Here is a 144,179-nt window from a genome sequence, read left to right as displayed (position 1 = left end):
CCCACATATAAAATAATAGGTTTGAGCCTTATCTAGCTTCACTGTTGTAGTTCCAGTTGTTCCTGACATGATTGCATTGGCCGCATTGCATCCTTTATAGTCCTCTGCACTCACTTGTTGCACTGTATGAACCCCCGCTGTATAACTAAACTCTATGACAAATTCATGGAAGTGAACGCATGAGATGTTAGCACCACAAAGACTAAATCAAAGATCCAACATTTGCTTTCAAACTTGTTTAGCCAATACAATAATATCTATGTGGATATACCAATAAAGCTAATACCATTTTGTCAGAACAATGTATTGAACAATTACAGTAATGGTAATGGCTACATTCTATTCTTTGATGATGCAATAAGCCGGCGTTCAATAATATTATCAAGTAATCAAAGTCCATGTCAAGAAGTGATTGATTTGATTGAATTCTTGCTAGTATAAGATAAAGATCATTACCTTCTGTATGAGCTAAAAAAATTAGCATAAAATTTAGATTTGGGTGGTGAAGTGATATTAATAATGAAAGCAGATTCACGTGCTAGCAATAAATAGTTTCCAAGCAGTAGTAACTAGTGCTGATAGACCTAATAAAACTAATAGCAATTGGTTGGAAAAATGTGCTGATCAATGGTAATTAGCATTTTATTAATCAGCATTATGTATGGTGAAGGTTAATCGGGATTGGTAAAGGTTAATGGTAATGGTAATGGTAGTGGTTAATACTAAAGTAGTTTTATCAAGAAAAATAATGTCATTTATTTGGAACAATGTACTAAATAATGCTAATTATAATTGTGTATGGACATGCTAATTACAGGCTTATGGTGAATATGGTGAGGACTTACTGAGAGAGTCGCCGACATGGAAGGTGTTTTGGGAAGCCCATGAGGCATAGTCGACGCCGGTGTTCCATCCCGACGAGTCGCCCACCTTGTACTCTTTAGCGGCACTAGTGCTTGTGCTGCGTATAATTGCAAGCAGGCAGAAGATCCATAGTACTGTGGAATAATAGGCGCATGTTAGAGAACTCATGCGACCCATTTGAGTCGTTTACAGCCTCAAATCAACAAACTCAGATTCACGTTTGCACCAACTGCAGGCAGACAGAGAGAGAGAGAGAGAGAGAGTCGACTCTCAAGAATACAATCTGCCTGTTGGGAAGAGAGAGACAGATCGCCCATATGTATAGTACGTACATGCTTGCAATAATCACTATCACAAACCCCACATCACCGGAGTCATTCTAAAGTAACCACCCATTGTCAGCTTTTTTTTTTTTTTTTTTTGGTGCCCGGTGGGCCGCCACCTTCACGCCAACTCTCTCTCTCTCTCTCTCTCTCTCTCTCTCTCATTCATAAGGCACACCTTCTGCTGTGTGTCTAGTTGAGAGTGTACATTGGGTGTGTTCTCCTCATTATCCGAATTAGTGTTCCTCATTATTCTGGGAGCAGCATAAGTTGTGCCCTGTGAGAGAGAGAGAGAGAGAGAGAGAGAGAATAGGGTGTGCCTCATCATGGGTGTATTTCACACAATTGGGCACTGTGTGTGCGAGAGAGAGAGAGAGAGAGAGAGAGAGAGATATGCATTACATATCAATCATTTACGCCACAAAGTACCCCAGATCCAAAAGTTGCTGATCGAGTGGGTAGAATGATAAAATGCGTAGGCCATTCTTCGCAACCTTAGCAAACAAGCTTGAATTGAGTCATAAGACAACACAGTAGGTGGCTTTAAGAGCATATTTTGAGTGGCTTTGGTAGGTGATGATAGTGTCAAACTATCAAGGATACCAATGTGGCTATAAAAGATTGATGCATCACCCAAGCCAACTAAGGTTCTAATTCTCTATTTGCCTATTTGTGTGACATGTGTCTTCTCCCCATTCCGTACCCTAGCTAGCAATAAACTGTCTCAATTTAAGCGCTACAACAAGTCATTTTCTTAAGAGCAAGTGTTTAAGACAAAGTTTACATGCAATGCTTGAAATGGCATTTTTCTCCAATTTCTCTCTTGTTGATCTCCAAAAAATGAGAAATATTATTGATATCCACGACAAACAAAGAGAGGAAGAGGGCTTGTCCCCTTTTGAATTTGCATAATGCAATCACAAGACGATTTAGATATTTTCTCATGTAGGAAAACGGAATCTTTTACAATGTTTTTCATACAATGCCCAACATCATGAGCTTCTGCTCGAGAGGCACCGCATACCTAGCTAGCTACGATTGGGGGCAGGGGACCACCGGCCCCCCCACCGGGCCGGCGGTCCCCTACCCCCAATCGTACCTAGCTAGGTATGCAAAACCTCACAAACTGCAGTTCAAAAACTATGTCACATTGCCTAAAAATAGATAAATGTTCCTCTACGACGTGATGGTTTACTAGATAATATAAAATGATATTGCAACAAGTTCATTCTCCTTATTATCAAAATTTCATCACATGACCATTGTTTTCATGCTTTAAAATGTTATCATGCTTCCACAAGTATAATCTAACATCCTGAACATAAGACACAATCTTTCTTAAGTAAAGATGTATGACTTCTTTTCTTTTTTTCCCCTTTTTGGGTGAAAAAGATCCTAGCTAACAAGGAGGGTACTCTGTACAAGGGACAAAGAGGGTGCTTTGTTGAATTAGTACCTGCAAACGAGCTGCAAACAAAGTACCCTCCTTGTATTCAAAGGGTACTTTGCTTGTTTTGTTGTTCATACTGAGCAATCAATGCATAAGGGTGCACAAATTTAGTATGTGCATGCTCAAGATTAAAGAAAACATCTATAGCGGTGGAGCTCCTAGGACCTACACCATCAACAGAATCCATAGAATTTAGTCTTACATCGTAGGTCCACACAACCTTTCACACAAGGAGATGTCAAATTATGTATTTTTATAGTGGGTAGTAGTCTCCATGAGGAAACAACATGCAAAAAAACATCGTTAGTGTCAATCTTGATCGATGATCTCACCATATGTAAATGCAGAGGGAAAACAACATAAAACCAACTTGTGCCACACTCCACATTACACAACGAACTGCCTATTACGTAAAAAGATACACTATCAAAATCTGCGACAAGAGGAAGAATTACCTACATGGTACTTGTAGAAGAGGAAACAAAGGTCAAAACTAGACCAAAACAATATTATGATGATCCCAAGCTCTATGAACTTTCCAAAAGGTTAATATACCCTACTAACACTAACCAAGATCATCTCAATTTTAGAAAGTGAGCCCTAGAGTACAACAATAGAGAGACTTGTTTTAAAAAATTGCATTCCACATTTTAGTTTTGTTTCATTGACTCAAAATTCCATCGAAAGTGGTTTATCTCCTAGTCTATGTGGTGTTAAAGAAGAGAAGCCCCAACAAATATGTTAACCTATTGGCTCTCCTGAACTACGTTGCTGCCTTCCTAGACATCACCATCAAAAAACCCCATGCTTGGATTCCCTTTAACCTTGGCAATATGTTTAAAGGCTATCACTCACTAAGCCATGCAATTCATGTCATGTACAATATTTGAGCTTGAATGTTTGACAAGTAGAGGGCTCGCTTCGCCCAAGCAAGCGCTTCTTAGTAAGCTAGGGGACTACTTGCAAGCAAGGGACTCTCTCTCTCTCTCTCTCTCTCTCTCTCTCACAGGAAGCGTGAATTTACACATGCACACACGTATAGACATACATGTATGTACCCAATCTCTCTCACACACACACAACAAGGCATTCAAAGAGACATAGTACTTTTGGATGGAGGAGTCAACCTCATTGCCAAATAGGGTCTTTGACGTAGCCCCCTCACCCCACCCTATTGAGCCCAAATTCAACTTTCTCTACCTTCAAGGAGAAAGCAAGCCTTGCAAAAGAGGTTAACCGACAACAATCAACCACCGTCATTTATAGGATTCTTGTGCAAGATTTTGGGTACTCCAGGGTATGTTGGCAAGCTTATCAATGTGCAAGTCCTTGGTTGAGGCTACTACCGAATAGAGTTGAGGAGCCCAATATGGTGGTGATGGTACTTCAAATGAATCTCATGGCTCTAGAAACTGTGTGAGCCTACTTCAACCATTGGCGCCATGGTTTAGGACATACAACCAATGGGAATTCTAAGGAGAAAGACTTTACAATTTTATTTTGCTTCCCTAGCTTATGTGGTGAATATCTTCCTCTACTTCCTTGGATGGTAGGCGTTATTGCAAGTTTTTTATTGAATTCTCTAGGATAATAGTAGCAAAGGTTGATTGACTAAAAGCCACCCATTACAAGAGATGACTCATTATCGATGCCAAATTACCGTCGTCGTTGGTGGGCGTCAGTATATGCATTGCTAGACCTAGAGGCACAAGATAGATCCATTTTGTACAAAATTAAATTTTGAATTACTGATGCTAGTACCAGCGTGCATACCGATACCTGCATCGATGTCACTTGCAAAAATAGAACCACGGGTTCTCTTCTGCATTTTTGTCCCTTTTTTTGAACTTCTCTCTTGCTCTCTTCTTCTCCCTTTCTTCAGATTTGCTGATGTGGGACTTACCGGTGACGCGTGAACCTGGGTGTCCCGACAGGGGTCTCTAGCGGCGTGTCAACGGGGGTACGGATGTCAGGTGTCTCCACTGGAGTCTGGGCCCCGAAGCGAGGAGTGTCGACTGGACTGACTCCTGGAGGAGTAGCTAGTTGTGTGTAGCCGCTAGGAACGGCCGTCCGCCGTGCAAAACCTGGTGTAGATGGCGATGCCATGGCTGATGTCAGGGCAGCCAAAGAAGGGGAGGGTAAACAGCCTCATCGAACACGAGGCGGTGTCGAGGCATCAGTGGTGGCATCCCCACAACAACCGCCGCCGCCACCACTAGAGCGCCGGTGCCTAAACGAGTGTGAAGATCGTCTCGTCGACACCGAAGCTTCGGAGCACGTTGAATGCTCCGAAACAGAGGGAGACGCGGCCGGAGTAGGAATGCGCGATGGTGCGCCAGAACGATGACGCTCCACATACCACTGTCTTTGCTGGGGTGACAAAGGAGAAAGAAACTCCTCATCATCCATATATACCTGCATTAAACACATGAACATTTAAACTTAATATTAAATGAATGGAGAAGAAAACATGGACAAGTAGAGAGAGAGAGAGAGAGAGAGAGAAAGAGAGAGAGGGGACTCATAAAGGGGGAGGGATTCCTGTGTAGAGAGATTTCGTTGAATTTCTGTGAATTTGTAAAAGCACTGCACTCCGGGTGCGCTGGAGACTGAAGCTGCATCGCAAAGGTCTACTCATAGAAGTTGCTTGCCCCACCACTAAATCTAATTGATCGGGTGAAAGAGACGCTGAGAAGCAGTAGTAGTGCTTCTTAGTGTCTCTTTCACCAGATCAACTAGATCTAGCGGTGGGACGAGCAGCATCTATATTGAGCAGACCAGCTTCGCGATTGCAGCTTCAGTCTCCATCCCACTCGGAGCGCAGTGCTCGTCGTCCCTGCTTGTGAGAACATACCTGGAGCATACGTACCTGGAGTGGACGCAAAGACCATTAAATACAATGATGCAATGACCATTAAATACAATGACGCATATAGACAGAAATGGACAAAAAGCCACATGAATATAATATACATTATAAAACGGAGCTAGATTGTTCAAATACAATATTTTTGGCTTTAAGAGGTCTCTCTCTCATCCTCTCAAAGCTCAGCATAACTTCCTATATCTATATAGAACTCTCCGTTTAAACAAATGTCCTCCATTTCATATTGTAGATCCTTTGCATGCACCCCATAGAGAGTAGCAGCTTCATGCTCATCTGGCACCACCTCAGCGGCTTCTGACTGAGCATCTTCTAATCCGATCTCCTCCATTGATGCCTCTGTGATTGACACATGGTAGCCTTCATACGTCCATGCACTACGAGGGGCTACCTCTATGACGTACCACCAGTTTGATGCAGACTTTGTAGGATGAAATATCACCTACCAGCACCACATAACTTACATGAGAGCTTCCAAGCACATAACTTCTAAAATTGGATGTTAACTATTTACATACTTACTTGTTCACAATGCTCGGGTAGTACGAAAGTGTCTCTTAGGTCAGTCCATTTCTTAGTTGAATCCACCTCAATAAAACTAGACTCTCCTCTACACACAGTAGCGTTGCGACCCTCCATGGTTATCTTGAACCATTGCATGTCGAACAAGTCGAAAAAAAATCCTCTATAATCGATCCTCAAAATCTCTTGTAGCGTGCCGAAGTAAGTGAGTTCCGCCACCACAGGATCTGCATCAGAGGACCGTCGTCGACTAGACTGTTCAAATTTTGCCATGATTCCACAATCTTGAGTAAAATGCTTTTTGTCGATCCGTTCCACCTTAAAATGTCGACCTTTACACCATGCTAATGTGTATGACTTATCTACAACCAACAAAGATTATGAGTGGCCGTTCAAACATCTAGAAAGTCACTAGTCGTACATTGCAAACTTACCTTGGTCGCGCAACCCTGAGAGTACTCCCACTCCTCCTCAACCACTTCTTCACCGCACTGTTGTGCGCTTTTTAATTGGTTGTGCAACCATCTTAAGCTCATGAATGTTGGTAGGCTCTCCAGACCCGTCGGATAGTGCATCGGTGGTCGTCTTCTCCATCTCCACTCGATTCGTGCCCTTTGTTGCTCTTGCTTTGCATCCTCATATTGTGAAATCCACTTTTGCATCACTGAATTGTGAAGCATGCAAAATCGGTTGATTTTAGCCTCTAGATCTTCCATCATCTTCTTCTCAACACCGAGATTTCACATGACAATCCCAGATATGCACTCATCATCTATGGTTTGCAATAGCGTGTCCCGGGCTTTATCAAATCCATCTAGCCACTCTTCAATGTACACTAGGGACTCTGATACCAGACAACCTTCTGCCATGCTACCCTCCGGACATGCCTTCTGACGCACATATTCCTTGAGCATTTTCATGAAACGTTCTAAAAAGAACATCCATCTGGAATGTACTGTGCCAGCTATTTCCACCTCATCAACTATATGAACAAGAAGATGCACCTGAATGGTTAGCATGGTAGTAGGAAAGTGTTTCTCAAACATGCACACAACCTCCGCGCGTTTAGTTTGGAGAATGGTATGGAGTCTACGTTGATCTCCTTTTGTGAGATCCATTGCACCAACTTCGCAAGTTTTCAGATTGTGTTACGGACGTCAAGAGACAAACATCCCTCAAAGGCCACCGGTAAAATAAACTGCAAAACACGTGCAGCAATGATATTAAATCCACACACAAATTTGTTACACAATTCCCACTATGATATATTCCACTATGAACATACCTGACACATTTTATGCCAGTCGTGTGACTTCAAACCAGTAAGCTTTCCTTCTTTAGTAAAACACGTTCGGAGCAAGTGCATTACACCAGTGGGGGTCCGCAAAGATCGAATAGTCTCTTTTACTTTGAGTTCTTGGGCTCCTGTGAAAATCCATGGTGCTTTAGGGAGTTTTATCGATCCATCGGATGCTGTCTCCGGCCAATATTGCTCCATACGATCCACATTTCTAAGGTCCACCCTGGCTCCCAAAGTATCTTTCTTGCCGTTCAGATGGTCCCATAGTAGATCACCCACATTCTTGAATACGTGCATTGGATTGAGCAAGTGATTGATCATGAGTCGGGGCCAATATGGTAACTCCAACCATAGAGAGAGTCTCTTCATCCCTGGGGGAAAACCGTCATCACACATCTCCTTCTGCTCTAACCATGCTTGTGCAGACATCCTCGATGGCTCTCTTCCCAAAAATCCATCGCGTAACACATGATTCTCTGGAAGATACACTTGATGACCTTCGTAGATTTGCTTCTTCAATGAGGGCGCCCGACGTGCATTCAGTCTAGGTCCACATGTGACACATGCTCTGTATCCACTTGTTTGAAGCCCTGCATGTATACACATGACAATAGATAAGCTTGAGAAAAACCAAGATTTACAGTGTTTGAGTTTAAGTGTAAATCACTTGAGCATTCTGTTAGTCCGAGATAGTCATGCATGGTCCACATTAGAATGCCTCTGATCAAAGCATTCCGTCGACCTGTGTGTCGGCTCATATCCACCACTTCTATGCCAATCCACAATTGTTGTAGCTCTTCCAATAGTGGACGAAGATACACATCCATATTCTTCACTTTATACCGCCTCGGCACAATCAAGCTTAGCCATAGGTGCCCCTTCTTCGTAGTCAACCACGGGGGAATGTTGTAGTTGACGATGACAACGGGCCATACACTGTAAGATGTTGATCTTTGACCAAATGGCTTTACGCCATCCATAGCCAGGCCTAGGCGCAAATTTTGAGCTTCCCTGGCAAAATCCGACCATGTTTCATCTATATGTTTCCACGCTGCGCAATCTGCAGGAATCCGTAGCACACCATCCGAAGATTTATTCTCCTCATGCCATGATGCTAGGGTGGCCATGGACTTACATTCGAAGAAATGCTCGATGCGAGGAAGCGGAGAAAAATGTCGCAAAACCTTTTGTGGAATTTTTGTTCCTTGGAGATCTACTCGATATCTCTCGGAATCACATTTCGGACACTTCTCCATGTCTATGTATTCCCCTCTGAAAAGAATGCAGTCGTTAGGACAAGCGTGAATCGAATTGTAATCCATTCCCAAGTTTTGCAAAATCTTTCTTGCTTCCTCTCTGGGATCTGGCATCACATTATCAGCTGGCAGTATGTGCTCACAATGAAAAAAATACAGTACAATTGTGTAAAAATCTATCAGATCATTATACATCTAGAGTTTTTTATCAAAGTAAACACATTGTAATAGATCACCTGAAAAGCGTTGTGACGCTAGTGTCACTCCATCCAAACTTTGTCTGCATGTTGAGAAGAACCAGGAGCGCCTTCAATCTAGACACACGTGCTCCATTATACAATGGCGTATCGGCTTCACTTTTCATATCATCATAGATAAGCCTTTCTGAATCCATGATCATCTCGATCATTTCATCGATCTCAGGCTCAAACATTGCCTCGTTGGAAATGTGGTCTGCATGATCATCCCCCGAGCTGTCAGAGGCTACATCTTGTGGCCTCACATATGCTGCTTGACCAAAGCGCCTGCGAACACGTCTATTGGATTGCAAGATTGCTGCTTGTTGGCCAGCGTCTGAGTCCTACGAGTTATAATTTGCAACAACTCAATCCATAATAGATGGATCGAACTCGCCAAATTCACAAACGTGCTGCAAAGAAACGTGTCTTGTCCATTGCACAACATGCTTGCATTGATTACAAGGACATAAGATCCTCGTTGATAGATAGGTGTTTCGGTTGGATGGCCCCACATCCTCGTCACTACTGGCATTCTTCATCTTTTATCTCTCTCTCTCTCTCTCTCTCTCTCTCTCTCTCTCTCTCTCTCTCTCTCTCTCTCTCTCTCTCTCTGTTCACACTGTAAACTACCTCACATTCTCTAGTCATGTCTAGAGGTGCACGAAGATCAGAACCACCAGGTTACAATCTTGTCTTTATTGGTCAATGCCTATATTTGTGGGTACAAGAAATCTACACACCCACGTCTACATGATAGTGCATGTAGTGGACAAAACCCCTTTGCCTCTTCTCTAGCTATAGCATTTCACAGCATCTTAACATCTTTTCACAGTAGATATTTTCACCGTTCGTCTAACTCTATTTTTTTTACCGTAATCTCAAAGGTAGACTCTAATATAAAAACTCAATCCAAAATCTAATCTTAAATCTAACCTAATTAAACATGTGGTGATTCGCTCCATTGAAGGGTAAAAGACATACCAATGGGGCTCCTAGCTGCGTAGATATGAATGGGCCTCACATATACAAATACTTCAATGCAAGAGTTTAATAATCTCACCTCTCCACCCCGTCGATCCATGACCCAAGGGATGTGACAAAATCCTCCTCGAAGCTAGCCCAGCCCGCCACTCCCCAGGTGATGGGATAATCCAGTCTTGATGCGAACTCTTGCTACGTCCCTCTGCTGCCACCACCTGTCTAGATTGGTCGTCCTCTCCTCCCTGAAACCCCTCCACTCCTCTCTTTCAAGCCAGTCAGGTCTGGCATCTGTGCATCTGACCTCCGATGCTTCATGTAGTCGTGCATGCGTCTCCTCATCCAAGAATCGTCAAATATATTCTCCAAAGAGGAAACTTGAAACTCCAGATGCAGCGTATCAATAAGACAATCCTTGGAGGCTTTATCCTGAGTCCTCCAAGAGACCATGACAGACTACAATGTGTCAGAAAACCTGTCTACACAACTGTCGTATGCGGCCCATCACCTGCTTCCCCTCAGGGGTCATAATGATCTCATCGGACATACGATTGATGAGGTAGGCGTATCCCTTTGGCATGTCCCTCCCGTGAACTATAGCAACCATGTCCAGTGAATGCTCATCGTCCAGGCCTCTAGGCGACCTCGATGCAGTGTTCGGTCACTCCTCAGCATCTCCGACGCAATGGCCGGGACACCACTCTCAAACGCGTAGGCAGTATAATCCTTCGGTGTAGTCTGAGCAGTCTCACAAGCAGGGACACTCCTCGGTGTGTCCTAGGGACTCTGCAACACATGAGCTCCAGAAACGACGTGATCCTCGCCACAACAACCACCACCGCTAGACTGTCGTAGAATTGCTGGTCCGCATGGTCCATCGAACATAAATCTAGAACTAATTTAATTTTAAACTCAAAATAAACATAAATTTAATCTAATCTAAACGCAAATCTAAATCTAACGCGCGTAAATAAACCTAAACTAATCTAACGTAAATCTAACTCAAAATAAACATTGTGCGCTCCTTGCCGCACTATCGAAGCAAGGGACTTGCCAATACATCGTGTACGAGCCACAAACGGCTCCAAGCACACAACAAGCCTAAACTAGCAAGCTCAAGAGAACAAAGGGTGTGTCACTCACCGCTCTACGCTCGCCTTCGTGGTGGATTCCTCGCCGCGATGAAGAAGAAGCTGCAGTCGTGCCGCGCTCAACCGCTTCGCCGCCGTCGTGCCTTCGTAACGCTCGATCGCACACACACTCTCCCTCTCTCTCTCTCTCTCTCTCTCTCTCACACACACACACACACAAGGAGGTGAAGAAGAAGAAGATGGAGATGGAGCAAGAGCACTCTTCTATTGCACAAATGAGAGAATGAGTAAAAATTAGGTTTAGTTGGCTTTTATAGGAGCTCACCCCATTCACACTTGGGCGCCCATGCTTAGCCAACTAACCCCTTGAATGTCCAAGTTAGAGTGCGCCTCTCATCGGCGATCACTTCTACCCTTTTCCTATTGGTCCGACAAGCCCGGTACCTGACTCTAAATAATACAACGTTTATAGATCATAGGGTGTCCGTGTGCCGTGAGGGTTAACATGCCCCCCTTCCTGATGTAGATTCCGTCCTCGGAAGCTATTGAGTTGAAGCTGGTTCGTCGAGGTGGAAGAGCATTTGAGATGAATGTCCTTAGCCTTCTTCAGTCACTGCAAAATCAAACAACATTGGCACAGTAATTGCATTCTCTTAAAAAGCATATGCAGTTTGAGGTAGACAAATTGATTGGTAAAAGAATTTCAAACAATTTGGCAGCAATGAACATTAAATTGCAATGTAATCAAATGCATAAACAAATGTAAAGGTAAAAAATTAAACAAGTCTGGGGTCGCTAATTTGACGGTCGAAAGGCACTAGAGATCGAATATTAATACCATGGGTAAGCTTCTTAATTTTCTGTGGTCAATTAAGTTGTTTAATTGCGAGAGCCAAGTATTCATGTTCGAGGGCTGACTAGAGGCTATATCTAGAAGACTTTGTAGTTAAGCTACCATAAAAGGAATTTCTCATGAAATCATCGCCTGACTGATTACTTTTTCTTTGACCCCCCAAAGTCTTTTCACATTGATTCAATTATGATGTGTGTGCTTATTTTGTATGCCTTGGGTTTTTTGCTTTTCAAGGAAAAGCACCCACACTGGGAACCTCTAGGGCTTTAGTACCATAGGCGATACATGTGAGTGAAGTACCAAATCAAGCTGGGATTTCTCTTCCAGCTTAAAATTTTACATTGTGGCACTTTGATTTTTTGTTTGTTCATTTTCAGCATTTAAATTTTGTAACTTTGGGGGGTCATATAACACTGATACACTCCCCAGGCTCATCACATTAGTAAACTCCCTTTATAATACTTAAGCTAAAGGTCACTAGGGTTAAGCCCACTAGAAAGCCCTAGTACATTTCATACAATGCTGCCTAAATCGGATTAAGAACCTAAGTAACCATTGCTTATTAGGAAGGCATTCCCCATGGTATTAAGAGAAGATCTCTAACACCTAACTTGGTCAAACTAGCTTAGTCGGACTGCTTGATTTTTACACCTAAACAAGTGATTATGACAAAACATTACATTGAATTAAATGTTTGATAGTAAGCAAATGCGATGAGTATTATGCTACCAATCACAATCAAAGCAGACAAAAATGGATGCAAAAAGATAAGGGCAATGCTAATGGACATAAAACACCTGTTTGTGTTGATGGTCGCGCTTGATTTGAAGTGTGAACGAGAGAAAGGTTCCATGAAGGTCCAAATCCTATCAATAGCAACACGCTCCTGTACACACTAGGAAACAAAAGGAATACCTCCAGGAGGCACATTAGTGGGAAAAGAGAACTTTGCTAATCACTCAACTCTACAACAGAAACACTCCTATCGTACTAATCTTACTTACCCTCCATCACTCAAGTGATGAGGATCAAAGGTTTTTTATGGCATAGGTTTCTGTTTCACTGTACCAGATATGACATGTGTAGGTCTGAGTCAATGTTTTGACTTTTATTGTGCATACTCGTTTGCTAATTGCTCTTGCTCTTTATTTTTATTTTTTTGTGAGTATAAAGCTTTATATGTACATTCCCTAAGATCGGAGATTAAGAGGTCAGGGAGAAAGGTTGAGAGGGAAGCAAGTGAATAATGGATGTCAGCAAGCACTCCCCCCTTCCTTGGGTAGATCATACCGTTTGAAATGAGCTTGTCACCCTTTGAAACCAATTGTTCCAGTTGGTAATAGGTGAGGATTTTTGCCAGTAGTTTTCTATTACCCTAGGTACCTCTTCAAGTTGCAAGGGTGGTAAGGTACTCTCCCAGGATCGAAATTGAAGTGGTTCATCAGGTGATTCTTGAACACTGGGAGGTGTGGATTCTTTTGTAGCTTCATGGAGGTCCACTACTATAGATGGAGGCGGTGTAGAAGCTTTTACCTCTATGGATGTATTACATGAGGAGCTAGAATCTTCATGGGACTCCCCCCTTCCTGAGCTAGGTGGAACAAATCGTTCTTTCTTTGGTACCCAAACTAGCTCGGGAGCGGGTGTGTAGCATTCTGTGATTTTTTTCTTTCCACGATCATTGATTCGTTTTGGAGCTACGGGATTGGGCTCACTTGGGTCAGGTGATAGGTAAGAGCACAATCTACATTTTGGCACCCAGATTTGATCATTTCCTTGATAGTAGCCTTGGGCTTCCAATAGTCGTTTAGGGATCCATCACAACATTTTCTTACTTTTCTTGGAGCGAGTGGTACGTTTCTTACAAGGCTTCTGTTTTATGGTCACTAAAGAAGCTTTAGGGACCCACTTGTATGTTTTCTTTGTTACATTAGGATGAGTCTTGTCAGAAGCGATATGCATTGCTTGTAGCATATTTAAGGGTATAGGCATTTCATCCCCCTCAGGTGTTACCCAGGTCGTCCCCCTATTTCCCCAAGTGTCTATGGTTGATGCTAGGTGGACCCAATCCACATTGTCTGATTCCGTCATACCCGGTAACACATCCATGTAAGGAGAATCTTGGCCAATGTCTGTATCCTTCTTACAAGTGTAACAATATTGTAGTGGGGCCGAGTGAACTGTGGTGTCAGAGCGATGATCAATAATGGTTTTACTCCCTAAGGGGTGTACCTTACCAGTCACCAAATCCACTCTAAGGACAGAGTCTTGGAATTGCAAATAGACATGATTTTTAGACCAATCATGAACCATTTGTGCTTCCCTCATGAATGGTCGTCCTAAAATCATTTCATATGACATAAGGTGTTTAGAGAAATCCATTACAATGAACGTATGTCGTACCTTGTGTCCTAGAACTTTGATCTTAAGATCCTTGAGCATCCCCATAGGTTTGGCTATGGTACCATTTGCCATCTTTACCACAATGTTAGTAACACTGAGGCGGGGTTTTCCCATGGATTCCCAACAATCTTTTGTAATGATGCTAACTCCTGCACCACCATCAAGAATTCCCTTTATAGTTAATCCCTTGGTAGTGATGGGTAGGGTCGCATTAGACTCGTCGCCTTCAAAATACTGCCCTAATTCGTTAATGGGTACCTCAATCACAGACTCGTGTCCATCTAAGTCAAGTGATTGCACATGATTTTCCTCATCAATCATAATCGAGTCAGGCCTATTTGGTTGCGCAAAATGCGGTAATCCCGTTCGTAGCTCTCCGTTAAGGAATGCTCGAAGTGCAAGGAATAACTCAGGATCTCCATACAGCTTTGCTATGATCGTGGTTCGGACCTCAGAAGACTTGAATTCCACTAGTTTGGCAACATTCATTGGCGTTTTGCAGGGTGTAGGTCCTTGACTAGGAACTGGTGAGGATGGAATCTCATATTCCTCAATGGGATCAGGTATTCCTTCGTTAAACATCCTTTCCAACAAGAAGGGTGTATGCTCACTTTCTGATGTCCCGTCCTCACTCCCTTCTTGGATGATACTAGATATGGCTAACGGTCTATGGTTCATGTGGGGTGGATGAACTTGCGTGGGAAACACTGTGTCATGAATTTTGACCTGCATGGGTTCTGGTTCTAGTTTCCTTTGAGTCTTCTCCACTAAACCTCTTAGAAGTTTCACCTGCTCAATCTCATCTACTGGGTTTGGGTACGTCCCAATCTTCTTTTTACGATTCTTCCCTTTTTGCCCCTGTGGTTTATCTTGGGGGTCTTGGATTGGATTTGGAAACACTTGTGGTGTTTTCAAAGGCTCTTTATGATTTTCTCTTATTCGGTTTTCATTTGGTTCCATGTTACGGTTTTCTTTGTCGGTCTTTCTCTTTGTGGTATTGGTTCTAGTCTCCATTGTCTCGACTGAATCTGAATCATCCTCGAGGTCATTCATATACACGGGGTCATCTCCTGTTCCTATGTTTGTTTTGGAACTTGGCTTTGAATTTTCCGTATTCTGCGACTTCTTCCTTCGTGTCTTCTTTTTCTTTGCTTGGATAACTGACGCGGTATCTCTCTCTTCGAGGATATGGCCTGGCCCTTGAAGCATGGACCGTGTAATCGCATAAGCGGGTGCGACGGGTGGTATTGGCGATGTCACACTAGCAATTTCAACCAAATTCAGGGGTGTGATTTTAGGCGCATTTGGGTTATAGGGGCATTGGGCAATCAAGTGATCTATGCCACAACGATTACATGTGAGTATTGGCATTGCAGACGTGCTCCCTTGATTCATTTGCATCTGTGCAGCATTCTTTTGCAGCCTAATAGGGCACTCCGCTGCTCGATGTGGTCCACCACACTCGTAGCATTGAAGAGGTGGCCTCCTAGCCTGGGTGTTGATATTTTGACCTCTGGATGCGAGAGCAGCAGCTTGATAAACCTGCTTGACTTGCCCCCAACAATCTTCCATGTAGTATATAGGACATTCTTCCAATGTATCAAGTCCGTAGGCAATACTAGTGTCTATTTCCTCCTCACAGCCATCTGGATAAGCATTTGATGGCTCGCAACCCACTTGGTTCATAGGGGCGACTCTTGGATGCGGGGGCTGCGGTCCTAGCACAGGAGGTGGTAGCGGTGTAGCTTGTACAACATTTTGAGATCTAGGGACCATGTGTTGCGGTAGTTGCTCAACAGGTGGAGCAGGCATCAATACAGGAGCTCGAGGCGCATCCGTCCAGGCTACAGGTGGTCTATTTGCCATCATACGTTTGATCATTAAACAATCCTTAGCTTGGTGACCATACCTACCACATGCGTTGCAAGTTCCATTAAATTTTACTCTAAACGTAGGGCACTCACTAGTGCTATGTGGACCTAAGCAAATGGAACACCATTGTTGCTCCCTTCTTGGATACATGTGACTATTTTGAGGGGGTCGATTATCCTTAAGAGACTCTTGGATTGCCTTGGTGAGGTCTGTCAAGAATGTCTCAAATACCTTTGGCTCATTGGCAATGGGCTTTGCAGTCATGGGTTCATACTCAATGGCTTGTGAGCTAGTGGATCTCGTGTCAGTAGACACCCTCATGCCTGCTATCATCAAGTTGTCCTCTAATTGGATTGCATTGGCAGTGACATCTTCCCAGGTTGTGATACCTCTAATCACTAGTCCATTATAGATTCCTTCATTCCTCAACCCTCGGATGAATCGATCAAGCAGTTGGTTATTGTTGAAGCGCTCATTTACAGGGCAGCGAGAGTTTAAGTGCTTTAGACGACTAATGAAGTCCCTTACTGACTCTCCTTCCTTACGTTCGGCCTTCTGTAGCTGAGATGCTACACCCCAAAGCACACCTTCTCGTATGTACTCCTTTAGAAACAACCTTCGAAGGGTAGGGTAGATTGTTTTCTCGTCCACCCTTAGGGTCCTATACCAATCTCCAGCCTTCCCACTTAATGTTAAGCTTAAGGCATTGCACTTATGTAGTTCGTTGCGTTCCCCTAAGGAATCACATACTTGTTCAAACACTTCAATGTGTTTCCTAGCATCTTCATCCCCATTGAATTTTTGCGTGAGTTTGGCAATTTGTACTGCCTTACTTTTAGGCTCTCTATCAGATGCATGACGCATATTTTCCGCGATAGATCGACCTATGGTTTGAGCAAACGCTGCCAAGTCACCTATGTGAGGAGGCAGGGCCGGTGGAGGTACTCTTGGAATCATATGTGGGAGAGGAACGGGTACCGGTCTTGGCATATGTGTGGATGATGCAGGATATGGAACATAACCGGGCATAGGTCCACTCGGATAAGGGCTAGGGAGCGGCACTCGAGGAGCGTAAACAAGTGGTACTATTGGAGGTGTGGGGGCCATGTGTGCATAAGGGGCTAGAGGCACATATGGTCGAGGCCCCATATTAGGTACTACGACACTAGGTAGTGGCACTGCGCTAATCGTAGATGTCATCGGTACATTCTCTGTCAGGCTTATCCCTGGAGTGAGCACTGTGTTTTCCTTGATAGAGGGTTGAGCCAAGTTAGGGAAGCTAAAGTTTTCGCTCGGAGGCTCAGATTGCATAGAGACCCCAGGTGAAATGACGTAAGATGGGTCCATGGGGCTCATTAGAGGAGTCTCCATTTGTGATAGAGTAGGCTGTTGAGCCTTGCTCGTATCCAGAAATCTCATGGGGCCAGTTGAGAGTATATTTACGCCTCGGTTTTGCCTTTCTGATTGAATAATGCCATGGATAACATTACAGATCATTTTCTGTTGATCTTCGATGCTCGTGGCACTAGAGGTGGATTGTACAATCTCTATCCATCCTACATGGTAGGCGTGGTCAGAGTGTAGATCCGTCAACACCTCAGTGTGGAGGTTGTATGTCCAATGATCATTAATGAACAATCCTTCTAGAGTCGACGTGTCAACGGTTTCTTGTGAGGTAGAAGCAATGTTGCTCCCCGTGGTTTTACTTGTCACCAACGGTACTCTAGAGGGAACTTCTGAAGGAGGCAGCTCAACAGGGCCTTCTTGGTAAGAAGTTGGTAGGATATCCACATGGACACTCTTTGGGGGTGTGGGGTCCACGTGCGATGTGAAAGGAGATTCCACTTCCCCACCCCCTTCGTGTGCTTCATTTGCATCAGGTTCCGAGCGAGTAGCTCTACCTAATGTTTCCATGAAACGGCTAAACATACTAGTACTAGGCTGTGGAGCTTCGGGAGGTGCATGGCCTTCTCTCTCAGTGTTTTGGGTAGGGTATGCTTCCATGATTTCTGAGTCAGAGGAGGAATCACTAGCGGCTATTTTAGGGTCTTGGGTGGTGCTACCTTGTGTCCCCGCTGAGGGTCTAGAGCTTATCGTGGATGGGTAATGGGTGTCCGTATGAACAGAGGCACTACCAATGTGATCGTGCTCTAACACTCGTCCAGAGCGTAAGTGCATGTGCTTTTGATACCCTAAGGTGTCAAAAAGCTGCTGTAGGAGGCCTTGTGACTAGTTTTTAGCGTGTTTTTTATTTGTTTTTTTGCTAGATTTTTTAGAGCGTGTCGTGGAATGGGCCGTGTGATAGCTCGAAACGAGCGTATCGGTCAGAGGGTCATGCCGTGCTTTACAGCCCTCCGTTTGGTCACTCTATGCCCTCGGAATCCCTAAAACTGTCAATTTCCAGTAGGGAACTAGGCCCAAATTAGAAAGTCTAAGGGTGCAAGTGGGAAGAGAAAGGAGGAGAGTGGAGGACTTGTCCCACATGCTCTCATTCTCTCTTGAGGGAGTAGGGTATATATATAAGAGTGAGTATAGTATATATCATAAGATTGAGGACTGAGGCCTGGGCTTGGGCTTGGGCTTCCGATCCCGATCTATCTTTTATACCAACCAACCCGTCCGTTTTAAGAGTCACGTTTTTTATTTTCGAAAAATTTAGCCGCCCGCTCGCTCGCGTTTTTATTTTTCGATTTTTTTTAATTTTTTTTTAATATTGTTTTTTCAGAATTTTTTTTTTTCAAAAAAACTTTTTTCCTTTTTTTTTTTGGTGCAGAAAATACAGAAATTGAGAAAATGCAGAAATGCAGAAAATTGAAAAACGCAGAAATGCAGAAAATTGCAGAAATTGAAAACGCAGAAATGCAGAAAATTGAAAAAACGCAGAAATGCAGAAATTGAAAACGCCGAACTTGAAAATGCAGAAATTGCAGAAAATTGAAAAAACGCAGAAATGCAGAAAATTGCAGAAATTGAAAATTGACAGCAAATGCAGAAAACGCAAAAAACAGAAATCTCCACACACTCCTTCCCTGCCTTTCTTATGATAGAAATTGCACCACAAGGAAGCGTAAAGTACTAACCGAGCTTAGTATAGGGTATATCCCCGGCAGCGGCGCCAAAAATGTGCGCTCCTTGCCGCACTGTCGAAGCAAGGGACTTGCCAATACACCGTGTGCGAGCCACAAACGGCTCCAAGCACACAACAAGCCTAAACTAGCAAGCTCAAGAGAACAAAGGGTGTGTCACTCACCGCTCTACGCTCGCCTTCGTGGTGGATTCCTCGCCGCGATGAAGAAGAAGCTGCAGTCGTGCCGCGCTCAACCGCTTCGCCGCCGTCGTGCCTTCGTAATGCTCGATCGCACACACACTCTCCCTCTCTCTCTCTCTCTCACACACACACACACAAGGAGGTGAAGAAGAAGAAGATGGAGATGGATCAAGAGCACTCTTCTATTGCACAAATGAGAGAATGAGTAAAAATTAGGTTTAGTTGGCTTTTATAGGAGCTCACCCCATTCACACTTGGGCGCCCATGCTTAGCCAACTAACCCCTTGAATGTCCAAGTTAGAGTGCGCCTCTCATCGGCGATCACTCCTACCCTTTTCCTATTGGTCCGACAAGCCCGGTACCTGACTCTAAATAATACAACGTTTATAGATCATAGGGTGTCCGTGTGCCGTGAGGGTTAACAAACATAAATCTAATCTAATTTAACCTAAATAAACCTAAATCTAATCTAACGTAAATCTAAATCTAACCTAATCTTAAACGATAAAATGAGAAAAATGGTATAACCTTTCTATCACCCAAGAGTGGTAGATTGGTTATGCCATTTCCCTCTTGAGTAACAGGTCTTGAGTTCAACTCCTCGTCGGCTAGATCTTTAAGGTCTCTTGGGATAGTTTCCTATGACGGTAAAACTTTCTTCTTCTCGGGTGTGTGTGTGTGGGTGTGTGTGTGTGTGCCAATAAAAAGAGGAAAATGGTATAACCTTTCTATCACCCAAGTGTGGTAGATTGGTTATGCCATTTCCCTCTTGAATAATAGGTCTTGAGTTCAACTCCTCGTCAGCTAGATCTTTAAGGTCTCTTGGGATAGTTTCCTACGATGTTAAAACTCTCTTCTTCTCAGGTGTGTGTGCGTGTGGGTGTGGGTGTGTGTGTGCGCCAATAAAAAGAGGAAGATGGTATAACCTTTCTATCACCCAATTGTGGTAGATTGGTTATTCCATTCCCCTCTTGAATAACAGGTCTTGAGTTCAATTCCTCGTCGACTAGATCTTTAAGGTCTCTTGGGATAGTTTCCTACGATGTTAAAGCTCTCTTCTTCTCTCTCTCTCTCTCTCTCTCTCTCTCTCTCTCTCAATGTGTGTGTGTATGCATTCCTTGTTTATGCATGTGTGTGTGTTTTTTTTTTTGTTTATGCGTGTGCTCTCTCTCTCTCTCTCTCTCTCTCTCTCTCTCTCTCTCTCTCTCTCTCTCTCTCTCTCTCTCTCTCAAAAACACAATGTGTGTGTATGTGTGAGGGAGAGAGAGAGAAAGAGGGGAAGGGAACATGAGAGAGAGGAGAGGGAAGGAGCATATCTGGCTCTCCTTCCTCTCCTCGTGTATGTGTGTACGTGTGTGTGTGTGTGTGTGTGGAGAAGAAAGAGAGAGAGAGAGGGAGAGCGCGGGTTACCTTTGCTTGCTTGAGCGTCGAAAACTCAAATCTAAGATCTGAGTTTTCGGACGATCTGAGTTTTCGGACGCTCTTGGTTATTTTTTTACCCCTATCGGTGTCGCTATAGGCATCGCTATGGGCGTCGCTAAGTTACAAGTAAACTAGCGACGCCCATAGCAACGCCGTGGGTTTTCAATTTTGAACGTCGCACTGCGAGCGTCGCTAATGTGAAGTACCTCTTGTAGTGAGATTAGCAACATTTCTTTGTTCGCTCAGAGTTGGCCTTGTAAAAGTGCTTAGGGGTGGACATATAAAGAAGCTCTAAACCAATGTAGGAAGTCTTTAGTTCAACCATTTTGGTCTGCAGTGTTTAGTCGCTTAGGGTTGGCCATGTTTGGTTGCTTAGGGCTTGACTCTTAGGTTTAGTTCATTGCAATTTGGTTGTTTTAGACTGCTTAGGTCTAATGGCTTAGGTCTAACTGCTTAGGGTGAGCTGGTCAGTAGACTAACCCCGCATGTTCATCGCTCACATGCAGCTCCCGTACTTGCAAGTTTGTGGAAGCTTTGTGAAGCAAAGGAGACACTCTCTCTAGACTCTAGACTCTACAGTCTACTGAGACTGAGACTGAGCCAGAGCCATGTTTGGCTACTTAGGGCTATCCACTTAGGTTTCAATTAAGGGTATGAGGCTTAGTTTGATCGGTAAGAGTTTTAGGATAGACTGTTACGTGTATTAGGGTTTGTCCTCCATCTACATACAGTATCATGGAGACGTGGGTGTGTACTTATGTCACACCCATAATTACCATTACTTCGTGACTTTCATTGATGATTACTCCAGGCATGCATTGGTATTTCCGCTTAAAAGCGAAGTCCGAAGTTTTTATGTGCTTCAAACAATTTCTGGCTATGGATGAAAATGTCTTTAAATGTACTATGGGCACCCTCCATTCCGATCGAGGGGGGAGTATATGTCTCATGAATTTAATGCATTTTTTGCTATTCGTGGGATAAAACACCAATGTATAGTGCCTTATATGCCTCAACAAAATGGTGTTGCTGAGAGGACTTACGGAAATGGCACAATGTATGGTCAAAAGTCAAGCTTTGCCGCATTTGTTTTGGCTTGAGGATGATATGATGTGTGCCACTTATGTACTAAACAAGTGTCCTATGAAAGCTTTGCAATCTATTACTCCATATGAAGCATGGCATGATAGAAAGCCTTCTATTGAGCACATGCGTGTTTTTTGATGTTTGTCATATGCTTTGGTGCCACAAACACAGTGCAAAAAATTGGATGATAAGGAAGTCAAATATTTTTTGTTGGTTATAGTTTTGGAATCAAAGGTTACAGGTTGTATCATCCGCAAACAAAGCGTATCTTGGTCTCACGAGATGTTGAGTTTATGGAAGATTCTGTTCAGCCCTTGCTGTCAGGTACTAAAGACATCAATGTCAGCTCACGAGACATTTATGACACCTTGTTGCCTCTTTTCAGTGGTGGAAGTTCAAATGTAAATTCCAATGAGGCAAATGTACAGCCTATGGGGTTTTCTGAAAATGTTACAGATCAGCCTATTATTGATGTAGATGTACATGATGTACTTGATGAGGAAAGGGCTGAGAGGTATGCCGAAATGGCTAGTGCATTGCGTGACAGTAAATTGGATGCACCTTTGTCTAGTCATACTCGTTCAGGCTCTTGCCATGCATCTTATGCGTTACATTGTTATGCTTTGACTGTGTCTAGCTTACATGATGTTGAGGAACCTCTATCTTTTGATGAAGCATAGAATTCAAAAAATTGGATGGCTGCCATGCAATCAAAATATGATGCACTTATAGAAAATGACACATGTACTTTATGTGATTTGCCTCTTGGCAAAAAGGCCATTGGTATGAAGTGGGTTTACAAGTTGAAATGCAAGCCAGATGGTGAGATTGATCGCTATAAGGCTTGATTTGTTGCAAAGGGTTATGCACAGCAAAAAGGCATAGATTATGAAGAGACTTTTGCTCCCACGTGTCATATGATTACTGTGCATTTTCTATGTGCATTGGCAGCTCATTTTGGTTGGGATGTACATCAGTCAGACATTGTTACTGCTTTCTTGAATGGTGACATATTTGAGGAAGTTTATGTAACGCAGCCTCGCGGTTTGTCAAGAAAGGACAAGAGGATAAGGTGTGCAAATGTAACAAAGTTTTGTATTGGTTGAAGCAATATCCTTGTGCTTGGTATGAGAAGGCTGACACTCATTTGGTCACACGAGGCTTTCGTAATAACAGTCCAACAACAAAAAGCACATTGTATGTAAAGCGTGAGGGTGATGTAAGTTTCTCGTCGTGGTTCTTTATGTGGATGATTTGCTGATCACTTGACCAAATGAGAGACATATTACTAAATTTAAGGCTGATTCGAATGTTAATTTCAAGATGAAATATTTGGGGCTCTTGCATCATTACTTGGGTATACAATTTAAGCAGTGTGACGGTGGTATTAATAGCCTTGTGTCAAAAAAAGTTACATAGACACATTGCTATGTAAGTTTGGACTTGAGGATTTCAAACCTATTGCCACTCCCATGGAAACAGATTTGAAATTGAGTCTTCATGATGCTGGTGATCTTGCAGATGTCACGCTTTACCAAACTGTTGTTGGATGCCTCATCTATGTATGCAACACGAGGCCAGATATTCAGTTTGCAATCTCACAGGTCAGAAAATTTATACATAGCCCAGGGTCTAAGCATTGGTAGACTGTCAAGAGGATTTTTCACTACTTGAGTGGCACTTTACATCTTGGCTTGTTTTATCCCAAGGGGAGATGGTGATCTTGCAGATGTCACGCTTTACCAAACTGTTGTTGGATGCCTCATCTATGTATGCAACACGAGGCCAGATATTCAGTTTGCAATCTCACAGGTCAGAAAATTTATACATAGCCCAGGGTCTAAGCATTGGTAGACTGTCAAGAGGATTTTTCACTACTTGAGTGGCACTTTACATCTTGGCTTGTTTTATCCCAAGGGGAGATCATTGCCATCAAACTTACATGCTTTTTTGGACTCAAATTGGACTGGCTTCTTTGACACGTGAGTGTCCACAAGTGGTTTTTGTTTCATGCTTGGCAGTTCATGTATATCATGGTTGAGCAAGAAGCAACCTACTGTGGACACTTCTAGTTGTGAGGTTGAGTACAGGGCAGTCTTCATAGCTACGGTTGAGTGTGTATGGCTCAGATGCCTTATGATTGATTTGGCTGTTGGACAGGACACTGCCAACACTATCTACACCGATAGTCGGAGCGCTTTGACAGTTGCGAAGAACCTAGTTTTTCATGCTCGCACAAAGCACATTGAGGTGCATAACCACTATGTCAGGGAGAGGCTCTCAGCCGGAGAGATCATCTTGGCTTATGTGCCAACACATGCAACCTTGCAAATCTTTTCACAAATGCATTGTCTCGTGAGAAGTTCGAAGCTTTGGGCTTACTCCCCTTTGTGGACAAATGTCCTCGGGGCATGGCACTTTCCTTTACTCATGTGCCAACTCTCATTCACCGCATCACTCTAGGGGGTATTTGTTACCATATACATGTGGTAGTGATGTGTGTGAACACACTTAGGACCGCCGAGGCATTTTTTCCCTCACTAGGAGGTTTTTTTTTCCCGTGCATTGTATATACACCCATCATTCTAGGTCTATCTATCTTTCCATTGCACACTAAGTAATACTCTCTGTTGTGTACCTTGAGCTGCCTTCGTCTTCTCTAAGTTGTGTGTGTTTTCCTGCAACCCTAATTCCAACACTGATGAGTCAAGAAATGTAATCATAAAGTCCTTTAGTCCTTGTATTCTGCTACAAAATCCACCAAGCCTTGTAAATGTCCAATGACCGTGGGAAAGGGTTCCAAGCCTTTTTGTCAAAACCCATAGTTTTCAAAGTGACATTATCATTATCTTTAGAGAGTTTTTGGACATCGATTGAGAGTTGTGCTTCTGCTACAATTTGTAATCAACCTTTCTCCTTGTCTGGTAATCAGAATTCGCTTTCGAATAGCACATTATGTTCCTTGTCTCTTGCTCTTTAATCTAAGTGTAATCATTCTCAATTATGTTGTGGTTCGGATGTCTTGTCTGTGAGCTAAATGTGTTGATTTGAGGACTCGAACGGTTACTTTTTGATGTTTTGACCTTGGAAGAGTGTTTCTAAGCCTGAAGGAACCTTTTCGTGTAGTTTTGTTTCAGTTTTCTATACATTTTTTGGGATGGATCACGATTTTTGTACCTCACGAGATGACTGCATAACTTGGTAGGATTATGCCTTTAGGTGTTGTAACACCCCTCATTAAGTTTCATTGCATTTTGAATTTGTTTGGATGCCAAAAAGGCGTGATGGCTTAGAGTAGTGAGACTAGACATAGGCTAATTTTTTGACTAGGAAGTGATTGATTTGCTATTGTAGATGCATGAATAGTTCTGTAAGTTCACTTCTTTGAGACTGACAACCTCATTGAGTGTCGCTGCCCCATATTGACATTATGTTAGTGCCAGATAGCTATAATATAGACGTCCGTCGTAGTGACCCGCTAACAAAAGAACCCTCTAGTCTAGGTAGTCTCCTTATAGCTTGAAACCACCAAGATAGTTTGTGATGCCTACCAATGTCTCAACGGAATATGGGATCTATTCATAACTTTTTCTTACAATGATTAACTCTATATTAGTGGTAGATGCAAGATACCATCTAGTTCTAAGGCAATATAATGTTAGCCTCTAAACAAATAGCTAGTCCTTTACTAGGAAAGTTCTCTACAAGAGTGGTAGCTCAAGCTGCCAAGATAGCCACTAGGTAGTAGAGTTATAGCTTGCAAGCTAACTGGAAGCTTATTCTAAAGTATATGGTAGCTTCCACCCTAATACTTGGATAGGTTCAAACCCAATACTGAGGTAGTTTCCAGCTTGACACATAGGTAGCTACCAATATAATACATTGTAACTTCAAGCATAGTACTTGGTGAATTTGCGGAGCGGAGCGTAGATCAAAACACACACACACACACAGATACACAGAGAGCTTACATAGTACGCAAAGAAATCGTTGAAGGGTTATCTCCCAAACCTTATTATTCACAAAAGTATAAGTGAGTATATACAAAGAGTTATTGATAAGTGAGTTAGGCGGCCGGCCGGCCATATCCGTATAAGAGGCCACTTGGGCTTTAATCCCAACAACCTCCCACTTAAAGTCCAATGTGGCACTTTAAGTAACTGTAAATCTATGAACATAAATGTACAAAGATTTACATGGCTGCCATCTATCCAATGCCCAATAACTCACGACAATGCACAAAGCCCTCTCCTGGAAGTCCCTTTGTGAGTAGATCAGCAGGATTGTCCTTGGTGTGGATCTTCAGCAGTTGTATCTGCTTGTCTTCAAGTACTTCCCTAATGAAGTGATAATTCACATCAATATGCTTAGTCTTCGAATGGAACACTGGATTCTTTGCCAATTGTATAGCACTTTGACTATCACAATATAACTCTGGCACATCTACTTTGATTCCCAAGTCTGCTACCAATCTACCAACCAAATAGCTTCTTTGCATGCCTCATTTGCTGCAACATACTCAGCTTCTGTAGTAGACTGCATAATACAATCTTGTAATCGAGATCGCCATGATATGGCACCTCCAACCAATGTAAAGACATAGCATGATGTAGATCTCCTCTTATCCAAGTCTCCTGCATAATTTGAGTCAGTGTATCCTCTGACACTCAAATCCTGACTACCATAGCATATGCGCATACTCTTTGTATGTTTTAAGTATCTCATGATACCTTTTACTGCCTCCCAATGTTTCTTGCTGGGATTTGACATATATCTGCTAACCACTCCCACTACAAATGCAATATTCAGACGTGTAGCAATCATTGCATACATCAAACTCCCACACGCAGATGCATATGGCACCTTATCCATTTCGACCTTTTCCACCTTAGACTGTGGGCAATCTTGGTTGCTTAGTTTCACATATGATGGCAATGGTGTCATCAATGCCTTTCCCCTGTCCATATGGAAACGTTGCAATACCTTGTCAATATACTCTTCCTGAGATAAGTAAAGCAGCTTCTTTGACCTATCTCATTGGATACGCATACCCAGTATATGACTTGCCTCACCCATGTCTTTCATGTCAAAAACCTTTGCCATTTTTGACTTAAGAGCTGAAATTTCTGCCATTTGTCTACCAGCAAGTAACATGTCATCCACATACAAGATGAGGATTATCAAGCTACCATCCTTAGCTTGTCGAGTATACAGGCAATGATCTGTCTCACTTCTCTTGTATCCTTGAGAAAGCATAAATTGGTGAAACTTCTCTTTGTCATAGAGACTCTTTCTCAAACGACATATCAATTTCTCTTTGCCTTTCTCAACATACCCTTCTGGCTGCTGCATATAAACCTCCTCATGCAAATCTCCATGAAGAAATATCGTTTTCACATCCATCTGATGTAAATGCAGATCATGTTTGGCAACCAAAGCAAGTACACTTCTCAATGTTCGAACAATACCTGCACTGCAAGTTTCCAAGAAGGGGCTAGATCTGTGTGTACGCTCACAGGCGAAAATAACCGCTTGCGCGCGGGTGGGGCTTTTTTCCCAAATTTTTTCCTTCGATATACAGGTGGAAATACGCGCTTTTTGACAAACATTGCCATGTATTGCCACGTACCTATCGACGCGTATATAGACGCGAGATATGCCCGTCGAAATGCACATGGAAAGGTACGTCGCCTCGAAAAGCGTGTAGAGTGTTGTAGTGAATCGCCAATTTTTTACCATTGGGCAATTAGCGAAGCCAGAACAAAGAAATTGGCGATGGCCATGAGACTTTGCAAGGGCAGGTAAAGCACTCAAATCCCCGCCCCTACAAAGCTTCATGGGCAACGCAATCCGTCTCGACGGTCTACTATGGCACAATTGCCAGTTTTTGACCATTAGGCACTTAGCGAAGCCAGAACAATACCTGCACTGCACGTTTCCAAGAAGGGGCTAGATCTGTGCGCGCACTCACAGGCAAAAATAACCGCCTGCGCGCGGGTGGGGTTTTTTTTCCCAAATTTTTTTTCGTCGATATACGCGTGGAAATACGTGCTTTTCAACAGACATTGCCACGTGTATTGCCAGGTACCTATCGACGCGTATATCGACGCGAGATATACCCGTCGAAATGCACGTGGAAAGGTAAGCCGCGTCGAAATGTTGCGCGTCGAAAAGCGCGTAGAGTGTTGTAGTGAATCACCAATTTTTTACCATTGGGCAATTAGCGAAGCCAAAACAAAGAAATTGGCGATGGCCATGAGACTTTGCAGGGGCAGGTAAAGCACTCAAATCCCCGCCCCTAAAAAGCTTCACGGGCAACGCAATCCGTCTCGACGATCTACTATGGCACAATCGCCAATTTTTTACCATTGGGCACTTAGCGAAGCCAAAACAAAAAAATTGGCGATTTTGCCACCCTAAACCGACGAGACGGGAGCGGATGGCCATGAAACTTTGCAAGAGCTTGGAAAGCACCTTAATCCCCATCCTTGCAAAGTTTCATAGCCATCACAATCCCTATCGATGGTCTACGGTGTCACAATCGCCAATTTTTGACCATTGGGCCCTTAGCAAAGCCAAAACAAAAAAATTGGTGATTGTGCCACCCTATACTGACAAGACAGGAACGGATGGCCATGAAACATTGCACGGGCAAGGAAAGCACTTAAATCCCCACCCCTGCAAAGTTTCATGGGCATCGCAATCCGTCTCGATGGTCTACTGTGGCACAATTGCGAGTTTTTTACCATTGAGCCCTTAGCGAAGCCAAAACGAAAAAATTGGGGATTGTGCCACCCTAGACCGACGAGATAGATGGCCATGAAACATTGCAAGGGTGGGGAAAGCACCTAAATCCCCACCCTTGAAAAGTTTCATGGCCATCGTAATCCCTCTCGACAGTCTACGGTGGCACAATCGCCAGGTTTCACCATTGGGCCCTTAGCAAAGCCAAAATGAAAAAATTGGCGATTGTGCCACCGTAGACCGACGAGACGGGAGCGGATGGACATGAAACTTTGTAGGGATAGGTAAGCACTTAAATACCTGCCCTTGCAAAGTATCATGGGCAACTCAATCCGTCTCGATGGTCTACTATGGCACAATTGTCAGTTTTTTACCATTGGGTACTTAGCGAAGCCAAAACGAAAAAATTTGGTGATTGTGCCACCCTAGACCAACAAGACGGGAGCGGATGGCCACAAAAATTTGCAAGGGCGAGTAAAGCACTTAAATCCCTGCCCCTGCATAGTTTCATGGGCAACGCAATCCGTCTCGATGGTCTACTGTGACACAATCGCCAGTTTTTGACCATTTGGTCTTAAACGAAGCCAAAACAAAAAAAAATTGGTGCTTGTGCCACCCTAGACCAACGAGACGGGATTGGATGGCCATGAAACATTGTAGGGGTAGGGAAAGCACCTAAATCCTCGTCTCTACAAAGTTTCATGGCCGTCGCAATCCGTCACAACGGGCTACGGTGGCACCATCGCCAATTTTTTACCATGGGTCCTTAGCGAAGCCAAAACAAAAAAATTGGTGATTGTGCTACCCTAGATCGACAAAACGAGAGCGGATGGACATGAAACATTGCAGGGGCAGGGAAAGTACCTAAATCCCTACCCCTGCAAAGTTTCATGGGCTTCACAATCCGTCTCGTGGAAACCTTCTCTTACAGTCTTCCCACAACAAGGGTTTCCCCCGTTTGCCGGCCCGTGGGTCATGATTCTTGGGGGCTTTGTCGGCCGCACCGGATTGTGTACAACTATAAGAAAGTGGTGCTTGGTTGAGACGAGAACGGGGCAGACCGCAGCGTGAAGGACGGGTGAGGTGAGGCGACCACACCCCTCTTGTGACGTTGGGATGCAACCCCCCCCCCCCCCTTTGGGCGAGTGCCAAGGCTACCTTCCACCGATGGGCTTGGCTACTTTCTGGCCGTTTTTCAGGTCTAGCGGGGCTCAAGGCGCTCGGGTGGCCGACGGGGCTCGATAGGCGATGAGTGATGGCGGACCGTGTCCAGTGCCGAGGCAGCAACTATGATAAGCTCCTGCCCGGGCCACTATGTGATCAAGGAGCGCGGTGGACAGTTTTTCTGTTGCGAGCTACGTGCGGCTTGTATCGATATGGAAGGTCTCGAACCGTGTGCATAATAAACCAAAAGCTAATTTTAAAGAATCTTTCTTTTGTGATCCAATGATATTTTAAATAAATAGGATTTTATTATTAATTTACACTTTTTAAAAATAAAAATTTACATAAAAATAAATACATTTTTTTGCTTAACTTACCACGTAAATAACTAGCTTGAGATATCTTGATTTTTAATTTATTTACATTATTTGAAAATAAATAAAAAATGACATGGCTATTGAGGTGGCCATGCATGAATGACTAGGTCATCCATGTGGCAAGCTGATGTGGATGATTGATGACATGGAATGCATAGGTGGAAAGATGAGGTGGCGGATGGGATCCTCTCATTTGCCATGTCATATGATGACGTGTTAAAATGGTGACATGTAATGATTTGGAGGCAAAAAAGGACGTGATGAGCTGGCAAGATGGCGATGTGGCATGCTTGGTGTAAGGTCTCCGACCTCGAGCTAAAAGAACACCATTGTACCATGAAACAATCATAATGGAAAAAGTTACTATTTTTAGCAATTTTCCAAAATCTGTCGATGCCATGATGTTTAGAATGTCATAAAGCTTCCAAAAGTGAATTAAAATAATTTTTGTGGAAATTTTTCAACAATAGTAAGTTTTTGGTCACCCGACCCGTTTAGTTTTGACCGTCTCGAAAAACTGCACCCGTACCCCGAATTTGAAAAAATTGCATTTTCGGACCACGAGGGCTGCTAAATATGGCAGGAACTCAGACAGATACACCATAGTTAGAGCTTAGTATAGCAATTTACGGCATTAAATTCCGACTCGTATGGCCCGTTTTAGCTTAAAACCAATTTTTCCTAAGGTTGAGTAGGGAGGCACTGAGGCTCGAGGCTATGTGGGAACAGGTTCCAGGCCACTCAAAGCTTGCTTTAGCAGCTAGGGGGCGCTCTCTCTTCTTTTGGGAGTTGTGGGAGTGTTACGATGCTTGAGAGAGAGTGTGAGAGTCAGTTACACTAGCTAATTGGACACTTGGTAGGCATGTAACTGGACTTGCCATGCATGAGTTGAGTGCTCATTCAGATGCTTATAGCAGCATGGATCGATTTTCAGCATGGAGGGGCCTATTTAAGAGTGTGCTCCCACACACACACACACACACACACACACACACACACACACACACACACACACACACACACACACACACACACACATGCTCACACACCCACTCAGTACACACACACACACACACTTACACACACACCTTGGGGAGGTGCTGTCGGCATACATAGTTTTTGGAGAAGAAGCAAAGGAGGGAAGTGCTACTCGATTCTCATCTCGAGGACTTCATTGGATCAGAAATTCGAGTAGATTTCAGCCCCTAATCACGGTAATATCGATTTAATTTATTCTTTGCTGCAAATCTCTCTATCATTCTCCTAATCTAGCATCTATTATGCTTAATCATAGCTAAATTACTCAATAACTGCTCTCTAATTCTCCATATCATTAGTCTACTACATGATTCTTAATCTAATTGTTAATTATGAAAGCAATTAACCTCTCCTAATCATAGATTAATGCATGATTAGTAAGACGAAATCTCCCACTAGTCATCACGATAAATAATTGTCAAGCCAGTAATGATGTGGAATTGGTCATTTTCATCCTATCAAACCTGTTTCCATGGGAGTGGCAATAGGTTTGCAATCCTCAAGTCCAAACTTACATAGTAATGTCTCTATGTAACTTTTCTGACACAAGGAAATACCACCATCACACTGCTTAAACTGTATACCCAAGTAATGAAGCAACAGCCTCAAATCTTTCATCTTGAAAGTAGCATTCAAATCAGCCTTAAATTCAGCAATATTTGGTCCAGTGATCATCAAATCATCAACATAAAGAACCACAATGAGAAGTACATCACCCTCACGCTTTACATACAATGTGCTTTCTGTTGGACTGTTACGAAAGCCTCATTTAACCAAATGAGTGTCAGCTTTCTCATACCAAGCACGAGGAGATTGCTTCAACCCATGCAAAGCCTTCTTACATTTGCACACTTTGTCCTCTTGTCCTTTTATGATAAAACCGCGAGGCTGCATTACATAAACTTCCTCAAATATGTCACCATTCAAGAAAGCAGTAACAATGTCTGATTGATGTACATCCCAACCAAAATGAGCTGCCAATGCACATAGAAAACGCACAGTAGTCATACGACAAGTGGGAGAAAAAGTCTCTTCATAATCTATGCCTTTTTGATGTGCATAACCCTTTGCAACAAGTCGAGCCTTATGGCGATCCATCTCACCATCCGGTTTGCGTTTCAACTTGTAAACCCACTTCGTACCAATGGCCTTTTTGCCAGGAGGCAAATCACATAAAGTCCATGTGTCATTTTCTATAAGTGCATCATATTTTGATTGCATGGCAGCCATCCAATTTTCTGAATTCCGTGCTTCATCAAAAGACAGAGGCTCCTCAACATCATGTAAACTAGACACAGCCAAAGCATAACAATCTGATGCATAACATGCATGGCGAGAGCCTGAACGAGTACGACTAGACAAAGGTGCATCCAATTTACTATCACGCAAAGTGTGCACCAGCCATTTTTTCATACCTCTAGCTTGCTCATTTTTAGCCCTTTTCTCATCAAGTACATCATGTACATCTGCATGAGTAATAGGTTGATCTATAACATTTTCAGAAACCCCCATAGGCTGTACATTTGCCTCATTGGAACTTACATTCGTATTTCCACCACTGAAAAGAGGCAACAAAGTGTCATAAATGTCCTGTGAGCTTACATTATTGTCTCTAGTACATGATAGCAAGGGCTGAACAGAATCTTCCACAAACACTACATCTCGTGAGACCAGAATATGTTTTGTTTGCGGATGATACAACCTGTAACCTTTGCTTTCAGCACTATAACCAACAAAATATACATTTGACAACCTTATCATCCAATTTTCTACGCTTTGTTTGTGGCACCAAAGCATATGCCAAACAGCCAAAAACACGCATGTGCTCAATAGAAGGCTTTCTATCATGCCATGCTTCATATGGAGTAATAGACTACAAAGCTTTCGTAGGACACATGTTAAGTACATAAGTGGCACACATGATGGCCTCAAGCCAAAAAGAATGTGGCAAAGCTTGACTTTTGACCATACATCGTGCCATTTCCGTCGGTGACCTGTTTTTCCTCTCAGCAACACCATTTTGCTGAGGTGTATAAGGCACTGTACATTGGTGTTTTATCCCACGACTAGCCAGAAATGCATTAAATTCATGAGACATATACTCCCCCCCTCAATCGGAATGGAGGGTGCCCATAGTACATTTCGAGACATTTTCAGCCATAGCCAGAAATTGTTTGAAGCACATAAAAACTTCAGACTTCACTTTAAGCAGAAATACCCATGCATGCCTGGAGTAATCATCAATGAAAGTCACGAAGTAAAGGTAATTGCCCAAGGACGGAGTTTGCATGGGCCCACATACATCACTATGCACAAGCTGCAACCTGCATGTGGCCCGAACTGAACCATCCTTTGGAAACTTAGAACGCTGCATCTTACCCAAAATACAGCCTTCATAAACATGTTTGACAGGTGCTTCAAGAGGCGGCAAAGAAGCAACCATATCAGATTTCTGCAAACGCAGCAAACTAGCAAAATTCAGATGATCAAAACGTGCATGCCAAAGTTTTGCATCTGAAATAGCCCTTGAATTTGCAACAGCATTTGCAAAAAAAAAAAATCACACTTGTCATACAAAGTGAGCTTATACAGCCCACGGCACAAAAGGCCAGATGCAACAATTTCATCACCAAAACTGAGATCATGAACTGTACATCTGTCATCCACAAATTTGACTACAAGTCCAAGTCTAGCAAGTGCGGATACAGACAAGAGATTCTTCTTGATCCTAGGTACATAAATTGCATCAACAAGTGTGAAGGAACTACCATTTGCAGCAGCAGTAAGCACAATCTTTCCAACTCCCTGAACCGGATAAGAGGCATTGTTGGTGAAGGGGATCGGGGAGCACCACAGAGGGAGAGTGAGAGAGAGAAGGAGACACACGACACACAGATATGGGTGGGGAGACTCAAAGAGTGAGCAGCCCCCTATACACTTATGCTATGTATAAGGTATACAAGTCAGTGGGCGCCCAGCCTCTGGGCGGCCGCCCAACAGTTGGCACAAGTGACTGAATTCCCATGAGGGACAGACTCGAGAGAGGTAAACAATTCACGATGTGAGGTAATGTGCTTTGTAGCACCACTGTCGAAATACCACACATGTGAACTTGCAGCAACAACTGACAAGCATGCATCATGGATAGCAAGATTATAAGTGCACTTTGCGCTAAAAGCCCATTCTGCATCAACATCAGCATCACAGTCTCCTTTCATAGAAGACTCAACAATGGCTGCATTTGTAGTGGAACCAACATTTGCAGTGGAACCACCCTCTTTTTTCTTAGCCTCTTTGGCCTTCAACTTAGGACACGACTTGATCAAGTGATCATTAGCTTTACAATAATGGCAACGCATCTTCTTTTTGCCCTTATCACCAGAATTGCCAGACGAAGTGCTGCTAGCAGAAGCATTAGGAACATAAGTTTTGCCACTCGTAGCAGAACCATAAGAAGTGGCTGCATTACTGTTACCACCCTTTCTCTGAGAAGCAATAAAAGCCTGTTCAACTGCACGCTGTCTAGTCCTGTTTTTTCTAGAAAGTGACTCTTGCAACAGCAATGTGCATAATGCATCAAACTTGACAACTTCAGGATTTCCTTGGGTCATCAGTCTCCAAGTACTAGCAAAAGTCTGGTAGGAATCTGGTAAGGCATCAAGAACAGTTGCACAAGGGAACTGTCTGAAATGACTTCACCTGTAGAAATAAGTTGCTCATTGATATCCTTGACACTAGCAAGGAAAGTGTCCATATCATCTTCCTCATGCATAATCTTCGACTCCAGCTCTTTACGCAGCAAAGCAATTTTAGCCTCATGGCGGCTTGCATAAAGACCTGCTAGAATATCCCAAGCCTGTTTTGCAGATTTTGTTGAACGGATGTGAGGAACAATGGTGCGCTTCACAGACAACACAAACAATGCATGAGCCTGCGCATCCTTAACATCCCAACGAGCTTGTTCTGCCATAGGCAAAACAACTCTAACAGCAGCAATCCTTGCAGCAAGACCTGCAACATCCTCAACATCGCCTACATCCTCAGAACCAGGACGTACATCAATGCCCTACACAATGTTCCAGACGCCCTTTGACACAAGAACATGTTGCATCATATAAGCCCACATAGGGTAATTGTCCCCATCCAACCTGTCCTCAGCAAAACAAACATCTTGAACACATCTGTGTTGTTGTTGTCAGCCATGGTAAATGCTGCACTTGATGTGAAAATTGCCCGAAAATAGGAGAAACGGAACGGGAACAACACGTGCTATATAGCACAAACCGTAGAAGACTATAAGGCACCTGTTATGCAGAAAACGGCACTGACAGAAATTCCGCACAAAATGACAAAATAGCTTGTGCAGTACTGCATGTAGTGGAAACGAAGGCCGAAATGAGACCTGCGAATGCTTGCCAAAGCTCATTGAAATCGGAGAAAGTGAGCAAGCGTGTACTGGAGCAGCTGGCGACTAAGCCCGGGAGGACACCCGACTTTGATACCAATTGTTGGAATTAGGGTTGCAGAGAAACACACACAGCTTGGAGAAGACGAAGGAAGCTCAAGGCACACAATAGAGAGTGTATTACTTAGTGTGCAATGGAAAGATAGATAGCCCTGGAGTGATGGGCGTATATACAATGCACGAGGGGGAAAAACCTCCTAAAGAGGGAAAAAATGCCCCGGCGGTCCTAGTGTGTTCACACACATCACTACCACATGTATATGGTAACAACCCCCTCCCCACTGAGCAGCACTTAAGTCTGCTCCTTCCACACTTTTCCTTGGTGGAGTAGGTGCTAACTTTGCAATGACACCACCAACCACTCACGTTTTCATCTACCACGGCTACATTACGTAGCCACGCACTCGTAAATTGCAAGCTATTGACCACCATCATGCCACTTTGTTAAATCTTAATAGTCTTTTCCTAATTTCTCTACCGTATTATTTTTCTTGTCATAACGTCCTTAGGATTCCCCTCGACCCATTCCCATTCCACCTAGATGCAGACTATGCAGAATTTTGCCAACCACTCAACCTTTCTCTCTTTTGTTCTCATTATTTACTTCTCACCAAAAGCTACATGCAGCTTTCCCTCCAAGGCACTCATCTTTTGGGATTGATTCTACCCACCAACCGGATTTTGGTGACGTGCAACCCTTGTCAACCACACATTTTGTGAACTTGCTATCACCCTTGCAGCACTTCATAACTGCCCACCATACCATTCTATAACTGCCACTGCATTGACGAGTGCAGGTTCAAAGCAACCACTCCATTGCCAACTCACCTGGGCCATTACCCACACTCCACAAACCACCACCAATAGTGAAACGGTGGTGCCCCACATCATTATCTATGGCATCAATTTATTTTTTATTATGCATTTTTTTTTACTCATGCCTATCGATCTTTTTAAATCAACCACACATCTGCCTCTGCTCACACCAGATGAAGGTAACAAGTGCATATTATCTACGTGGGCCTGAAAGCCGTCAAAAAGCTAGTCGATCGTCATTGACTTTGTTGGAGTTCGAACCGTGTTGATTGAAAGGCGTGGATGTCAGCCCCTTTATGCCATTCAAAGTTCTCTCTCTCTCTCTCTCTCTCTCTCTCTCTCTCTCTCTCTCTCTCTCTCTCTCTCTCTCTCTCTATGTGTGTGTGTGTGTGTGCGCGTGTGCGTGCGTGCGTGCGTGTGTGTTTGTATTTCTTGTTGCAATGATCCCTACACAACTTGAGCATTTGTTGCAAACCTCTTAGGGAATGGAGTTGGGGTTTTGAAGTACTTTGTCCCATCCCCCCCCCCCCCCCCCCCCCCCCAAAAAAAAAAAAAAAAAAAAAGCAAGACTACAATCTAGAAGGAGAAACACGCGCAGAAGCATCCCGTGTCAAATTTTTAGGGCTTTTGTAGAATTCCGTTAGGAAGCCGATGGCTTCATTGAGAGACATGGCTAGGAGGGGGAGAAAGAGGAGACGAGAGAGAGGAGAGGATAATCTCACAATTGGACACAAAAACAGAGGGGTAATCATTAGGTTTTTAGGCCTTATGAAGGCTCTTACATCTTGTTCACATGATTTGTGGCCGCCCAAGTTGGGATGACCCCAACAATCGCCCCCTTCAGTCAAACTTGGCATAATCACGTGCCCCTTGAACAAAGGTTTTCACTCTCATGACAGAACGAGTTTTTGGTATACTTGCCAACCATGAGTTTTAGGTTTTCTCACAACCTGGTGCTACTAATGAGCTACCAACACAAAGGGTTTTTGGTTTACGCCCAAACCTCGGGTTTAGGTTTACCCATTAACCTCATGAGAGTGGGTTACAAAGGAATGGGGTTTTTACATGGAAGGTCTTACCTCATATCTTGGCTAGAAAGATAAACATGGGGATGAAGATGGGTTTTGGCCAAAAAAAATCATACCATACATATTAGCATCTGTCGCTTCACACGAAGCTCATGCACCTACTGCACAATTAGTTCTCGAGCTTCCAAATCATCCTTAGCATAACTTATTGAGAGACTGCATCCTCTATGAATGAGGCACTCCATGAAGGTGAAAAAGTTGGGGTTGGGGCACCATCCCACGAGCTCAAGAGCCAATTTGGTTGAGGTTAGCGATAGTGGTTGGATGACGCACACGCTGTGAGAGTTGGCAGAGCATGGGCGTATGACGATGGTGTGATGATAGTTTGAGCACTGGGCTGTGGTGAGGCCCACCATCGACTCTTCAAGGTCTCATGACCTTTGCATTCCAAGCTCCCGCACTCTGGCCTCTCATGCTCCCACTTTAGGCGCTTCAGTTGTTTCAATTCAGCCCACTTCACCAAAGCTCTGATTCCACTGGTAGAATTCGCGAGGAAGTTGATGGCGTCACAGAGAGACACTAGGAGGGAGAGAGAGCATACGAGAGAGAGAGGAGAGGATAAGCTCACGACTGGACACAAAAATAGAGGGATAATCATTAGGAGGCCTTATAAAGGCTCTTACATCTTGTTCAAAGGATATGTGTGGCTGCCCAAGTTGGGCTGACCCCAACAAATTTTAGAGCGAGAATCAAAGGCTACGTTGAAGGAGCCAAATCGCATCAGTAGTGGTGATGGTAGATATGATAGCATTAGTGTATGTAATAGTAGCCATGCATACAAAATTTGAACAAAGGATGACAATAGAGATTTGGCAAATCATAATTGAACTGAGAGAAAGTATGAAAAGACCCCAAGTCCATGATAGATTGAGACAATCAATATCAAAGGGATTATCACCACATGAATGGAGACTGAAGCACTTATATAATGCATGACAACTGCTGAATAGACACCATGGATAAGATTGGATATCAATGTTTCTGTCTATTCATGATCCCATGTCTTTTCCAATCTTTGTCTCAATTATCAAGCTATCATGGTGAAGGACATCCGTTCAACATCCACTACGATCACACAACCCGATCACATAGCTATGAAAGTTATCATCTTCTCTTGACCTTGAATATTTTTTTTCGGCTGCAAGATCTCTATGGACCTACTCATTCTTGAGGATTGCCTCATCCAAATGGCAAGGAAATAAAATGTATCAACCTCAAGCCCAATTTTTATTTTGAAAAAAATTCAATCATGCACCTATTACCCATCATCGATCTCATCTATAGCTCTGAAAAAAAAATTAGAATTATGTTGGACCTCCTAGAGGAAGCTACCTTTGTCTGTTTGAGACATTTATTCACTGTTTTCCTACCTTCACTCATTAAACATGGTCTTTTAGGCCTTTGCACGTACCCCATGTTAACAAAGAATAGGGTTTCTAAACCATCATTTTTGTTTGCAATTTGAACTTAGAGATTTTGTTTTGAAAGTAATTAGATTTGATTTCAATGGTCATGTTCACCATCATTATAGAGACAAGTAATTAGAAAGTAATTGATTTGTTTTGAAAGTAATTAGATTTGATTTCAATGGTCATGTTCACCATCATTATAGAGACAAGCAAACATTGCTCGAGTCTTTTTTATTCTTAATGATGCATAAACTCTTCATCGTATCATTGTCCCTCTCTTTTGTAGTTTTCCTACAAGTGTATGAGGGTTGCAGTCCATAGCATCTCTAGAATTTATTACAATTTCAACAGTCAATTACAGGCTTCGAGAAATTTTAAAATTATGTACTATTGATACGTATCAAGAATGAAAATGAATTATATTTGATAATATAAGCTTGATTTTGTGGCCACTTTTAATTAATGCTAAACTCCAATCCATGGATTTTGCATGATTCCCTTCAAAAAGTTCTCTTGTTGTTAAATGTTATGAAAGCATCTCTAGAGTTTAAAATTTGTAGCCCTGACAAAAGATTTTCTTCTTTTTGTCTATGTAATGTTTTATATATTTACAAATGTTGATTACATTAAATGTTGTCAGCACCCTTACCTTTGTACTAACCATGAGTCTCCAAAGGCCTCTTTTTTCTTTTCCTCTTGTGTGGCACTGACAGATGTAATTCACATGACGGACCTTACTTATTGAAGCTCACAAAATATTCACCTTTCCTTCTTACTACATGGACACCATCAACAACAAACTTTGTTAGAGAAAATCAGTCGGATAAGTCCTCTCCTCCTTTTGATTTTCTTTTATTTTGCAAATTTCAATCCAAAAATTGAGGTAATAATATACTAGCGACATTGTATAGGATTTAGAATAAAGTCCTTCTTTGTTTGCCAAATCAAACATTTAGAATAGTCTATAATTTATAATATTTAGCTACTCTCTCAAAGATCCTATTCTAAGAGACTAATAGAAATACCAACATTCTAATTATATAATTTTCTTATTAGTTTGACTACTAGCTATTTCTTCAACGAAACTCTAGGTACGTAATTTCTCAATGTATTCGACTAATATACATCTAGCAACACTGTTTGAGTTTTCTTTAATAGGTCACCCCTCTCTTTAGGCCTGAATATCATATATAATGCATTGTCCTAGTGCAAATTCCATTCACTTGTTTTGCTTGAGATCTCCATATTATACAACATCTCTTAAAATATCTTCTTATATAAAAATACCCCAATTTACTATACGTGTTGATTATGATTTGGTCCTATGGGAAGGAAGTGCAACTTCACTAGACTATAGATGCAAATTATTAAGCCTATATATGAGGCACACATGTATGGAATTTTCACGAGATCAATGAATGGAGTTCATTCTAGTATTTTTATATTTTTATTTTCTCACCCCAAAAATTCCTATAGCTGGTATCAGAGTCGTGTGGGCACTATCCCTCTTTAGTCTCTTATCCTCATTGGTAGCTTTCTTTTCTCTACCTTCCAAAGTTTCAAAGGGGCACGAGTTCCTTTTTGTAATGGTGGTGAAGTAACACCTACACGATCAAAGGTGAAGGGAAAGTGCCAAGCATTTCCTAAGCATATTCCTCGCTTCCACTACACAAGCTGCTCATTGTATGCCTCTCAATTTCTTTCCAATAGTGCCTCCCTTGCACCTGTGTGTTCAAGCCCAAGAAGTGCTTCAACTTCTTGATTTCAAGGTCTTCCCAAAATTCCCCAAGGTTTTGGCAAAGCCCTTGTCGTCACCTCCAAACCATGGCCCTCTTTGCTCATCTTGCCATAGTACAGCTCCAACTCATTATTAACCCTGTTGCGCTGAAGGCTTTATAGCTCCACCTTGCTTCTATCAAGTTGCCTTTCTTGCTGCCAATTGTCGTATCCTCACATGTGCGCGAAAAAAACCCGCCTTATCCATGGTTGTTTGGATGCCCTGTTGTCACCAATCTTAACCTTCCCTGTTTCAACATCATTCCATTGTAGTGCTCTGTCTCCATGGGTTGCTTACAGTCACAAGCTCCCATGGATTAAGTTGGATAAGAAAGCTCTCTTCTAAGGGAAATCAATGCCCTCATAGACAATCAATGTCTGTGTAAACATCAAGAGGAGATTTTTGTCTTCAAAGGTTTGTGTCGGTTCAAGTGCAAATCCATGACAACTTCCCTAGCTCCTATTGGCAGTAGGTGGTACTCCATGGTTGCAATTTGTCAGGCATTTTTGGTCATTCTTCCAAAGTGCTCCATGGAAACAAAATGCAACGCAAAAAACTCCCCTTTATTCTATCTTCTTCTTCTCTCTCTTGCGCGTCTTGTACGACATTCTTCTATGTATGGTCTCTTCTATAGAGCTGATATTGTAATTGAATGTCTTCAAGAACTAGACACTACCGTATCTATGAATGGTAAGACCTTTCACGTGATCACAATCACGTGCATGATGATCGCTCTACCCGCTTTGTATGACATGCCAATCAAGGCATTTTGCACTCACTACAAGATAAGTCATCATTAGTTGTGGAGTTTGTGCTCTCAACCAATTGGAAAGACAAACATCAAGAACAAGACCATGAAGACGAAGACAAAGAAGAACCAATGATGACGAAGCATGAAGATATCATGAAACTTGATCCACTTCATGACATCAACAACATAACGGATAAATAAATGATATGAATTTGTACTACTGTAGGACTACCTTGTGAATCTAGTATAGGAGATAAAAAACACCTTGTGAACCATGGTGATGAATCTATGTAGAACCATCACGATGAATCAGTGTCTTCCATGCTTAGATGTATCAGTAGTACTCATGATAGCCATGAGCCATGAGCATTATATCAATCATTGTAAACTGCCTCAGGTTTGGAACTCGTTCGGCTTAATGGGGCGTTTTTTGGGGTTAAGCCCAACTTGACAAGTATGAGCATATGGGAAAAGCCCTAGCCAACTAGGATTGAACATATAATGATTTGGTCTAATGGGGGAAGGAATTGCAACTTCACTAGCCAATAGACGTAAATTCTTAAGCCTACATATGAGGCCCACATGTATGGAATTCAAGAGATTCATAAATGGATTTCATTCTAGTATTTGTATATTTTTATTTTCTCACCCCTTACAATTCCTACATTACCATTGTCAAAGTACCACACAAGATCCACAGCATCTATGATACATACATCATGATTAGTTGGGCCATAATGACATTGCACTCAAAATCCCATTCCGTATCATGCACAACGTTTGCCAAATTTTCATTGAAAGAAGCATTTGCAATGGTTACATTTGCCTCTTTCTTTCAAGTCTCTTAAGCCTTAAGCTTATGGCATTGCTTTTTTGAGATGATCATTTTCCTTATAGTAATTAGATTTTAGCTTCTTTTTGCCTTTATTAGCAAACTTCTCATACCTATTGTTGTTTGAGAAAGAAACACATGTTGGGATAGGCATTCTACTTATAGAAGCATTAGAAGTCGCAACAACGGTGTTCTTCTTTTGCTATGCAGCCACAAATGCTTGTTCAACAGCATGTTGTTTAGCCCCTTTTTTTCGATTGGGCCTCTTGTAGCAATACAGAGACAAGACCATCAAAGTTTACATCATCTTTACCCTCTGTAACAAGCCTAAATGGAAAAAATCTAATAAGAATTTTGCAAAGCATTAAGAACTATCTGCATAATAGTATTGTTAGGAATAGTCCCACCAATCAAAAGTAATTGCTGATTGAGATCTTTGATCACCGTAAGAAATACATCCATATCATCCTCCTCATGCATAACCCTTGGACTCTAACTCCTTACACATGTAAGAAAATTTTATCAAATTCATACCTACATACAAAGTAGCTAGCCTATCTTGTGCCAATTTTTTTGTACGTGCTGAGCAAATGTGTGGAGTCATAAACCTACACGTCCTTAGCATCTAGTAGCTTAACTGGTAAAACCTACACCATCATCCACCAAACTTGGTCTTACATCATAACTTTGCACCATGTTTCAAAATCCCTTGCAACAAGGAAATATTGCATTATTTATGCCCAAAGTGAGTATTTGTCCCCATCTAGTTTCTCCTTAGTTGATAGCATACAAAAAACATCATTGTTGTAGGCATAGTCAATGTGACTACACATGATGCAAGGACTACCTATATTGAAGAAAAATTGCACAAAACCAACGTCTTTTATATACCACAACCCACATCAAACTACTAATTGCATGTTTTACATAAATTTGTATCGACAAAAACTTACAAAAAAGGATGAAATTGCATGCACAGTAATACTAATAGTGGAAATGTAGGTCAAAATGAGCATGGTGCACAATTTGGCAAGCCTAAGGATCAAATATTCTTCTCAAAGGTTATGTCACCTTGTAAATTCTCACCAAAAATCACCTCGATTGGAGAACGTACGTTGAAGGGTTGCTGGCGATGCTGCCCTAGATGTCAAAGCTGTTCTGATACCAATATAATTATAGGAATGCACACAAAGATGGAGAAGATAAAGTAGAAGGTCAAAAGCACACAACACAAGAAGTAATATTTTTGAGTGTGCCAATACAAAGATAAGGCTTCCCCTAAAGATGGCATATATACAAGCCGGGAGAGAAACTCCTAAAGATGAAAAAAAGTGCCCCATCGGTGTGTTCACACACAACACTACCATTATCTCAAGGCTTTCACTATTTGAAAACCTTCCTTATCATGTTCATTTGAGCAAAATTTAAATAACCCCTTTTCAAATACATATTTTCATGAACTAAAGGACCCCTCTTTCTTTGCAACCTGTAGATTTTTTTCCAGAAGTGGTTTTTTTTTCCCTTCATGTCCCAGTTGAAGTATCCCACTAACTATGAAGAGCATTGACTAACTTAGTCCAGATACGACTAAGTGTATTTCTAGAGGTGGAAGGTTAACCACAAAGAAATTGCAATCATGTAGACTTCCAAATCATCCATAAGGTGATTGCAACTACAATAACAAAAATTAGCTTGTAGAGGCGAGACTCAAAATCATGTATACTATCCAGCAACATATCCAATGTGCCTCACTGGTATCCAAGATCAATCCCCAAGAAAACATGCTCCTCTCCTTTCCCCTCAAAATTTTAGGTGAGAGCCCAATAACTACAACACCCAACAAATCAAACCTTAAGAGACAAAAATTATGCAAACACCCGCCCAATATAGCAAGGTACAAATTTCATGCTAGCAAATTATATGCACATGTGGGAAGATAGAGGTAAGGCAATGATGGAAACATTTGTGATGGACTGCCATATGGTCGCTTGTATGGGACAAAACCTCCATATTTGTCAGGCCAAGGGCCAGAGGCCAGGGGTCAGTCTGAGCGTAGCTCGGGGGTGCCTATAAAGGGCAAAGGATGGGTGGACAATATGCATTCAAACTCCTCTAATCTCAGAGTGGTATTAGAGCCAAGCAAGCTGTGGATATAAAACTAGAAAATAAAAGCTGTGCATGAAGAAGCTAAGTTAGGGGCTTTCAACAAATGAAGCTGCGGGCACAACTGCTTGGGCATGGGGGAGAAGACAAGCTGACCTACGTGGAGTTGCTGGTAATGAGGCTCGTTCAGATTTCACTAAGGTAGGGACCCATCTTGACACAATTGTGGTTGCTCTTGTGGCCTATAACGAGCAGGGTGAACGTTTTTTTCCTCTGGTTCGCTACTAGCCATTATTGGCCCTTCAGAACTTGATATTTTCATACATCGATTGCCCAAAGCAAGGCCACCCTTTTTAGGATTTGACAATTAAATCCCTTAAGGGAGTGTGCCGATGGCACGCCCCCCCTCTCATCCACCCTATTCTCACAAGCAAAGTACACGACACGAAAGGAGAGTAAATGAAGCAGGCAGAAACGAGGCAAATCTGCGAGACAGACGAGAACACAAAGGGCCTACAAAATACCATTTTTTTTTGCTACAAACCATAAAACAATAGATCTACATACCTGGCATATTGTATGAGAACATAGTGGAAGCTATATGTGATCTGAAAGAGATAGAGAGCAAGACAAAGCATAAACACATGTGTGAGTGCACCTTCTAGAGCGGAGTGCTACACAAGCACGGAGAAAGAAGAAGGCAGAGAGGGGAGAAGAATAACACGAACACTGGGTGTAATCTCCCTCCGTGCAAGAGTGAGCATTTTCCTCTTGCATGTATTCATTTATAGATTTCTTGAATGCTCAAAATGAATACAGACTGTCCGCCTAGACATAATAACGACCATAGCTCATAAAGAGCACTTAAATAATGGGATGTCCATAAATGTGCTATCCTTTTGCATATTCCATAGATTTTGCCACATGTCAGCTATAGTAAATACATATTTATCCATTTCCATTACACACCTTTCCATCAGAGAGCAATTGTCCTCAGTCGCTAAGTTAAGAATCTGCAAACCATACTCGTCAACAACAATGGTTGAAATTATGTGTCAAAAATATGATGTATAAAAATAAAAACTTATAAACTTAAAGAAAAGAATTAGCTTATGCCGGCCGTCATCAATATATTGCATATTCTATTGTTGCATACCATGAGAATAAGTAGTATATGTCATATCTTGATGTATCAAGATATCATTGATCACAAACATCCTTGAATAATCAATTCTCATAAATTTCAAGCTCAATTCCATAAACACTATCGATAGGAAATCATCATAGACCAAATTCAAATCCAAATCCACATCAATTCCATTATATATGTGTATCCAAATAACAAAGTCATATTAGGGGCAATGGTGGCCAGCCATTGCAGCATGATTTTGTAGTCGGTGTTGCCTAAATCGACGAATTGACACCAATCAGATGTGCCTAAATGGGAAAATCTGCAATGGTATTGTTTAAACTAGTGAATGTGTTGTTTATTGGTGTGCCTAAAATGGAAAATATGCACTCGTGCTGCTTAAATTGGTAGATTTGTACTTGTTAATTAATGTTGCCTAAATCGGCAAATCTACACCAAAATGAGCATATACACACTATCTAAATTGGCGAATCTATGTGCATGTGACCCATGAACTAGGCAAGGCATAGAAGACAACACATTTACTACCTCTTTGACACCAAATTGGGGGATGCTTGAGTAGCAGAGTACTTACAAACTATTCTCCATTATTCCAAAGCACCTGAGCTCATATGAATAGTTGTATAGCTTAATGACAAAGCATCTCAATAGAAATTTCATTCAATGCAAGTACAAGACATGATGCTAGAATCGATTGATTTCACAACTCATATAATAATGCAAATAAGTAAAAGAGCCATGTCTTGTCTGGTGGTATTCTATGTTGTTGCAAAATTACTTGAGTGTAGCATGTTAGGTATATTTGCAAAGAGAGTAACTTTCAAGAAAATAGTGGCTTTTCCCATATGCTCATACTCGTCAAGTTGGGCTTAACCCTCGCCAATAGGAGAAACTAAGCACATTACGTCTCATTGTGATTTGTTCACTTCTCTTGAGACTATCCCTAATGGGAATATTGTTACACGTGCAAAATATGCCTCTTATTTAGTTCAAGGTATTGAAAAGATTGTGCTTACTGCTTTTGGATGTTTTGTATGTACCTGGATCAAGAAGAACCTTTTGTCTATACGTGCACTTGCAAAACTTGGTCTTGTAGTGAAGTTTGGGGATGATAGATGTATTGTGCATGATCTCAATTTTGGTGATAATATTGTGGAATTTGCTACTTTGTTCCATGGAATGTATAAGCTCAATGCTTGCAAGAAATGTGTGGAAGATTTTTTGCATGCACAATGTCTGCTTGGAAGGCTATTTCATATGCAACAACTTTGGCTTGCTTGTTTTGGTCATTTGAATTTTGGTAGTTCACTGTGTAGCAAAAATTTGATTTGGTTGCTTTGTTGCCCCCTCTTGAGGCCCCATTGAAACATATTTGTGAAGGCTATATTTTGGGCAAAAATGAATCGTTCTAAGTTTTAAAAGAATGGTTTGGTGCGGGCTACTCATAAATTGCAGCTTATACACAATGATGTTTGTGGTTCGATCTACACCCCTTCTTTGGGAATCATTTGTACTTTGTGACTTTCATTGATAATTACTTCAAGCATGCATGGGTGTACACACTTAAGGAAAAGTCCGAAGTATTTATGTGTTTCAAGCAATTCTGCTTATGGATGAAAATGTATGTGGTTGTACTGTGGACACCCTTCGTTTTGATCAAAGAGGGGAGCACATGCCTTATGAGTTCAATGGATTTCTAGCTAGTTGTGGGGTTAAAAACTGATGTATGGTGTAGCATTCCTCACCAAAAAAATGGCACTGCAAAGAGGAAAAACATGTCACTTATAGAAATGGCACGATGTATAGTCAAGATCCAACTTTACCACATGCATTTTGGCTTGAGGTTGTCATGTGTGTTGTGTATGTGCAAAATAGGGGTCCCACTAAAGTGTTGCAATCTATCACTCCTTATGAGTCTTGGCAGGGCAAGAAGACATCCATTGGTCATTTACATGCATTTGGTTGCTTGGCTTATGCTTTACTCTTGAGCAACAAAACAAAAAATTAGGATGTTAAGGCTGTGACATGTATTTGTATGTTACAATCTAGAAAACAAAAATCATAGGTTGTATCATCCACAAACGAAGCATATCTTGACTATTCGAGATGTTTTCTTTATGGAAGATGCAGTTCAACACTTGCTAGCATGTACCAAGGAGACATATTAGATAATAAACATGCACAAAATAGAGACAAGCACCTATGAAACAAAGACGAAGATAAACTTTCACAAAAGAGATGAGCAAATATGGATTACTCGGAAAGTAGAAACTTACATGAACACATTTACACTCATACCATGTGTTGCTGCCTCCAGGTTGTGTGAACAACAGGTGGAGAAGGCTCTGCGTGGATGACTATGGCCCGGTTCAGATGGGGCGGAGGAAGGCAAAGGCTATACAAGGTGGCGTAGAAGGATTGGATAGTCAGAAAGCGAGCTTCTTTCTGACCTGCTTTTAAAACCCCCCTAGAAAGAGCTGGCTACTGCACTGAGGAAGACAAAACAGAGCTATCTTTTTGTGCTAGAGCGAGGCTCAAGGTAGCTTTCCAAGCCAATCACAGATCGCAATGGCTGCGATTTCGGAGACCTACCAACGCTCTGTGTGACCTAGGGGTGGAAGACGAGGCTCATGAACTCTGAATTTCCAATGCACTGTCTGAACCCTTCCTATCGTTTGGTGAACCCGGCCAAATTTTGGCCTTGAAATTAAGGTTTGGCAAAATTATGGCTGAGATATTTCGTTTTCAACCGGGAAATTGCATTTTCAACCAGCCGTTCATGTGTGCGTGTGCTGAAAGGCCATAAGTGCCTTATCTCTCCTCGTTCAAAACAGCAAAATGCAAGAACCACTTGACTAGCTTGGTCGAGGTGGTGCTCTCAAATATGGCCGCTCTACATCTTCCTGTTGCCTATCATCCTCACGAGAGTTGCTCAGCTAGGCCTCGCTTACGAGAGGACAATCTGCAGAAACCGTCCAGGTTAGCTCCTTCGCTGGATACTTACCCTCACAGAGAGGAGAAATTCGTCCTTGGAAGAGGTTTAGGTACTGTCTGCCATGCAAAGAAGGAGCACAGAGAGAGAAGGGACCCTTTCGGACAAGACCCCTCTCTCAGACTCAATGAAGAAATGCACGGCTTTGGGCAAAATGCTGGAAGTGGGTGCTCATCTCTGTGTAGTGATAGCGGGTCTTCTGGGTCTGAGCAACGTAATGTTATGGTTTACTATCGCAACAGGAAGAAAGCGTGGCTTGATCCTTTTAACTTCGGGGATTTACCCGGGTTTTTTGCCGGTGCAGAATTTGCTGAAGAGGGTCTTCAAGACCCAGAGCCCCTAAGTTTTCCCGTGGATCCCAACAGCGAATATGGATTTCTTGATTTTCCTAAGCAATATAATGTGGAGATGGCATCCCTTCCCCTTCTTGCAAGAGGAGATGTCCGCAAATGCTGCTGCATCGTTGCCGGTGGCGTCTATGAGAACCTTCTGTTTTTTCCTGTAATTCAGATGCTTAAAGAGAGATATCCAGGGGTTGAAATCGATATGATTGCGTCCCCCCGAGGCAAGCAAACCTATGAAATCAACAAGAACGTAAAGCGCGCATGGGTGCATGATGTTTATGGTAGACCGGACCCTGCTGAGAATCTGGAAATTATTGGCAAAATTAAGGTCAGTCGAGGTACATTTTACTCCCCTCAAAGTCTCTACACATCAAAGCGAGTGGTTCTGTGTCCTTTTTTGTCAATCATGAAGATGGGAAGAATGTAGCAAGCAACCTATGACAAATGTATGGTATATTGTTCGTGCACATTTATATAATATAAATTTGCTCTACAACGCAGGTGTCTTGCGTTCTCTGTAAACACAGGCTGATCACGACTGTTAAAACAATCTTCATGCATAGATTGGCTCCTATTAAGGGTGTCAGTGTCACAACTAAAAGACAAATAATGCTAGCAAAGTTGTGAAAAAACAATGCAAATCCTGGGCCATGAGTTATGAGTCATGACTTTGCTCCTTTGTATACACAACTTGTTGCAGAATGAAGATTATGAACTGCTGGTTTCCACAAAGCTTAGTGGGTTTGGACATGCTGCCTCATTGTGGATAACTAGTGCTCGAGACAAGATTGCATATGTCTATCCAGATGTGAATGCAGCTGGAGCAGGAATCTTTCTCACAGACTGGGCTGAAGCTCCTAGCTTGAATTTGGCAGAGGGGGGTTACCACATGTAAGTTCCAAATGCATATGTTTCTGTTATTTTTTTCTTAGTGTACTAGCAGGAATGGGCACACATACTTGCACACCAGTCACATGGAACTGGAGCACATACGTGAAACTAAACTTGTATAAGCAATGGTGATGAGAGCGGCAGAGATGCATGAGGGTTTATTGTCAACCTTTATAATGTATATTGTCACACAGGCAACTATCTTATTGAGGCTCACAAAATCAAGAAGAAGAAGGTTCACAATATAAACAATGTAAATCTCAAAAATGTCCTTACCATGCTGGATGCACGTGGAACAGCAGTAGAATGATGAAGTTTACAGTACACGTTTTGATCGATTGTCTTAATTTTTAAATATTGCATAACACAACAGTTCTATTAATTAATGTGTAAAATCATAAATTTTTACAAACCAAATTCTTCCATTGCATGTGTTTATGGAGCAGGATGGGCAAGGCATAGGTGAAAAGACGTAGTTTCCACCTCACAGGACCTTGGTAGAGAATGGGTTCTCACAACAAACCCCCCCCCCCCCCCCCCCCCCCCCCCTCCACACACACACCCCTCCTCTTTTTGTGGCAGTTTACATTTCTTTCTTTGGGTGTGTTTAATCAATTAACTACAGCATGCATGTAGTATTTTCGAATCGGGAACATTCATTCTATGTAGTATGAAGATAGGAAAACCCATGAACTTAATTTTGTTAAGCTTGGTCAATAATTTTAAGTGACAATGCTTCTTATTTCGTGTTACCATGGCACACACATGCACATGCATGTTTATTGTTTGCATTTTCCAATCATCTTTATGCATTGACGACATGGATTGCTTGTGACCTCTGACCTATTATTTTATAATTGCATTGTGTGCTTCATAAACTTGCTGAGAGACCCATGTATGTCTGTTGTGTAACCTGGCAGGTATGCTGAACTTATAGAGGTGCTAAAGAACCCCCAGTCCATGGTACCGGAGATGAATGTGAAACCCTTGGCGGTTGGAGTCTCAAAGAGGCTGAGAAATTTTGTCCAGGAAAAATACATGGAGCAAAACTTACGTGAGGGTGAATTTCTGGTCTTTCATGGAATAGAGTCAATATCTAAGGCGTCAATGCAATCGCTAGGAGATCCTGATAGTCTTCTTCCAATCAAAGCATGGGCTGAAATAGCCCAAGCAGCCAGGTTACTCATTGTGATACGGCTTTTTTATTTTAGCGATGAAGTCGGCATGTCTTTTCATCAATCTCTTCATTTATCAAATCAGAAACAGGCACACATCAATCATGGGGTTATGGACCTCTAGCCCATTGTATGAGTTTTCACGCTTCAGTTTTCTGGATTTCAAGATCATTTGATTTCTTTCAAGTGTCAGCATTTAAGCTCTCTTATTGTTCAATGATGATTGGTAGCGGGCTGAGAACTGTCATCAGTGTGTGTATTTTAATGCGATAATTTGCTTTAATCTTTGCAGCATACCGTGGGTGATTGCTGTGCCAATGCCCCTTGACATATTGCATGTGGAAAAAGTACTTGGTGAACAAGCTAAAATACTTAGCATAACGACACCTGGGCAAGTAAGTTTTATATTTCTCAGACTTTTTAAAAGAGTATTATCAATTTGGGATTTTTTTCTCTTATTTTGTGACTTGAAGCACACATATGGAGCCCGTGCATAGGTACAAAAAATGGGAAAAGGAAAGTTAGGAATTGGCAACAACGAGTAGGAAATGACAAGGAAACGGATGTCATGATTTTATATCGTCATATTTGACGGGCTACCCTGTAGCTTCTTTTTAGGGTCTAGCAATAAGATGACCTTCTAAAGGGAAAGCTTTCAAAGTTGACATTTAAATGGTCAAGATTTTTGTTGAGAACTCTCATCAACATAGCTAGCAAAAGGTTTTCATGCATATGCTATATAGCTATAAGCGTAACAATAGAACGCTTGCCTATAAAGCCATTGGAGATATGTCATCACCAAAAGGTTTCATGTTCTGTCATGTGCTCACTGGTTCCGAGTGCCATGTGGACATACAAAACCTACTTCCAAAGCCAAACAGTGTACAGAGCCTAGAGGGTCTAGTTTGGCAAATTTTGTGAGCCTGTTAAGACAATTTGGTTAGATTAGGTTTTCGTCAGTTGAAACCTTTGCATAAATGGTTTGTACATATGTTTGACGGGTGTCGTGGTACTTTGTGGGCATCCGGTAACACTAGTGTCTTGCCGAGGATAATTGCAACATGTCGCTCTGGTTCCCAAGGCAATCGCATCACTAGGTTGTGAGATATGGGCCTCACAATATCGTAAAACTATGTGTGGGCACACGTGCACATTTGTGCAAATTTGAAGAAAAAGTCTATTGACATGCTTCTTGAGGATTAGGGACAGTTCGAGGTCTTGCTCTCGTGAAGCTCAAGATTAGTGTATGAAACTAAACCGTTGGGCACTTGTCAAGAAGTTTTTTTCATATGGTGATCCGCCCATTACCTACGGAATTTGAGGTCTGGCTCTCACACAGAGGATGTGGTGACTTGTGGTGCAACTCATCTCAGCCATCATTTGCAGATTGCTATTGCCCTCATTCAGCTCCCTCTCTGGAGCATTTTTCAGCCACAGCGATATTTTCCTCCCTCGCATTTTCTCCAGATCATTGGCCCCCATTTGCTGCAGCAATTTCAGCCTCCAGTGCCCAACTTCTGGCAGCCTTTCATACCTCCGATCAGCCCATCCTTCGGTTCTATTGGAGGCGCCCCCTGCTGCCCTATCCATCATCATCAGGTGTAGCTATTTCCTTTGCAGATCTGCTGCGTCTTAAGCGTCGCAGGTCTGCATTTTTGCAGCTAGTATTCAGTCCTTGAATCCTTTCTTCGGGTGTGAAAAATTCAAAGCAACCCTAGACCTCTCTTGGTGGCCATCTGCATCCCATGTTGGGCCGGATCTCATGGGTGCAGCAAGTGAGCCTTGGAGGTGCTTCATTATGAAGAGTTGTTACGGTGGTATTGCACTTAAGAGTCAAGTCTTCCATTGAGGTATCTCGTTTGTGTTGAATGTATGATAATAAATATTGCTCTGGTAATAGGGTAGGTTGAGAGGGTTGGTTCGGACCCCATCAGTGTGTCCTCTCTCTCTCTCTCTCTCTCTCTCTCTCTCTCTCTCTCTCTCCTCGTTGGAAGATCTTTAAGGTCTCTTGGGATAGTTTCCTACGATGTTAAAATTCTCTTCTTCTCGGGTGTGTGTGTGTGTGTGTGCTACTAAGAAGAGGAAAATGGTACAACCTTTCTATCACCCAAGTGTGGTAGATTGGTTATGCCATTTCCCTCTTGAATAACAGGTCTTGAGTTCAACTCTCCTCGTCGGATAGATCTTACGTCAAAATTCTCTTCTTCTCGGGTGTGTGTGCGCGGTAATAAGAAGAGGAAAATGGTATAACCTTTCTATCACCCAAGTGTGGTAGATTGGTTATGCCATTTCCCTCTTGAATAACAGGTCTTGAGCTCAACTCCTAGTCGGATGGATCTTTAAGGTCTTTTGGGATAGTTTCCTACGACGTTAAAATTCTCTTCTTCTTCTTCTTATCCCTCTCTGTGTCACAAACTGATGATGTGGTAGAATCGTACGGACAGACGGAATTCTGTGATCCATGCTGACAGCTTTTTGGGGACCTGAAGCTTTTGATTTGCAGCTTTTCATGTAACTGTTTTGAGTTTGAAGCAGTTGGGGCCTTTAAATATGAACCCAGGGCCACTTCTTCTCTTAGTTTGCTGAAGAGCAACTGACCAGAGAGGACCCTCGAACTTTGTTGTACTTTGCTCAAGCTTTAATATAAAAATAAATACCGAAAGGGGCGCCAAACTTTGGGGCCAATACCTCTTGGCACGGAACTACGCCGAGCCGTGTCGAGTCTTGTGATGAAGCTGAAGTGTTTTAAGTGATTCTTTCGTGTGTCGTGCCAGATTTCCTTCTTGGGGTGTCCAAGTCTGTAACAGTGGTATCAGAGCACAACCGATTTTTCTTCCATTGGGAAATCTGATCGTTTTTACCACGACACACATGGATTCAAGTGACGAATCCCGCAAGAATGAGACGAACCCACCCAAAAATTCCGGATTGGGTGAAAGTACGCAATCGGAAGAAGAATACGGGCCCCACGGCCTACGGAGCATGAACAAATGGAGATGCAACATCAACAGTAGGTTGATGGTTGTGCCAAGCAGATGCCCAGTATTTGTGTCACAAACGGGAGCGCACATGAATAATCAACAAGCTGATAATAAACAATCTTTCAACTAAAAGAGTCGAAGGAGAAGATGGACACAGTATTTGGGACTAGAGGATGGGCTGGTCCCCCCCTTAAAGAGAATCTTTATTAGGGAGAATCTTTTTACTTGCACAAGAACCGGAGTGACCCCTCCGTTCTAGATCTTTCAACTCGATGGTCAATTTTCTTCCCGTGTGGGAATTTTCCGAGAGACGAGCTCTCAAATGTGTTTCTGTTTGTTCCCAGAGAGTGAAGCTCTACAGACCATTCCTGATTCCGTTCCCGGAATCTCTGAGTATAGGCCGAAGCCTCTTTGCTCCTTCTCCGTGATGGAGTACCTGCACAAGCACAAACACGAAACAAGAATGCGAATCATGAATTTACGATTGATACCTGTTGCTTCGGGTATGCGAAAGCAATCTCCGTGTACTGGCACCTCTTGATCACTTGCAGATTCTTCGTTGGTAATTCTCCTTGCTGCTAGCGCTGGGATCTCTGTGTGGCTGAGAGAGAGAGCGGCTTGCTATTATAGGCTCTCGCACTGGCAGGATTAGCTGGTGCGGAGCCGACTGGGATAGGGCAACAGTAGCGCTAGAAGGAGGTGGAGACTACAGGCTGTTTTTGGTGACGCTGGGAAAGAGAGAGATCGTACGTTTTCAGCCAGCACTGGTTGTTTTAATAATTCATGCTTTTATTTAAGTGGGTTGCCCACTTATTAAGTGGGCGGCCGGCCACTTTTATTTTTTTGAAATGTGAAACTGGACAAAACTCCATAAAACTCAATGAGCTGAAAATTTATGCGATGCAATCACATTCTAGGCATCCCCGGATGCAGTTTTCAGGCACAAATGCAATGCAAACATAGAGTTCTCGGTGGAGAGCATCTGCTCTTCTCGGAAAACACTTAAAAATATTTCGCTTTTTAGGAAAAGCTTCTCAGAACCTATCTTTATTCTTGTGCTTGCGTCTTTACGCATATTCCTTTTTCCAGTTCGGGTTTCCTGCCAGACCAACAAAGTATTCCCTTTCCGATGCTCCCGTCACCCCATCACGTGACGCATCAGGAATATCCGTTTCCCGGTCTCTCCTACCGAAGTAACGATACAACCCCTTCCCGATGTTTAATGTCACCCATCATATGACACATCAAAGTTGTCCGTTCCTGATGGATTTTAATAATTCATGTAGATCTACAATTCCTAACCTTACGGTTCAAGTGCATACATTGAAATATCCTAATTTCAATAGAAAGAAATCACTCGGGAAAAATAAGAAATTAGTCCATTTAGCAACATCCCTCTGGCTTCTAAACAGTTGTCCTCAACTGTAGTGCTTGTACTTATCCTTGTAGATTCTCGGGATAAGATGCTAATTCTTGCTCCCTCATCCATTGAGCGTCTAGAGTAGAATAATTCTTAAACTTTACCAAAAACTTCCGTGTAATCTTTCTAGACTTGAGTGGCTGCTCCTAATGATGAATGATCTGCTCTGATTGGAGTATTTCTTCTGTTTCTTCAACCTCAGGAGGCTCCTCAACAATAGGCTGACTTGGAGGCGGTCCCACCTATGGCCGGAGTAAACTAACATGGAAAGCATTGTGGATCTTCCATGTAATCGGAACGTCACATCATTCACTTGGTCAATTATCTTAAACGGCCCATGATAATACCTTCCCTTTATGTGTCGCCTGTTTCTTTAGTCTTGCCTTCTCAACTTGAGTAAAACTAATTGATCGACTGTTACGTCCAGATTCCTTCTGTGCTTGTCTGCAGCTTTCTTATGTTTTTTCTTAGAGCGCAAAATTGCTCTCTTAACTTGCCCATAGGCCGTGCCCAAATCTCGGACAAACTCATCTGCTGCAAAAATCTTATCCTTAGTGACAAGGATCGGTGGAAGCAAAGGCTTACCATAAAGAGTCTCAAAAGGTGCTTTCCGCGTAGACGAATGTATGGTATTGTTATACGCGTACTCGACAAGGGGCAAATACTTCTCCTAGTCAGACTGTCTCTCTGACACATAAGATTTGAGCATATCCAATACTGTGGAATTAACGATCTCACGTTGCCCAGCCGTGTGAGGATGATATGCAGAAGAAAAATTCAACTTCGTGCCAAGGTTATCAAACAAGGCACGTCAAAAGTTTCCTGTCATGCGAGGATCTCAATCACTCACAGTAGACTTGGGCATCCCATGATGCTTAAAGATGTGTGCTAGAAAAATCCTAGCCATATGATCCACTTTGATCGTTTTCTTGACTGGAATAAAGTGAGCTTGCTTGCTAAATCCGTCCACAATGGTCCAAATCGCATCATTTCCAGTCTGAGTCTTTGGGAGGTCCATAATGAAATCCATGGCTGAAACAGACTTGGACACTCCAAGTTGAGAATCTACCACGACACCACAAAAGATCACTTCAAAACAGTTCACAATTCACAATCGATTCGACACTGGCCCGACGGAGTTCCGTGCGTAGAGATATTGGCCCCAAAGACTGGCGCCCCCTTCGGTATTTCTTTTTGTATTAATCTGTGTTCAAAGTACAAGAGTGCGGGCAGGCGCTCACACTTAGACTCTGCGTCCAGATGCTCCGAGTTGTGAGAGGCCAACCCACGTATTTAAAGGTTACAAAGGGATGCTAAAAGCAGAGCCCCCAAAAGCTTCAAAAGCTGTCCCAAAAGCTGAAAATTAAAAGCTTTGAAAATAAAGCAAAAGAGGCTTTTCCTCTCTCTCTGAACCCTTGCCTAAAATAAAGCAAAAAGGGTTCTCTCTCTCTCTCTCTCTCTCTCTCTCTCTCTCTCTCTCTCTCTCGGGAGATCCGAACCCGGGAGCGCCGTGCCACTGAGGAGCGAGTAGCTCAGATGAGGGCCGACCCGACAGCTTTCATCCGGGGAGCCTTGGCACCAGCCCCGCCCATGTACCACATCTTACATCCCCCCATTAGTACAGGATGGAGCTAGATAGCTTGATGCATTCTCATGATTGTACTACCTTGAGCATATAGACATGCATATACCCCTAGAGAGATAGAGCTCCATCCCTCCTCAGATACTCCACTACCTACATTCAGTTCAGTTTTGTATCAGTTTTGTTTCATTTGTCTTTCCGATAGACGGATGACATACACACCATGTACATCTGTTTTGTCTCATAGGCCGATTTCGGCCTGACATAGACGTTAAAAATCTTTCTTTCTTTCTTTCTTTCTCTCTCTCAGCAATTGCGTAGAACAAAGCAACGCAAAAAGCTATGCCCAAAAGCTGCCGCAGGTATGCCTGCCAAAAGCGCCGCGATTTGCGGACATCCGTATGGCTGTCCACGTGGCAAGTCCTCCGCCATTTCCGGTACAGCCAGCCACGTCAGCATTTAGGGTTTCCCACAGGGCAGAGAGTGTATGTGTACTGGGCAGCCACGTCACAGTTTGTGACAATGGCAATACTCTCCCTAGGTTGATCAGGCATAGGTAGAGGTTGAAGTAACCCAAGCGTCTTATGCCGATCATACTTTACTTTTCGGCAAACCAAACATTCCTTGACATATTGATCAATGTCTGCTCTAAGGCTTGGCCATAGAAATATCTTTCCAATGCTAAAGTCGTAGGGAGAATTCCCCAATGACCCGCATAAGGTGAAGCATGTGCTTCTTCCTTGTTTTCTTTCTTAATGGTTTTGCCACACAAATTGCTTGGTGGTGATAGAGGTAACCATCTCGAATAGAATAGGGATATTCATTTTCTCCGATTTGTAGCTGGCTCCAAATGAAGGAGAAGTCTGAGTTGTTTGGATACGACTCTGGAAGTGATTCCAATTCTTGGTGATATACAGAAGTAACTGCATTCACCCTAGGCCGTCTAGACAATGCATCTGCATCCACATTCTTACTCCCAGCCGTATGAAGGATCTAGAAGTGAAAGATGGACAAAAAGTTGGCCCATCTCATTTGCTTCTCAGACAATTTCCGTTGCGTAAGAAAATACCACAAACTCTGATGATCCGTTTTGATCACAAAATCCGCTCCTAGAAGATAATGCTTCCAGGTAGACAAGGCGTGAATCACAACCATAAGTTCCTTCTCGTAGATCGAGGCATGCAATTCTGCATCCTTAAGTCGTCTACTTTCACAAGCTACTGCATGAGCTTCTTGGTTAAGCACTGCATCGATGCAATCACCTGAAGCATCGCAGTGAACTTTGAGTGATTTCCTTAAGTTTGGCACTATCAAAATAGGTCCATGGCTTAATAGACACTTTAACCTATCAAAGGCACCTTGTTGTCTTGATCCCCATTTGAAAGGGATCTTCTTCTTTGTTAGGTCATGGAGTGGTCCTGCTATTTGAGCAAAGCCTCTGATAAACCTCCGATAGTAGGAACACAATCCCAAGAAGCTACGTACATCATGTACCAAAGTGGGAGTTGGCCAATCTTGTACGACCCGGATCTTTGCGGGATCCATACTCACTTGGTTGTGTGAGACTATATGGTCGAGATAGTGTATCTTAGTGAGAAAGAACTCACTCTTCTTTGCATTCACATGCGGCTGACGTGGTAGTGCGTACGGAATCCCAGAAAAAGCGCTGACTGGCTAACGTGGCAGTTGTACTGATTTTCCGCGTTTTATGCTGGTGCTGATGTGGCCTGGTTGTACGGATTTCTGTCACAAACTGGTGACGTGGCTGCCCAGTTGGTGACTGCTGGCTGCCACACACACATTCTCTCTTGGTAGAACTCCCCCACCCCCCACCTTCTGTACCGAATGGCTGACGTGGCTTGCTGTACGGATAGCTCCGCAGAATGCGGCGCAATTCACGGAAAGCGTGCCTAATGACGTGGCAGCAATTGTGCGGCAGAATCCTACGTTAAAAGCTAGCAGCTTTTGGTTACGCAAAGGCTAAAAATCTCACGCAATTTTAGGGTTGCTTTATTTTTTTGTACTAAGGCATAAGAGAAAGAGAGAGAAAGAGCCTTTGCTTTATTTTTATGAGGGCTTTTAACTTGAAGCTTTTGGGACAGCTTTTGGGCTCTGCTTTTGGCATCCCTTGTAAGATCTATAAATTTGTGGCTTGGCCACTCACTTCTCAGAGCATCTGGACACAGAGTCTGAGAGTGAGCTCCTGGCTACTCGCTTGTACTTTGAGTTGCAGATTAATACAAAAAGAAATACTGAAAGGGGCACCAGTCTTTGGGGCCAATATCTCTAGCACGGAACTCCACTGGGCCAGTGTCGAATCAATTGTGAACTGTGAATTGTTTTAAGGTGATTATTTGTGGTGTCGTGGTAGATTCTCGACTTGGAGTGTCCCAAGTTTATTAAAGTGGTATCAGAGCACGGCCGATTTCTCTTCTACGGGAAATTCGATCCTTTTTATGCGGCACTTATGGCTTCAGGCAGAGATCAGTCGACTTCCTTTGCATCCGGAGATGCGGGAAGAGATCACAACGAAGATTCACGCGAGGAGTATGGCCCGCCTCGGCCGGCTCAGGGGGAGCTCGAAGAGATGGAGCGTCGACGATTGATCGGCGATGCAACAAAGATGATGCTGAATTTTGCGAAGGACCCAAAATTTGCAAAATATATGAGCGAGACCTCTTTCGATGAGGTGCACACACAGTGGCGGCAGACCACAAAACCACCCGTCAAAACGGCTCTCAAGAAACCTCCTACTCCCAGGATGTACACAGAGCAAGAATTAGAAGAGGTGGTTGATGCACGAATTGCTCAGCTTTTTGACGCGCAGAGCAAAGCTAAAAAGCACGACAAAGATCAGAAGAAAGGCACTGACTTCCCGGGTTATTTGGGTCGTCAGTCTACTTTTGAATTGGCAAGGAAGCAGAAGAAGCGTGTTCAACTTGAAGGAGTACCTAGTTCTTCTTCTTCTTCTGAGAGTTCTTCTAGCTCATCTGACTCGAGCGTCTTTAGATAGTTTGGATTCTGATGATAGCAGCTTTTACGCAAAGAAGAATTTTTCTGCGAGATAAAAGCAAGAAAGTCGGAGAGTTTAAGCAAGGTGGACAGTCAATTAAATTTGACACATTTTCTGGTTATAGAGATGCTTCGAAGGCTTTGTCTTTTATACAGCAGTTTGACATAGCTTTCTCAAGAGGACGTTACTCATAGCACTCTTAAGATTCGGAGGGCTGCCTCTTACTTTAAGGGGAATGCTCGAACTTGGTGGTCCATGCTTCTATTAAACAAGATAGCGCCAATTAAAAGGCTGAAATTCAAAAGGCTTTTTATTTCTTCATGGTTGACTAAAGAGTATGAACGCGACATACGAACTGCTTGGAACCACCTTCGGATGACAAAGAAGGATATAGTGGACGCTTATTGCGAGAGATTCTGGAGCTCTTTTCTACCCACCTCTTCATTTAAGAAGATCTCGTTCAAGGAACAGGTTGAACGGTTTACCTTGGTCTTCTTACAGAGATCCGAGATCATTGCTTAGAACAAAAGTCAGCTTCCATTCAGGAGTTGACCAGTCATGTGATACGGGGTTTTGCCATTCATTCAGCCAGTTTGACCTACCCCACAGATAAAATCATGACGCAAAGGGCCGAACAGACTTCACAAATGAAAGTAGAAAGAGGAAGAACAACCCAGAAAAGAATGCACGAGCCAAACTCACTCCTCAAGAGAGAGCTCTCTACATCAAGGAGGGGAAGTGCTTTGGATGCGAGGAAACTGGGCATATCTCCGCAAAGTGCCCTAAAAAGGCACAGAAAGGACAGAATGACAAGGACGACGAAAGGCCTGAGAGTTCGAGAGCAGCTGAGGACCGTGGAAGAAAAGGCAAGATGAAAACAGGATTGGTCCAGATTGCGTGGGTACTGATCCCAGCACGATGGATGAGAGTACAAAACTTTGCCGAGCTTGGGGCAAAGTGAAAGACCAAGAAGCCCTGATCTTCTTTGATGGAGGAACCAAGGCCAACTTCATTTCACTAGAATTGGTGGCATGGCTCGAGATCACTCTCGATCGGATGGGACCACTTGCAGAGGCAGTTCTAGCGGCACCCGACAGGGACGTAGCCATTACACCTGTCATGGCAAACTTCGGTTGCATTGTCAGGGGTATTTGAGGCATGAGGACTTTTACATAATGCCTTTGGAAGGTTGTGATGTCCTCTTGGGAATTCCTTGGTACCACAAGAACGACTATCAAGCAAGGAAAGCAATTTTGACCACAGAGAAGGGCAGAACCATTGTACTCAATGTAAAACTTAAGGGCGAGTCTGTCCCTATTGTATTGGCTTCGGCCATTTCTAAATTAATGAAATCCAGTTTGCTTGTTTACTCGATCTTTTTGAAAGAGTTGAGTGATGAGGATAGGACAAATATGTCTGAACTTGATAAAGAATGCCAAGATTTTCTCCACACTCATGAGGGCCTGCCAGGCGAGTTACCACCCGCTCGTCCTGAAGATCATACCATTGATCTGATACCTGGAAGCACACCACCGAACCGGCCACCTTACCGTGTGAGCCGAGCCCAGAACGAAGAAATTATGAACCAAGTGAAAGACCTCTTGGAAAAGGGTCTTGTCCAGCCTAGTACTTCACCGTACTGCTCTCAAGTGTTGTTGGTTTTGAAGAAAGACATATCTTGGAGAATGTGCATCGATTATAGAGCTCTCAACAAAATCACCATCAAGAACAGATTTCCGATTCCTAGAATCGATGATATACTTGACCGACTTCAGGAATCCTTGTGCTTTAGCATTATCGACTTGAAAAGTGGATATCATCAGATCCGAATCCCGCCGGGAGATGTCTATAAGACAGCCTTTCGGACGACTTTTGGGTTATTTGAGTTTTTGGTGATGCCTTTTGGCCTAACCAATGCTCCTGCGACATTTAACCAGATGATGGACAAGATTTTTCGAGCGTACAGACTATTCGTTGGCACTTTCTTTGACGACGTCATTGTTTTCTCCAAGTATGAGGCAGAACGTAGAGAACATCTGCTTTAGGTCTTTCAGGCATTACGAGATCACAAGTTGGTGATTAATGTAAAGAAAAGTGAATTTTTCCTACCAAAGATACACTTTTTGGGACACATTGTCTCAGCCGTAGGAGTGCAGATGGATCCGGCTAAGATAGAGACTATCCGTGATTGGCCCGATTTGAAGAATCCATGAAGTTAGAAGCTTCTTGGGATTGTGATCATACTACAAGCGGTTCATTAGGAAGTTTGCAGAGGTTGCTTCCCCTTTGCATATCTTGACACAGAAAGTAGTCCCTTTCTCGTGGGGACCCACAGAGGTGACTGCCTTTCAGACATTGAAAGAGAAATTGACTACGGGACCAGTTTTGACTTTGCCGGACTTGCAGAAGTCATTTGAAGTATATTGTGATGCTTGTGGTCGTAGTCTGGGTCCGGTCTTTAATGCAAGAAGGCCATGTCATTGCTTACGAGAGCCGATTGTTCTCAAGGCCGGAATTGACAGCACAGATTTATGAGGAAGAGCTTTTGGCGGTTATCCATGCTCTTACTCAGTGGCGGCACTACCTACTCGGAGCGGATTTTACTGTCTTTACAGACCATTAGAGTTTACGCTACTTCTTGTCACGGAAGCAGCTATCGGGAAAGCAGATGCGGTGGGCGAACATCTTGTCACAGTTTCACTTCCAGATTGTCCAATTGCAAGGACAAAAGAATTTGGTGGCAGATGCTTTGTCTCGGAAGCCGTTAGTTCAGGCTATTTCCGCAATACATTATAGGAGCTTCAAGGATATGGTCGATCAGTATGCCACAGATACAAATTTTGAAGACATTTTCACACGGATATGGGATGGGAGGCAGTAGCGGGATATTCCATTCGGGATGGCTACTTGATGAGGAAAACCATGTTGTGCGTTACACAGCCATTGAGGGAAAAGGTTATGACCGAATGCCACTGTCCGCCTTTTACGAGTCACCGCGGCATTGCTACCACCTTGAAAGGGGTAGAGAGATACTTCTTTTGGCCAAAACTCAAGAAGGATGTGGACGAGTTTGTGCGCAGTTGCTTGGTATGCCAGAAGGTCAAGTTTGACAAGCATAAAGCACAGGGATAGTTACAGCCTTTGCCCATATCCACCTGCCCCTTGGAAAGTATTGCAATGGATTTCATTTTTGATCTCCCGAGAACACAGAGTTGTCATGATGGTATCTGGATTGTTATTGACAGATTTAGCAAGCAGGCTCATTTCATTCCAGTGAAGAAAACAGTCAAGCCGGATCACTTAGCGAGACTGTTTGTGGCCCAGATTTTCAGATTGCATTGCATGCTCGAGACGATTGTCTCCGACAGGGACCCCAGATTCACGAGTTTGTTTTGGAAGGCAATTTGGGAGAACATTGGCACGCGGTTGCGGTTCTCGTCATCTTTCCACCCGCAGACTGACGGGCAATCTGAGATTGCCAATTCAGTGGTTTTAGATTTATTGAAGTCTTACATCTCAGATCAGAAGACTCAATGGGAAAAGTATCTACCTTTGGTGGAATTTGCCTACAACAACATGATACACTCTTCGTGGGGAAGGCGCCATTTGAGATTATTGAAGGTGCTGTAAAGGTTCCACCCTTCCTAAGCATAAAAGATAAGATTTTTGAAGCCGATGAGTACACGCGCGACTTGGACACGGATTTTGCCAAGGTCCACGAGGCTTTGCAGAAATCTCAGGAAAGATAGAAAAAGGCAGCGGATTGCCATCGTCGCGATTTGAAATTGAAGGGGAATTATTGGGTGCTTTTACGTTTTGAGAAGGCACGCCTGAGAAAGAAGAAGGGAAAGGAGAGGCTTTTTCCAAAGCTTAGTATGAGAGACTACGGACCTTTCCAGATCTTCGAAAAGATCAATGATGTCTCCTTCTGACTGAAATTGCCTAACACTTGGAGGATTCACAATGCATTTCATGTGAGTCTCTTGAAACCTTTCAAGGGTGATGTGCCTGAAGATGGGGAGCTTGATGAGCAACCCGAAGGGGAAGAAAACGAGGAGATCCTTGTTCCTGAACAGATATTGGCACATAAGGACAGAAAGAATAAGGGTAAAGTCAGAAGGCGGTTCTTGGTTAAATTCAAGAACTATCCTGTATTGGATGCGAAGTGGATGGAGGAGGAGGACCTAGCAGATACTCCTCAGATTGTGAACCTTTACCTTGAAGCTTTTGGTTTAGCATAGTCTACTCCAAATGGAACCCCGAATTGAGCTTGGCCGGAGATCTGGTGCAGTGGGTATGCACAAGAGGGGAGTTACTCCGCTCCTTTGTCAATAGATGCCTCTATTTTTGAATACTAGTCACTGATGTCTCTTTGAGCTTCAAGGATGCTGAGAGCTGACAGTATTCTGTTGTATGACTTTATGAAATGGAATTCCGAAAAATTTGAAATTGATTTGTTCTTGACTTGTTTAAGTGTAGGAACTGATAGACAAAATGACTGCAGCATTTTGGTGTGAATGATCTCGATAGACATGGTTGCAATAGGGGTTAGTCAATCGGGCATCTATGAGGTCCTGAGTGGATCTAGATGCGGTTGCTAATTGCATTGCCGATAATCACGGTCTGAGATCCGAATGAATGTTGAATGGGATTTGTCATGTAATGTCCTGTGATGTCCTGTCGATTGGTACATGTGCTAGATGTGGGTTCCTAGTGCGTCGGTACTAACAGTCAGTGTGTGCTAAGATAGTTTATGGCTTCTGTCTGTTTTGCAGGCGTAATTGAGGGCAATTACAATGCTTTCAAGAGTGGGGTATGTCACAAATTGGTGACGTGGCTGCCCAGTTGGTGACTGCTGGTTGCCCACACACACCCACACACACATTCTCTCTTGGTAGAACCCCCCCACCTGTTGTACCGAATGGCTGACCTGGCCTGCTGTACGGACAGCTCCGCAGAATGCGGCGCAATTCACGGAAAGCGTGCCTGATGATGTGGCAACAGTTGTACGGTAGAATCCTACGCTAAAAGCTCGCAGCTTTTGGCTACACAAAGGCTGGAAATCTCACGCAATTTTGAAGTTGCTTTTTTTTTTTTTACTAAGGCATAAGAGAAAGAGAGAAAGAGCCTTTGCTTTATTTTTATGAGGGCTTTTAACTTGAAGCTTTTGGGAACAGCTTTTGGGTCTGCTTTTGGCATCCCTTGTAAGATCTATAAATTTGTGGCTTGGCCGCTCACTTCTCATAGCATTTGGACTCAGAGTCTGAGAGTGAGTGCTTGGCTACTCGCTTGTACTTTGAGTGGCAGATTAGTACAAAAAGAAATACCGAAAGGGGCGCCAGTCTTTGGGGCCAATATCTCTAGGCACGGAACTCCGCCGGGCCAGTGTCGAATCAATTGTGAATTGTGAACTGTTTTGAAGTGATTATTTGTGGTGTCGCGGTAGATTCTCGACTTGGAGTGTCCAAGTTTGTTACAATTTCCGCAATTGGCCTTGACTGCTTTTGCTGGCAAATTATAGCCAAAGATGCTTTTGGAGTTGATTGCTTTTAATCTACTGCTTTTGGGGGCTCTGCCTTTGGCATCCCTTTGTAAAACCTTAATAAGTGACCCAAGGGGTTCACTTTGCAGAGCATCTGGACGCAGAGTCTGGGAGCGAGCACCCGCGGGCTCAATTGTACTTTGCTCAAAGATTAATACAAAAATAAACACCGAAAGAAGCACCAGTCTTTTGGGCCAATTCCTCTTGGCACGGAACTACGCCAGGCCGTGTCGACTCTCTCTCTCTCTATCAAAGTTCAGTGATTATGAAGTTTCTGTTCGTGTGTTGCTATTGATTTCTCGCTTGGAGTGTCCAAGCAGGTTACGTCCGACTTGGGTTGTCCAAGTCTGTAAACACCCCCCCCCCCCCCCCCCCCCCCCCCCACCTTCCCCCCAAAAAAGAAAAGAAAATCTCTACCACATCTTTTCGACTCTCTCTATTGGATTACATCATTCTCTATAGGAGATCTCCCTCTGCACTATAGGCGGGCCTATCTACTTTGAGAGATCTATCTCTCCATGTATCTCTATTGGTTTTGAGTAAGAAAACATCATTAATGCAAATTCTCTCTAACTGGCTGGTCTTCTGTCCATGGTCTTCTGTCCAAGCCCTAATGGATGGCAAAAACAAAATTTTCAGCTCATAGATGGTTGATATACGAAATGAGAGTGTGAGTGATAGAAAGGGATGGGGAGAGATGGAGAGCGCAGCACTGGCCCTTGAATAGGCGCCCCTGTCTGTTACAAACTTCTGACGTGTCAAGTCACTGAAGACCTGAATTGACTTGCAGATCTCAGTCGAGGGGCCTAAAACCTAGAAGCAATAGAAGAAGCAGAAGTTCCCACCAACTTGTAGCTCCTGGCTGAGTGGGGTATACATCTAACAAGAGAGTTCCAAATCACTAAAGAAGTTTTTACTACATGAAAATAAAGCAGCCCACACACACTCAAAAGTATTTAGCGTAAAGAAGATGATGAAAAGGCTGTACAGAGAGATTTCGCAATTCTTGCTGACAAACTGTACAGATTTCTGCGTTCTGCGCTGATTGCGGACGTGGGCACTGTATGGATTTTTGGGTTCTGCGATGATGCTACTGACCTGGCAGATTGTACGGATAGCTTCCTAGTACTAGCTTTTGGGAGTCCAGGTGCTTTTAGACCAGATGCAGATGCTTTTCATGTACTGCTTTTCCAAGGCCAAGGGCCTTTACATATGTGCCATGGGCTCATTCTTTGGCATGTCTCCGCGTGGGAGTGCAGAGGACAGAGTATTGGCTTGTACTGTGTTGCAACAATATAAAGAAATATCGAAAGGGGTGCCAAGGTTTGGGGCTGTTGAACTTTGCGACTCCCCGTCTCGTGTGTCGTGCACTCTCTTTCAGTTCATTTGTTTTGAAGTGTTTAAAGTTGTCTCGTTTGATCTTTTCCGTTGGCACATGGTGCCCTCCCATTACAGTGGTATCTGGTGCCCTCCCGTTACACTGGTATCAGAGCTCCACTCGTGTGCTTTTCTTAAAGCATACCGGTCCTACTAAGAACAGACATATCACGATGGCGTTCATGGATTCAGCAGAGTACTTGCAGTTTCTCCTCCACGAGCTTCGTGACATTCTTCACGGTATCCGCGTTAGAATCTCGCGATGCTGCAAGGTTTCCAACAGGTTCTAAATTACATATTACATGGGACTCCCTCTGATGCCTCAAGTGGTACCCGCCTCCTCTGGCACGAGAAAATACGAGATCTCACGTGACACATCCAACCCTATGTGTCCGTGGACAAGCTATAGCATGACCAGGGTTCAGTTCAGTCAAGTCAGTTTAGAATAGGAAGTGATCTGGCACTTTTGTGAGTCTGTTCGCAGACCGTGCATGTTCAGACACTTAGAGTAGATGCATATCCTCTGGTTGCACACAACATGACCATCAGATTCCATCAGGAGCATTTTTACAGTGCATAGACCTATTTTCCCTATTTTTTTGACATTTTTCACTTATATTTTTAAGTGACTTTTGTTGGAAACTAGGTAGGGCAATTTTGCTAAGTTTATATATATATAAAAACCTAGTAGCGCTAGAACTTTCTGGCAGAAGAGGCAGCAGGAACATTGTGTTCAACAGGCACCTTCTTAGCAGGAACCCCCCCGGCATGGGGACCTAGCGTTTTTAGCAAGACAAAGCCAGCGTTTTTCAGCATTGCAGATACTCCAGCGTTTTGCATTGCAGACCAGCCCGGCAACATCAAGACACATCAGATCATCTCTAGCGTTAGCAGATTCCCACAGCAGATAGCAGATTTCTCCGCAAGATCATTTCCAGCCCTAGCGTTTTTGCAACAGCTTCGTAGTTCAGCGTTTTGCAGATCTATCGCGACAGAACCAGCCCTAGACTTAGTGTTTTCAGTTTTCAGCAGTCAGTTTCTGCAGTAGAACCCCCAAAACTCGCAGATCTCACCTTCCCGCAGCAGGAACTCGCCGCACGGTCAGATCCCGCAAAGTTTGCAGATTCAGCCCGGAAAACGCAGATTTCAGCATCTGCGTTTTCAGCGCGTTGTCGTTGCATCGTCGCCATCGACATTGTCACCGACATAGAGTCAGAATTCAGCTGAGAAAGATTTGCAGATTTCAGCCCGTCTCGTCGTCGTCCTCATCATCGTCGAAATCATCGGCAAGTCCAAGCATTGTAGAGATTTGTGCAATCAAAAGTAGACTGCTCTCGCATAGAGAGTGGGGCCTGCGGAGGAGGGTTTTGACAACATTCTGGTGTTGTATTCTTCTCTCTCTATCTCTCAGTTTCATGCACCTTTATACAGTGTTCACTTTGTTTGTGTCCATTGCACTCTCTCACTAAAGGAACGAAAGGCTCTCCCTTCCGTAAGTAAAAGGAACCCTTGAGCACAATTCGGAGCAATCATCTTGAGCAAAGTTCAACATTCACTTCCGCTGCTCCTACATCGATATCAGAGCTTTGGCAGTGTTCTGTATCACTCAAGGAAAGAACACAAGAACCACATAATTTTTTTTTGCTTGTTGTGGTCGCACGTAACCCAAGTCCTCTTGGGCGTGTCGATTCCTAATCGTGTTTTTGAAGAGTGACATGTCTAGTCTCCCCTTGTGCCTCTTTTCACTCATTGAGAGCGGACCGTGCACTTAGCGGCCGGCCAATCGACGTGAGGTGGGAAAAAGCAACCTTGGTGTGAGCGCAAGGCCGCCAAGGAGTGCGCCCGCGGAAAAGAGTAGAACTCGGGTGAAGAGCAGATCCTTCTCTAACACAAATTGCAAGCGAAGAAGAATCGAAAGAACCTCAGGAACCTCAAGACCCTCAAGAACTCAAGAACCAAGACCCCCAAGAACCCAAGTTCCTCGTGAACTTCAGAACCAAGACTTCAGTGGATGGTCATCACTCGAAGCGGAATGGATACTTCGCTTGGAGGAGGTGAGCATGGGAGTGGCGAAGAAGAGTTTTCCTCACTAGGAGGTTTTTCCGACCCTTCCCCGTCTACGCCAAAGATTGCACTAGATCCTATGCAGATGTTTATGGATAGGAAGTTAGAACGCGAAGAAAGAAAAGCAGAATTACAGCATGAACACGAAGAAAGAATGGCAGCCATAGAGCATGAACACAACGAAAGGAAAGCCGCCTTGTTCCCATTCTTTTCTCAAGTGCAGGCACAGATGCAAGAAATTCGGGAAAAGGAGACTCTCTCAGTCTCTTTTTCTCCAAAGCATGACACACAGGATTTGCATAATGATAAGCATGATGGATTGCTTGATAATGATAAGCATGATGATTTGCATTGATTTCACACGAGCATGATGATTTGCATGATCAAGATGTGATTACTCACGAGCATGATGATTTGTATGATCAAGACGTGATTGTTCACAAGGATGATGGTTTAGTTGATGCTTTTTCTAGCGAAGCTAACCTCGTTGCAGATTCGATCAATCACGAAGAATCGATCTTGGCTTTCGAGTCCATAGGCAGATTCGATCGATCACGAAGAACCGATCTTGGCTCTCGAGCCTAGGTCCAACGAACCCTCACAAGAAGTATTATGTGTACGAATGATTAGTCAGCACGCATTGTACGAGTGTTTTATTCGTGATCGTTTCCTGTATTTTAGTCAGCGTCTTTATGTGATCCCTTTTCCTAGGCATGACATATTGTACGTTGAGCATGTTTCACTCATGGATGAGCACGGATGTATGCGGATTTCTCATGAAAAGATGAAATGTTTGCATTCTAGGAAGTCACATTCAATGTCTCTTCCTTGGCATGACATAGTCGTAGAAAGATCACAGGAAGAATTGAGCATCAAGTGTCACGTGACACATCCCAACCCTATGTGTCCGTGGACAAGCTACACCACAGCAGGGTTCAGTCAGTTCAATCTAGTCTAGATTAGTAGTGATCTGACACTTTTGTGAGTCTATTCCTAGACCGTGCATGCCCAGTCACTTAGCATAGATGCATATCCTCCGGTTGCACACAGCATGATCATCGGAATTCCCATCAGAATCCATTAGCATCAGTTAGGGGAATTTTCCAGTGCATTTAGCCTATTTTCCTATTTATTGGGATTTTCACTTATTATTTTTAAGTGACTTTCCAACAAAAGTAGGTAGGACAATTTTGCTAAGTTAATATATAAGCAAATCAAAGTTCACACTTTCTGGCAGAAGAGGCACCTTGCTCAACAGGCAACTTCTCAGCAAGACCAACCCCCGCGACTACTCTGGCGTTTTCTCCACAGAAGACCTAGCGTTTTTGCATCAGATCAGCCTTGGCGATTTGTGCACAACAGATTTGCCCCGGCGTCATCACGACACAGCAGATCAGCCTAGCGTTTTTGCATTTGCAGAACCCCTGCGACAGAAGGACCAATTTCAGCCCCTGGCGTTTTTGGATTTCAGCAGCAAATTAAGACCGGCAATATTCACCTAAAGTGTAGCAGATTCAGCCCGTAAAGACCATCAGTTTTCAGCCCTAAGAAACCTCATTTTTCAGCCAAGAAAACGCAGCCAAAACAGTCATTTTCAGCCACCGAAACAGTCCCGAAATTCAGCGATTAGAAGATCTCAGATTTCAGCCATCGTCGTCGTCATCACCGTCGTCGTCTTCGGCATAGTCCCATTGCATCAGTCCATTGCATACGCATTGTACACCTTTGTGCAATCCAAGAATAGACCACTCTCGCCGACGAGAGTGGGGCCTTCGGAGGAGGGTTTTACAACCTCTCGGGTGTCGTATCTCTTCTCTCTCCTTCTCTCAGTCTCATTCACTTGCACGCACAATCCACTCACTTTGTTCGTGACCACAACACTCTACAAGACGGAAAGCTCTCTCTTTCCCTAAAGAACTAAAAGGAACCTTGAGCGATAAAGATCACTAATCTTGAGAAAATGCAACATTCATTCCGCTGCACCTAACATTGGTATCAGAGCTTTGGAAGTGTTCTGCATTACTCAAGGAAAGAACCACAAGAATCACAAGAATTTTTTTTGCTTGTTGCGATCGCACGAACCCAAGTTTACTTGGGCGTGGCGATTCCTAATCGTGTTTTGTTGAAGAGTGACAGGAATCCCAAGAAAGAAGGGCTTGTCCAGCCTCCCCTTGTGTCTCTTTTCACTCATTGAGAGCGGACCGTGCACTTAGCAGTCGGCCAATTGACGTGAGGTGGGAAAAAGCAACCTTGGTGTGAGCGCAAGGCCGCCAAGGGGTGCGCCTGCAGAAAAGGGTAGAACTCGGGTGAAGAGAAGATCCTTCTCCAATGCGATTTGCAAGCGAAAGAAAACCTCAAGAACCTCAAGAACCTCAAGATCCCCATGAACCCAAGTTCCTCGTGAACTTAAGAACCCACGACCCCCAAGAACCCAAGTTCCTCGTGGACTTAAGAACCCAAGAACCCAAGAACCCACAAGAACCCACTATTGCAGAATGGTCGTCACTCGAAGTGGAATGGATACTTCGCTTGGAGGTGATGAGCATGAGAGAGGCGAAGAAGACAGATGCAACAGAATCTGGAAAAGGAGACTCTCTCAGTCTCTTCTTCTCCAATATATGATACACTGGATTTGCATGATTGTGTGAAGCATGATGATGATTTGATTGACAATGACTTCCATGATGATTTGAAGCACAATGATAAGCATGATGATTTGGATGCCAATGATTTGCATAATGATTTGGATGACAATGACAAGCATGATGATTTGCATGATCAAGATGTGATTTCTCACGAGCATGATGATTTGCATGATCAAGATGTGATTTCTCACAAGCATGATGCGTTGCCTGAAGATGATGTGATTGTTCACAAGGATGATGTGTTAGGGGATGCTTTTCCTAGCGAAGCTAACCTCGTTGTAGATTCGATCAATCACGAAGAACCGATCTTGGCTTTCGGGTCGAGGTCCAAAGAACCCCCACAAGAAGATTCGATAGATCCCGAAGAAGCGATCTTGGCTCTCGAGCCTTGGTCCAAAGAACCATCACAAGAAGTATTATGTGTTCACATGATTGATACGCAAGCATTGTTCGAGTGTTTCATTCGTGAAGGTTTCCTGTATTTTAGTCAACATCGTTATGTGATCCCTTTTCCTAGGCATGACATATTGTATGTTGAGCACATTTCTCTCATGGATGAGCACGAATGTATGCGGATTGTTCATGAAAAGTTGAAAAGTTTGTATGTCAAGAAGTCACATTCCATGTTTCTTCCGTGGCATGACACAGTTTCCGAAAGAGCACAAGATTGTATGAGCACCAAGCATGGGCATTTCCATTGTGTTTTGCCACAGTTGATTGATTTCGATCAAACAGAAAAGATTCGAGTGCATTGTTTGCATGTGTTTGATGAACGGGTTGTCACTCCGTCTCTATGTTCATCTACATTGCATACACAGTCTTTAGAGAAGAAAATATTTTTTTCCTCCACTTTACATGGAATGGGTATGTTCATGGTTTTGTGTTGGAGATGGTTTCAGGAATTTTCAGCCATGGAGATTATTGAAGACGAAAGAAGCAGGACTCTAGACGAAGTTGAAGCAAGAAAGGAGATTCAGAAGACTTTGTGTCGCTTTCGGCACGGCCCAAAGAAGAAGGCTTTGCAAACCTTCATGAAGTTCAAGTACCGCACGACCCACACATCAGAGTGGGCCGGCGAAGAGTCCCTTCCAGGATTCCGGATGCTGGTGGCAATGAAACCGGCCTGTTCAATCCAAAAAGGGCGGTAGACTTTACTTTAAACCTTGATTTAGCTTTCACCCATTATTAGTCGTCTATTTTACCTGTACTTTCAAGACACAACAAAGGGGAGAGGGATACAGGCTGCTAGATTGCACCTGTATGAGTAGACCGACACCAGATTGGCCCCTAACTTAGGCGCCCCTTTCGGTATTTCTTTATTGTTCAAAAGAGGGAATAAACGCTGTGGATCCCTACAAGCTGCCCCGCACAAACTCGGCTGAATTTCCACTGTTCCAGCCCGATTTCGGCAGCATAACTGTACTAGAACCCTTCACAGTCAGTATTCCCACGCATTGACTGACTTTTCCGACGCATACGGGCACTTTGCAAAACCTGGCGAGAATCTGCAGCACGCTGAATTCTCTGTTTTCAGCCCTGAAAATGCACCAGATCACCTGTACAGCGGTCCCCTTGCGTCCCCGAACCTCCTGGGGGTATTAGGGTCTGTTTAGGGCCAAAACCCTAAACCTGCAAAAATACACAGCAGGCTGTAATTTACTGTTTCGGGCTCCGTTTCGCATGCCGGTCGCATCCGTAGCAAGTCCTCGAGCTCCCGCACCTGTAGGGCTACTTGCCCTTTGAATCGGACGAGATTTCTGGCGTGAAACCTCTCCGAATTCACCTGTACCTGCGGAGGGATTAGCCGCTAGCTAATCCAGTACCTGTGCAAGAGGCTCTTGCCTCGGCAATCGCGCATGAACCCACACAACTATACATTGGTCAAATGAAAAGCCCACTAGAGGGGCATAACATACTGCCAAAGGGGAGAGAGAGGGCAGTGCGTAGCGTGCAGGGCATCACTCCTGGCACCGCACTGTGCATATGAGGGAAAGCAAGCACTCCATAGCTCTTAACCTGTGACAGAGACTTGCAAAATGAGCCTCTCCGCTATAAATCACGTTTTTGCCTTCTCTATAAGTAGTAAACTGGCCTCAAAGTGCCAAGTGTCACTCATTTGTGCATTTTCCCGCTTTAGACCCTCGGGTCTAAAAATATCTCACCTGCAGCCTCTGTTGACTTGGCCACAGAGTAACAAAATGATCCCCATGTCAAACTGTACGTAATGACGCGAAGACATTTTCAGGTCCCAAAATAGCAGTTCCCTAAATTTTAGGAGATGCTGCCATTGTATCTTTCTAGGTCATCCGACCCTCTTTGTACACTGTGGCCACATCCAGAACTGAAATGTAGCCTCTGTAGCAAAGGATTCCACTTTGGCTAGTCAATGACCCCACTTGGCTAACCATAGTCCTTGTCCAACCTTAGTGCTCTCTTGCCCTCAGGCTTGGACTCCCTCTGGACAGTTCCACACTAGCTATGCAAGGCAGGGCAGTTAGATTTCCCGAGGGGTGTTTCCAAAAAGTGAAAGTAAATAGATAATAAGAAAGAAATCAACAAAAAGGATAGATAGTAGTCACACGCTGGTGACAGGCAATCTCCCTCGACGCCATACAGTTCGGTACCAATACCTCACTTTGAAAACGAGGGGATGTCACGTGACACATCCCAACCCTATGTGTCCGTGGACAAGCTACACCACAGCAGGGTTCAGTCAGTTCAATCAAGTCTAGATTAGCAGTGATCTGACACTTTTGTGAGTCTATTCGTAGACCATCTGATATGGCTTTATCTTCTTCTTGACAGGAATAAAATGAGCCTGTTTGCTGAATCTGCAAATAATGGTCCAAATACCATCGTTTCCTGTCTGCGTTCTCGGAAGATCAAAGATAAAATCCATAGCAATACTTTCCCATGGTTTATCTGGAATAGGTAGTGGTTGCAATAACCCTGGTGCCTTTTGCCTGTCAAACTTGACCTTTTGGCATATTAGGCATTTTCGCACAAAGGCATCCACATCCCTTCTCAATGTAGGCCAATAGAAGAATGTCTCAACCGCTTTAACTGTAGCATCGATACCACGATGCCCTGCATACGGTGGGACATGACTCTCTTCCATAACTTTGCGTCGCAATGGCTTTGTGACACACAATCTGCCATGCATCATCATGAACCCGTCTTTAAGAAGATAGTGTTCATGACGTTGTCCATCCATTAGTTGCTCGAAGACCCTTGCAAAATCTTCATCATTTGCATACTGTTCTCTCATATCATCAAGTTCATGATGATAAGTAATCGACACAGCTGAAATTTGTGGCTTCCTTGACAAGGCATTAGCCACAACGTTCTTCTTGCCTTCCACATGCACAATCTGAAAATGGAACATGGACAAGATATTTGCCCATCGCATATGCTTCTCAGATAACTTTGTCTGTGTCAAGAAGTACCGCAAGGTCTGATGGTCCGTTTGGACAACAAAGTCTGCACCTAGCAGGTAGTGTTTCCAACTTAAGAGCGCATGAATCACAGCCAGTAACTCTTTCTCATAGACCTGCATGGTCATCTCTGGCCCTTGCAAAATTCTGCTCTCATAGGCTACTACCCTGCCATCTTGCATTAGCACTGCACCAATGCTACTACCGCAGGCATCACACTGGACCACAAATGACTTCCTAAGATCTGGCAACACAATGACTGGATCTGAAGTCATCTTTTCCTTTAAGAGATTAAAAGCTGAAATCTCTTTCTGTGTCCATCTAAAGGTGACTGCCTTCTTTTGAAGAGCATGTAAAGGTGAAGCAATCTCAGCGAAATTTCGGATAAACCTTCTGTAGTAGGAGCATAGTCCCAAAAAGCTTCGGACATCATGCACCGTCTTCAAATTTGGCCATGATTTGATCGCTTCAACTTTTGCAGGATCCATTCTGACACCATCCTTTGAGACAATGTGTCCCAGAAAGTGAATCTCTTCCAGAAAAAACTCACTTTTCTTTGCATTGATGAGCAACCTATGACTGCATAGCTCTTCGAACACAATGGCCAAGTGATGCCTATGCTCCTCTTCATTCTTTGAGTAGACTATCATGTCATCAAAGAATGTACCAACAAACTGCTGGTGTGGACGGAAAATTCTGTCGATCATCCTATTGAACGTAGCAGGAGCATTTGTGAGACCAAAGGGCATCACTAAAAATTCGTAAAGGCCAAACGTCGTTCTAAAAGCAGTCTTGTGCACATCCTCTGATCTAATGCGGATCTGATGGTACCCACTCTTTAGATCTATCCTGCTAAACATAGCTGCTCCTTCTAATTTGTCCATAATATCATCAATTCTAGGTATAGGAAACCTATTCTTGATGGTATTCTTGTTCAGTGCACGGTAGTCGATGCACATACGCCATGAGCCATCCTTTTTCTGCACCAACAACACTGGAGAACAGAATGGAGATGAACTGGGCTGAATCAGCCCCTTTTCTAACAGCTCCTGTACTTGGCCCATTATCTCTTTCTGCTGAGCCGCACTAACCCTGTACGGAGGCTTATTTGGTGGGCTACTGCCTGGCACCAAATCTATCGCATGGTCCTCGGGTCTCTCTGGCGGTAATTGAGACGGTAATGAATCGGAAAAACAGTCATTGTACTGTTGTAAAAACATTGACCTTTCTTTATCTAGCACAGATAAATTTGATTCATCACAATCTGACACTTCACGTGCAAAAACCAAGTACGCAGAAAGCTGCTTTTTCATTACAGAAGTAATAGCAGAAGCTGATACAGTAGGAATAGACTCCCCTTTAAGCTTTACATCCAGAATGTGAGTCTTTCCCCTGCTCTGCACAGTGATCTTTTTGTTGTAGGCATCCATGATTCCCTGTACACAAAACAACCAAGGAATACCTAACAACACATCACATCCGTCCAGTGGCATGATGTAAAATTCTTCAGCATCTACATAGGACAGGATATGTAGACGCAATTTTCCAATGATGGGTGTCACAGCCTCTGTATGGCCAGGACATTCCAAACTTGCCTCTGCTGTATACCCCATCTCTTCAGGTCTGATTCCCAACTTTGAAGCCAATTTTGGGGAAATGAAGTTGGCTTTGGCACCTGGATCAAAGAAGATAAGCACTGTTTGATCCCTGACCTTTCCCCATGCTCTGCAAAGCTCACTTGCATCTGAATTTGGCTTGTCGCCCACCATATCTGGCACTAGACCAGCCATGGGTTTCTTTCCTTTCCTGTCCTCCTTGTCTTCAGAATCAGCTGGCCTTTTCTTTGTAGGACAGTTGTAAGCAATGTGGCGAGGCTGCTCACATATAAAGCATTTGTTCTCTGTCCTCATGACCTTCTTTTGCTCTTCTGACTTGCGAGGAAAACGTCTTTTCCATTTCTTTGCTGGTCCTTTTTCTGATTCAGCCGTAGCTTTATCTTTCCCTGCGTTGGCTGACTCCTGAGTCCCTTTAGGAGCCTCATTGGGAACGTGCTTCTTGGCTGAATTTTTCTTGCCTGATCCTGCCTTGACGCCAGTGTTAAATTCACAATCTTCTCCCTTGAGCAAACCATTGCCAGTGTTTGCTACCTCGATGAGCTGTGTCAAAGTAGTGACTTTTGTCTTCGTACAGTACTTTCTCAATCCTTTAGGTAGGCCACAACAGTATTTTTCAATCTGTTCTGTCAATGGCACAAACCTATAGGAAGTTACTGGAAGTAGAGCTTTCCAAAACTTCCGATTGTAATCATCCAGATTTCTGCAAGTGGCAGCATTTAGCTGGTGCCATTCTGTCATGACATCTGCTTCAAAGTCATCAGATAACCATGGTGCTGCAAAAATCTGCTTGAAGTAAATCCATGTGGACGGAGCTTGCCCTTGAAGCAATAAAGTTGTCCACCATTGTCCCGCATTCCCTGTCAAGAAAGTGGTTGCCTTGCAGACCTTTGAAGCCTCTGTAAAGTTTCCCCCTGCATAGGCCTTGTCAAACTGCTGGAGGAATGAAAGAGCCTTCTTCTTGTCATCAAACCCTGTAAAGGTCGTGAAAGACACACCTTTGCCACCTTTTTTGTACGGAGTTGGCCTCTCCAGCGGCGTTAAATTGTCATATGGAAGTGACTGAAACATGGGAACACTATTAGGGTTCATCTGTGTTCCTTGGCCGCTATTAACTTGACCTGGAAATGCCATATTTGGCTGCTGATTTGTAATTCCAGCCATACCAAAATTTGCCTGTGGCATCCCAAATTGGCCCTGAGTGCTCTGAAACCCTGGTAGCATGCCTGTGACACCATACATGGGGTTAGGCATCATCGTTTGAGCACCCCCGAACACTGTTCCTGGCGTGTAAAACTGATTTCCAGGTGCATGACCAGCCATGCTCTGGAATACCGATCCACCTCCAAAATAGCCAGGGTGTACTGAAGGTGGTGGGAAGACCTGTTGCATAGCATGTAGGTTGCTTCCCTGCCCATTAGAACCAGCTATAGGCTGCTGAAAGGTGGCGGGCTGAACTGGTACAGCCTGAAAGACTGGCATCTCAGCCACCTGTTCTTGCACCTTAGGCACAGGTTGTGGAGACTGCATGTTCTCCGTCAGGTGTACAGGTGTTTCCATTGATTGTGCGGTATGAATCACCTGCGCTCGAGCCTTAACAGGCTTTTGAATATGATCCAGTGACCCAACTTGCTGAGACGGAACAGGAGGTTGCAGAAAGGCTAAAAGCCTCGGGTTCTGCATTACCTGTGTGAACATAGCCACAGCAGTAGCCAACTGGGTCCTGAATATATCGTCATCTGTCTGTGGTGGTCTTGAGGACTCACCCACTTCATGTGTTTGTTGACCCTGTGAAGAGGAAACCTCTTCAGTCACATCATCTGGTCTGTCAGCCATAATTGCAATTCCCTGTGTCTGGTCTATGATCCCCTGTGTCTTCAAGCCCAAAACTGACCAAGGCTCACTTCTATGGGAAAAATTGATTTAATCCCGTCGATGGAACCATGAAACCGGCCTGTTCAATCCAAAAAGGGCGGTAGACTTTACTTTAAACCTTGATTTAGCTTTCACCCATTATTAGTCGTCTATTTTACCTGTACTTTCAAGACACAACAAAGGGGAGAGGGATACAGGCTGCTAGATTGCACCTGTATGAGTAGACCGACACCAGATTGGCCCCTAACTTAGGCTCCCCTTTCGGTATTTCTTTATTGTTCAAAAGAGGGAATAAACGCTGTGGATCCCTACAAGCTGCCCCGCACAAACTCGGCTGAATTTCCATTGTTCCAGCCCGATTTCGGCAGCATAACTGTACTAGAACCCTTCACAGTCAGTATTCCCACGCATTGACTGACTTTTTCGACGCATACGGGCACTTTGCAAAACCTGGCGAGAATCTGCAGCACGCTGAATTCTCTGTTTTCAGCCCTGAAAATGCACCAGATCACCTGTACAGCGGTCCCCTTGCGTCCCCGAACCTCCTGGGGGTATTAGGGTCTGTTTAGGGCCAAAACCCTAAACCTGCAAAAATACACAGCAGGCTGTAATTTACTGTTTCGGGCTCCGTTTCGCATGCCGGTCGCATCCGTAGCAAGTCCTCGAGCTCCCGCACCTGTAGGGCTACTTGCCCTTTGAATCGGACGAGATTTCTGGCGTGAAACCTCTCCGAATTCACCTTTACCTGCGGGGGGATTAGCCGCTAGCTAATCCAATACCTGTGCAAGAGGCTCTTGCCTCGGCAATCGCGCATGAACCCACACAACTGTACATTGGTCAAATGAAAAGCCCACTAGAGGGGCATAACATACTGCCAAAGGGGAGAGAGAGGGCAGTGCGTAGCGTGCAGGGCATCACTCCTGGCACCGCACTGTGCATAAGAGGGAAAGCAAGCACTCCATAGCTCTTAACCTGTGACAGAGACTTGCAAAATGAGCCTCTCCGCTATAAATCACGTTTTTGCCTTCTCTATAAGTAGTAAACTGGCCTCAAAGTGCCAAGTGTCACTCATTTGTGCATTTTCCCGCTTTAGACCCTCGGGTCTAAAAATATCTCACCTGCAGCCTCTGTTGACTTGGCCACAGAGTAACAAAATGATCCCCATGTCAAACTGCACGTAATGACGCGAAGACATTTTCAGGTCCCAAAATAGCAGTTCCCTAAATTTTAGGAGATGCTGCCATTGTATCTTTCTAGGTCATCCGACCCTCTTTGTACACTGTGGCCACATCCAGAACTGAAATGTAGCCTCTGTAGCAAAGGATTCCACTTTGGCTAGTCAATGACCCCACTTGGCTAACCATAGTCCTTGTCCAACCTTAGTGCTCTCTTGCCCTCAGGCTTGGACTCCCTCTGGACAGTTCCACACTAGCTATGCAAGGCAGGGCAGTTAGATTTCCCGAGGGGTGTTTCCAAAAAGTGAAAGTAAATAGATAATAAGAAAGAAATCAACAAAAAGGATAGATAGTAGTCACACGCTGGTGACAGGCAATCTCCCTCGACGCCATACAGTTCGGTACCAGTACCTCACTTTGAAAACGAGGGGATGTCACGTGACACATCCCAACCCTATGTGTCCGTGGACAAGCTACACCACAGCAGGGTTCAGTCAGTTCAATCAAGTCTAGATTAGCAGTGATCTGACACTTTTGTGAGTCTATTCGTAGACCGTGCATGCCCAGTCACTTAGCATAGATGCATATCCTCCGGTTGCACACAACATGATCATCGGAATTTCCATCAGAATCCATTAGCATCAGTTAGGGGAATTTTCCAGTGCATTTAGCCTATTTTCCTATTTATTGGGATTTTCACTTATTATTTTTAAGTGACTTTCCAACAAAAGTAGGTAGGGTAATTTTGCTAAGTTAATATATAAGCAAACCAAAGTTCACACTTTCTGGCAGAAGAGGCAGCAGGAGCACCTTGCTCAACAAGCAACTTCTCAGCAAGACCAACCCCCGCGACTACTCTGGCGTTTTCTCCACAGAAGACCTAGCGTTTTTGCATCAGATCAGCCTTGGCGATTTGTGCTCAGCAGATCAGCCCCGGCGTCGTCACGACACAGCAGATCAGCCTAGCGTTTTTGCATTTGCAGAACCCCGGCGATAGAAGGACCAATTTCAGCCCTTGGCGTTTTTGGATTTTAGCAGCAAATTAAGACCAGCAATATTCACCTAAAGTGTAGCAGATTCAGCCCGTAAAGACCATCAGTTTTCAGCCCTAAGAAACCTCATTTTTCAGCCAAGAAAACGCAGCCAAAACAGTCATTTTCAGCCACCGAAACAGTCCCGAAATTCAGCGATTAGAAGATCTCAGATTTCAGCCATCGTCGTCGTCGTCGTCGTCATCACCGTCGTCGTCATCGGCATAGTCCCATTGCATCAATCCATTGCATACGCATTGTACACCTTTGTGCAATCCAAGAATAGACCACTCTCGCCGACGAGAGTGGGGCCTTCAGAGGAGGGTTTTACAACCTCTCGGGTGTCGTATCTCTTCTCTCTCCTTCTCTCAGTCTCATTCACTTGCACGCACAATCCACTCACTTTGTTCGTGACCACAGCACTCTACAAGACGGAAAGCTCTCTCTTTCCCTAAAGAACTAAAAGGAACCTTGAGCAATAAAGATCACTAATCTTGAGAAAATACAACATTCATTCCGCTGCACCTAACATCAAGCCTCGGCATGTCCATTGTGATTTGCCACAGTTGATTGATTTAGATCAGAAAGTCAAGATTTGACCCCATTGTTTGCGTGTGTTTGATGAACGATTTGGCACTCCGTCTCTTTGTTCATCTACATTGCATACACAGTCTTTTAGGAAGATTAGATTTTTTCCAGTCACTTTACATGGAATGGGTATGTTCATGTTTTTGTGTTGGAAGTGGTTTCAGGAATTTTCAGCCTTGAATATTCTTAAAGGTGGACTTACGTCCATAGACAAAGTGGAAGCATTGAAGCAGTTTCCGATGACTTTGTGTCGCTTTCGGCGCGGCCCAAAGAAGCAAGCGTTGCAGACCTTTATGAAGTTCAAGTATCGCATGACCCACACATCAGAGTGGGCCGGCGAAGAGTCCTTTCCAGGATTTCGGATGCAATTGGCGATCTCCCTCGACGCCATACGGCTCGGTACCATTACCTCACTTTGAAAAGGAGGGGATGTCACGTGACACATCCAACCCCATGTGTCCGTGGACAAGCTACAACATGACTAGGGTTCAGTTCAGTCAAGTCAGTCTAGAATAGGAAGTGATCTGGCACTTTTGTGAGTCTGTTCGCAGACCGTGCATGTCCAAACACTTAGAGTAGATGCATATCCTTTGGTTGCACATAGCATGACCATCAGATTCCATCAGGAGCATTTTTACAGTGCATAGACCTATTTTCCCTATTTTTGACATTTTTCACTTATTATTTTTAAGTGACTTTTGTTGGAAACTAGGTAGGGCAATTTTGCTATGTTTATATATATAGAAACCTAGTAGCGCTAGCACTTTCTTGCAGAAGAGGCAACAAGAACATTGTGTTCAACAGGCATCTCCTCAGCAGGAACCCCCCTGGCATGGGGACCTAGCGTTTTCAGCAAGACAAAGCCAACGTTTTTCAGCATTGTAGATACTTCAGCGTTTTGCATTGCAGACCAGCCCGGCGACATCAAGACACAGCAGATCATCTCTAGCGTTAGTAGATTCCCACAACAGATAGCAGATTCCCCCGCAAGATCATTTTCAGCCCTAGCGTTTTTGCATCAGCCTGGCAGTCCAGCGTTTTGCAGATCTATCGCGACAGAATCAGCCCTAGACTGAGTGTTTTCAGTTTTCAGCAATCAGTTTCTGCAGTAGAACTCCCAAATCTCACAGATCTCACCTTCCCGCAGCAGATCCTCGCCGCATGGTCAGATCCCGCAAAATTTGCAGATTCAGCCCGGAAACGCAGATTTCAGCATCTGCGTTTTCAGCGCGTCGTCGTTGCATCGTCGCCATCGACGTCACCGACATAGTCAGAATTTAGCCGAGAAAGATTTGCAGATTTCAGCCATTAGCATTTTCAGATTTCAGCCCATCTCGTCGTCGTCCTCATCATCGGCAAGTCCAAGCATTGTAGAGATTTGTGCAATCAATAGTAGACCGCTCTCGCCATAGAGGGTGGGGCCTTCGGAGGAGGGTTTTGACAATATTCGGGTGTCGTATTCTTCCCTCTCTATCTCTCAGTCTCATGCACCTTTATTCACAGTGTTCACCACTTTGTTTGTGTCCATTGCACTCTCTCACTAAAGGAACAGAAGGCTCTCCCTTCCGTAAGTAAAAGGAACCCTTGAGCACAGTTCGGAGCACTCATCTTGAGCAAAGTTCAACACTCACTTCCGTTGCACCTTATATGAGAGCTTCCAACCTGCAACCTTCCCAACTGTCTGTTCCGATGTGAGGAGTCTTCAGGAATATGGTGCAGCCGTCTGACCTTGATCCAGTGCAATTGCCTTAGCCACCGGCGTTGCCACCACCTCCCCTACCACCACCACTATCACAAACTGTTGACGTGTGAAGTCATTGAAGAGCAGAGCCAACCTTCAGATCACGGTCGAGGGGCCTAAAACCTAAGAAGAACAAGCAATAGCAGAAGAAGAAGTCCTACCAAGTTAGCAAGGTAGGATCTGTACGTAGTACGGATCTGTACGGTACGGTACGTTCGTACGGTACATATCGTACCGTACGGATTCGTGTTGTATGTTTTTTTTTTGTGGCGGTGCTGTGGCTAATGTGTGGAAATAAACCCTATTGCGTCGGCAATTTTTGGTTTGCCCTTCTTTAGCCTTATCCCAACGCTTAGTGTGGTAGACATTTTGACACAACTTGCATCTGTAGAGCACACACGAATGTCATTGCGGTGGTGAATATAGGAGGGCAAGCACGATCAGGAACTTGTATGAAAGCTTTGCCTTGGTTTGTATAATAGTGAACTAACATCCTTAGAGTGATACTAATGGATTTTTTTAATCAAGTACAAACCGTATTGTAGGTTTTTGGCTTTAAAAAAAAAAACCTACAAATTTTACGTACGTAACAACTCTATCCATTCGGTACTACGTACAGGTCGTACCGAATACGGACCGTACCTTACGTACCTTACCACCTTGCTACCAACTTATGGGACCCCGTTCAATGGGGCCCAAGTGACATAAAGGGATTAAAATAAAGCAAGACCCACACACAAACACAAGGACTTGCGCAATTGATGACGTGGCAGCAGTACGGATGCTCCGAAAATTGCGTTGACATGCTGACGTGGCAATTTGTACGGATTTCCGTGATTTGCGTTGCTGATGTGGCAGTTGTACGGTTTTCCGTAAATTACATTGGCAGCTTTTGGGTATTGCTTTTGGACCAGATGCTTTTGAGTTTGAAGGCTTTTCATGTAAACTGCTTTTGGGCCTAGGGCCTTTAAATATGAGGCCATGGGCTCATTCTCGGGCATGCTTCCTTGAGAAGGTGAGTGTCTGGAGTATCGGCCTTTACTGTGTTTTTGCAATATAAAGAAATACCGAAAGGGGCGCCAAGGTTTGGGGCCAATACTCTCTGGGGTGGAATTCCGCCACTCCGTGTCGTGTGTGCTCTCTTTCTTTCAGTTCAATTGTTATTGAAGTGCTAAAAGTCTGTTCTTTTTATTGGCACGTGGTGCCGGTCTTGTGACAACCGCCACCAGGCTACAATGGTTGGAGCCAGTATGGATAACCTTACTATCCGTACCCACCTTTCCCACGTGCGTTGCCACCAACTCCCCCACCACCATCGCCACCAGGCTACAATGGTTGGAGCCCGAATGGATACCCTTACTATCCGTACCCGAGGTAAAGGATTTCAAAGATGGTGGTATGACAATCAAAATTTTCACCTTTTTTGGGATGAAAGATCGGAAGAAGCATGCACTTCTTACAACAATTTGACTATATCTATGCTTTGGGGATTTATACAAAAGAATCCAAGATTTCTCGAGCAATGTGATTTCTTAAAGATAATGCATGCAGTGGTGGAATTCAATCGCAACACAATCGCATGCTCCAAGGACCGGGCAAGCTCTCAAAACAATATTTGCATGCAGTTATATGACTTCTCTCTTTGAAGTCCAGATCTTGTCAGAATGGGGCAACTTGAAACTGCTTGCCAAAGGTTTCTTGATGTCTACCTCTTGGTGTCCTTCTTTAAGTTCATTCTGTCGGAGGACGAGTGCCAACGATACACCATTGGATTGCCATCAGCGTTACAAGAGTATTGTTTGTCCAAGTAAGTCACAACCATGCAAGAGCTTATGGACCATGCTGCGGTTGGCTACAAACTGATGAAAAGAAAGCTGGAGTTTACCAAAGAAGCAACTGAGATCACTTTCCAGAACTCCCGACAACAAAGAACAAATTCTCGGGAGTCTCGTGAAAGTCAACCTCAAAGGCCTTGTCTGACACAACGTCAATGAGAAATCCTGTTACAAGAAGGGCGACGTTTTGAATGTTTTCAAACAGGGCATACGTTCAATACATGTCCTCAACAAGCCTCGACGTCTTCATAGCAATTTTCCGCTCTGATGACAGAAAGATCCATAGGGCAACCTCCGGCTAAGAGAGCTAGATCCGCTATTGGACTAGTACCTGATATTTATGGCATAAACCTCAAGAGTACAAGTGAATTGTGCAGAGCTTATGGAAAAGTCAACGGCTTAAAAGCCCTAATTTTCTTTGACCGTGAAGCTACAAAGAACTTCATCCATCCAGAATTCTTGAAGCAGATGGAGTTTGATTATGATGCAGAGGGATGAGAAATTGAAGACGAGTTAGCCACTGGTCAGGCCTAGAAGGTGGTACCTCTCATCGGTGACCATACAAGGATACCATGGAGAAGCCGATTTCCACATCATGAAGTTAGGCAATTGCGACATTCTCTTGGGCAAGCTTTGGCACGACAAGAATGAGGCGAACCTCCACATTGGAACCGTACCATTACCCTCATGCAAAAGGACAAGCGAGTTGTCCTCAAAGTTTGGTTGTTCGAACAAAAACCTGAATGAATTATCTAGTTGTTTTAAATACTTTTGAACTTTCTCTGAAAGTATTGTTTGAAATGGATTGTATGTGTTTTAAACCTGTCTTAGTGCCGATTTGAATTGTTTGACTCTGGTTTTAATATTGATTTCAATGCTGGGTGATTTACTCCCATGTGGAGTAGTGAAAAATGCTGTTTTGGTATCGTCTGAACCTCGGAATGACGCAGATGGGATGTCTGGGGAGTGTTTCGTTGTATACTTGAAAACCTTGGAATGACGCAAACGGGATGTATGGGGAGTGTTTTGTTGTACGTTGGAAAACCGCAGACAAGATGTCTAGGGAGCGTTTGGTTGTATGCTTGAAACCTCCATGCGGCGCAGGCTGCAGTCTAGGGAGTGTTTGATTGTATCAGTCCTCTGAGCTCATGGCCTAGACCTTTTTAGGTTATTCGCGGGGGGGGAGACGAGGTAGTCGTTGAGTAGCTTCATATCGTAGACGGTCTGTCTCGGGGTAGTGCTTAGCGACGCTGTTTGTTGTGTCTTGTAACATGCATATGTGAGCATTTGTGTTGCATTGTGATGTGCCAACCAATGAATATTCTTAATTGGGTGAGATTGCTTGGGTATGCAATTATTAGTACATTGAGACACCCGTTACAGATCAAATGAGGTCTCGGTGTGATGGCTAATTTGGCTACGCCAGAATATCAAGAGCTCCTATCTGGAATTACAGATCAACAAGGTCTCGGTGTGATGGCTAATTTTGCTATGCCGGAATATCAAGAGCTCCGATCTAAAATGAGAAAACTGATTGTCCCTTGGAATGACCCTCGGAAATTTTTGAGCTAACTCGAGTTGTTTTGCAAATATATGGTAATTGTGGACGATTACTCTTCTTTCAAGAAGGGGGGATGTCACAAACTGTTGACGTGTCAAGCCACTTAAGACGTGAACCGACTTGCAGATCCTGCCTGAGGAGCCTAAAACCTAGAAACAGTAGAAGAAGGAGAAGTTCCCACCAACTTGCAGTTCCTCGAAACATCTAAAAAGAGAGGTCCAAATGACTAAAAAAGTTTTTACTAACTTATGGGACCCCGTTCGATGGGGCCAAGTCCCTAGGACCTTAAAAACATGAAAATAAAACAGCCCACACAGACTCAAATGTATTCAGCATAAAGAAGATGACGAAGAGCTGTACGGATAGATTCCGCAATTCACGCTGATAGACTATACGGATTTCCGCGTTCTACGCTCAGTGCAGATTGTACGGACAACTTCCTAGCACTAGCTTTTGGGATTCTAGGTGTTTTAGACTAGATGTTTTTTATGTATTGCTTTTCCAAGGCCAAGGACCTTTAAATATGTGCCATGGGCTCATTCTTTGTCACGTCTCCGCATGGGAGTGCAGAGAACAGTGTACCCGCTTGTATCGTGTTGCAGCAATATAAAGAAATACCGAAAGGGGCACGAGGGTTTGGGGCTAGTGCTCTCTTGGGGTGAACCTCCGCCACTCCCCGTCTCGTGTGTCGTGCACTCTCTCTTTCAGTCCAGTTGTTTTGAAGTGTTTAAAGTTCTCTTTTGTTCTTTTCCGTTGGCACGTGTGCCCTCCTGTTACACTGTCAGTATTTGTTTATTCAATTTATCTCATAACAATTACAAGAGTCCTCTACCGATGTGGCATCTTGCTCATATGGGTGCAGATTAGGAGAGAGTGTGTGTAAAAGACTTGTACAGCTGGCTATTCAGCCCTTTAAATAGATGCGTGTTTGTGTGTGCGCGCGCGTGTAGAAATTGCAGATATGCCATTTGTCAATATCTTCCCTGTCTAAGTGAGCCTTTAGATGCCTGTTTTGGACAAATGGTCAGTTGCTGTGCTGCAAATATCTGTGTGAGAGGTTGCCCTTGGCTGAAAATGGCAGCTTTGAGTCGCATGGTGCATGAGACCACCTGCCATGCATGAGCTGCCACCTGCCATGCATGCCTTGTCCAAGCGTGCTCGTGCTTTGCTTGTGTTCCTTCATGTACAGAAAACAGAAAAGTTTGCAATCATGGTTTGCAAGCATGAATGCAAATTATCCATTCAATGCATCACTATGTAGTATGGCTACACACACCATTAAGCATTCATTGATACAGATTTGTCAAAATTGCATTCTGATCCAACATTTCACATTGGACTTTGCATGATGATGCAACCTTTCACATTGAATTGCACATCGTGGTCCAACATTTCATATTAGACTCATTGAGAGGTTCAATACTTGTCAATCCACCCGGGTTTGGCATTTTACATAAAAATTTTCCGGATGTACCAATGAACTAGCATTCACAGAGAGTGCTGTATTCACCTCCCAAGTTTATTGAAAGAAATGCTGACAAAGAAGTGGAATTACTCTCTTTTATGTAGTAGGCTTTGTATCAGGCTCAACGGCTCAACAGCAGAAGCCGCCTGTACTCTTGGAATGGTAGGCTCGTCCAAGGCAGGATAATTCCTGAACTTGACCAAGTACCTTTGGATGATCTTACCTTTTACCTTCTTTTCTTTGTGTGTGAGTACTTGTTCCGACTGAAGGATTTCTTCCGTCTCTTCAACTTCTGGCTGTTAATCGTCAATCATATCTTTTGGTACCTTCCCTTGAAAAGGGCGAAAGAGGCTCACATGAAAAGCGTTGTGGATTCTCCAATGAGGAGGCAACTACAAACGAAAAGAGACATCATTGATCTTTTCAAAGATTTGGAATGGTTCGTAATACCTCATACTAAGCTTTGGATATAGTTTTTCTTTGCCGTGCATCTTTTGCAATCGAGCCTTCTCAAAACAGAGAAGAACCCAGTCACCTTCTTTAAACGGCAATGCCCTTGGATGTTTATCTACTGCATCAGATACATAACATCATAGAAGATCCAGAACCATAGAATTTGTGATTTCCAATTGACCATCTGTCTATGGATGAAAAGAACAAGAGAACTTTAGTGTCGTTCGCATATTTCCAATAAAGCTCTCTAGAACAAGCTAGTCATTTGGGGATCTGTGTCAAAAATAATGGATGTAAGCATCCAATGTGTCACGTGACACATCCAACCCTATGTGTCCGTGGACAAGCTACAGCACGACAAGGGTTCAGTCAGTCTCGTCAATCTAGATTAGCAAGTGTACTGGCACTTTTGTGAGTCTGTTCGCAGACCATGCATGCCCAGACACTTAGTGTAGATGCATATCCTTTGGTTGTGCACATCATGATCATAAGCATTCCCATCAGAATCCTTCAGGGGAATTTTCTAGTGCATTTAGCCTATTTTTCCTATTTTTGACATTTTTCACTTATTATTTTTAAGTGACTTTTGTTGGAAAGTAGGCAGGGCAAATTGAGTAAGTTTGTATATGAGCAAACCTAGGCTAGCACTAATTGGTAGCAGAGGCAGTAGGAGCACTCGCTCAACAGGCAACTTCTCAGCAGAACCCAAGCCCCTAGCGTTTTTGCTCCACAACAACCACCTAGCGTTTTTGGACCAGCTCAGCCAGCGTTTTTGCTCTTGCAGATCCCTGGCGATAGAAGACTCAACAAGAGACCTAGCGTTTTGCAGTTGCAGGCCATCGGGCGACAGCAGAGCCATTTTCAGCCCTAGCGCTTTTGATTGCAGATCATGCCCAACATTTTGTAGATTTACCGCCACGGATCATCAAGAACCACCCGCGTTTTCAGTTTTCAACCCTCAGACACCGCAGATCAAGTCCCGAACCTCGCAGATCTCACCTTCCCGCAGCAGTTCCTCGCCGCACGGTCAGATCCCGCACAGTTTACAGTTTCAGCCCGGAAAACGCAGATTTCAGCATCTGCGTTTTCAGCACGTTGTCCTTGCATCATCGCCATCGTCGTCATCATCGACATAGAGTCAAAATTCAGCAGATAAAGATTTGCAGATTTCAGCCCCTTAGCATTTCTAGATTCAGCCCGTCTCGTCGTCGTCCTCATCGTCGTCGACATCATCGGCAAGTCCAAGCATTGTAGAGATTTCTGCAATCATAAGTAGACCGCTCTTGCCATAGAGAGTGGGGCCTTCGGAGGAGGGTTTTACATCATCCTTAGTGTCGTATTTCTCTTCTCTCTCTATCTCTCAGTCTCATACACTTGCACGCACAATGTCCATTCACTTGTTTGTGATCGTTGCACTCTCTCATTAAGAACGGAAGGCTCTCCCTTCCATAAGAACAAAAAGGAACCTTGAGCATAGTTCGGAGCACTCATCTTGTGCAAAGTTCAAACATTCATTCCGCTACACCTAACACAATGATACTTGAAGACCTGGCGGGTTGGGGTTTCTCAGACCCAACCCTAGCCGAGTTGCAGATCCCGGCCGAGGGGTCTAAACCCTAAGAAGAAGCAGCAGAAGAAGTTTTACCAACTTGCGAAGTCTTCTCAAGTGGCCTATTTTTAAAGAAGACTGTCAGAGAGACGGACACCACATGCCAACGGAAAAGATCAGATTGAATAACTTTAAGCAGTTTAAATAACAACTGAACTGAAAGAGATGCACAACACACAAGACGAGGAGTGGTGGTGTTCCACCCCAAGATAGCACTGGCCCCAAACCTTGGCGCCCCTTTCGGTATTTCTTTATATTGCTTCAACTCAGTATAAGCTGATACTCCACGTTGTGCACCTTCATCCGGAAGCATGCCAGAGAATGAGCCCATGGCACATATTTAAAGGCCCTTGGCCTATGAAAAGGAGTTTACATGAAAAGCATCAAACTCTAAAAGCATTTGGTCTTCAAAAGCTCCCAACCAGTAAAGCGCGAAAATCATACTGTTGCCACGTCACAAGGTGTCAACGTAAATCGTGGGCTGCCGTGCAGTGCCACGTGGCATGTCGCGCAAAACACGAAAGGTCTGTACATCTGTTGCCACGTCATCAATTGCTATGCAAAAGAGCCTATGTATGTGTGTGTGACATTTACTTCTAGTGACTTGGGCCCCCATCGGACGGGGTCCCATAAGTTGGTGGGAACTCCTCTTTAAAAATAGGCCACTCGGCAAGACTTTGCAAGTTGGTAAGACTTCTCTTGCTGCTTCTAGGGTTTAGGCCCCTCGGCCAAGTTCTACAGGTTGGCTCCGTTCGTTAGTGGCTTGACACATTAGCAGTTTGTGACAAGTAGCCTATTTTTAAAGAAGAGTTCCTACCAACTTATGGGATCACGTCCGATGGGGCCCGAGTGACCTAAAGAGATTAAATAAAATAGGACTCACTGACACACAATTTCTCTTGCGAAAATGATTGATGACATGCCAGTTGTTCAGACGCCCGCATTCTATGTTGATAATGTGGCAAGTTGTACGAACTTCCGCGAATTGCGATGGCAAGTGATGACGTGGCAAGTTGTACGGACGGCCTTCTGCACAAGCTTATGAGCACCATATGCTTTTAGGACTGGTAGCTTTTCATGTAATTTCTTTTGAAAGGCCAAGGGCCTTTAAATATGTAGCCTGGGTGTAACCGGCCTGTACAACGTAGAGGGCGGTACTATTTCAATTACCTTCTAACTTTACACAGAGCACTATGAACAAAAGAGAACACAGTTGTGTCCAGCGATTAGAATGTCACTGCACACACGAGACCGACTCCCTGTAGGCCCCAAAATTGGCGCCCCTTTCGGTATTTCTTTATTCAATTAACAGTTGATGATCTGTACACTTACGCCATACTCTCACAAAGCTGTCCAAACCTAGCGAGGGCTGAAAATGTAGGTTTTTGACCTGATTTTGGCAGTACAACGGCGCAAAAACCCCTATAGGTCAAAAACACCTGTCTAGGACGGATTCCCTGGCAATTTAGGAGCTTTCTGGTGAGCTGCACAAAAATTCAGCGTGCTGTAATTCTCTATTTTTCTGTTGTCAAGTGCCCAAAACACTGTACGCACGTCCCAAGGCTCTCACGGAGCTCCCCTGGTGTTCCCTTGCAGTTTAGGTGTGAAACCCTAAACGTGCAGAAAAACACCGCAGGCTGTAATTCTTTGTTTCGGATCGTTTTTAGCGGAGCAAACACGCCTACGTGCGTCCCAAGGGCTCCTGCATGCGATGGGACAGTTCCCTTGTGAATTAGACGAGTTTTCACGTGAGAAAACTCTCCAAACACGCAATCTTTCGCAATGGAACTGTGCGTACTTGTGGGGATTAGCAGTTAGCTAATCCTGTTCCTGTTCAGAAGGCTCTTGCCTTGGCAAACGCGCACAAACCCTCAGAATTGTACATATTCATCTAAGTAGCCCAACTAGTGGGGCATTACCATATGCGCCAAAAGGGAGAGAGAGATGCACGAGAGCAAATCATCGCGCTACATGAGACAGAGGAGAAGGCAAGCTTTCCATTAAAGCTGTCAACTTGCACCCACTACTCACACACACAGTGTAGGTCACTAATGAAGTTCAATTCAGCCCCCAGCCTAATTGGGCGCCTCCTCTTGCTGAGGTGTCTTGCAGGTTGCTCTCCTTATGCCAAGTGTCCAGTTTGCCCCTTTCAGTTAATTCCCTAGTTCCCACTCACTTATAAAGTTGTAAGTGACTTTCTGAGTGGCCCAGATTCCATTTGGCGCACATAGGCTTCCATACTCATCAGAATTCAGTGCTAGCTAGCCCGACTAGTCCCAGACTGACCGACCTAGACTCTCGATGTGAGAAACCTATTGGGCCGCAACCGTTTCACACTGGCCATGCAATGTCCACTTGCACCTTTTCAAGGGTTTTGAGAAAAACAAGTAAAAATAAAATAAAGAAAAATGTGTAGTACATATTTAGAGAAGGCAACAGGAAAAATACACCTCCTGGTGACACTGGGCTCCTACTTTGGCATTCTACCTAGTGGGAGAAGCAGAGCAGAGCCCAGGGATTGTACCTCGTTGAAGCAATAAAAAGAAATACCGAAAGGGGCACCAAGGTTTGGGGCCAATGCTTTTTTGAGGTGGAACTTTGTCACTCTCCATCTTGTGTGTCGTGCATCTCTTTCAAATCGGTTGTTTTGAAACGTCTAAAGTCTATTTAGTTTGTTCTTTTCCGTTGGCACGTGGCGCTCGTCCCGTCACAATGGTATCAGAGTTGCAAGCGTGTGCTTTTCTAAAAGCATACTGGTCCTTCAAGAGTAGACAAAGCAAGAAGGGGTGTCTAGATTATAGAAATTTTATTTATCGAAGAATCTTCATATCTGTACCATGGACTTATTAGCCACTCCCATGGTTAGTCCATTAATGACTTTGCCTGATAGTTGGGAATCTTTCGTTGTTTCACTTAGCAACAACCCCGCTTCAACCTTTGATGGTGTTCCATGCTCTACCCTGAATGAAGAAATCAAGAGGATGTCTAGTGGTGAAAGCAATGGCTCAGCTTATCGAGTTAAGAGGCAGATCTGAAAAGAGGGGAAATGCAGCCAATAAAGCCAAAAGCAGGAGTAGGAGCAAGGGAAACAACAGGTTGCTATCAATGTGGCGTAAAGGGCACAAAAAGCCTGATTGCCGATACGACAAGAAAGAGCAAGAAAAAAGAAACAACAGGGAAAGAAAAGGAAGGATGACAAGAAAGATGATGACAACTCTTACTCAAAAGAAGTTGCCGGGGAAAATGTAGCATCTAGTGTGGTCATTAAAGAGCTTCCTGACACTGAAGAAGTGCTTGTTGCACCCTCATACATTAATGGAGATGTTATGGCAGCAGCAGATGATATGCACATCACCAAAAGGGAGGTGATTGATGCTTTACTTTCAGCTCATGATGTGTTGTCCCAATCTTAGATAGTGGACAGCGGTGTCTCCTTTCATGTTACTCCCTCTTTGGAGTCATTTTCTTCATGCATTGCAAGTTGCCTAGGCAAGGTCTACTTGGGCAACAACTATGCATGTGAGATAGAGGGTGTTGGCACCATTTATTTGGCTCTTGAAAATGGTCAAGAGCTGATTTTGCAGGATGTACGATATGTCCCTGGCATTAAGAAAAGTTTGCTATCTGTGGTGGAGCTGGATGCGAAAGGTTATTTCACTACTTTTGGTGGTGGGTCTTGGAAAGTACACAAGGGTTCTATGCTGATTGTAAAAGGCAGCAAGAAGGGGACTTTATATTATTTGTATTGCAAAGCATTACCTGGTAAGTTTTTGGCTGTAGCAGAAGTCCATTCTCCAATGTCCATTCTCCAATGGAACTTTGGCACAAAAGACTTGGACATATGAGCCAGAAAGGCTCTCAGATTCTCTCCTCTTTAGGGAGATTTGATGTAAAAGGTCTTGGTCTCGACTTTTGTAATGATTGTATATATGGAAAACATGTGAAGTCTTCTTATTACTCTGGTGTCGCTAAGAAGTCTAATGCTCTTAATCTGGTACACTCTGATGAATTCACTATGCTTGTTAGTTCATATGGGGTGTACGATACTTCGCTACTTTCATTGATGATTTTAGTAGAAAGTCATGGGTGTATGTGTTAAGAGGGCAAAAATGAAGTGTTGGATGCTTTCAGGTGGTTTTATGCTTTTATTACCACACAGAAAGGGCTTAAAATGAAAGCAATTAGAACGGATAATGGGGGAGAGTATGTCTCTAATGAGTTCAACAAGTTTTGCAAGATGCATGGCATTAAGCGTTCGGGAGGTGACGACTCCTTATAACCCTGCATCAAATGGTGTGGTTGAAAGATGTAATCGCACACTTTGTGAGAGAGTCAGATGCATGCTATCCACAGCTAATCTCCCACAGGAGTTTTGGGGAGAGGCTCTTAAAACTACTGTTCATGTATGCAATCGCTTTCCGAATCGTGCTTTGAAGAATGGAATCTTTAAAGAGGTTTGGTGTGGCAAAACCTGCTTCATATGACCATTTGCGTGTCTTTGGCTGTGAGGCCTTTGTGCATGTACCTATAGAACTGTGGACCTAACTTGACATGAAATCCATCAAGGAGATCTTCATGGGTTATGGATCTTCCTGGGTTATGGAGATGAGGGGGAGATGGGTTATAGAACTTGGGTACCTCAGAACAAGAAGATAGTACGTAGCCGAGATGTAGTGTTTAATGAGGCAAAATTGTTGAATAATGCTACACAAAGTGATCTTAACAAGAAGAAGGTCAAATTTCAACATGGACAGCCAGTCATTAATTAGCCATTAGATGAAGATTTTGTTCCTATTGATGCTGAAAATGAGCAGCAACTTGTTGTACCACTGCCAGAAGATCATGGGCAGCCAATGGATGCACAGGATGGCACTACCACGTCATCAGTTTGTGACAAAGGGTACATTGGAATTGCAGGGATTTTGTGATTTAGACATGGCAGAGATCTGGACACTCCAAAATCCACCAATGGGTATGTCTTTACTCTTGCTGGTGGGCTATTTCTTGGTGTTTAAGACTACAGAAGCTTGTGGCATTGAGCACTACAGAGGCTGAATATATTTCAGCCACAGAGGCCTCCAAAGAAGCTGTTTGGCTTAGTCGTCCTTTCAAAGATTTTGGACTTCCTGCACGTGCTCTAGTGCTTGGTTGTGATAGCCAGAGCGCAATATATTTGGCTAAGAATGCCATGTTTCATGCACGTACCAAACACATAGATGCTCAGTACCATTTCATTCCATAGGTCCTGGATGATGGTATTGTCACATTGACTAAGATCAAAACCCAAGATAACCTTGCAGATGTCCTCACTAAGAGTCTTGCAAAGGCTCAGCATAAACATTGCATATAGTTAGTGGGAGTTGGTTAGCTTAAAGGTACCACTTCGGGGTCTTTAAGTCAGAGGTTGTTGGGTATAAAGACCCTCTCCTCTTTATAAACTCACACAACTCTCACCGGGTGTGAACACACCCTTCTTGTATATTGTACCCTAAGCATCTAAAATACATTCAGTACCGATCGAATAAGGTACACACCACTTTCTGCGTTCGCTCTCTCTCTCTCTCTCTCTCTCTCTCTCTCTCAAGCTTGCACGTTGCTGCAGAACCTCAGCGCTACCACCTGCTAGCCCTTGCGCACCCATCACATATAGTGGCTTACGTTAAACGCTTGGACAGTATGTGAACTGGAATGAAAGGTCCCTATAGATCTCATGCAATGATCAAGGCGAAAATGTTGCTATCCAACGAAAATAGCGTGCTCGTCCGCTCCCGGACCGTATCGGAGCGTTGTAGAGGGACGTCCTCATAGGATATATCTCCATCTGCAGAGCTGTCGAAAGGCTGAAAACAACACAAACGAAAATGGGGCAGCCCACCGGTGTTTTCAAAATGTGCTAAGAGGAAGAGGCTAACTATAACATTTGATACTGTGGCAGCGGAAGCACGCGTGCACACGCGCACACACACACACACACACACACAGACGAATGGCATAAGCCCATGTTGCATGACCAACGGTGTGCCCCTTTGGAGGGGGCCTAGCAGATACAACTCACATGAGAGTGAGGGTGCCTATGGTGCCTATATAGCTCCATAGGAGCAGGTCGGCCGTCCATGTAAATGTCCCCACGGCCCCAAAAAGTAAATGCAGGATATACCCAACAAATGTTACCCACATAAAATGGACAAGGACCCATAAAATAGGTCTGGCCGTCCAAAGTGGCTGGACCTGGACAGTATGCAGCCTAAAAATACAAGTATGCCCTATCCTAGGTGAAGAGTAGAGTGTTGTAACTCTAATAGACCACACATATGAATGTGCCAATGGTAGGACCTCTACAAATACCCAACGCTAAAAATTCATAATTCGGTTAAAAAAGAGAGAATGGGCAAAATGCTTGGTGCAAACCCTAGAATCCCTACTAGAAGGGTGAAAAGGTTGCCAACCCACAACCAAGGGCATGTGTGCACGACTGAAAGCCTGTAAGGAGTGAGCATTTGGAAGGTGAAGATAAAGATTCACTCCTACAGGCTTTCAGTCGTACACGCGCTTTCATCTGCGCGCGCTCGCGCGCGCACACACACACACACATTTCTAGCATTATGCTTATGTTTCATGTTTATTTTTTTGGCTAATCAATGTCAATGAGTTCACCCTTTATTTGACAGTTGGCAGGGCTAATCAAGGACTCAGCAGGGGTTGTGACTACCAATACTGCTGCTGTGCAGCTTGCTTGCGCACTGAAAAAACCCAGGTTTGCCTCCATGATGCTTTCTCTCAAACATGTGATTTTGTTAGCAGAGTAGTGGGTACATATTGCTTTTTTAGGGTCTCCATGTTATAGCTTAGCTTGGGGGTTAAACAATAGCACTTATGTCTGTGTTTTTTAAAAGTTTGAAGGTCAGAAATTTTGCAATTTCTTCTGATGTCTTTGTGGCCATGACTTTCAAGTACTTTCTCATTTACTTTCAGTTGTGGTAGGAAAAAAACCCTTTGCTCTATGTTTGGCTTAAGTAAAGCTGAAGTCTACATCTTTGTTATTTGTTGCAGTGTTGCCTTGTTTTCGTCAGCAGAAAAAGCATCTTTATTTGTCCCTCATGCAAAGGAGAGAAGCTGTACTGTAGTTGCATCCGAAACCGGAAAGCTTGTCGATGTTGACGTGAAAGCAGCAATTAGGGCAATGAAGGCGATTGAAGAAACAGCATTGGTTGCAGCTTGAGGTATTGGGAAGCTAGAACCTTGCAAGTACTCACTTTTGAGTATATTTATGGAAGGAGCAATGGCTTTCAACTGTATAATGTAAATTTTTTGTGTTTTATATTTGAGCCAACTGTCCCATGCCACCCATCATGACCATTGTAAAATACCTTCGTAACTTTGGCAGCTAGCTGTGAAAGGGCATTACAGGGCTATGGCCTTCCACATCTAGTCGTTGCGGCTCAAGATACGCTCGTCATCTGTATGGACATGGGTATAATCGTTGGTCTCATTTCGTTGATACTGATCAATATCAGGGTCAGTATATGTACTATACCACTGCTGCAAACGGTTTTACCAAACCATGCCATGCAGAATCAATATTCCTTTTCAGCAATTGATGCTGTCTGTAGTTGTCATTAGTGCGAATGGAAAGATTTGCAAGCAATCAATTCAAGGTAGCAAATGCCAGTAGGATAGTGGATGTTAATTCACACAATGACATGAGCATCAATCACTCGACGGAACAATAATCTAACCACACCATTAATATAGATTGCAATCTATAGAGTACTTGGAAAATAGGAAATTCCAGTTTCAGTGGTGGGCAACCAGTGAGCTCAAGATTATCATTATCAATTAATTATCTGGAATAGGACTTTAAAAGACGTCACAAGGGAAGATTAAAATTGAAGAAATGACTGGAGATCAGACATTTGAGATTGGAAGCGCACAATGTATTATAGTCAGATGGATGTTGATCCAGAACCAACAACTCAAGCTGATATACAAGCATTGGAAGTTCAATGTATAATGTGGGGCAAAACTATACAGCAAAGCTCTTAGCAACTATCACAATAGAAGCAATGGTCTTAAACTAATAGTACCTGCACATGGCACAGTGGACCTTGTTTCATAGGTTTTAGCCGTCGCTACTTGCCATAGAGCTCTGTTTGTGGTCTTTGATTTGTAAACCGAGGCATGCGAAGGTGTCTAATGGGAAAAGGGTAGACAAGGCCACGAAAAGTAAACAAGGACATGGGATAGGTGAACAAAAGCGAACTTTATTAACATGTGGACTCACATTTGACCACATTGTTAGCTCATCAACCTCCCAATGTCGAGGTGCGGGGTTCTAATCTCAAACCCCTACCGTCCATCGACTTTTTTTTGCACCCTTCCCTTGCCCCAAGATTTGTGCGCTTCACCCTTTGCCGTCAATTCCACCACCTTGGGGCATTTAAGACCCCGTGTCGAATAGTGCTGAGGATTGTCGTGTGATCGTCAATGTTCGCCTGCAACAGGTGTTACCGATGTCTTCCTTGTTAGAACACTTGCTTTGAAAATCTTCAAGGCAAGCTACAATATATCATGTAGGAAAAATGTTTTTGGCAAGCCTTGGTTCTGACCCGTTCTCAACTTGCCAACAAAGCTGGTCAAGTGTAGTAAACACTAGCGGAATTATAGCATGTCTTGTGTTCAATCTTTGAGTTTGCAATTCCATTTCACTTTTTGTCTGATTTTCGTGGTATCTTAAATCTGATCTAATAAGTAACTCCAAGTCTTCAACTTGGAATAGCTATCAAAAGTGACTAGCTCATTCCATTTTGGCGATCACGGTGGTGAGCTCAAGCTAAGACAGGGAACCTATCTCCTAGTTGGAGTTTGGAGTTAGCTGGCATTTGCAATGCCGCCCAGAAGATCACGAAGAGGGAGGAGACCTACCATAGTATTCGCATAGGAACATGACCATATCAGCATAGTGGCTAAAGAGTTAAAGCAGGGATTTGAGGGTGGGCCTGACTTTGAGAATGATGAGAGGAATGCTAACCTCGACCAGAAAGAGACTGATGGGCTTGGGGGCTCTCAACACTCTGATCAGTCGAGGAGAAGGCATTCAGAGAGAGCTGAGAGACGTTCTTGCTTGCAGGGGTCTCATAAAGCATACAAGAAGGGCAAAGGGAAGGATCATATGGATGGTAGTGATGGAAGCAGACGAAGTTGGAAGACAATACATAGGAAGTCCGAGAGGAAGAATGAGGCATAGTCATAGAGACAGATGATCAATACAACGATAGATGGGATGCTAGCACTGATCATTACAACAAGCATAGAACCAAAGAGAGGAAGTTGAGCCAGAAGAAAAAATCCAAACACATGGATCACGAGTCACATCATCACAGGACCGGATATGCCAAGATATCTAGTGACCTCAAAATTGTTTTTCCTATATTCAAGGGTGGGAAGAAAGATGATCTCGATGTCCACATACAATAATTTGAGCAATAAGAGTTCAAGGACATTGATGAGGATGGATGGGGAGAGTACTTTCCACAAACCTTGAAGGACGTAGTAAGGAAGTGGTATTACCACTGCCTAGCTTGCAAGATGAAGACATACAATGAATCAATCAAGGCATGTCATCTAAAGTACATTGATAATAGATGAACACATATTGTGGGAATTGGATAAGATTAAGCAAGGTAAGCTATCAGTCAGAAAAGATAAAAGAGATTACAAGGAAACTGAACGAATCTTCTTCAAAGAAATGAATGTGAGCTTGGTGATGAAGGCATACTGTGTGAACTGAGTAAGATTGATCAAGTTAAGCTATAAGTTAGAAGCTATGTCAAAAAGCAACTGTACGAACCTTCTTAAAAAAAACAAATGCGAGCTTTGTTTCTCAGTGGCTTCAGAAGTAAAAAGCTCAGGGAATATGAGGTGCTAGCATCGACAAAGAAATTCAGTGATTTGGTGCAAAGGGCACTGAAACTAGAGCAACTAGCCAAGAAAGAGAGGGGTCACAAGGAGAGAAGAGACTCGAGTGACAGCGAGTTATCAATAGAGGGGTCAAAGTCCAGCTCCAGTTCAAGCTCATCTGACAATGAGTCAGATGACTAGGCTAAGAACAAGAAGAAAGGGTCATGGATGAAGAAAATTGAGGCAATGTCCAAACAGATTGTTGAAATGTCAAAGATCAAACCGTCAGTGGGCAAGGTCGAGACCTGATGTTGAAATGCAAGTCAGAAGATCGCAGATCTGATGATTGTTGCCAATGCACACACTGCAAATGTCCATGTATAGAACAATTGCAATATCCGGATGCATCATTTAAAGAAAGAAAATGATGTATCAATGATCGCATTGAAAAACCTAGAAGTACCAAAGCAAGATGGAATACCTTGTATGAGAGAGAACAAGAACATTACCAGCAATGGGCCTAGGAGAGAAAAGTATCAGGGCACCAATGGTAGGAGCAAGGTAGAGCTAATTTCGAAAAAAGAAATTTCAGTTGTTATACTTGTGAGAAGTATGTACACTTTGCAGCTCAGTCTCTAGACAGTGTGAAACCAGAGGGGTCCATTTATGCTTCCATTCACTGTCATGATGTTCAACAAAACTCTTGGCCACGAGATGCACAATTTCATGGATGGATACAATAGCTAAAATTAGCTGAGAATGACACCAAAAGACAAAATGAAAATGACATTCATCACTGAATGGGGAGCATTCATGTCCTTAATCATGCAAACAATGATGTCTGATGTTATGGCTTTTTGTAAAACTTGTGATATTTTCCAGAGAATGGAAAGACCAACAACAACAGATATGACGCCTTTGACCACCATACAATCATTAGGGGTTTTCATGAAGTGGGGCATGGACTTTATGGGTCCATTCAAGAAGGTCACCCCAAGGAGGAACATGTATATGGTGATGGCCACATGTTATGTTGGCAAGTGGTGGAGGCCAAATCATTGCCCAATAACAGAAATTCAAAACTGTGGTTCTTGTATGAATATATACTATGTAAGTTTGGCTATTTAATCAAGATAGTTTGTATATGGTGATGGCCACATGTTATGTTGGCAAGTGGTGGAGGCCAAATCATTGCCCAATAACAGAAATTCAAAACTATGGTTCTTGTATGAATATATACTATGTAAGTTTGGCTATTTAATCAAGATAGTTTTAGACCAGGCAACTCATTTCATCAACGAAACAATTCAGATCCTGATTGAAATCTATTTGATCAAGCATAAAAAATCAACACCCTAATATCCAACATGCAATGGACAAGTTGAAAGCAGTAACAAAACAATCAAGACACTTTTGACTAAAATTTTTGTGAAGGAACCCCATAATTGGGATGAGAAGCTTCAAAAATGACACGATGGACCTACAAAATAACTCACAAGGTTACAATTGGCATGACTCCATTTTGGATGGTGTACATGACGGAAGCACTACTGCAAATGGAGATTGCAATCCCTAGCATCAGGATGGCTGTCAAACACGACATGGGTTTTAATTCAAGTCTGAAAAATTGGCTGGTTGAATTGTTGAAGCTGGATGAAATAAGACAAAGGGCAATGTTGGAATAGGAGGTGGTCTAGCAAAGAAGGAAGTGTTGGCATGATAGTAATCTGAAGGTTAGGTAATTCAAGAAAGGAGACTTGGTCTCATTATACCAATCAAAGTTCTCCCTAAGAAACCTAGTATGAAATGGTGGGACAATATGAGGTAGATTGGGTCGTGTTGGTGTCTAAGCATCCAGGTTTCTCAGTTAAGACATTGCAAAAGAGAGAGCAGACTCTTGGAAAAACTTTTGGGAAAAAAATCAAACTACAATCAAGAGGTTTGGGTCAATAATGAAAAAAAACAAAGCTCATGAGGTGCCAGCCCTTTCCTCTCATTTTGAAGGGATCAATCAAAATAAAGTGCAAGGCAGTGCCTTGGAAGAGGAGCACGTAGAATGGCTGAGGATTAAACAGACCCTCCTGGACAATGAATAAACACACTCAGATTGCATGCCAAAGAGATTCATGTTAAGAACAAGGAAGCTAGTAGGAATGCACTACTTAGATCTATCAAGGTGAGGAAAAGACAAGCCACCGTCACATCATTGCTTGACTATAAAGGGTGAGAAGATCACCAACCTAGACCAAATGGCTTAGATGATGCTTGGCCATCTCAGTAAAATTATTGGGAAGGAGGACTTGTCCTTATCCTCTAATAGCTTTATTGAAGCAGGAAATAGTAAGGGGACAAATCCAAGGATTGAAAATCCAAAATGGCAACCAAATGGGTAAAAGCATGTATTGGTGGTACCCTTTAAAAAAACTGGGGACTTTATACTTTTAGATTCTACATGAGAAAATTTATCCATTGATATATAACATGCTAGTTTATTTTACATGTAACACATGAAGATGGGGCTTGTAAAGTGCTACCAAAGGATTGTCCAAGACACCCCTTTTTGGTACCACCAATACATGCTTTGGCCCAAATACTAGTTAAGATGTTAGCAAGCAATTCGTTATTGTTTTTGCAAGCTGAACAATACAATGTCAGAAAGATATTGAAGCTGGTTCACCTTTTTGCAATAGCATCTGGTTCCCAATGTAGTATTGAGATTAATCTCTCTCTGAAGATGACAACTTCAACTATGTTGGATGGACATGAGAAATTGTTAAAAGGGGCAATATTTTTAGACACTTGGAAATATCTATGGGGGAGGGGACGACCTTCAAACAAGCTTTTGATTAGCTTCAGGACATGCTTAAACAAACGATAAAAAGATGGGACTTTATCTTGCTTCCGTTTCATTTCCGGGCAAGACTCATAATACCTTCATGATATTGTACATTACCTTTGCCTCTCCTTTCCTCCAATTATCTTAGAGGAACTGGAAGGTATTTCTCAAGTCCATAGAGGAGTTTCTATGGAGAAACAAAGTAACTGGAAGCAGGCTGTGGCAATGGGGTATGTGGGAGGCCGTGGAAAAGCTGAAGAATCAGGGAGGTTTAGGCATCCTAGACCCTTCCATTCACAGTACGGCCCTTTGTGCAAAACCGTTTTGGACTTTGGCCGAGAATCTAACGAGTTGGCTTTGTATAGCTATGGAAATGGTGATGAATGCAAATTTTGAAATTTAGAGGGGACAAGTGGGTGAATCTTAACATGCAAAATAGACTTTTGTCCCCAAAGGAGTGCAGTTAGAGCTGGGGGGGTTTCACTGGTAGATTCATAGGCAAATGCTGTAAAGTCACCTCCACACTCATTTGGGATGAAGAGACTAGATACTAGAAAAACATCGCACTGCGTTGGTCTCCTTGGGGCCCCATTTTACACGGTTTTGTTCTTGATTTCCATTGGACCGAGACAAAGGTTTTGGCACCATAGTCTCTCATTAGGAGATTTTGGAGGTCTTTTAGAGGGACCTATTTAAGAGAGAGAGAAAAGAAAGCGCATTCAATGAGTAGCAAGGCAACATAACGTTTAAAAAAATGTGAAATAGATTAAGAAATAGGATAAAGCATTCCAAAATGGGAAGAATCTGAAATTCTTTGTAAGGTAACATCTTGTTTTTACGAGGTTGGCCATATTAGTATGTGGACCCATTGGTAAGGGACTTTGCTAGCCATCAAGGTACTAAAAGATAGTGACTTAAAAGCTATCATACTCCCACTACTATCTATCACTCTATTAAGAAGGTTTTCAAAACTTATCATTACTAGCAAGCTATCTTTCTTCTTACACTCAAAACTATGGCTTCTTTTTCTTCTTCTTCTTCTTTCCGCCCTAAAAGCTCTAGGGGTTGCTCTATTTTCCCCCAACTAATCTCACCATGAGTTTACCAAGGAGGCCTAGCAGCATCATGAGCTCTATTTCCATCTCAAACTCCATCACCGCAGATAATCAATGGCAAGAGTGGAGGATAGGCAAAGGTTCTTGGGTTTTCATGCAACCAAGAAGAAAAAAAGGTCCTTTACAACAAATCTTTTTTGTTTCGCATGGAAATCTCAAGTGCTGGATTTTAAAGTGGAGATTGGTAAGAAGACTGTAAAAGATCATGGAGGTAATGTCTCAATGGTACATCACCCATGATGCAACTATAAGTGATTTTTTATCCTTCTTTTTATTCTCTTCTTTTTTGACTTTTCTATTCCCTTACATTTAGGTATTACACTTACAAATGTTTATTGTTCTTCGTATGAGGAATGGGAGCCAGCGGAGTGCCTCATAGGCCTCATATTTGTAACCCATTCTCACATTGGTATTTTACAGTATGTTGGAAGAACAAGCAGGAGCCTTGCAGATGAGGGCATATTCTTCTATGATCATTTCTACCAACTCAACCAAAGGAATAAAAAAGGAACATTGTGAAGGTTGAAAGCATGGTTTGGTGGTACAAAAAAGGATTTTCCTTGACACAACATAGGCTTGGTGGTTCATGTGTGTCAAAATAGAGGACCTTTTAATTGGAATTGGAGAGGGGCCATGTATTTCTTTGTTTTTAAAGGAATTTTTAACTTTTGAAACATGCCACTCCCTAAACGAGGTGGGGGGTAAGGGCGGGACCAAGGGGGTTATGGTTCCAACACCTCTGTGTGTGTGTGTGTGTGTGTGTGTGTGTGTGTGTGTGTCTCTCTCTCTCTCTCTCTCTCTCTCTCTCTCTCTCTCTCTTTGAGAGAGTTTGGCATCGTGTACCTTGCACTCTCCTTACTTTTAAGTTGTGGCATGCCATATGTCAAATTGTTAATTATGTTAATGACCTATAGTTATATACCAAATGCAAATTAAAATGGTTGTAAATGTTAGTATTATAATGCGATATATTAGAGGTCGATATAGTTTTAGGTTTTAGTGTTAGGCTTTGATTAGAACATCTTTGATTGTTTAGACCTTACTGTTGAGGTTAGATTATTAGGGCTAGCCGCTTTTGGTTTGGCCATTGCCCAACCATCTCTTCCCTCCTATGTGGCGGTGAGTGGGGCTCAACTTGGCACATTTTTGCACACCGAGCTTGGCAGTTTCCCACCTCCCCTATGGAGAAAATATGCTCTCCCTGCCCTTCTTTAGTGTGGAGTGTTATAGATTGTTGGTGTGTCGGTGATGCTTCATGTGAGTGTTGTTGTTTCTGCTTCTCTGTAGGCTTGGTCTGTAGTTTTACTTGGCGGTCTTCCTTGATTAAGTGGATCCCAATGTTGCTGCTCAACGAGTTTGATGTCTGGTCTATGGCTCGGGCTGTGTGGATGGCTTTTGGGGTAGGTTGCCCCATGGTGGCGATCCCTAATCGTTCATGGCAAGTCCTTGCTATTGTTGGGTTTGCCTTCATGGAGGACATGGTGGGATGGGGTGATTGACCTACCGTCGTGGTGGCATCCCCCATGCAAATATGTTCGTCTCCTTCGGCACTATGTTTCTTTTTATAAACAGGTGGCTCCCTGTTGACTCTACGCTATCAGTTTGATGTAAGCGGGCGGCTCCTTATAAAGCCAAACTCTATGTTTTCTAGTTGATGTAAGTGGGTGGCTCCCTGTAAACCCGGACATTAGGCAACCATGGCTCAATTTGAGCACGGTCTAGAATGTCATTCTTTTTTGGTATATATAATATAATCACTCACATTATGTGGATTTTGCAAAAAAGAAGATAGGAGTGTAAGAATCTTTTAGTTTCAAATTGTATGAGCATAAGAATTGGGGTCATATTTACCTGAGAGACCCCGAGCAAATTACCCCATGGGCTTGCCCACCACTCCTTCAATGCTCCTTGGTGCCCACGCTCCTTCAAATCTCCTTGGTATCGAGTTCCAACGTGGCCATGCAAGGTGCAAAGGACTTGGGGGCAAACGGGCTTAGCTCTCGCCATGTGGCAGCCTCCTTTGGAATGCACATTAGAGATAGTATTGAAGTGCTATGGGCCAAAAAGACTTTCGTGCACACTAAAATGGTTGCAGGGCAAAGAAACTCCTCATTATCATCGTTGGGTAGATGTAGAAGGCTTTTCATCTAAAGAATACTACTTTAGATGATGCCATTGGAGAAGTATCCTTCATATTATTGTGCTCCTTTATGTAATTGGCATGAATAATCTCAAGAAATATAAGCTTGATGCTCCAACAGCCTCTAGGCATGAAATTACTATCTTAATATTCATGCATTTAAGAGGTTGAATTCTTCTTTTCCTTGCCCTCTTCTTCTCTCTCTCCCTTCTCATGTGACTACTATAAGTTGAGTTTCATGTGATGTTTGGCAACAAGAAAATTATGCAAGAGGTTCCCAATACAACATTCGGATCAATGCTCTCACATTTTACTCTTTCAATTGACCTTAGCTTTTAATGTCAAAATTTGATACCTGCAGTTAATATCCATTTTGGTGTGTGCTATTAATTTTGTAGTTGTTGATAATAAGAATCTCTGGAAAAATTGCTTTGGACTCAAGGCCTGAAGATCCAAAGGAGCACAAGATTATCGGTTCACATCTTACAGAATCAACCCTCTTTTTGAAAAGAGCACCAGTAGGTGTGGTGCAAATCTTTGTGGTTGACCCCATAAACAGTGCTTCCTCTTGTATGTGGTTGCCTAGAAATCCCTCAAAGTTTGTGGTTTAGAGTGTAGCACTCATGACAAGTTTTGGAACTCACAACAACAAAAGATATCACTGAGAAATTGCCTATTGCAGTAAAAAGCTAGGGTTTGATGTGTTGAGTGGGGATTCATCGTACTTTGCATGAAAGCCAGAAGCCCCCCCCCCCCCCCCCCCCCCCCCCCCCCCCCCCCCCCCCCCCCCCCCAAAACAATGTGTGTGCGTGTGCACGCACGCACACACGCACACACCACCACCACCACAACCCCACCCCATGAAAACACAAAGCAATGCTCACATATATCCCAATTTGTAGTGTAAATTCTCGATGAAAAATGAAAATTCCCCGTTGTAATTTCATAGGACCTTAATTTCAAGGTTAAAAAATGAGCATTTGGGTTAAAAAATTTAGTTATAAGTCCCCGCAAATACCTTACATTTTGGGATAGGTCTTGGTTGTCTCATTATTTTAGACCTTACAAAACAAGGTTAAGAAAATGGGGTTTTCTAAGCACTGAACAGAAGGTTTCACTTGGATTGTGGCTCTTTCTTTTAGGGTAACTAGGCTATCTCTTTCAAAAAGAGGGCACTTTCAAAGGATTGTGAGTGAAGACTATGATTGCATAGCCTTTTCAAAAGGGGTTTTTAGCATCTCGAGACGCAAGTTTGGTACTTCAAAGTTCAAGGCTCAAAGTATGTATTGTGTTTTGTGTCTCTTTGACCGTTGCTCAAGAATCAAGATTCAAGAGTCAAGACTGTGTACAAAGTCCAACAGACCAAAGGGCCCTATTTGGCTCCTCAACTACCAAATAAGTTCTTCATCACACCTCCATCATGACCTTACACACATGAGAATAAGACTTGCTTGCAAGTGAAAGTTCACATGGTAGATGTGTAGAAAAGTGTCCAAGCCTTCCAATCATCAATGTTGGGGCTCCATCATTAGAGTAAGCACCATCATTCTTTCATGCATGGACTTAATACAGACACACGTGCATCTTCAAGTACATCGATCATTGCCAAGCTACCGCCACGTGTGCATGAGCTTGATATAAAGAGAGGTGTGAATCAAGGCTAGAAAAAACCATTTTTCCTAACCGATCAAAATAAGGGGAAACTTGAAATTCTCCTGATTTTTTATTTTTAGGTAAAAATTTGAAGCTTTTGCCGGTAATTACACTAAAACTTGTGTAAATTTGCCGGTTTTCTTAAAGGCAAGCTCAAAATCTAACCGAGATTTTATAATTTCAGTCGGTTAAAATACACTAGACCCCGGTTTTTTCTAACACTGCTCACAAAAACTTACCTTGAGGAGGCCTCTAGAATACCAACTACATTTTGATTTAGTGTAAAATCCGATAAATCCTTTCATTCGGCACAAAATTGAAAGAATGACAATTGTGTCATTTTTCTCTCTAGTTGCATATTTTTGGTGCACACTTTTGACAATGTACAAGGCCATCATCATGAGTCTAGGGTGTTTAATGTTGCTATGCATGATATACAACTACCACATGCCCCTTAAGCCATCATAGCTATTGATCATATTGTGTGTGTGTGTGTGTGTGTGCGCGCACGCACGCACGCATGTGTGTGTGTGAAAATCTCCTTTGATATACAAATTGTATAATTAAATTATACTAAACACACACAAAAAACCAAACATTTGTGATACATGCCAAATCAATTAGTTTATACTTGCCACCATCCACCAACAAGATAGATGTATTAGAACACACTCTAACATTGTGGGAAGACACGTACAAGGCAACATCAACCCCTTGTCATTGCTATCAATCCAATAAAAAACCCTCGCACACTTTCAATACATTTTATTCAGGATATTGGACAACATTCTTGGCCCTTCGGGCAAGATATGGTTTAGTCCTAGACACGGGTATTTTATTTGTATTGTGACTAGCTACAAAGGAGTCTTGTTCCTGCTTGTTACGCTCTAAGATCATTGTCTCATTGATAACTGCCATCTTGGCTGGGTTTGTAGAATTGTGCATTCTAGCTGTGAATTTGTACGTGAAATCCATGGTATTAGATTTTTCCTGAAACACATACCTATGCATGAGATATTGGCGATCAAACTGGAAGGTGTTTTTTTTTAAAAATAGCAAAACTCACAATTGTGAGTGAATTATATTGAACAACCCAAAAAATTACAAGGTCTTGTCATGCTCTTGCTGAGCCATGACATCATCTAGGGATATCAGGGTAGCCACCCCCACCAACCCGCCGCCTCCTCCTCGATACACAGGGTCCATAAAGTTGTCCTTTTGAGATCTTTTATTTACCGATGGCCAAGATTTTCCCCCGTCCTAGGCATTCCATCTGTTGACAACAAGGCACAAGTAGTCCTAGACCAATCCTCTGAGTGTTGCTTGCGCTCGAGCGTCCATATTAGCACTTTGCTTTCTTGAGTAATTTCTGCGAAGCTTGCCACCTCCGAAACTCCTTCAAACACACGGCGGTTCCTTGCCTGCCATACATTATGTAAGAAGAAGTATTTGACGATTTGAGTGCTGACGAGGAGGCAGGACTTCCTGAATTCTTGCCTCCAAGGAATAGGTCAGTCTTGAAAAAACTAATTTTCCATGTTCTTTGGACCCACTTGCATATTTTTCCTGCGAGGCCTTTAATAGTTGGGCAGTCCATGAATAGGTGAGCCAGATCTTCTCTAGCCATCCTGCACCCCAAGCATCGATCTGACCCAATCCCTGTCTCCTGAATCTTCACCCCCGTCGGTAGAGCACCCCAAATTACCTTCCATAGAAAGACCTTTATGTGTTGCGGAACCTTTGGCTTCCATATATCCTCCATTACTTGCTCCCAACTTTCCTTTGGCCATTGCTTTTTCCACAGCTTGTTTAGGGGGCTAGACCAATTCTTCTTATGCATCATTGTCTGATAAATACTTTTAGGATGGGGTTTTTCTAAGAGACTGCTTCCAGGACATTTTCCAGGCATTCCAGTCAAACACCGAATCACAGATTGGCATCACTAAATTGTCAAGCTCCTTCATCACTTTGTGGACAAGCAAGACCTCCAAGCTATTGAGTTGGTATTGAGTAACCAGAAGGTCAATGGTTTTCCAACTCTTGTTGCCACTGTCCTGGAAGTGCCCAAGTTGCTTCAGACCCTTATTATTTAGTATCCTGGCTGTCTCAATCCAATAGGGAGTTTGTGGCGGATCTACAACTTTGGACAGCCAGGGGGACCAATGCAAAATGGAGTTCTTGAAGTATCTGACTTCTTCCACCCACTTTAAGACTCCTGCTGCTCTCTTGCATTTTCTTATCAATTCTCATGAGCTGCCCCCCAATCTTAAGGTAGACCACTCCGGGGCTAACATTTTGTCATGAACCTCTATCCCTCTCAACTTTCCACCATCCGAGCCAAGTTTAGCTGCTTCTATCGTATCATTGACCATGATTGCCCAAACTTGATCCTGTTTAGCAAGGGAAACAACAAACTTGGTGCAACAAGCTTCTGCATGGGCCACAGGGTTGAGAATTCCGAGTCCTCCTTGATTCACCGGTCGAGCAATTGATTCCCACCCGGCCCATTGCCATGGCCTGGAGGATTTCGTGTTGTTTTTCCATAAAAACCTTTTTGCTGGTTTTAAGAACTCTTTCCAGTGACACTTAGCCATCTTGAGAAGCGGGATAGTGAAGGCAATGTAAGGAATCATAAAGGCATTCATTATTTTTATCCGACTTGGGAATGGGAGAAGAACATACTCCCACCTACTCATTTTTGTTTTGATTTTTTCAAGCACCCACTCAAATCTTTGCTTGTGAGTCACGTCCACCCCCAAGGGGGCTCCCAGATGTCTGAATATATTCCCTTTTGTGATAATCTCCCCCGACCAGACAGAAGGGTCAAATGAGTCATTTTCCGATAGGGAGATCAGCCTTGACTTTCTCTATATTGCATTGAGACCCCGAAGCTGTTGAGAATATTTGTACAATCTCCAGAGCTTTTCTAATGACCTGTAGGTACGCCTTCAAGAAGAGGAGAGAATCGTCTACAAAAAGTTTTGCTAGGAGTTGACTATTTCCTAGCAAAGCAAGGCCTTGCAACTCCCCTCGTTCTACACTAGCTTCGAGCTTCGTGATTAAAGGATGTGATCCTATGGCGAAAAGTAGGAGGACCAGAGGGCATCCCTGCTTAATAGACCTTTTGACCTCAAAAGAGACCACAATTCTATCGTTGAACAGGAGCTCTGACTGGCTTCCAACCCCCAGTACGCGTACCAACCGACATAGGGAGGTCCAAAGCCCAGAGCTTCCATGACAGCTTCTATATATGTCCATGTTATTCTGTCACAAGCCTTGTCGAGGTCCACCAACTGCAGCAGAATGCACTCCTGCTTTGTGACAATTGCGTATTTGATTCCCACCATTGCTGCCAAGATGTTATAGCAAATGGACCTTGCTTTTATGAACCCATGTTGATGGGGAGAGATGATCTTGGTTAAAAAGGGGGCTAGTCTGAGGGTTACTACTTTAGCTATAATTTTGTAGGCCATCGACATCATCATTATAGGGCGCCAATGTTTTAGTTGAGAACAACAAATCTATTTTGGGATGGGTTTGATAAGCCCTTTCTTTACACTTACCTCCAACGACCCTTCGACCATGGCTTTATTGGCCAATCTTGTGATTGGGGCCTTGAGATCATCCCAAAATTCTCTATAGAATTCCATCGTCATCCAGGGGACTTTTCCTTGCCAAGGGCTTGCAATGCTAGTGAACATTCATCTTTGGAGAATGCCCGTTCCAAGCAATTAGCTTCTGAGTGGGGAATTTCCTTCTTGACACTCTGCAGTAAGGTCCCTCTGGCTTCTTCCACTTCTTGGGATTGGATCTTTGGCCGTCCAATGATTTGACAAAGATAGCTCAACATCAGACCAGCCATCTCATCCTGGTTATGAACTGATGTCCCTTTCTCATCATAGAGTGAGCAGACGTGGCCCCGACTCTTCTTGATTTTTAAAGCCCTAAAAAAATGGGTTTGATTGGAGGCTTTACGTTGAAGGAAAGTCTCCCTCAAGAGAAGCCTTGCCTTTCTGATATCTTATAGCTGCTCATTAGCAAGGTTAGATTTGGCTTCGAGCCATCATTTGTGCTCCTCCTCAGTAGCATGCCATTGGCTTTTATGGAGGTAAGCAGTTGGACCTCCGCAATAAGATGCAGAAGGTGTACTTCCCTAGCTTTCTTAATCCGGGGGCCTGAGGTTTTGATTGCTTTCTGGATGCTCCGAGCAAAGAGGTCCCACGCATTATGTTTGTTGAGGTTGACATCTTTTTTGAGCTTACCCAGTGCTTTCTTGGTTAGATTCTTGAAAAGAGGGTCTTTGAATAGGTGTGCCCCTGTTACTAACAGTTTTTTCTCACCTCTTGGGGTCTCCTCCCCTTTATTCTTCTTAAAATGTATGTGTAGAGGAATGTGATCCGAAAGGCTTTTTGTTGGGACTACCTTCACCTCCATCAACGATGGTATCCAGTGAGCTTGGTGTGAGCAATAGCATCTGTCCAACCTTGAGGCAATGCAAGCATACTGGAGGCTTGTGTAGGTGAACCCATGCATGCTATTCCATGGGCCAACTTCCCATAAGTCGATCATCGCCCACTTTTCGCACAAACTTTTCCATTTAGACCTTTCCAAGCCAGCCAACATACTGGAGGATCCTATTCTATCCCTGCTCTTTTCTACCATATTGAAGTCACCAACCAACAACCACTCACCTTCAGTAGGAGTATCTCTAAGATGCATCCACAGTTTAGCTCTTTCTTTTGCATTGCAAGGGTCGTACAAATTCACAACGATGAAGGAATGCCCTTCCCATCTGATTCTAATCCCCAAGATTCTGCCGGATGGGTGGTTAAGAACCAACTTCGGCTCCAATTCTCTGTCCGCAATGCTGAGGACGCCACTGAAACCGTTACTTCCTTCTCCATAGAATACCAGTTTCTTTCCTAGCACCTGTTTTCTCTTGCTATGGGCATCTAAGTGGTGTTCTTGGATGGCCCAGCAGTTGACTGTCTTCTCCTTTTTTATTTCCTCCCAGAAAAGGGTACTCTTCTTACAGGTTTTCAACCCCTTTACGTTCCAAGATTGGATAGTGAGAGACTCCATCATTAGTGAGGGGTTCATTGGGATAGAGGAAAAAATTCTTCAGCATCCAAATCATCCACCCCCCCCCCCCCTTGGTCACAGGAGAATCCGGGGGTTCTAAGTCAAGGGATTTCTTTTCTTGCAGTGCTGCAAATGGATTGTGCAGTGGGACAGTGAACTCCCCTCCTTTTGAAGGGGTGGAGGATGAATTAGATCCTTTCACCTCAAGTGTTCTCATGACTTGAAGCACTTTGGAGTCTCTTGCCACTTCCTTCACTCTTATGGCTCTTTTCATACCAAGGACTTGGACAGCCGTCATCGTTGTCACTGTCATAAATTTGGGGGTAGCAGCGGGAGTGCTGATCCTATTACTATTGCCTGCACCTTCAAAAGTTTGTTGTATGGAAATCAATTCCTCCACAATCTTATCCTGCATCTTAATATCCATTTTGTCACATCCCCTACCTCCTTTATCCTTCTTTGCATTTACCCCTTCGTTACTGCCTCCTTGCTTCTCCAGCCCTTCCATCGAGGAATCCATTTTATTGGGGGCCGGAGCTGCAGTATCATTAGACTTCAAGGGGCAGTCCTTGGCAAAATGTCCAAAGTTGTTGCATTCAAAACATGCCCCAAAGTATGTTCCAAAGTTTAGCGGAATAGTAACTAGCCATGCTCCGACATTGATAACCATGCTCTTAGGTGGCATTTTAGACACATACCAGCCTATACAAACCCTGTTTGAGGTTCTGCCAAACCCTCTCTTGCTAAGTATAAACAAGGGATTTCCCAATTGGCTAGCAAGCATCCTGAGATTTTCCCACAGTCAACTAGGAAGACCCACAAGCTCAACCCAGACCGGATGAAACCCTTGTAAAGATTCAGCTGAGTCGAACACTGGCTCCCAAGGCACCACACAAATTGTAGTCCTATTAAAGACTAGGGGCCCTTTGTCAAGGATCTTTTCCACATCGGAGGCCTCTTTGAATCTCAATGAATAGAATCCTTTAGCTAGGTAAAAATTACTTTCAACTGCTCCTCCATGGCCAAGAATCTGAGGGCCTTGTAGCCGTTGAATCATCTCAAACCTGTTCGGGATTCTTCCACTGAACCCAACTACAAGTGTTAACTTAGCTTGCCTGGATAACTGTTTTTTGATCATTGCTGGTGGTATTGCTACAGTAATAGCCTCGGCAACCTCCACCTGCTGGGGCAAAGACTTTTTTAACGCGGAAAAGACCCGATCTGCCAGCGCGTCTTCCACCAGCAACAACCCACTGTAATCTGTTTGGGAGCTAGTTCTTTTGTTGTTGTTAGGGCCTGATTCAATAATTTTGTTGACTTCCTTAAGCTCTTGCTAAAGTCTAGCTCTTGTATTCTGCAGTTTTTCGATATCTCCTTCACTCGACAATCCTTCTGCTGAGCCTTTTCCACAATCCTTGGAGTTAGGCCCCTTGAGTATGCTAGCAAACGAGATGCCTAGCCTGCAAACTATAGATACACTTGACACCTTATTTACGTTTGTATAGATGGGACCCTGAGGAGCCCCGTCTTTGAGGGTTTTAACCTCGAATTTGAACCCTTGAGCTGAGCCCATTTTCTCTCTTGGTTCCTCAAAAGGCGCTTTTCCAGTCGGTACAGTTTTGTCATCTTTCATGGTTGAAGTCTTCGGAAAATTGGGGCTCGACATTTTTGCAACATGTAACGATTTCAAAATCGAGCCGTCGCCTTCATCCATCGGCACTGCTAACTCCCTTTCGGATAATTTACCCGCTGCTAACATCTGTGAAAATTTTACAATATCTTCACCTGCGACTAACGTGTCGGGTTCCATTACCAAGTGGCACACAAAAAGAGAGAGCAATAAACTCCCCTTCCAAAAGGGAGATCTAATAAAGGATAATATTCGCTTACACTCCCCACTAGGTGGTGGTGAAACGTCTAGCGAGAAAACTAGAGGCTCAACTAAGCTATATGCACATTCGATTATTAAGTGGGCTCAAAAATCACTTATAAAGCTAATAATTGTTAGGGCAGCAAACGCAAGAACGATTATTAATGCAAAGGGGGGCTTAGACAATAATCGCATAGACAATAATCGCGATTTCAGCTTGCGAGAGGGGCAGCCAATGGAGCTCTGCGAACACCGCCAATGGCGTATGCAGGCGGGCACTAAGAGTGTAAATTTAACCTTCGATAGGAGCGTTCACAAGAAGCGATGGAGGCTTGGTCCAGTTTCTGATGATGTCTCTTCTTGGGCTGCTCGTGATGACGCTCGGACGAGATCTGGCTATGGAGTCTCCTGTCGTTGCAGCTTCGCCTCTTCTCATGGAGGAGAACAATGTTGTAGACCACTTAAAAAGCACGGAAATGAGGCAGACCCAGAATGGCGGCCAGGATCAGGATTCATATTCCTGCATCAGGTCTTCCCACATCCGATGTTTTCCTATCACTGGAAGGCAATATGAAGACAAAACTTAAGGTAATATGAAGACAAAAATTAACTCAAAGCTATCAACATATCCTATGTTCATTGTAGACATCCAATAACTTATATGTACTTAATCTGAATGCTTCCAACACATGTAATATTAGTATAAATAGTCCTCAGATAGAGGCTATAAGGCTTGCACGGTTGATAATATGGGATGAGGCACCAATGACACATTGTTATGCATTTGAGGCGCTAGACATGACTCAATGTGATATAATGCACAATCAAAATACTTTTAGTGGAAAAGTGATATTGTTTGGAGGAGATTTCAGACAAATACTTCCAGTTGTAGTCAAAGGTTCACAAGGAGATGCTGTTGTGCCGATTGAGACTTTGGTCACATGTAAAATTGCTCTCTTTGACTCAAAATATGTGTGTACTTCAAGGTCAAGCCAACAGTTGTGCGAGCGAGAATTTTTCCAATGGCTTTTGAATATCAATAATGGTTTTTCAGAGGGCTATCAACACAATGAGCAAGTGACATTACCTGAGCAAATATTATTAGTGAACAATGGATTGCAGGGTTTGATTTCTTGGGTTTATAGAGGGGTAGATGTAGATATTGATCATGTCAATTTTTGTAAGGATTGTGCTATTCTTGCACCTCACAAGTGAGAGGTTGATGAGATAAACGAGTGTGCCTTGCATTTGTTGTCAGGAAGCCCAGTGGAATATCTTAGTGTAGACTCTATTGTACCTACCTCAAATGGGAATTTCCCTCTCTACACAACAGAGTACATCAATAGATTGAATTTTGGTGGTGGATTTCCTCCTCACCGATTGGTCTTGAAGCACAATACACCTATTATGTTGCTTAGAAATTTGGAACCTTGACGAGGGTTATGTAATGGAACTAGATTGATTTGCAAAAACTTCCATTCAAAGGTCATAGAAGCACATATAATTACAGGTGATAAGTGTGGTGATAGAGTATTTCTCTCAAGAATTACATTTATTCTACCTTCCCATCAACTTCCTTTTGACATGAGGCGACAACAATTTCCTGTACGCTTGGCTTTTGGGATGACAATAAACAAGGCTCAAGGGCAAGCTCTTGGGCCTTACTTGCATACACCTGTGTTTTTGCATGGACAAATATATGTTGCTTTGTCACGAATAATATCATATAGAGCTTTGAAAGTACATGTAAGGAACGATGCAACAATGCAAGTGGGTGGTGATCCTAGATAGAGGTTTGATATTACTCAAAATATTGTATACAAGGAGGTTTTACAAATGTCAGTGTAAATACAAAGGTTTGAACTGCAAGCACATGTATTCTCGCAGGGGCATGTATAATATTGCATTGAGGTGCTTTAAATTATTAGACAAGCATGTATCTATACAATTGCAATTGTGGTAATGAGTCTAGAGCTGAAGCAAGTTCTACTCAAAAAAGATTGTAGATAAGGAGTTTTATATAGAAAGTAACGTCATGCAGATTACACTGAGGTGAACAATGATGGTTTTGTATGGAAAGGTATACATTGCTCAAATAGAAATGAAATTGTGGAAATATTTGAAGGTCCATGTAATTGAAATGAAAGTCAGTACTCATGTAGACATGGATCAATTATTATCCAAAACATTGTATATATAATGGTTGTATAAATGGACAATTAGTGTACTTTTGTCTTTCTATATAATTTTGACTTAGATATAAATGTGATTTGATGTTTGGTTTATGTGTATGAGCATTGATTTTATCAAGAACTTTTTAAAATGTAAAAAATGGATTTTAAAGAGAAATCTTTAAAACATTTACAAGGTTTATGCAAAAGAAAAGTACATGAAGAGATGTTACATAACATTGCAAAGCATTTATCCTTTGTATAAACAAACTATTTATGATCATTTGCCTAAGTGAAGTCATACAAGACATGATTTTTTAATGATAGCAAGAATGCATTAATCTATCAAATTTCAATAATTAAGAATATGAATTAGTTGGAATATCAAATAGTATATAGAAGAAAATTCCATGGAGGGTAAAATCATATACAAGAGGGTAATATGCATAGTTTATAGTTATTAAAAAGATTGGATAATGAATGAGGTTGGTATGTCATTTTTGTTTTCTTTGCATCTAAATGTGAACATACCTCTATGGACACACAAAGATGTGTTTAACTACGTAGATGGTATAGGTATATCTCGATTGCACTAAGGAAGACATGTTATGTTGAAATTCAAAGAAACACTATTTTTGGCACTTGAATGAATTCAATGTCATCCTAAGGTAGTTGCCATGATAAGGACTGGAAAGAATGAGCCAATTGAATGAGATCATTTTAATGTTATTATAATTATAATTGGACTTTTTTTTTCTTTGTTTTTTTCCTTTTTAGGTCATGGTTGGGGATATAAAGATGGTCTTTAGAATGGACATAACATATCAAGAGGCATACATGATTCCAAGTTGATTTTCAATGATGTGCGATGTCAATCAATATGATGTTTTTGCATTATTATGTTTTAAAAAATTATCTAACTTTTAAGAAAAAACTTTAAACATGTGGTTCCTAGAGGTTCAAATGCCACGTACACACCAATCCAGATAGTATTAAGCATCAAAGATGATATTGAAATAGGGTAATGTCCACAAGCTATTCTATTCATTTATTGATTGTTGACAATATATCTTAGAGTCTAAATTAGAATCATATTTTACTATTTTATGAATAGGCAAGCTCCACCTTGAGACTGTTTTGTTGTAGTCATCTTTGAGGATTATCCAGATGGCTATGGTGTACATCCACTAGGACTATCCTATGCGAAGCGCCAAAGAGATAATCAAGATTGGTGGTGGGTATCCTATTTGGGATATATGTGCCAGAGGATTGGATACGTTATGGTGGCTACAAATGGTCGACTTACCATTACAGTTTTTATGTGCTCCCACATGGAACACCACCAACATATTGTAAAGAATGAGGATGCAAGAGAGCTACACAAGACAAGCACAAAGCACACAGAGATGGAAAGCTTCTTCTTCTTCTTCACAGAAAAGAGAGTACAAAATGACTAAGTGCTAAAGCTGAAAAGTAGCACATATGTACATGCGGTCACTAAGTGTGAACTCGCTAGAAGCGTACTAGGCTAGCACTATAAGTGTAGTCCAGCTGTAGAATCACTGGCAGAGATCCTCCGTGTCGGTCACCTAACGCGCCAGTGAGTAAATGCCGTAAGCGGCCAAGACCCGTAGTGGATGCCAACTCAAGGTGTAGAGCTCGACATCTCAACACTCCCCCTCGAGCTCTGCATGTCGCAGAGTCCAAGCATAGTCCGGAAACGTCGAAGCTTCTCAGCTCCGAGGGCCTTGGTAAAGATATCCGCTATCTGCTCCTCTGTGCTGACGTAGACCAAGTCGATGTCGCCCGCCAACACTCACTCTCGAACGTAGTGGTAATGGACCTCTATGTGTTTGGTCCTGGCATGGAACACTGGGTTCCTAGCCAACTGCATGCTGCTGAGGTTGTCACAATGGATGAAAATCTGCTGGTCCACCTGCACTCCCAAGTCCTCAAGTAATGTGCGTAGCCAAGCTACCTCGCACGCCGCAACTGCTGCACCTCTGTACTCGGCCTCTGTGCTCGATAAAGCAACCGTAGGCTGCTTTTTGCTACTCCAAGTAACAGCAGCACTCCCAAAAGAGAACATGAAGCCACTCGTAGATCTCCTATCAACAATGCTACCTGCCCAATCTGCATCTGTATACCCATACAATGCTAATGGTGCATCTGCTGCATAGAACAATGCGTAGTCAAGAGTCCCTTGCACATACCTAAGTGTGCGTCGTACTCCATCCAAATGTGGCTTCCTCGGAAGCTGCATGAACTGACTCTCCAAGCCTACTGTGTAGCTCAAGTCTGGCCTTGTGATAGTCAAGTAGATTAGACTACCCACCATCTTCCTGTACATATTGACATCCTCAACAACATCACCCTTCTCTGCACTCAGCTTTGCATTCACATCCAAGGGAATGGAAACCGGCTTACAATCAGCCATACCATACTTTGACAACATGTCCAAAGCATATTGTCTCTGTGACAGCCATACACCCTCTGGAGTCCTGATCACCTCAATGCCAAGAAAGTAGCGCAACTCGCCCAAATCTTTCATTTCAAACTCCTGTTTGAGAAGACCCTTCACATGGTCAATCTCCATAGCATTGTCACCAACAATAATAAGGTCATCTACATATATGGTAATGACCACAATCCCCACATCACTCTCACGTACATAGAGTGAATGATCAGCATGAGCTCTCCTAAAACCAATACTGACAAGATACTTGGCAATCCTGTCATACCATGCTCTAGAGCCCTGCTTCAAACCATACAAAGCTTTGAGAAGTCTGCATACATAATCTGGGTAACTTAGATCGACATAACCATGTGGCTGATCCATATACACTTCCTCTTGCAACTCACCATTCAAGAAGGCATTCTTTACATCCATTTGATGCATAATCCATCCTCTAGATGCAGCCACTGCTATGACAGCTCTCACAGTCGTCATCTTTGCCACTGGAGCAAAGGTCTCCTCATAGTCTATGCCATACGTCTGTGCATAACCCTTTGCGACCAGCCTTGCCTTGTGACGCTCAATGTTACCATCAGCCTTATGCTTGGTTTTATACACCCATTTACAGCCAATAGCTTTCTTGCCACTTGGCAATGGCACCAACTCCTATGTGTCATTTGCTTCCAATGCAGCCATCTCTTCATTCATTGCATCATCCCAATGCACATTTCCAACTGCATCCTCAAAACATGTGGGCTCCACATCCTGTATCACCTTAGCCATGTAGGCTTGGTGATGCGCTAGATACCCACCATAAGTCAATTTCTGAACTGGATTTCGACTCTATTAGATCTGCGCGGTCCTTGGTCACTCCTTTGCCCTCTAGCATCTTCTTGTACTTTCCTTACACCAGGTGTCCTGACAGCCGGAATTCCAAATTCCTCATCAAGACTTTGTTCAGAACCATCTGAATCCATGTCTACATGTGAAAAACCTGATGATGCATCAACCATAAAGGGAGGTTCATCAACCTTTTCCTTTCCTTTTCGTGATACATTCCATGTACCTGCTGGTGGAGTAACCTGCGTACGTAGTCTACCATTCCATGGTTTCTCAACAAAGCCACGAGAAGAGGACTCTTGTGGTCCACTCAAAACCTGTGACTGTGGCCTCACATTTTGTACAACCACATCATCTTTTACATCAGCCCCAATAGTGCCATGTGCATTACTGTACCAGCTACTCATCTCATCAAAGACTACATCTCTGCTCACTCGTAATTCTCGTGTAGTAGGATTGTAGCACCTGTACCCCTTTTGTTCAAGGGAATATCCCACAAGAATACATTTCTCTGCTTTAGGATCCAATTTCCTACGCAACTCATCTGGTACATGCACGTAAGCTATGCAGCCAAACACTTTCAAGTGTGCCAAATCAGGCTTTGTACCTGTAAACTTTTCTTCAGGTGTTACATCATGCACCGCAGCTGTAGGTGTCCTGTTCATAATGTACACAGCTGTATTTACAGCTTCAGCCCAGAAATGATGAGGCATGTTCTTCTCATTCATCAATGCACGTGCAACCTCTGCAATGTGCCTGTTTTTCCTTTCTGCGACCCCATTCTGCTGTGGAGTATATCTGCATGTAAACTGCCTGTGTATACCATGCATTCGCAGAAAATCTGAAAAATCATTGGAGAACTACTCTCCCCCTCCATCTGACCTCAATGTCTTGATTTGCATATCTGTCTCCTTCTCAATCATGACTTTGAAGTCTTGAAAGTGACCAAACACTTCACTTTTGTTACGCATGAAGTAGACCCATACTTTCCTTGTATGGTCATCAATGAAAGAGACATAATACTTGCAACCATGTATACTTGCAGTATCGGTTGGACCCCAAACATCTATGTGCACCACCTCAAGTGGCTTTTTACATACATTACGCTCATGTGGAAATGAGCCCTTTGACTGTTTTCCAAACTGGCATGCTGCACACACTTTATGCATACCATCCACCTTGAATTTGGGCAAACCTTTTACAATCTGTTTTGATTGCATGCTGTGCAATCTCTGCTCATTGACATGGCCAATGCGTTTGTGCCAAATGTCAACATAAGCCACAACACCTGTGCCCTGTGCAAATAATGCAGCTTTTACCTCAGGCATGTCTACATTCAGCGTAAACATTCTGCCCTCACATTTGCCCTCTGTGATCAGCTTACAGCCATTCTAGAAATCTTCTACATAACAGCCATTTGGATTGAAGCGAACCTGCAAACCCTGCTCAACCATTTGTCCAACAGAAACAAGATTCTTTGTAATGTTTGGGACATGAAGTACATCTGCTAAGTACTTTGATTTCCCACTCTTCGTATTTAGAGGTATGTCCCCTACATGAGCAATGGGGTGAGCTGTGTCATCTCCTGTCTGCACATAGCCTGACACATTTGGTTTGCGCATATCTCTAAACCACTCTCCACGAGACGTCATGTGATTAGAGGCACCTGAATCCACATACCAAACATCATCTTGGGTGGAATTCTCTGCAGTCATTGTATTCATTACATGCTGCATAACAAACATGCACTCGTTTTTGCTGTCATCTGCATCTCTGCTAGTAGATGCATAGTTGCCCTGTTCTCTCTTTCTACTTGCTTTTCCCTTTGGACAGTCACGTGACATGTGACCTCTTTCACCACAAGTCCAACATTCTCTACTATCTGGAGTATGTTGCTGCCTGCTTGATCCTGCACCACGACCTCTTTGACTCCCCCTGCCTTGAGACTGGTTTCCCCTGCCACCTGTATTGTTTTGATTTGATTGACCTTCCAGAAATTGGCCCCTGCAACCCCTTGGGCCTCGACCACGACCTCTACCTCTACCTCTGTTGGAGTTAGAATAGAAGGCCTGTTCAGAATTATTTCTGCCATGAGAAGAAGATGTGTCAAGGTTCTTCTCCTCAAGAATAAGCATAGAAATCAAATCTTGGAACACGGGGATGTCGTTTCTTGTATTCATGGAAGACCTAAAATGTACATACTCATCTCCTAGACCATCCAAGCATGCACGGACAATGTCATCGTCTTCCACTGAGACTTTAATAGATCCAAGAGCCTCAATGATACTCTTGATCTTCAAGGCATAATCATTGATTGAGAGGTTGTTCCTCTTAACCTGATTTAGCTCCGACTTTAGTTGAAGCTTCCTAGCCTTGGTGTTCACCTCGAACACTCTGCCTAAGTTTTTCCATGCAATGGCGGGGGTTTCAGCATCCTGTAGATAGCCCATCATGCCATCTGTGATGCTCATAGAAAGCCAATACATCACTTTGCTCTGGCCTTGTTGCCAGTCCCTCAAAGCTTTCCTTTGTTCTGCTGTAGCATTTGCCTCGGGAATCTTTGGTTCCTTTTCATTGTCTCCTTCTACATAGTCCCAATAACCTTTTCCTTTTAGGAAATTTGTTATTCTGAACTTCCATGCAGGGTAGTTATTTTTCTCAAGCTTCTCAGTAACAATCTGACTGAAACCGTCAGACATCTTGAAGCACTAAGACAAAATAGCTGCAATCTGCAAAAACCTGCAAATCTGCTGAACCTGCTATCGTGGTTCTTGTAACGCTTTCTACACTCAACGAGTGTCCACAATCAAGCGTACATACAACCACTGTACTTGTACAGTAAATCTCTGTATACTGCACTTTGGAGACCTGTTCAGAAACGAGGTGTGTTCCCTTTTGATCCTCTTTGCTTTTCAGTGATAGCATTGCAACCTTAGTGTGATCGAGTTCAAATGTTTTCTAGTATGCAAGCTACTAGAACATAACAAACTTTGAACAAAATTTGATGTTTTGTTAGTGCCGTTTTGTGCTACCACACTCTTATACAGAACAATACTCAAATCAATTGAGTAGGCTTCATCCTTTGCCCATGCCAACTGTAAAGAATGAGGATGCAAGAGAGCTACACAAGACAAGCACAAAGCACACAGAGATGGAAAGCTTCTTCTTCTTCTTCACAGAAAAGAGAGTACAAAATGACTAAGTGCTAAAGCTGAAAAGTAGCACATATGTACATGCGGTCACTAAGTGTGAACTCGCTAGAAGCGTACTAGGCTGGCACTATAAGTGTAGTCCAGCTGTAGAATCACTGGCAGAGATCCTCCGTGTCGGTCACCTAACGCGCCAGTGAGTAAATGCCGTAAGCGGCCAAGACCCGTAGTGGATGCCAGCTCAAGGTGTAGAGCTCGACATCTCAACACATATTTTCTATATCGCTATGATATAACAAAATCTTTTTTTCTTCTATTTTGTAATCATTTTTATAGTATATACTTTAAAAATACTCAATTTTTTTATTTTCTTTTTTATAGGACCATTTGAAGCAATAGAGGGAGATTTTGGAACATTTACTTCTCGAGTCGCATGCCAACTTTCATTTTGAGCTATATGTCGTATTGTGATGGGACTTCTTGGCGGTAAATAGAGTACTTTACAACATAAACAAGTGTACAAAATTGTGTGACTTTTTGGTGGGATTATGAATGGATGTAGTTAGAACTAAGTAAGAAGTATTTTTGTTGTTGGTATAGTATGCGTAGTGAATACACAAAGTTAATCTACTATAAGCAATAAGTGTCGACTTTGTACTATAAGTAATAAGTGTCGACTTTGTAATACCCATCTCATATTTTGATAAGCATCTTTAGTCCTTTGCATTCAATACAGCTTGAGACAAAACCATACGTATATCAATTGAGTATACAAAGGATGGATTACTATTTTAAGTGTTTTATTGGCATGTATCAAAAATAATGTGTTATCATGGTTGTTGACTCTAAATCCATATATGTAACCTCTTATTGGATAGTGCTTTGAAAGTAGAAAATAAATGTATACTTTTTAATCAAGTTTGAATTTGCATTAACACACATTAAAAAACACCCTAACAAGTTAAGGCCATTCTATAAACACACATTTACAAAAAACCCCTAACAACTTAAGGCCATTGGTGTGTAAAAGTGAAACTTTGTTAGTGTAGATTTAGAGAAGTTTATATTAGATTAAACATATATAGTGGAGAAATGCACATTGTCATTCTATAATATGATAACCTTTTGTGAACTAAAGTCCCTTTATGTGATCCATCGTTTTAAGAGTAAAATGAAATCATAATCTCTAGCAAAATGTGACTTTTTCTAACATGTGATTATAGAAAAAAAACCAATAGCTCATGTTTTTCCATGTGGCACACAAAAAAAGTTAGCATGTGTTGATTGGATTGGTTCTAAGTTTTAAATTTCATTTTCAAGTTATTGAGTTCAAACTTAGGGGATTACAAGACTTTAAGTCTGAGGACAGGTTTTGTGACATTTACTTGCAGGAAGGATAAAGAGGTGTGTCTTGAGAAATATTTGTAGCAGTAGAAAGGGATGGTCCATCTTTAAATATGAGCCAAAGATGGAATTTGGGAACTATATCAACCTTCGCAACTTGGAAAAAGTAGAGGAAGAATTATACAACAAACCCAAAAAGGTCAATTTGTTTTGTAATTATTATGTATATGTTTTTTCTTTAGAATTTGATTGATAGCTAGCGATGCAGTCTGTTTGTCTCTCTTGATCATTGTTTCTCTCACTCCTTTTCTCACTTGCATTGCCATGCCGGTTATCCCCCACCAACCGCAGAGGACGGGTCACACACTCATTAATGATAAAGCTTGCAGATTAGTGCCAAATAGCACTTTAATGATAATAAAAATTAATTAATTATATCTTTTAGGCCTTGTGAGAGGGTGTTGACATTTGTGCACCTCCCTCTTTATAGAAAAGCATTGAATGTTGTGTCAAACATTATTTTTTATGCTTTTAGAATATATTTTAATGTAAATAGTTCATTGTTACACTTTTTCAAGAAACATACTATTTTATTGTGATACCATATGTTTTCAAATACCACTGTCACTTTTTATTTTTCTCTTTCACAAAGAAGACTCTTCTTATGAAATTCTTCTCGGAATTCTTAACCCCAGTACTCTCACGGAGGCCCAATGTGCCAAGTTTGCAGCTGCAATCACGAAGCAAGATGAAGCATGGGTGGTGATGACTAAGTCCATGATGGACAATGCCAAATTGTACTTGCAAGGTGGCCAATGAAAAGGGCTAGATAAAAAATGCAACAAAGCGGCGGAGGCCTCGGAATGGGGTGAGGTAACTAGATACTTCTACAACTCGATGTCTCATTGGTCCCCTTGGCTGTCTAAGGTGGGAACCGTATTACTTAAACTTGCGTGGAGGGAGGTGGCCAAAAAGATGTTGAGGAAATCTGGTGCCCAAGATGGCCGCTTAGGATGAAGGTCTTTATATGGAAAGTGCTCTAGGGGGCCTTGTCAACTTGGGTAAAGGTCCTAGCTAGAGGTATTGGGCTAGATAGATGCCCACAATTCAGATCTGCAAGTGAGAAGCTCCCTCGCCTGTTCACTCAAGGACTGGTCAAGGATATGTGGTCTGGCAGGGAAGATTTTCAAGTGGATTCAAAAGACATGGAAGATTTGGTTCTACAAGAATGATCTTTTTCTGGGGGGGAAGGCAATCATGAGCCAACCACTCCTCATGAGTACTCAAATCGTCAGGTTTTGTTACTTTAAACACGTCTGGAAGGCTAGGAACGGTCGACTTTTTGAGAACCGCATTGAAAACAACAAGGTTTATGGAGATTATTCAAGAAATCAAGGTAGCGATTATTGCCATTGGGAAAAGGAGATATTGTGAAGAGTGGGACACGGTGGTGACTGCAGCATTGGTGGAACTACGTGGGTAAGGATATGTCTCTGCCTTTTCACCAGTGCCATGGGGTGGTCCCCCCTTTAAGACGATGGACTAGTGTCTGCTAGAAGATGTCATGGCTCGTCATGAACATGACTTGTATTTGTAATTCTTTTGGGTTACTAATATAATATACTCATGTTCGTGAGTTTTGCACAAAAAATTTGAAATTCTTCTCAATAGCCTTATGTAGGTCATAGTGAATTTTCACTTTGTTTTATATTGCTAGAGTTGGTTACAAAGATGAAGCAGTTTTTTTTTTGTAAAAAACATGCAAGAGAGTTGAAAAAACATTATTTTTACAAATTTGTTGCAAATATGGTTGCAAGATTGCATGCAAAGATGTAGAAGATAAAGCAGAACCAAAACAACACACAACATAAGAAGTAGTATTCTTGAGTGTTCTGAGACAAAGATAAGGCTTTCCCTAGAGTGATGCACATATCTACAAGCAAAGGGGAAAAAAGCACTCGTAAAGAGGGAAAAAACTGCCCCGATAGTCCTAAGTGTGTTTACACATCACTACCATAGTATGGTAAAAACTCCCCATGCTGGGAGTGATCATTAGCTAGCACTCATGTACAAGGAAGTTTTGCACCCTATGTGATACGTCCACAAAGGGGAATAAGCACAAAGCTTTCAAAAAGCTTTGAACTGTTCACGAGGTAAGACTTTTGTGAAATTTTAGATGGGTTGTCTTACATAGGCACATAAGCCAAGTTTACCTCTCGTGCACGGAGTCTCTCCCTAACATATTGATAATATACCTCAATGTGCTTTGTGCAAGCATGTAATATTGGGTTCCTTGCAACTCCTAAAGTAGTCTCAATGTCTATCACCACTGCCAACCAGCCTCTCCAACTACCAACCCCACCCCAACCACACCCCCTTTGCCTCTTGTCACAAGCCAACCCTCCCTGTTTTAAATTTGTCCTTCCCACCCTAACCCAGGCACCATAACTAATGTGTCTACTTCCTCAGTAAAATAATAAGTAATGCTACATCAAACTTGACTCTAGGCCATTCTTTTTTTTACCCAGAGTCGTCGTTATGGTAGAAATCAAGACTCTTTTGTGGAAGCCATTAGTTTGAAATTTCCTAATAAGGACCCCGGTTTCTTCAAGGGCTAAAAACACATTAGAGGAAGAGTACATAATTAAATAAAAGATGCTTAAACAGGTATGAAGAGCAACTTTGAATGGTTTGTTGCTTCTTTTCGTAACAAACTTAGCAGCAGTAAGCTTAAGGTGATCACGCTTCCCAAAAAAATCTAGTGGAAAAAGTACCACGGGAGTAAGAGTCAATATTCAATTCAATGGACACATAGTTAGTGTGTTTGGTGAAGGAAATACCATTGACAGTTTCTTGTTCTAGAAAGGTAGGTTGAATTGCTAAACAAGGAGGATAGATATCCAACACCTGCTGGGCAATTATTGATACTTAATATGTCATCCATAAATCTAAAAGTGTGATTACACTTTATAAGCATCGATAGCCCATCCTCATTGGAGGTATGCGTAATCATCCATTTATATTTGAAATATAGTAAATAAAGGTTACACATATCAGGCGAGCAATACAATGCCATAGGAATGCCACAAGTTTGTCGAAAGTAGCCATTACCAACTACAACTTAGCAGTGGTTCAGAACCCATTGGATGGTAGTTTGAAATTGCATACTATTCATGTGAAGAGGAGAAGCCTTGCTTACTTTTTTTACCCATCTAGCTGTCTTAACAAAGGATAGGCCAAAAAAACCTCCTTTGGCTTTATTGGAAAAGGCCAAATCTATGAGAAATTTTAATACATTGATGAAACCAATTTCACCAACGAGAGGGAAATTTTTGTACCATTGAGTAATATCTGCCGTATACACTGAATAAATGGCAGATGGAAGGTTTACAATTGATTACATCAATCGTGTTACTAATTGCCCAAAAAGGATGGATATCCACCATTGAGAAGCGTTTAATGTTGGACTTGGAAGCTATGGAGGATGTAGTCGATGGGGGTTCATGGCGAGCTTGAGAGTGTGCAGCAGAAGAAACGAAAAGATAGAGAGAGAGAGAGAGAGAGAGAGAGAGAGAGAGAGAGAGAGAGAGAGAGAGAGAGAGAGAGAGAGAGAGGGAGAGAGAGATCTTCAACACAGCAGAACGAGAACAAACTCACGCTATTTTTATTCTATTGTATTCTGAAAATTTTTACATTATATTTATAGCAAACTTGCCATGCAAAAGACTTAACCTTGAACAGACCTTTCCCTGCATGCTATAAGGAACAGTGCCCACGGGTTGACAACTGCTCACCAAATTCGGGCTTGCATACCCAAAACCCCCCCCCCCTCAAGCCCAAACCACTGACAATGGACTCGAGACAGATAGACCATGGTAGAGTTCATTCACCTGAAACCATGAGTAGAAGTCCCTCCCTTGTCAATAACATAGGTGTGTGTGTGTACTTCCCTCAAACAACTATTAGTGTGAGACTTACCAGAACTCAACCAAACAACAAAGGGCAGTCTTACCACTTTTTATGTTGCAGTGTCTATAACCTGTACAAAAGTTTGGCATGAGGACAACTGAGAAGCATGACAATAACTGACAACAGATAATCTAAAACAAGATTTTGGACAATGATGTTGACAAAGGACAAAACCATAGATCTATGACACTAAACTGTTTTTGAAAAACCTATACTATAGTTGCGAAGCAGATACTCATGTGAGATGTGTAGTAGTTGTTGATGTATTGAGTGCTTGAAGCAGAACCATTGGAAACGTTGGATGGTTCTGCACTTGCTATTTTATTGAGAAGCTTTGATTGTGGAGTCGCATATTTGCTCTGCTTTTACTGACCTTGATTTTAATATCCTGCATTGAACAATGCCAATATGCAAAACCTTTTGAAATCTTTAAGCTCTACAAAACCACCAAACACAACTTGTCGATGACAATGAATAACGGGGTTTGAATGGCCTTAGTGAATTATCACACTGTGATGGAACCCTAGCTGCAAATAGGAGGTTTTAATCAACAATTTATTTTGTGTTAATTAAAAATAATGACTTGTAGTTCTTGAAAACAGCGTGAGCAGCGAGCAAGTTTTAGGATGACACCGTAGTTGGTTCGCTTAGTTTAGGTTGCGAAGGTTATACAGGCTTCGGCCTGTGTCTTTGTGATCACCAAACCATGTAGCTTTGCAATTTGACGAAGCTCTACAATTGACAGCAGTTCAGAACGCAGTGCTTGCCAAATCTATCGGCGCCAAGAACTTCTCTCCTCCTTGCTTTGGCGGCCCACCTTCTCTTGCCTGTGGTTGCGTAGTTGCGGCTCTGTAAACCAAGACCTCAGCACGTCTGGCTCTATGTGCCTCCTGGAGCAGCACCTTGAGATGTTATGCACGCCACACCTATGGCTTGGGAATTGCAGCCGCTCTGATACCACGTGCTGGACTTGGAAGCTATGGAGGATGCATTCAATGGGGGTTCATGGCGAGCTTGAGAGTGTGCAGGAGAAGAAACGAAGAGAGAGAGAGAGAGAGAGAGAGAGAGAGAGAGAGAGAGAGAGAGAGAGAGAGAGAGAGAGCTTCGACACAGCAGAACGAGAACAAACTCATGCTATTTTTATTCTAGTGTATTGTTAAAATGTTTACATGATATTTATAGCAAACTTTCCATGTAAAAGACTTAACCTTGAACAGACCTTTCCCTGCATGCTATAAGGGACAGCGCCCACGGGTTGACAACTACTCACCAAACTCAGGCTTGCTAACCCAAAATTTAACATCTTCTCTTTTAATAGCACATATGTTTTTGAGCTCATCAATAAATCAAATTGAGTCCGTCAGTGACGTATTTTGTAATATCAGAGAAAAGGCAATTGGAAGCATCTGAGATCCAACAAAAATTATTTTTATGAGTTTTAAAAGTTGGAAATAGGATGGGAATTTTGGTATTATCCACTTGAAATCCTATTTCAGTCATACTTTTGCAAGTCCTCTGGATAATAATATCTGGGTCTTCTTCAATGTAGTAGAACTCACCACTTTTGAGGCGGTTATCAGCTGCTTCAAAGGCAAGCCTTTTGCAGATAATAGGTGTTGTGTTAGAAGCTTTATCTAACCCAACAATGAACCATTTTGATTTAAGTTAGAGAAAGGCTAGAGAAATGTAGATTTGAAGTGTAACCACTCATGTGGGAGTTGTGAAACTAGTCCGGTAAAGACTGCCACCAATGATTTGTTCAATTCATGTTGAATTGATAGCTCCAGTTGGAGTTTATTGACCAAGTTGGCCAAGCATTAAAAAAGTTATTTTAAATCATTGTGAAGATTAAGTGGTAGAGGGGTATGTGATTGAGGCCTTTGGAAATGAGACATCTAACCAAGCTATTCTCGATAATAGAAAGGTCCGTGGTACATACATGTTTTCCAAGTACACCAAAATCCAATGTAAACCCACCCCATAAATGACAATCACATGCCAAGTTTTCCTAAGAAACTCATTAGAGTATATCAGATGTTGTAAAGGTTCAGTAAATCTTGAGCCTATCCTAACTTGGTTTAATAGATCCATACTACCAAAGGTAGAGAGAAAGTATTTGTTAAATATAAAGCGAGGTGAAAAGAAATCTAAAATTTTGTTGGCAAAGACACAATGAACAAAAATTCCGTGCCCATTTTCTTCATGAGATATAAGATTCATTCTGCCAACCCAATTACATTGTACTTGCATTACAAATCCAACAAGTGTTTGACAGGATACCCTCTGCCTCTCCTCTAATCATGTTTCTTGCCTTCCCCCTCCCTCCATAGGACTCAACAAAAGAAGAAGCTGGAGTCAAAAAATATGTGTATGAAGAAGTGGGGGAAATAAGATAATTGGGTCTTTTAAGAGTAGGGGAATCTTCAACATCCATATTAGGTTTTATCAATCCAAGAAGGGTTTCAATACCAAGATAGTTACCATACGTAGTCAAAAGAAGCCCGGGTTTTTCTACCGCCAATTCTTTGAGAAGAGAGAGCATAAGGGTACAAAATTGAATAAAGGCCATCTGAGCTAGCACAAGTTCCTAGTCTGGCCTCCAAGCCAAGAGCAAAAAAGGGAGAGATAGTGAGCAGAGGGAGTGTTAGGAAACATGAGATCCAAGTTATTGAGGGCATACCATATAGCATGATCAAACCAGATAATGATTGATTCGCAAGAAGCCTTAGGGTCAAGAAACCTACAAGCACATTTGACATAAGGCCTGTAAATGTTCCAGATAGGCTCGGTGTAGTACTTAGAGCTACTTTTGGAGAACTCCATCAAGCCCTTGGTACATACATACAACCCAGTGTTTGAGCCACATTTCTTTGTATCAAGAAACCGCATAGTGAAAGGAGCTTTAGTAAGGTCACCTTTATGAAGAGATTGGATGCCTCTTAATACTTTGAGTCACGATTCTTCTATTGAAGAAGCTGGAAGATTGGCTAAAAAGACAGAGGTTTCATAGAGATAGGAGCTAAAAAGCCTTTGTTGGGAAGGGCCCAAAGGTGATGGTCCACACCAAGGGACTCGATTTCAACTTGTTTGGAAGGTAAGAAAGGAAAAACCCGAGATACTTTAGGTACCATTTCCATGAGCAAGGTTTTGCTGAGAGAGCACCTCTTTCTGAAAGGCTTTGACAACATCAAGGGCCAAGGGGTCCCTGCAGAATAGACTGTTGGATACCATTTGTACCAGAATTGAAGGAGTTGAAACAAACTCAAGGGTAAGACCACATAAGTTATGCAAGTAGTTGGTCAGTTCGGCACCTTTGAAGGAGAATTTGGCTAACTCTCCTTTGTGAGCAAGAGTCAGAGAGGGGATGTTCTCTATGAAGTCGGAAAAATCTGATACCCCATCTTTAGAGTTGTTGACAAGTTGGGCAAGGGTATGAACACACTTATCGAACAACATAGTTTGAACTAAGGAGTTGGCTAGATCAGCAAAATCTCCTGCTATTAATTCAGATGCCAAAGGTTCATGAATGTATTTAAGAACTTGAAGCAAGGCTTTATAAAGAGGCTCAGTACGAATCTCTAGTCCCTGAGATAGTGTTGAGCTATGCATTGTCAAACAAGGTGTTAATATGAGAAATATAAGAATAATTGTATGAATTGGTAGCCTTTTCAGCCTTCAATCGATCAAGAGAAACCATAAGGGCCATGTGAAGAGAGCCCCATGCCATAGGGGTCGAACCTAGTTAATTTTAACTAGGGCAAACACCGAGAAATGAAATATAGTAACTAGGTCTCTGAATAGTATCACAACTACTATTGGTGTTAGGGGTGTGTCTGTTCTAGTAACCAATATAACATAAACACCAAAGAATTCTTTCAAATTACAAAAGACACTAGATATTATGTCAATGAAAAGGTGGTATAACTCCATTCATAGTGCAGAACAGAATTTATACACAAGTCTAAGAGATTTAAGAGACTAAAGAATGTTAAGTCCGCCATCTTCAAGCCAGAGAACTTTGAAAACCATAGTTGAGAAGGTAACCCTCACGTGCAGCCATGAAAACCACACAACTTTCAATTAGCATTGGCACCGTATGCAGGTGATGCATGGGTATCCCGCATGTTATAGATGTCACTCAACTACAATGCTTTCAAAGAAACACATTTCAAAATGTAAAGCTACTCAATCATTCAGAGATGGTATCATTTACAAGGCTAAAACCCAACTGGAGCTCCTTTTACTTTGCAAGCTCTCATAAGATAAGGACAGAGACGAGTTTTATAAGGCAATTTAGCCCTGAAGTGAGACACATATCCCTCTTTTTTGACTTTACAGAGTTTGGCATTAATTATCGCTATTTTTTGAGGGTCAGTGAAGTACTCATGCGTGCAGTCAATCTATACTTTGGAGTCACCTATTACAAAACAAGATGTTAGTAAGTTCTACACATTCCTATACAATGTTGCAGCACCTATATGGTAGTCGGTATAAGAGATACAATCCTAAAGCCAAGCAATATATAATAGGAACCTTTGGTGGTATCAAATATCATCCCGAACTAGGAGACTAGTCACAAGGCCCATACCCTTAATGTAGTGATCATATACTTATAGTACCATGGGCAGTTGATTGCCTTTATCAATCGTAATCCATACCTTTACACAACAATAATACCCTCCACCATATTTAGCCATGGTTAAATCCCAAACCCCAACCAAATATTTAACCATGTCCACCCAAGTAGACCAGTAATACACGTGATTACTAATCTAAGCCAGCAACTACCTAATTTGAGCAAGAAGGGACAACTCAAGGTCAAAGTTCTAAATATATATGGCCAACATGAGTAGCTATCAAAGGGAGCTCAATCCTCATACATCAAGGTTCTAATAGATCAAGACTAGTAAGCTCATAATCAACCACAAATCCACAACCAAGAGCGACCAAATTTAATCATTTTTTTCAAGCGACCCCATACTCAAACATCATCGACTATATTAGAGCAAGCGTAGTAAGCACAACATCCAACCCAAAAACATATCCATAGCAGAATACTAGTTGCATCATCTATTTAGAACACCAGAACTAACAAGTAGCAATATTCAACTCTCTAGAGGGTTAACAACATCAAGTATTTTCCTTCCCTATGTCTTAATGACAACACTCATCATATCTTAACTTAAACAAAGGCCCAAGGGAACAACTTCCAGTATTGCAAGAAGAAACCTTATAAAAAAAATCAAGCCCCTAGTTGGTGCCAAACTATGCCATGCCGAAGTTACACACCAAACAAGTAGGTCCACATTTCCAAATGGTTTCCATCACCAAGTGTTATGAAGAACATCACCCTTATTATTAAGCTTTATAAGGTGCCAAACTCCCAGCATAACAGGCTGCAATCCCCCACTAATGTTAAAACTACCCCAGCCAAGGATAGGACCGATTATGTGTAACGATAGAAAACCTTGTATTTATGAAAGGGACACACAACCAAGGCCGCGGATGCGGCACTGAAACTCAATGTTTAACAAACAATTGAAAGCCTTCTTGCAGGAGCATAAACTGACCAAGCCATTTACATAAAAAGCTCAACATAAGTGACATTACAAATTGAGTAAGAGAATAGCACCATAGCTTCAATTTAATCAAACCTTACCATTTGGACAACAGTGAATATTGGAAAGAATTAGCATGAGTTGCCATACATGTTCTCTATGTGCATGAGAAACCAATCAGAGAATAACACCATCATACTGCCAGACAGGAATCCATTTTAATGCCAATCATTCACCTGAGATTGAGTCAGAGTGGCCAGCTCCACAATGGCGTGCTTCTCCTTGCCCTTTGCCATAGATCGAATACTTAAGAGTACCAACTAGTGGTCTAGGTCATAAAAAGTGCTACTATGCAGATAAGTACACCAAGAACACACGCATATACTACCAATGCTAAGTGAGCTAGAAAAGCTCACCTTTTATAGGATTTAGGAGCAGGTAACATCTTCTTCATGGTAGTAAAGTGGGCCCATCCATAGTAGGTTACTGGAGCAGTAGTGCACCGCTTGGTATAGAGACAGACGGGGAGGGAAAGAGAGAAAAGGAGGGATTATAGAGCAAGTGGCAGCCAACGGCTAGCGCAGAATAGTAGGCCCCTACACTAGATGTGGAGTTAAACCATGACGCCTGCATACAGAAGGGAGAGAGCGCAAGGGAGAGAAAGGGGAATGAGGAGGAAGCCACCATGGTTTGCCAAAAAGTCCAGGTAATGTAGAGTCATGAAAAACGGCCACACCCACATACCCTCAATTAACTACAAGGTTAGGTACCGGTACGGTCCCACCTTTAGTCAATACAAGATCTTATTTCAAAGCTTAACCTAGCAAGGAAAAAGATCCCCATAAAAATTACAAGGTAAAGATACCATTAGGTCCTCCAAAAAAAATAAAATTTACCTGAGCCAATAGTACACCCAAGGCACCCCCGACTAATAGTCCCAGCTAAAAAAGTAAGGAAATTTCAATCATGCCAGAACTAGCCATAAGTGTGTGTGTGTGTGTGTGTGTGTACCTGCCTTCTCCCAGGCACCATACACAATGGGTTGATAGTAGGCCCATTGTGAATGGGCCTACTATCTAATTACAGAAATGAAGTTAGTGTGGTTGAAATGTAAGCCAGGCCAGTCATTCAGAAAGAGTCTGTGTGATTTTTTTAATTATGTCCCTTCTTTTGAATCCATTAAGCCAAAATTTGTGTATAAGTATCTTAATATCTTCCCATGCTAAGAAGCAACTAGAAGAGGAGTATACTATCAAGTATAGGAGGTTGATACAAGTACTAACAGCAACTTCATGTGGTTGATTACTGCTCATTTTTATGAAATCAATAGGTGGGATATCTGATAGGTCTCTCTTCCAAGGAAACCTTTGGTCATAGCCTCCTACACAAGGGTTATGAAGTGTAATTGTAAAGTTAAGGAATTGTATCGAAGTGGAGAAGAAGCATGTTGATGTAGTAAACCCTTGTTAGCAGCAAGCTAACCCAGATGCCATTTTTCGGAGCTCTCTTTGTAAAAAAATTTATTATTTTAATGAATCGAGAATATTATAACTCCTATTTTCTGGATAAACTTTGTAATTGATGAACCGGGGCTACAAGCTTCCAGATTGTATCAATCTGTTTTTAGTTAGAGCTCCCAAATTATTAGTTTTGACCACCAAAAACCTTGGCTAAGGTATTAAAGCCAATTTTTGTAAGTTATTATTAAGTTTTTGGATAATGAAATACAAAGCGTAAGCTAATAGCGCTCACTTCTCTCCTTCTCGTGCTTCCTACTCCCTCCCCGGTTGTCACATTGCAGTCGCGTCTATTGCATTGCAACCGCAGGTAAGAGCTCTACGCATTGACGTAAGCATTTCACAGTATTTCGTAGCTTTTGGCATCGCCGACTAGCGGTCTAATTTCATGATAAGTAGGAATTTACACTTCAAAATCAAAAACTAAGTATAGGCGGGGTATTGGGACATCATTGTTAAGCATTCAGATGCATTTTGGGCCAAAAGCGATTAGGTCAAAAATCCACTGTTGTTAATAATCGTGATTTTTGCATTTGACCTAATGTGAAATTCGAGACCATAAGCATGTTGCTTAGGTTTTATAAACATGTCCTAGAAGTTTTGTTATGTTTGGATGTCGTTTGATGCTCTAACGGATGTGATTTGTTTGTCGACGATGAGCGATTGGCTTTTGGTGATTTCAGTCACTTGAGTGTAGCTTGAGTTAGATGTGAGTTGTTTTCCAAGAGATTGACAATATCTTGTAGCCTCTATGCACTAGTCGAGTCAGCTTCATCCCATGGATTGATAATTTATTCGTGGTTCTCGCTACATCTGCAATAAGATAGGAATGAAGTAGACACTCGTCCCACATTTGGGGTCGTTGCCAGGGATTGAAGAGACCTAAACTAGGAAAAAACACGAGCGTCTTGTGAAGTTATCCTTTAACTTTCTCTAGGATCTCCTAGAGTAAAAACTTTCTTTTTAAAACCGCATAGCTTAAGATTGTCGTCTTTTGCTGTGTAGAGGTAGCTTGGAAGTAATCATACTTTTTGAGTGCCTTCAGGATTGTAGAATTGTATAATTAGATTAGGATTTTGAGAATGATTAATGAACGAGGCAAGTCTTAAGATCAAGGCTCAAAAAACCATAAAAAACAAGAAAACGAGTGTTTGTGGACACATTCCACAACCCCATTGCAGTAAAACCTAGGAGTAGGGTAAGTAGAATCCGAAGTGGAATTCAGAACATTGCTCTCTTCGAAAGAATCAATTGTGAGTTGTTATGTGAAGTTGCAAAATTTCAAGTCTATGGCCAGAAATAGCATGAAAAGACTGCCTACCACTCAATCCGACTGGAGAGTATGCTTAAAAGTTGTATGAACCAGTCAGTGGGTAAGCTCAAGGACACATTGAGGTAAAAATTTTAAGAGTTCTCAAAAAACTCAGGTTATTTACTTTTGCTTGACATTTTAGGCCAAATTAAGTTTTGACTTGACTCAGAGGCTTAAAATAGCTCATGAAAAGACTGCCCAATGAAAAAGTTCAAAAAAGTGTTCATTTTGGGCCTAAAGTAAATAATCATGATTATTTTCTTTTAGCTCAAAAGTGACCAAGGTTGATACCAAAGACTCTATGCATGTGTGCAAACAACTTTTGTAAAGGACTATAGAATTTGGATCACCAAATTGACCAAAAACTCAGTAAAAACTAAAGTTTGTACTGACTTTCGAGAACTTGAGTGTAAATTGGGAAAGATTTTGTTCAAACTCAATGGAACTTGATTCATATGCTTATATTGATGTGATGTGTATATGCTCAGTTGATCAAAAAGATTCAAAAATTTTCCAGAAGTAAATAATCACGATTATTTACATCTGTCCCATTTTTCAACTTTTTTGACCAAGTGAGCATACCACTAGCTTTACATGTTGTAATAATCCCACAAACCAAATTTGGTAAGATTTGGATTATTGGATTGGAATTTGTGACCAAATTTGCAAAGTCAGCATGCAGATACAAAATTGATGACCATTTGAACAAAAATTAATTCAAACTTGATGAAACTTGGCTAGGGAGCTTAAGTTGAGATACTTAACAGACTTGTGTCAAGATTGGGACAAAAACTTGCAAAAAAAATAACAGAAGTAAATAATATTGTACATTTGAGTATACTATTCGCATTGATGACCATGATATTGAGTTTGAAGAGGAGATCAAGGCAAACAAACAAGGAAAAATGTACATGGATAGAAACAAAACTCAATATTTACAAGTTGAAAACCCTGACGTGATAGACAAATGGGGGTTAGAAGTAAATACCATAATTTCAGATATGGCAGCAAAAGAAGGACCACCAACTTTAGAATTCAAGGGATACGATCAAGTTGATTTAAAGCCTTTGAAAAGGCTTAGTACGGATAATCCTAGGATCGGAGTCTATTGTTGGTATGATAGAAACGTCAAAGATCTTCTATGGACTTCTCATGCCAAGTCAGAACAGCTAACACCCATGAAGATCATCTATATCTTCAAAATCAAGGATAAGGGTTCAGTAGATCTACCAACCTACCTGTTTAGGGATTGTTATAACAATAACTTTGTTATGATGACTCCTCAGGACATGGAACAAACCAAGTACCAAGGGTACTCCATAAGGGATTGGATATTGGGCCAAGGACCAGAAACTATTCCAAGAGAAGAACACCGTGAGAGATCTTTTGAGAGTAATGTTAAGAAACCAAAAACCACCTCATCACGAAGAAAACCGAGTGATACTAAAGCCAGCCCAGGGCTACATGAGTCACTATTTCCAACAGACTGGTTTGAAGGACTCGGAATAGGACCAACTGGCAGGAGACCGGGAGTTGAACCAAATAGACGTGTCATACCAGCTTATTTTCAAAAATGGGTTAGAAAATACAGTGGATTTGGGGATCCATATGACCACTTAGCAAGCTTTAAACAAGTGGTAAGAGCAAAACGCATATTTGATTTCCATACTCAATTCGAGGGGTTTGGAATGACATTAGGAGGAAAAGCATTGACATGGTTCCAAAACATTCCACCAAGGTCAATCATGGACCTAAATACATTAGCTCAAGGATTTGTAGCTGCTTGTTCCAAAACGGGGATCAAACACAATATTGTAGCTCAAATCTATAGCTTCAAACAAAAACAAGGTGAGTCTGTTAGGGATTGTGCAACTCGAATGAAACAATACATTGCAAGATGCCTAGAGCTAGAGATACCTGCAGAAGAAAGACTAGTATCATTGTTTCTAGAAGGATTGCTAAACAAAGAACTTCATGCTATATTGTATAGCAAGAAGCATACAACCCAGAAGAGTGTGTGTCAGATGCTCTTGACTTAGGAGACAATTGTGATATTTTCAACGAAGAAGATGTCCCTAAGGATAACCAAAGCAAGAAAACAGCATCCACCAAACCAGCACAAGTGGGAACGGTTGTTGGAGCACAGCTTTTAGCCATAAAAAACATGCACAAAAGGATGAATGACATGATGAATAACATGCAAAAAGCACCTATGAGGGACGAGGGCAAGGGATACCTCAACAAGGACAACCAATTAGGCCGTAGAAATGGTGTGCAATCAAGGAAAAATGGACCAACCATGAGACCAATGAGTGCTATTACCGACCAAAGTATGATTAAAATGTTCAATACGTGCCTATGAGGCCACAAGGACAATCCATGTACAGATATCACCCTAGTATGGTCCAAGCTCAAAGACCATTGATGGGTATGGAAATATCTCAACCCATGTTGGGCCAACAACTTCCATATCCAGGATATAATGCAGTGCATATAAAGTACATGCATCCAGAGGAAGTCATAGATGAACAAACACTAGTGCTTGTTACACCCTATGCTGAGCCTAGTCCATCTACAGTAATGTAGAAGGAGAGTGGTATAATTCACATCCACCACCAATGGAAGAACCTGTGACTTATACTCCACCAGAGCTTGCACCAATGTATTATGTAGCTAATCAAGGTAGTAGACCTCCTATGGTAAGACCCATTATTAAGCCAAAAACTGAAAATTGTCATAATTGTGGTGCAGATGATCATTGGAAAAATGAATGCCCAGAGCCTGACAAGAACCTCAAGCCAGTTAAAGCTTATTGCATACAATGTTGCAAAAAAGGAGGATACTTCCCTGAAGATTGTCCAAAAAATCCTTTAAACAAGGGTAAAACAATAGTGAACATAGTCCAAGTGATATCTAGTAGCTCATCTGAGAGTGAACTAATTGTTCCAATCAAGGTAATCACTAGATCCCAGGCTAAGAAAAAGAAACTAACTCCTATGATAATTCGGAGAATACAAAAATTTCCTCTCAAAAGACCAAAAGAAGCAGAAACAAAATGTATGAGATGAGAAAACAGAAACAAAGGGTTGAAATCAAGGAGAAAGCAAAGAAGCTATTCCAAGAAAAGGTGAAAGAAGCTGGAAGCAAAATCAAAGAAACCACTGTGAAATCTGGAGGATCAGTTTTGGTTGACAAAATTTTTGAACCAATTAATGCAACCTTGGAAGCTTACCAAGTGGGACTTAAAGCATGCCAAAACATGGAAAACAAATGGAAAAACTATCCTTCTTGAGACATGGAAGCAGCTAAGCTTGAAGCTTATTAAAATTTGGTGAGAATCACGCAAGAGATGCTGGAAAAACAAAAACCCAAGCTCGAGAGTATGGCAAAACCTGAGGAGCTTGTGGTAGGAACCAATAAGGAAAAATCCAAAGTGGTTGTAGAACCCCACCTTAGAACAAAAGAGCCAGTGCTGGATAGTGAAGATGCTTTAGACGAAATTCCATTCATAGAAGAAGACTGGCCAGGACACTTATGGAAAAAAGTTAGAGAGATTAATGATGGGAGCGTAACTCTGAAATCAGCTCCTATAGAGGAAGTTTGGTTAGACAATCTACCTCCTGATATGGAAATGAATGTACAATCCTTGCACGAGGATTGCAGATCGGAAGCTTCAATAATGTCTAAGTTATTCACCTTGAAAACACTATCCTCTTAGTTGGTAGATAATGAAGATGAATCCATAGTGTGTAAAACCACTTAGGTAAAAAGAGCGGAATAGACCCTGGAAGTAGACAACATCCATTCAATCATGTCTACACCCATCCAATGCAATCTTACTTTAGAAGAACTTTAAAAATCATGCCATATTTATGGAATGATCTACAGAAAACTCTAGAGAAGGTGGGAATAACATAGCTAATCGCAAAAAATTTAGAAAAACTGAAACACGAAATAGACAACAAAGAGATTAGGTCCGTTCCAATGAACAAAGTCAGAGAATACTACGAAGGGGAAGAAGGAAACACAACCCTTCTAGTGAAATTTAATGACATAGAAACCATGGCAATACTGGATAGTGGGGCAGGCATACCCATAGCCACGAAAGCAGTATGGGAATCCTGGGGACAACCCACCATTAGACAAACTCGAATGAAATTGCAATTGGCTGATGGACACATTGAAAGACCCTTAGAACTGCTTGAAAAAGTGATAGTTAGTTCATGTGGGATTGAATATCAACACACTTTTACCATAGTGGACTTTGGAAAGAAACTCAATTACGAAATAATATTGGGAAGACCTTTCATGCGGCAAGTACAACTCATCCAGGATTGGGAAAACAATTATTTGCACTTGAAGCAAGTGGGATCAATAACAAGGGTTAATCTAAAAGATCACACTTATAGAGATGTCATGAAAACGCCCATAGGCCTGAAACTAAGCTTCCATCTTGGTTGAACAAAGACACTCCTATTTGGATGTGTGGAGCCTCAAAAAACGGGAGCTTAAAATGAGAAGAATGTATCTTAGAAAGGGATTGCACGGACGAAGCCTATGTACCTAAATCCTTTCCAGAGCATTTGTTTGAGCCATTCAAGTGGACTCAAATTTTAGCAACAATGGATGTATGTGTAAACACATCTATGCCTACTCAAGTTTGCAATGAGGATAGCTATGACATAATTCCCATCCAAATGATCTCAACCCCTCACATTGAAGACAAAATTTTGGAATCCAAGGACTTGATGAAAGCTCAATAAGTCTTTTCAGACCTCTACTATGATGCAACAAATGAGTTAGAAGAACACTCAGCTACCTCAGATGATTTGGGGTCAGAAAAAGAACATGTGAGAGCTAAACTGCTCCATGAAAGGAGGGGAGGAAATTTTTTTGACTTTGCAAACCAGAAACCGAGAAGACAGAAATGGTATAGATGAAAAAGAGACACGAGAAACTTCAAAGCTAGACCTATGCCATCGGTGTCCAGTAGAACACAGTTCCTAATGCAGATAGATGCACATGATTGTGCCAATGACAAAATCACTGGTAGATATCCTTTACACAAAGAACATGAAATGACAAAAACATTGAGAAAAACAAGAAAGGAAACTCAAAAAAAACCTAAAAACCAATACAAGGATTCAACCATGACACGAGTTAAACGGAAAAAGAAGTATCAAGAGTTTAAAAAAGCTCTAAAGAAGATATATACGATGGAAATGGAAACCACAAAAGAGGATGGTGAAGATATAATGAGCGTTCCATCCCATTACAAGAAATATAATCTCCAAGATCGAAAAATTATAGTCAAACAATCTGTCAGAGAACTATAGAAACAGGCGAGTCCTACGAAGGACTTGAAAATGCAAAAAAGATAGATCTGGACGAACCAAGAGAAGAGCCTAGACCCACCTACATTGCAAATGACCTAACGGAAGAAGAAGAAGAGCTTTTGTTAAGCTTACTAAAAGAATACAAAGATATCTTTGCTTGGTCTTATAAGGTTCTCAACGGTGTTGATCGAGAAATCTGTCAACATACCATACCCATGAGGGATGATGCTAAACCAAGAAGACAAAGGCCATACACATATAATGAAACATTTGCTAGAAAGATCAAAGAAGAGATTGAAAAACTAAAGGAAGCCGAATTCATTTATGAAATTGAACACACAGATTGGGTGTCTCCAATTGTGGTAGTGCCCAAGAAAAATGGAAAATTGCAAGTGTGTGTCAATATCAAGAAAGTGAATGCAACTACCATTAGAGACAACTTTCCTCTTCCAATCACTGAGCATGTTTTAGAACGAGTTGCAAGAAAAGAAGCTTACAGATTTTTAGATGGATTTTTTGGATACAATCAATCAACTTTTGGTTGATCCCAAGGACCATCATAAAACTGCCTTTGCAACTGAATGGGGTATTTTTGCCTATCAGGTTATGCCTTTTGGGTTAACTAATGCTCCTGCCACCTTGCAAAGATTGATGAGCCATGCTTTTAAAGAATATCTTCAAAAAATATTGGAGATATATATGGACAATCTATGTGTACATTCATCAATCCAGGCTGATCATTTTGAACATCTCAAAAAGGTATTCGAAAAATGTAGACTTTATAGGATTTGTTTAAATCCTAAAAAGTGCACATTCATGGGTAGACAAGGAAAAATTCTTACACATATAGTGTCTAAAAATGGCATAGCTATTGATATGGATAAAATTCATGTTATCGCTGATTTGCTTAGACCAACAACAGTCAAGGGGGTTTAAGCCTTCATGGGACATTGTGGATATTACAGACAGTTCATTTACATGTACTCTATAATTGCAAAATCCATGTATAGCTTGATTACACACTTTGAATGGACTGAGGTGTGTGAAGAATCCTTCATAAAGCTTAAGCAAGCTCTCACTTTGGCTCCAATATTGAAAGCACCAGATTGGAATAAGATATTCCACATACATGTAAATGCTTTCAATTTTTCCATTGGATGTATACTAGCCCAACCAAGAGACGGAAAAATTGATTTTCCTATTTCTTATGCTAGCCGACAGTTGAACATGGCAAAAAAAAACTATACCACCACTGAGAGGGAAGAAGTGGGAATGATCTATGCCATAAAAAGTATAAATATTACCTATTAGCAAACAAATATGTGTTCTTGGTGGACCACCAAGCCTTATTGTATTTGGTCAACAAACCATGCAACACAGGACGAATAGTGAGATGGTTCATCATTCTTCTGGAATTTGATTTCACTGTAGTTGTGAAAAAGGGGACCACCCATCAAAGAGCAGATCATTTATCAAGGATTGTTTCAAGAGAACCACCTAAGGGAGTGGACAATGATCTACCAGATGCATATCTGTTCTCCGTAGAAATGATACCTTGATGGTCGGAAAACATGGTATCATTGATGACCATAGCTCAAGTGGACTCTCAAATACCACTTCCTATTACAATTGGATTAATTGAGCAACCGGCTATGTATCAATTACTAGCTGGAAATTTATACAAAAGAAATCGAGATGGAATATTGCTTTTATGCATTAATCGTGAAGAGAAAACCCAATACCTAAGTCAAGCGCACATTACCATAGTAGGACTTCACTTTGCGGAAGACCAAACTATGCGATGGATTTTGAGACTTGGAATAATTTGGCCAACTAAGAGGAGTGATGTTCATTCTTTTGTGAAAAATTATCCTCAATGTCAAAAACAAACACCGATACCTCATGTAACATTGTTCCAAATGTCTCATGTTCCTAAGTGGAGTAACTATTTAATTACTTACTTATCAAGCCGAACATTTCTTGAGGATATGAGTAAATGGCGTC

The 144,179-nt window shown here is 42.5% G+C and overlaps 2 protein-coding genes across 2 annotated transcripts in view; one reads left to right on the top strand and one right to left on the bottom strand.

The window, feature by feature from the left end:
* LOC147453728 (mavicyanin-like) overlaps positions 1 to 1,156 on the bottom strand; it is a 1,709-nt gene extending 553 nt beyond the window's left edge. The window contains exons 1-2 of the mRNA XM_086517183.1: positions 846 to 1,156; positions 1 to 152 (exon numbers count right to left, since the gene is read on the bottom strand). The exon at positions 1 to 152 is cut by the window's left edge and continues 553 nt beyond it. Of these exons, the coding sequence (XP_086373309.1) occupies positions 1 to 152; positions 846 to 1,041 (348 nt within the window). The 5' untranslated portion in view covers positions 1,042 to 1,156. The remainder of the gene's footprint in view (positions 153 to 845) is intronic.
* A 47,186-nt stretch (positions 1,157 to 48,342) lies between these two features.
* Positions 48,343 to 97,525, top strand: PNSB1 (NDH-dependent cyclic electron flow 1). Its single transcript, XM_086515830.1, has 6 exons — positions 48,343 to 49,189; positions 49,562 to 49,752; positions 50,673 to 50,930; positions 51,220 to 51,322; positions 96,600 to 96,685; positions 96,982 to 97,525. The coding sequence occupies exons 1-6, from the start codon at positions 48,410 to 48,412 to the stop codon at positions 97,148 to 97,150; spliced, it is 1,587 nt and encodes a 528-aa protein (XP_086371956.1). The 5' UTR covers positions 48,343 to 48,409; the 3' UTR covers positions 97,151 to 97,525.
* The last annotated feature ends 46,654 nt before the right edge of the window (positions 97,526 to 144,179 follow it).

The sequence above is a fragment of the Adiantum capillus-veneris genome, chromosome 7 (assembly GCF_014529385.1).
Source record: "Adiantum capillus-veneris isolate H3 chromosome 7, ASM1452938v2, whole genome shotgun sequence".
NCBI lineage: Eukaryota > Viridiplantae > Streptophyta > Polypodiopsida > Polypodiales > Pteridaceae > Adiantum > Adiantum capillus-veneris.
Note: the sequence above shows the minus strand (reverse complement) of the source record. Positions and strands in the feature narration are given on the sequence as shown.

Bases quoted from the DNA above. Each gene is read 5' to 3' on its own strand.
- PNSB1 (XM_086515830.1), top strand. From the start codon at position 48,410: ATGGCCGCTCTACATCTTCCTGTTGCCTATCATCCTCACGAGAGTTGC. The intron at 49,190-49,561 runs GTCAGTCGAGGT...AACTTGTTGCAG, and splicing joins AAATTATTGGCAAAATTAAG to AATGAAGATTATGAACTGCT. The intron at 49,753-50,672 runs GTAAGTTCCAAA...GTAACCTGGCAG, and splicing joins GCAGAGGGGGGTTACCACAT to GTATGCTGAACTTATAGAGG.